The sequence below is a fragment of the Phyllobates terribilis genome, unplaced genomic scaffold (assembly GCF_046119375.1).
Source record: "Phyllobates terribilis strain yellow unplaced genomic scaffold, ASM4611937v1 Scaffold_7__3_contigs__length_470593459, whole genome shotgun sequence".
Lineage (NCBI taxonomy): Eukaryota > Metazoa > Chordata > Amphibia > Anura > Dendrobatidae > Phyllobates > Phyllobates terribilis.
The window spans coordinates 91,742,870-91,872,272 of record NW_027362767.1 but is presented as its reverse complement, the minus strand read 5'-3'; the positions used below and the strand labels follow the sequence as shown (position 1 = coordinate 91,872,272).

General features: G+C 47.0%; 1 protein-coding gene and 2 long non-coding RNA genes across 7 annotated transcripts; all 3 read left to right on the top strand.

Annotated features, from left to right (window-relative positions):
- Positions 1-13,608: 13,608 nt before the first annotated feature.
- Positions 13,609-33,347, top strand: LOC141153810 (serine/arginine-rich splicing factor 5-like). 5 transcript variants are annotated; one of them, XM_073638974.1, is made up of 8 exons: positions 13,609-13,729; positions 20,498-20,628; positions 23,302-23,372; positions 25,027-25,140; positions 27,063-27,135; positions 30,435-30,508; positions 30,692-30,802; positions 32,310-33,347. In XM_073638974.1, the coding sequence occupies exons 2-8, from the start codon at positions 20,503-20,505 to the stop codon at positions 32,503-32,505; spliced, it is 765 nt and encodes a 254-aa protein (XP_073495075.1). In that variant the 5' UTR covers positions 13,609-13,729; positions 20,498-20,502; the 3' UTR covers positions 32,506-33,347. The 5 variants fall into 5 exon arrangements, with proteins under 5 accessions (XP_073495075.1, XP_073495074.1, XP_073495072.1 ...); XM_073638973.1 differs by having other exon boundaries at positions 13,619-13,787; positions 27,066-27,135; positions 32,313-33,347; XM_073638971.1 differs by having other exon boundaries at positions 13,619-13,787; positions 27,066-27,135.
- Positions 33,348-74,355: 41,008 nt separating this feature from the next.
- Positions 74,356-106,855, top strand: LOC141152912 (uncharacterized). Its single transcript, XR_012247193.1, has 4 exons — positions 74,356-74,478; positions 74,718-74,774; positions 76,989-77,010; positions 106,830-106,855. It is a non-coding gene; the product is annotated as an uncharacterized lncRNA (long non-coding RNA).
- A 15,982-nt stretch (positions 106,856-122,837) lies between these two features.
- On the top strand, positions 122,838-126,933 carry LOC141152911 (uncharacterized). Its single transcript, XR_012247192.1, has 2 exons — positions 122,838-122,883; positions 126,644-126,933. It is a non-coding gene; the product is annotated as an uncharacterized lncRNA (long non-coding RNA).
- The last annotated feature ends 2,470 nt before the right edge of the window (positions 126,934-129,403 follow it).

Here is a 129,403-nt window from a genome sequence, read left to right as displayed (position 1 = left end):
CCGTACGCTGCCCTGAGGCCTAGCTCCACCTGTGGGGAGCTATACCATCGAGCTGCCTAATCATCGGCCTCAATGGACTGCGCAGCGCTGGTGATTCTCACCAGAAGCCACAGGTGGCGTCACGTACTTTTATAAAACTAAATAAACAACTATCAACGCTTTTCAAAGAGAGACCCCAGGGTACGGGCCTGGGAGCCGACCACCGCGACATCCCCAAGGCAAGGCTAAAGGCCCGGGTACCGAGTAATCCCCATCCCCCTGGACTAGTCATCTCTCCTGGCGTCACGAACAGGATAGCGTGCCCGCTGCAACGACGAAGTGTTACGCCCGTTGCCACCGGGTACTGTGCGCCTTTATTCTGAACTGTGTACGTAAAGTTGTGGTGAAGATTGCCGCCATTGTTGGGCGCCGAGCGAGAAGAAGGGCGTAACCGCGAGAAAATTAGGGGCGTACCTGCAAAAGAGCGCAAAGCCCCGGACACGCCCCACGCCTCGACGTCAAACCAAGAAGCGCCATGTCCTGTAAGGGGTGTTGCTGAACGCTCTGACGTAGGACGCAGGCGACGCGAGGTCCTGAAGACGACCGTCACCTGCAGAGCTGCGGCCTACCGGAAGAAAAACTAGAAGGTAGGCCACGTTTAACTAGGTGGGCGCCAGAATGTCCGACGAACAGCAGAACGCCGACATGCCATGAGGAATTCATGAGGAATTGAGGGTAAACTGATTAAATTTGCTGATGACACAAAGCTAGGAGGGATAGCTAATACTAGAGAAGAGAGAGAGAGGATTCAAAAAGACCTAAATAAACTGGAGCAGTGGGCAGCAACCAACAGAATGGTTTTTAACAGGGAAAAATGCAAAGTACTACATCTGGGCAATAAAAATGAAAAAAGCATATACAGAATGGGAGGAATAGAGCTAAGCAACAGTACATGTGAAAAAGACTTAGGTATACTAATAGATCATAGACTGAACATGAGTCAACAGTGTGATGCAGCAGCAAAAAAGGCAAATACAATTCTGGGATGTATTAACAGAAGCATACAGTCTAGATCACGTGAAGTCATTATCGGTCTTTACTCCTCTTTGGTCAGACCTCATCTGGAATACTGTGTACAGTTTTGGGCACCACATTTTAAAAAAGACATAGACAAACTGGAGCAAGTTCAGAGAAGAGCGACCAGAATGGTGACTGGTCTGCAAACCATGTCCTATGAGGAACGGTTGCAGGATTTGGGAATGTTTAGCTTGCAAAAAAGAAGACTGAGAGGAGACTTAATAGCTGTCTACAAATATGTCAAGGGCTGTCACATTGTAGAAGGATCATCTTTATTCTCATTTGCACAAGGAAAGACTAGAAGCAATGGGATGAAACTAAATGGGAGGAGACACAGATTAGATATTAGAAAAAACTTTTTGACAGTTAGGGTGATTAATGAGTGGAACAGGCTGCCACGAGAGGTGGTGAGTTCCCCTTCAATGGACGTCTTCAAACAGAGGCTGGACAGACATCTGTCTGAGATGATCTAGTGAATCCTGCTTTGAGCAGGGGGTTGGACCAGATGACCCAGGAGGTCCCTTCCAACTCTACCATTCTATGATTCTATGATTCTATGCCGGTCAACGTCCCTGAGGTTCAACCCGCGCCCGATGATGAGCAGGCCGAAGCAGCCGCTCCACCAGCAGCGCCTGTAACCCCTGTCATTCCCATGACTCTGCCGTACATTCCTGGAGCAAAGTGGCTCCCCCAGTACAACGGCAAACCAGATACCCTGTCTGGATTCAAACGGAAGATATGTGGTATCTTGGATATATACTCCATGACAGATAAACAAAGAGCCGCTGTCGTATTAGGACAACTGACCGGTGCTGCGGAACGGGAAGTGGAAACATGGTCGGCCGCAGACCAGGAGTCAGTGTCCACGATATTCCAAAAACTACAGACTGTCTTTGAGGATCTTACTGAGGCGGACCTCCGGATGAGGTTCTACAGCTGTTCCCAACAGCCGGAGGACAATGTTCGGGACTACGCCTGGCGTCTACAGGGGGCCCTGCGGGCTCTTAAACAGGTCAGTCCAACCAGCATTGAAGATGAGAACAAAATGCTGAAAGACCAGTTTGTCCGGGAACTGAGGTCTCCAGAGGAGAGCAGGACTGTGCGCTGGTGGTCCCTGGATCATCCAGATGCCACCTTTGGCAACCTTAAGGACATGGCTATAAAAGGACTGCAGCCCCTGGAAACAAATGCTACCAACGTTACCAGGGTGGGGCTACCCCAGTACCTGCTACACCCACCTTTTCCCCAGTGGCTGCTGAAGCTAAGGTTCCAGCAACGTCCCCTAGAGAACTGGACAGTCTGCGCTCTGAAGTGCGTCAGTTGAGCAAAACTCTGACCACGGTGCTGAGTGCTCTGCAGCTGCGGACGGAGCCCGAGGAAGGAGGGAAGATCCTGTTAGCCGATAGCCCTGAGCATGTCCCCTGGATGCGAAGGAGAAGGAGGCCAACATCACCCTCTTCGAGGATCAGCGACCAGCGCCGTCCACAGAAGGACCCTGCCTGCTACTGCTGCCGCAAGACCGGACACATCACCCAGAATTGTCCTTTAAACGAGAAAACCCTGGGTCCGAGGGCCGACACCCAGGAGTAAACTCACCAGGCCCATCAGACTGGTACAACAGGTTCGTCGGAGGAAGACCTTTCCTGTCCATTGAACTGGACGGGATCCTGACGCACGCCCTGCTGGACACGGGATCTCAGGTAACCATCATGCCTGACGTCCTCTACAAGAGGTTCTGGTCCATGGACGACCTACGTCCGCCAGCTCCAAATCTTTCTGTATATGCCTCAAACGGACTCCCCCTTAACCTACTCGGGGTTAAGAATGTGACTGTAAAGGTGGGGAGAGTGGAGCTGAAGGACCAAGGGCTAATTATAGTAGAGACTAATCCTGATGACACCAATCCGTATATGGTACTAGGCACTAACATTGTTGGTAATTGTTTGGGAGAAGTTGTGTTCTTTGTGTTCTTGCTCCAACAGATAGCCGACACTGCCAGGCTGAGACAGAGGAGGGCACTGCAGAGGGAAATCCGAGTCCTGATGTATCAACAGCAAGTAAGGTTAACAGACGGTGAAATCGGTAACGTGCGGGTAACAGACCCCATACCCATTGTCATCCCCCCAATGAGTGAAATGCTCATCTGGTGTAGAGCTGCTATAGGTCTTAGAGGACAGAGCTACCAGGCGGTAGTAGAACCCCTTTGCTCCGAGCATAGACCCACGCTCTTAACCGCCAGGGGAGTGGTAGATGTACGCAATGGGAGGGTGCCCGTCCGTCTTCTCAACTTAGGGGAAGATGAGGTCAGACTGCCACGTTATTCCACTGTTGCCAAATTACATGCTGTCAATAACAACTGCATTCACGAGGCGGAGTCCTTAACCTCACCAGATAAAGTGGAGGATAATGACCCTGCAACCCAGGTGGAGGATTGGTGTCAACAGCTCCATGTTGGGACAGACACCACTCCTGCCCATCAAAAATAGGGTGTACACCGGGTGGTTCAAGAATACTCGCAGGTGTTCAGTAAGCATCCACTTGACTTCGGGAAGATTAAGGGGGTTCAACATCATATCCCCACAGGCGACCATCCCCCAATCAAAGAACGTTATAGGCCAATACCACCAGCACACCACCAGAAGGCAAAGGAAATGTTGCAAGACATGAGGAAGGCAGGAGTAATAAGGGATAGTTGTAGTCCCTGGGCAGCTCCCCTAGTGCTGGTTAGGAAAAAGGACGGGAGCATGAGAATGTGTGTAGATTACCGTCAAGTAAATTGCATCACACATAAAGATGCATACCCTTTACCACGCATAGAGGAGTCCCTAGCTGCCTTAAAGTCTGCAAATTACTTTTCCACCCTTGACCTCACTAGTGGGTACTGGCAAGTAGCTGTGGCTGAGGAGGATCGGGAGAAAACGGCCTTCACCACCCCCATGGGACTCTGCGAGTTCAACAGTATGCCGTTTGGACTCTGCAATGCCCCCGGAACCTTCCAGAGATTGATGGAGTGCTGCCTGGGACACCGCAACTTCGAGACGGTGTTACTTTACCTGGACGATGTGATAGTGTACCCAAGAACGTACGAGGACCACTTGAAACACCTGGCAGAGGTATTTGAGTCACTGTCCCGGTACGGGATGAAGTTGAAGCCCTCAAAGTGCCACCTGCTCAAGAGAAAGGTACAGCACCTGGGGCACATTGTCAGTCCGGAAGGGGTAGCACCAGACCCGGAGAAGGTCACAGCCATCCAGAAGTGGCCGGAGCCGAAGCACCTCAAGGATGTGCGTCAGTTCTTGGGACTAGTAGGATTCTACCGGAGGTTCGTAAAGGACTACACCAAGAAAGCAGCTCCTCTGCAAGACCTCCTGGTAGGGCAGTCCCCCAAAGGCAGAAATCCCCCATTCCACTGGGGTAAGGAGCAAGCCGAGTCATTTCAGGAGATGAAGGAGATCCTGACAGGCGATGAGATCCTAGCCTACCCTGACTACAGCCAACCGTTCCTGCTGTATACAGATGCCAGCAACGAAGGACTGGGCGGTGTCCTAAGTCAGAAGCAGAATGGCCAAGAGAAGGTAATCGCATACGCAAGCAGGAAGCTCCGCCCGACTGAGAGGAACCCAGAGAACTATAGCTGCTTTAAATTGGAGTTCCTGGCCTTGGTCTGGGCCATCACTGAAAGGTTCAAGCACTATCTGGCCTCCAGTAAGTTCACTGCCTTCACTGATAACAACCCCTTGACCCATCTTGAAACAGCTAAGCTCGGAGCACTGGAACAACGATGGATGGCTCGGCTGTCAAACTACCAATTTACAATTAAATACCGGGCGGGCCGCAAGAACGCCAACACCGATGCCCTGTCCAGGATGCCTCACCAATCAGACACCGAAGAAGAAGTGGATGACCTGGAAGAGATAGAGCTACCTGCCTTTCACCGGAATGGGATGATCCAAGAGCAACGAGCCTCCAGGAGGCAGCGTAAAAAGACGTTAAACCCCCTGCCTCATCACAGCTGGAAAGAGACCCAGGACAGTGACCCGGTTGTCAGCCTCATCAAGGAGATGATAACCCAAGAGGGTGCCTCCCTGGAGAAGGAAGCGTCTCTGCAAGCAAAGCAGCTGTGGAACGAGAGAAGCCGGCTGTTTATCTACCATGAGAAGCTGTGCCGGAGGTACGTTAATCCAAAAACCCATGAGATGGTATGGCAGATAGTGGTCCCGAAGACAGACATCCAGATGGTATTAGAAGCTTACCACGATCAGGTGGGGCACTTTGGCTGGAAAAAGCTAGAGACCCTGCTGAAATGTCGATTCTACTGGGTAGGAATGCGCAGCTCCATTGAGAGGTGGTGCCGGGACTGTGGACCCTGTGGCCTAAGAAGAAAAGACTTCAGCAGCCAGAAGGCACCCCTGCAACCCATCAAGACGACTCGACCCCTGGAGATCGTGGCCCTGGACCATGTCAAGTTGTCTCCCAGCAGGTCAGGGTACTCTTATGCTCTGACCATGGTGGATCACTACTCACGTTTCCTGGTGGTCGCCCCCGTCAAAGACCTGACGGCAGAAACAGCAGCAAAGACGTTCCAAGCGTACTTCTGTAGACCCCATGGTTACCCTGAGCAGGTACTGACGGACCAAGGCCCGGCCTTTGAGGCTGAGTTGTTCTAGGAGTTCTGCCATTTGTATGGGTGTAAGAAGATAAGAACTACACCGTACCACCCACAAACAAACGGTCTTTGCGAAAAGATGAACAACATCATCATCGACCTGCTAAAGACCATACCACTTGAGGAGAGAAATCAGTGGCCAGACCTACTACCTGATCTAGTGGATCTGTATAATCATATACCAGTAAGTTCCACCAATTGCACTCCGGCATACCTCATGCGGGCAAGGCCAGGAAAGCTGCCCATGGATCTGGAGCTTGGTGTTGTTGAGCCTGAAGCTGATATGATCACTGAGGACTGCGACACGACCAGACAAGAACAGTACAGAAGAGTACAAGCCTGTGTCGAGTACAGTCTCACTCGGGTGAGAGAAAAGCAGGAGGCGCACTACAACAAAAATGCACCCGCAGAACCCTTCACACCTGGTGAAACAGTATTGAAAAGGAAAAGACGAAACCACAAACTTGATGACCAGTGGGAAAAAGAACCCTACACTGTGTTACCGTCAACGTTTGACAATAAGAAGACATGCATAATCAGTCGAGACGGAGGAAAAACGTCTACAACAGTGTCCAGGGACCACCTAAAGTTGTGTCCAGACTTACTGAAACCCCAAGAAGAAGTGCCTCTTACTATCCCGGAATAACGTAAAGAAACAGTGATCCACACTGACTTAGGGGACTTTCCAGCAGATTGGCCTCAAATAGGAGGAGCAATAATCATCCCAGTACTCCAATTCTACGAACAGCCAGAAAACCTTCCACAGCAAGTTGAACCTGTAAGTGCTGCAGAAGAGCCAGCTCAAGAAGTATCCCCGGATGAAGGATCCCCGGTAGGAGCAGAGCAAGAGGGCCCAGCCAATGGTGAACTTGCCAGTCCAAGAGAGAGGTTAAGGCAGTTTTACAACATGGTCACACGTAGAACAGGTAGGGTAACTGACAATGCAGACTCTGATACCCCACAGACCACCGCACTACGCAGATCAACACGTAGCACGAGAGGTAAACCCCCTGTGAGGTACACTCAGTAAATAGTTAACTTTCTGAAAATGTAGATAGTTACCCCTGGGGTATTAAATTAAAATGTACTGTATTATTGTGTATTTTCATGTATAATGTATGCCTTTATTAATTTTTGCTTTACCTCATTAATTTCTTTATTGCTTACCTAAGAACTTCGTGGCTGAGGACTGTGTGCAGCCCAAAAACTGCTTCTTGTATATAATTGCGCTCCCTGGAGTGCCCCTTTAGGTGACCTCAGAAGTAAAACCTGTCGGGAGTGGCTCTATTGGAGGTCCAACTCGGGATCTTCATGCCCTGCAGCCACCCCAGGGCCTACGTTGAGGGTTTGGGACAGGTCCCTCAAACCACCAAGTACTCTACCCTGTGAGATGGGCATCCTTCTTGGGAACCTCACCATAGGAGACTCGAATTCTGAGGACACTCTGTATTTGTTTATATTGTTATGTAACGTTTAAGCTTGGTGCCTCCCATAAAGGGAAGATTGTTCTTATTGTTATTGCATTGTTCATGTTTCCTATTGTTATTATTTTATAAAATGTACTTCAGCCCGGGAGTGCTAAGCTTAACTAGGGGGGAATGTGACGCCCAGCTGCGCTTGGTATCACAGATCCTAGAAGAGTGCATTGATGGATTCCTCCACAAGAGGTCCCCATAACCATTCACACATCTCCACCTTCCACCTCAGACCAGCAGAGGGAGCCCGTTAGGGAGATAAATAGGGAAGGTGGAGCCAGGCAGCAGTTAGTCTAGTCTGGAGTCGAGAGTGAGTCTAGAGTCTAGTCTATTCTGGTTTAGCAGTGAGTCCAGTACAGTCTGAGAAGAGTTACCTCAGAGGACAAAAGCCTGTTCCAGCTCCTGCAATTGCTATCCTGCAGTGGAGCTTATCCAGATCAAGACTCAGTGTAGCTCAGAGAAGTGAGCTTTAGGTGTGCCGGCACCATAAGCGCGGTGAAGCGCGGCGAGCTGCCGTTAGTGTGAGTAGCCTAGTGAGGGCCCGAGTAGGCCGAAGGCGAGTGGAGAGTTAGTACATAGGGGGCAGAGGAGCTTAACTAGCTCACCCCGAAGCTTTACCGGACACTGGGTCCGAAGCTTACCGGGATCTCTATGACCCAGTAAGACATAACCGGAATCCCTGGAGAACTACAAGTCCCAGGATCGCTAAAGTGCTGATACGTAACAGAGCCGGGAGACACATAGGCCCCGCAAGCTGAGGAGCGTGTACTCCAAGAAAAGGCCCTACCACAAGGTCAGCCAGCGCAGGACAGAGACAAAGTTAAGCTCCAGGCAGGTCAGAAACTTACTACGCAGAGGCAAGAAACAGGAGGCCCTACACCCGCTCATTGGGGAGGATCCTGACATGCACCCTTCACCCTACAGTGCTCCGGGACGTGCCTGAATTTCCATCAGTAAAAGGTACTGAAGTGACTATCGTATCTGTCCCTGTTCTTGCTCTGACCTGGCTGGGTCTCGCCTGTCCTGCATTCCCCTTTCCGTACGCTACCCTGAGGCCTAGCTCCACCTGTGGGGAGCTATACCATCGAGCTGCCTTATCATCGGCCTCAGTGGACTGCGCAGCGCTGGTGATTCTCACCAGAAGCCACAGGTGGCGTCACAAACTTTTATAAAACTAAATAAACAACTATCAACGCTTTTCAAAGAGAGACCCCAGGGTACGGGCCTGGGAGCCGACCACCGCGACATCCCCAAGGCCAGGCTAAAGGCCCGGGTACCGAGTAATCCCCTTCCCCCTGGGCTAGTCAGTAGGAGCTGGAGGTAGGAGCTGGGGATAGATGCTGGGGTCAGGAGCTGGGGGTTAGCAGCTGGAGATAGGAGCTGGGTGGCAGGAGCTGGGTGGTAGGAGCCGGGAATAGGAGCTGGGGTCAGTAGCTGGAGGTTAGGAGCTGGGGGTCAGGAGCGGGGTGGTAGGAGCTGGGGATAAGAGCTGGGGTCAGGAGCTGGGTGGTAGGAGCCGGGAATAGGAGCTGGGGATAGGAGCTGGGGTCAGGAGCTGGGGGGTATGAGCTGGGGATAGGAGCTGGGGATAGGAGCTGGGGGTTAGGAGCTGGGGATAGGAGCTGGGGGTTAGGAGCTGGGGGTTAGGAGCTGGGGAGTATGAGCTGGGGATAGGAGCTGGAGATAGGAGCTGGGGTCAGGAGCTGCAGTCAGGAGCTGAGGATAGGAGCTGGGGTCAGGAGCTGCAGTCAGGAGCTGGGGATAGGAGCTGGGTGGTAGGGGCTGGGGGTCAGGAGTTGGGGGGTATGAGTTGGGGGGTTAGGAGTTGGGGGTTAGGAGTTATGGGTATGAGTTGGGGGTTAGGAGTTATGGGTATGAGTTGGGGGGTATGAGTTGGGGGTTAGGAGTTATGGTTATGAGTTGGGGGTTAGGAGTTATGGGTATGAGTTGGGGGTTAGGAGTTGGGGGGTATGAGTTGGGGGTTAGGAGTTGGGGGGTATGAGTTGGGGGTTAGGAGTTATGGGTATGAGTTGGGGGTTAGGAGTTGGGGGTTAGGAGTTATGGGTATGAGTTGGGGGTTAGGAGTTGGGGGTTAGGAGTTATGGGTATGAGTTGGGGGTTAGGAGTTGGGGGGTATGAGTTGGGGGTTAGGAGTTATGGGTATGAGTTGGGGGTTAGGAGTTATGGGTATGAGTTGGGGGTTAAGAGTTGGGGGTTAGGAGTTATGGGTATGAGTTGGGGGTTAGGAGTTGGGGGTTAGGAGTTATGGGTATGAGTTGGGGGTTAGGAGTTATGGGTATGAGTTGGGGGTTAGGAGTTATGGGTATGAGTTGGGGGTTAGGAGTTATGGGTATGAGTTGGGGGTTAGGAGTTGGGGGTTAGGAGTTATGGGTATGAGTTGGGGGTTAGGAGTTGGGGGTTAGGAGTTATGGGTATGAGTTGGGGGTTAGGAGTTATGGGTATGAGTTGGGGGTTAGGAGTTATGGGTATGAGTTGGGGGTTAGGAGTTATGGGTATGAGTTGGGGGTTAGGAGTTATGGGTATGAGTTGGGGGTTAGGAGTTGGGGGGTATGAGCTGGGGGTTAGGAGCTGGGGTCAGGAGCTGGGTATAGGAGCTGAGGTCAGGAGTCGGGGGTAGGAACTGAGGTCAGGAGCTGGGGTCGGGGGTAGGAGCTGGGGGTTAGGAGCTGGGGATAGGAGCCAGGGTCAGGAGCTGGGTGATAGGAGCTGGGGTCAGGAGCTGGGGGTTAGGAGCTGGGGATAGGAGCCAGGGTCAGGAGCTGGGGATTAGGAGCTGGGGATAGGAGCCGGGGTCTGGAGCTGGGGGTCAGGAGCTGGGGGTCAAGAGCTGGGGGTTAAGAGCTGGGGGTTAAGAGCTGGGGGTTAAGAGCTGGGGTCAGGAGCTGGGGGTTAGGAGCTGGGGTCAGGAGCTGCAGTCAGGAGCTGGGGTCAGGAGCTGCAGTCAGGAGTTGGGGATAGGAGCCGGGCTCAGGAGCTGGGGGTCGGAAGCCGGGTGGTAGCAGCTGGTGATAGGAGCTGGGGATCAGGAGCTGGGGGGGTATGAGCTGGGGATAGGAGCTGGGGTCAGGAGCTGAGGTTAGGAGCTGGGGTCAGGAGCTGGGGGGTATGAGCTGGGGATAGGAGCTGGGGATAGGAACTGGGGGTCAGGAGCTGGGGATAGGAACTGGGGGTCTGGAGCTGGGGGTTAGGAGCTGGAGGGTCAGGAGCTGGGGGGGTATGAGCTGGGGATAGGAGCTGGGGTCAGGAGCTGAGGTTAGGAGCTGGGGTCAGGAGCTGGGGGGTATGAGCTGGGGATAGGAGCTGGGGGTCAGGAGCTGGGGGTTAGGAGCTGGGGGGTATGAGCTGGGGATAGGAGCTGGGGGTCAGGAGCTGGGGGGTATGAGCTGGGGATAGGAGCTGGGGGTCAGGAGCTGGGGGTTAGGAGCTGGGGGGTATGAGCTGGGGGGTAGGAGCTGGGGGTTAGGAGCTGGGGTCAGGAGCTGCAGTCAGGAGCTGGGGATAGCAGCTGCAATCAGGAGCTGGGGATAGGAGCTAGGGTCAGGAGCTGCAGTCAGGAGCTGGGGATAGGAGCTGGGGTCAGGAGCTGCAGTCAGGAGCTGGGGATAGGAGCTGGGGTCAGGAGCTGCAGTCAGGAGCTGGGGATAGGAGCCAGGGTCAGGAGCTGGGTGGTAGGAGCTGGGGGTTAGGAGTTGGGGGGTATGAGTTGGGGGTTAGGAGTTGGGGGGTATGAGCTGGGGATAGGAGCTGAGGTCAGGAGCTGGGTATAGGAGCTGAGGTCAGGGGTCAGGAGTCAGGGGTAGGAGCTGAGGTCAGGAGCTGGGTATAGGAGCTGGGGTCAGGAGTCGGGGGTAGGAGCTGAGGTGAGGACCTGGGTATAGGAGTCAGGGGTAGGAGATGGGGTCAGGAGCTGGGTATAGGAGCCGGGGTCAGGAGTCGGGGGTAGGAGCTGGGGTCAGGAGCTGGGTATAGGAGCCGGGATCAGGAGCCGGGGTCAGGAGCTGGAGTCAGGAGTTGGGGGTAGGAGCTGAGGTCAGGAGCTGGGTATAGGAGCCGGCGTCAGGAGTAGGGTAGGAGCTGAGGTCAGGAGCTGGGTATAGTAGCCGGCGTCAGGAGCTGAGGTCAGGAGCTGGGTATAGGAGCTGGGGTCAGGAGTCGGGGGTAGGAGCTGAGGTCAGGAGTAGGAGCTGAGGTCAGGAGCTGGGTATAGGAGCCGGGGTCAGGAGTAGGAGCTGGGTATAGGAGCCGGGGTCAGGAGCTGGGTATAGGAGCCGGGATCAGGAGCCGGGGTCAGGAGCCGGAGTCAGGCGTTGGGGGTAGGAGCTGAGGTCAGGAGCTGGGTATAGGAGGCGGGGTTAGGAGCTGAGGTCAGGAGCTGGGGTCAGGAGCTGGGTATAGGAGCCGGGATCAGGAGCCGGAGTCAGGAGCCGGAGTCAGGAGTTGGGGGTAGGAACTGAGGTCAGGAGCTGGGTATAGGAGCCGGGGTTAGGAGCTGGGGTCAGGAGTTGGGGGTAGGAGCTGAGGTCAAGAGCTGGGTATAGGAGCCGGGGTTAGGAGCTGGGTATAGGAGCCGGGGTCAGGAGTAGGAGCTGGGTATAGGAGCCGGGGTCAGGAGCTGGGTATAGGAGCCGGGATCAGGAGCCGGGGTAAGGAGTTGGGGGTAGGAGCTGAGGTCAGGAGCTGGGTATAGGAGCCGGGGTTAGGAGTTGGGGTCGAGTTGGGGGTAGGAGCTGAGGTCAGGAGCTGGGTATAGGAGCAGGGGTTAGGAGCCGGGGTCAGGAGCTGGGTATAGGAGCCGGAGTCAGGAGTTGGGGGTAGGAGCTGAGGTCAGGAGCTGGGTATAGGAGCCGGGATCAGGAGCCGGAGACAGGAGTTGGGGGTAGGAGCTGGGTATAGGAGCCGGGGTTAGGAGCTGGGGTCAGGAGTTGGGGGTAGGAGCTGAGGTCAGGAGCTGGGTATAGGAGCTGGGGTTAGGAGCTGGGGTCAGGAGTTGGGGGTAGGAGCTGAGGTCAGGAGCTGGGTATAGGAGCCGGGGTTAGGAGCTGGGTATAGGAGCCGGGGTCAGGAGTAGGAGCTGGGTATAGGAGCCGGGGTCAGGAGCTGGGTATAGGAGCCGGGGTCAGGAGTTGGGGGTAGGAGCTGAGGTCAGGAGCTGGGTATAGGAGCCGGGGTTAGGAGCTGGGGTCAGGAGTTGGGGGTAGGAGCTGAGGTCAGGAGCTGGGTATAGGAGCAGGGGTTAGGAGCTGGGGTCAGGAGCTGGGTATAGGAGCCGGAGTCAGGAGTTGGGGGTAGGAGCTGAGGTCAGGAGCTGGGTATAGGAGCCGGGATCAGGAGCCGGAGACAGGAGTTGGGGGTAGGAGCTGGGTATAGGAGCCGGGGTTAGGAGCTGGGGTCAGGAGTTGGGGGGTAGGAGCTGAGGTCAGGAGCTGGGTATAGGAGCTGGGGTTAGGAGCTGGGGTCAGGAGTTGGGGGTAGGAGCTGAGGTCAGGAGCTGGGTATAGGAGCCGGGGTTAGGAGCTGGGTATAGGAGCCGGGGTCAGGAGTAGGAGCTGGGTATAGGAGCCGGGGTCAGGAGCTGGGTATAGGAGCTGGGGTCAGGAGTTGGGGGTAGGAGCTGAGGTCAGGAGCTGGGTATAGGAGCCGGGGTTAGGAGCTGGGGTCAGGAGTTGGGGGTAGGAGCTGAGGTCAGGAGCTGGGTATAGGAGCAGGGGTTAGGAGCTGGGGTCAGGAGCTGGGTATAGGAGCCGGAGTCAGGAGTTGGGGGTAGGAGCTGGGTATAGGAGCCGGGATCAGGAGCCGGAGACAGGAGTTGGGGGTAGGAGCTGGGTATAGGAGCCGGGGTTAGGAGCTGGGGTCAGGAGTTGGGGGTAGGAGCTGAGGTCAGGAGCTGGGTATAGGAGCTGGGTATAGGAGCTGAGGTCAGGAGCTGGGTATAGGAGCTGGGGTCAGGAGTTGGGGGTAGTAGCTGAGGTCAGGAGCTGGGGGTAGGAACCGGGGTTAGGAGCTGGGGTCAGGAGTTGGGGGTAGTAGCTGAGGTCAGGAGCTGGGTATAGGAGCCGGGGTTAGGAGCTGGGGTCAGGAGCCGGGGTCAGGAGTTGGGGGTAGTAGCTGAGGTCAGGAGCTGGGTATAGGAGCCGGGGTTAGGAGCTGGGGTCAGGAGCCGGGGTCAGGAGTTGGGGGTAGTAGCTGAGGTCAGGAGCTGGGTATAGGAGCTGGGGTCAGGAGTTGGGGGTAGTAGCTGAGGTCAGGAGCTGGGTATAGGAGCCGGGGTTATTTTGCCTATAGACATATTTTCTACACTTGGGCAGGAAATAAGTTTTCTGCACATTTGAGGAATCTGGTATCAAAGCTCCCAAAATGAACGCGGCTAAGGCGCCATGATCGCACGGAGCGGCCGCGGCTGAGCCCTGTGGTTTCCATGACAACACGCCTCTCCCCGCGCCGCCATCTTGTTCGAGTCATATCCGGGGGTTTTCGGTCGCCATTTCATTCTCGGGAAGCGGCGGTGGCGTTGGTGAGTGTGTGGCTGGTTGGCTGCAGGAGCGGGGCCGCCGGGGAGCAGTCGGTTTGGGGTGAGGGACATTATTTTTGCCTCCCCGGGGCTGGATGTGAGGCTCATGTGATACGTGTGTTCGGTGTCTCCGGGCTGCAGGGATTGGCAGAGCGGGGTAAGCGGAGGGTGTGCACGGTGTGTGGCTGCCTGCAGCCCGCCAGAGCACGCTGGGAGTTGTAATCTGGCCTCAGGCGGATGATGGGCCTGCTCCTTAGCATTGTCTGGAGCCATCCGGGGACACATATGGTCTGTATGGCTGCGGGGTCATGTGGCCCAGGACGGAGCCACCATTGCTTGTGTGTGTTCCCTCCAGAATCACAAGCCCACATGATAGCTCCAGATGCCAAGGAGGCCACTGTACTAATGTCCCTGAGGCCTAATGCAAAAGAAAGGCCGGGATCAACCATTTATAGGCTAGGCCAGGATCAACTACATGTTTTATATACATATAAAACAGCATTTTTAGTGACAAAATGTTTTTTTTTTTACAATTTTGTTTCCCCCAATTAGCTACATACAGTAATATTGTCATACAATTAGCAGCATATAGTCATTATGGCAAACAACTTGTAGTAATGTGCCCCATACCGTTACTCTTCTTGCAGCAAGTAGGGTGCACCTATCCGGGCCCCCCCCCCCTCCCCTTCTTGCAGCAAGTGGGGCGCCCCCATCCGGCTCCCCCCCCCCCCCTTCTTGCAGCAAGTGGGGTGCCCCCATCCGGCCCCCCCCCCCCCTTCTTGCAGCAAGTGGGGCGCCCCCATCCGGCTCCCCCGTCTTGCAGCAAGTAGTGTCCCTGATCCCGTAGTAATGTGCCCCAAACCTTTCCTTTTCTTGGAGTAGCGCCGCCTATTCTTCTCACTTTTCCTCTGTTCTCTCGGCATACTTGTGTGGCCCGCAGACACTGTAGACCCCTTGAAGATCGCGGCCCGGTCCAGGAGCCGCCGATGTCAGCGCTTTATTTCAGTTGAATGTGCGTCTTTGGACCAGCTCTCTGCACAGCAATACCAATGCCAGCCAATCACAGTACAGCCGGTGATATCGGCGTGCCTGCGCATGGCAGTGACGTCATAAGCTGGCACGCCGATGTCAGCTACTGGCGTCTGATTGGCCGGCGGCTGGCATTGGTATTGCTGTGCAGAGAGCTGGTCCAAGGACGGACGCACATTCAACTGAAATAATGCGCGGACGTCGGCGCCTCCTGGAACCAGCCACGATGGTCAAAGGGGTCTATGCTGCCTGTAGGCTGCATGAAGCAGCCTGAGGGGCCGTGTGTTTGAAACCCCTGCTGTAAATCATGTCAGCCTGCCCCTTGTACAGTTTCATCACTGTGGACCCTTTATTTTCAGGACCTATGGGGGTCTTAGAGGTCCAATACCAAGAGTATGTTAAATTGTCACTCCCCCCCCCTTTAAACTGCCCACAATTTTACACTAATGATCCACACCAGACTTTTGTCCTTCAAAAATATGTTCTGTGACACTGGGATATTTTGATCGTTGTCTGCTGACGCAGGGTGTGGTGTTATTGGCTGACCGATTGATCAGTCCGGTCATCGATGCAAAAGGCAATGATTGACTGTTGCTTTCTGGTGGATCACAATCTTCTGCGTATAAACTGCTCTAAAAACAAAGCAAAGTTTAGAAACTACTACTCCCGCGAACCAATCAGTAGAGGGCAGAGACGCTTCCCATCTGATAGCCCAGGTTTACATTACCGACAAGTGGCATTAACCACAAATGGCCAGCATGTTTGCTTGCCGGCGGTGGTCTACACTGGCTGACTGCACTTCAGGTGCACAGAATGACCAGTGCTTGTAGGTTGCATTGTTCTTGACAGCCTGAATCTTGTTTATGGGATGACGTGCTGCCGAGAGCAATGATTTATTGTCATTGTCAATGATTTCTGCAGCATTCCTGGTACACAGAGTGCATCTGTAATGCAGCCGCTTTCTTACTCTGTTGGATGAGAACAGGTAGTAAATAAAGCTTGGGCTTATGAGCGGGTGGTCACCGCCTCCAGGCCAATAGTCCAAAAATTAACAAATTGCATAATGTTTACTGGGACACTTGTTCTGGCCAGGAATTGTTATGGGAAAAGCGTGTGATTTCTGTATGCGGCGGCGCCCCCCTCAGCAGGATAATGTGAGCCCTTTAAAAAATTATATTCCATTGATCCTCTGCTGATGCTCTTGTACCTCTCCTTGAGTTTGCTGCAGCCAATCATTGGCTGCAGCATTTTTTCTTTGATTTTGATAATTTCATGTTTGTTTGTATTTCTTTGCAGCAACATGTAAGATTTTTAATAAGGAGCGAGTTGCAAAGTTGCTTGTTTTTACCAGCACTTTGCAATTTTACTCATTTAATAAGCCCATTTAAAGGAGCATTCCAGTTATGACAAAATATTATAGTAATCACCAGAATAGATACCCCTTCCCTCATTCTCCTTCAACTACAAGATTGCAACCAAGAGAGTTAAAAAAAAAAAAAAAAAAAAGTTCCTATATGGAAGGATATGCCTTGTTGTGGCTGATGGGCACAAACTAATTGATCAATGTGTGCGAAATACCTCAACTTTAGGGAAGAGGCAGTCGGCCATATAACTCGGATGAGGATCACAACGCAATGCTCGGACTGGATGCCAGCTCTCCCGATTTCTATGCAGCTGTCGCACTCGGGTCAGAGATCTGACGGGCCAGTCCAAGCACTGTGTTGTGAGCCTCGTCCGAGTTATACGGCCTGCTGACTCTTTCCTTACTCAGGTGAAAGCCATAGCCGTGTAGCGCTGAGGCCTTCCCACTTTTTGGGTAGATTCCCATGACCGTATTTTTGGGCTGAGTACTGTCTGTGGAAAAAGACTGACCTTACATGGACCAATGTTATTTAATTGACAAATCAGATTTTTTTTTTTTTTTTTGACCAAATGTTTGTGTGCGAAGAGTCTGACCATACATTATTCTCCTGTAAATTGTTGATGACTCGCCTATACAAGTCTGAGCCCGATCCATCAAGGTGTTGGTGTAAGAATGCTGGTGTCGTGGAGCACTTTGAAATGTTGTAAAATTTTTGCACAACTTGAAGTTGCTCAAAAATTTGACTATCTTTTGCCATTTTTACACCAATCCTGGTCAGCTTCTCCAAAGTGAGTGGCGCTGGGATGGTGCGTGGCCAAACCAGCTTGTCAAATTCATTAAAATCTATGCCACTTTAGGGACGAAATTTTCCAGAGATGTACCCCAGTTCCCGACTGGAGTAGCATTTCTGGCAGAGGTGCTCAGCGGTTGTTAGATGAATCTCATTCATTAAAGGGACTCTCAGCAGAGAATGACTGTTCAAACCAAGCACAGGCGCTCTGTGCTTCACGGTGGGGCATTCAGTTATATACACCTTCCCTGCTGCTTGTTTTCTTATATCCGCCATCTTCTGTCCGTATGAAGCCAGAGCTGTCAATCAGATGAGAGTCCATTATGGATCCACTAGATCACCTATGATTTTTACGGATATTTTGCAAGACTTTAACATGGAAAACTGTTTGGTCTTTAAACTGGTGGATAAAAAATGGATGCAAGAGAGATGAGAATCCAGATGAAAAATCATCTTTTTTTCTCTTTTTGTGGATGGAAATTGTCAGTTTTTTATTTGGTCGTGTGAACTTAGCCTTTCCTTGCACAATCTATTAATCTTGCGAACAGTGATTTATTTAGGGAAGACTGCAGCTTCCCTGAGCTCCTGTGGTTTTCAGTCTGAAGGAACGCTGCTTGTGAACGGGGCCATGTAGGTATAGTCTGTATGGCAGTAGTGCAGACCCTTCATATGTCTTGGCGCACACACTGTCCTGGGATTTACCCTCATAATACATCCATTTGCTTCAAAATATGAACACACACATTTATCGGCCATGGGGAACCTCCTTAACTGGAGGCCTTCTGCATACTGCGCTATGGAGTCAGCTTTGCACGGATAACACAGCCCCTCAGTATTTTTCCCCTTGTACACAGGCATACTGTGTACTTTCTCATACTTCTTACACATGTAACATTACTTGGCAGGAGCTAAAAAAGGGGGTATCCGTAAAGGAGTTCTTGTAATTCCTCTTTGTAGTGTAGTGTGCCCACAGCAATAAGCAAAAGAGGGAGTTTTACTGCAAATTCCACTTTGGCCAGCAGATGGCAGTGTGAGGAGAGGCAGCGTCCTTGTGCTCAACTTCATTATCCCAATGTTATTATTTACCATACGAGGTAAGAGTATGGAGGGTACAGGGCGCTCTGTTCTGTGAAGCCTTACCCAGGCATTATGCCACACAGTCTGGATTTGATGTTGTGCGCTCATTAGAATATATAATACCTTTTCCAAGTTACTTATACACTTTTATTATTTACACCATTGTAATGACCCAAATGTACAGTTTCTGAAACAAAGAGCTTAGTTCAGCCCTACCATCTGATTTTGATGACCTATTTAAGAGACCTCTAAAATCACCCAGAAGCGCCTAAGGATAATCATCAGTGCAGTGGTCGAATGCAGTTAGAACATGTTAATTCCTAGATTCGTCCTTACAATGGAGGGAGCCGTAGATGGTTTCCCCATATAAGGCTATGTGCCCACGATGCAGAAATGCTGCATATTTTTTCCGCTTCTCCCTGCGGATTTTACATGCGTTTTTCCCGCCAGGTAGAAGCGTTTGTCAAGCGTTCTTCACATGCATTTCTGCATGCGGGTTATCAAGCGCTTTCCCAAACGATTTCAGCATCACTTGGAAAAGTGCTTGACAACTTGTTCACACTATATAAATCCATGCAACCGGCATATATAGTGTGACCAAGTTAGTTTAAAAAAAAAAAAAGGAATAAGAATGGTGAAAAATAAAGATTATACTCCCCTTCCGATGTCCTCCCAGTGTTTTCTCTGCTGCGTCCGGTGTCTTGGGCGGCTCGCGGTGACAGGTCACATGACTCAATGACTTCATGGCAGATCCTTCACAACACCGCGACCCATACAGCAGACAAGACAGAGGGGAGAAAACACCGGGGGCCATCGGAAGGTGAGTATAATCTCTTTATTTTTTATTTTATTCTTTTTTTTTTTTACAGGTTCTATGGTACCCGGGTCTGGATGAGAGTCTCCTCTTCTCCAGACCCGGGTACCATCCGCACATTGAACCGTGTGATATCCGCTTGTGCAGATGCAGTGATGCCGATGTCACGCGGTCCAATGCAAGTCAATGGCTGCGATTATGCTGGATGTCCGCAAAATTAATGGACATTCTGCGTATTTTTCCGCAATGATAATCCACAGCGGAAATTTACGCAGCATGTGCACAGCACATGCGGATTATCATTGGGAACCATGGGGCACGTATTACCAAGCGTTTTTTAAGCGTTTTCGCTGCGGAAATTCTGCATCAAAAAACGCTTGAAAAACGCATAGTGGGCACGCAGCCTAATTGTGGTTACAGGATGGTTGATATCTATTGGCTGTGTCCCTTCTCATGTGGTCTCCTATTTCTTCTGGGCTTTTTGTGAAATGGCTGCAATCCTCTTCCCTGTGTAAAGAATCTGCTGCTGATTTGTTCTTTTACTTCCCTTGAGTTATCAGTCGCATTGGAGACCGTAATCACATGGGCAAACATTTAAGTTTAGCAGTGGGCTTTAAAGGGGTTGTCACTTTTCATAAAATATTTCCTAATATACACAGTTAAAAAAACAAAAAAGCACTGTTCTTTACTTAACCTTCTCAGATCCAGCACAGTTGCCTTGGTCTCTTGTCTGCACTGTGGCCAAACATAACATCGACATCACTGCAGTCTATCGGTGAGCTCACACCTTGTGCCATCTACATTGGCGGAACCGCTGCGCTCAGTGATCGGCTGCAGCCAAGCGGAGACTCAATGCTGGACCCTAGTTAAGTGGAGAACAGTATGGTGTCTTTTGCAATGAGCTGTGCTTATCAGGGAAAGGTTTTCTGAAAGGGGACAACTTTTAAGTGACCTTCTTTAAACCATTAGAGGCACTTTGCAGTATTCCACTTCAGGGGTCCTGGGTTCAAATCCCACCAAGGACAACATCTGCAAAGAGTTTGTGTGGGTTTCCTCCGGGTTCTCCGGTTTCCTCCCACACTCCAAAGACCTAATGATAGGGGATCTAGATTGTGAGCTCCAATGGGGACAGCGATGATGATGTATGTAAAGCGCTGTGCAATATAAGCGAGTAAAATATACATCAGCTGCCATTGTATTCTGGGAGGTGTAGTTGACGGCTTACCCAAACATCTATCTATATACCTTTCTACTAAGAAATAATTACATGAGGCCACAAGTGAAAATAGATATAATTGTAATCTCCCATCTCAGAGGGATGACATCTGCACAATGTGTGCGGAAACAAAGCTCCTGGGATTTCTGTCTCCTCCGTTGTGGTGAGACTAGGAGTTCACCTTATTATTCCTGGTCTTCGCACTGAAGGGAGAAGACATGCACTATTCTGCTTGGAGCTGGAAACCTGGAAACTATCAGGGTATATGAAACGCAGATGATGATCTAGGGTTGTGCACGTTGGAGACGATAATGACTATACTTGCATATTATATCGCATACGTCTCCTAGAGGATGTCCACTGCTATTTTAGGATTATCAGGTCTCTTTCGCTAGGTGGTCGTCACATTAAATAGAACCAATGTGCTGGATTTCATCTTTCTAGAACATCGCAGATTTCATGTTATTTTTTCTTTTCTCCAGATACGATGAGTGGTTGCAGAGTGTTTATAGGGAGGCTTAGTCCTCATGCTCGTGAAAGAGACGTGGAGAAGTTTTTCAAGGGATATGGACGTATCCGAGAGATTAACTTAAAAAGTGGATTTGGCTTTGTGGTAAGTGTTACTTGTGTTAATTATCCACGTATATGTTACCTTCTTTTTCCTCTAAGTGACTGTTGGATAATTGTCCTCCATGGTAAACCTGACACTCTGGAGAGATGGGAAAAATAGACTTGTTGGCAGAACAACACCCTCACTGTTCCTACCACTCCTTTTCTTGGTATTCATTGTGGAGATGGCAGTACGTGTGAAATTGGGTGAAGATGTGAGTCTTTGACAGAGTAGGAGACCTCATCCAGAACTCAGATTAGTGACTTGTCTTCTGCGCTTTTTGCATCCGTATGATGTTTCAGCACTACATCACATTGCTAATAACACGCCATAATTCTTGTCATATTGGGTCCCCTTCCCAGGACTTCTAAATCCTCTTCGAAAATAAAAAGCGGCTTGTTAAAATCGGTGAAAATTTGTATCTCCTGTTGGAAGGAAGCTACTGAGTAGTGCAGTGAAGCCGCTGTATGCATCCATCATGATCAATTGGGTTTTATTCACACATTATTTGTCAGAAGTAGAATCTGATAAGGGAAAATCTATAATTGAAAGACTCAAATCTGTTCTGGTTTTTGGAGACCCTCCTGGTTTTGCCTTAAGATTCTTGACTAAAAACAAAGATATGTGAATATTTCCTTAAAGGATTGGTCCACAACAAAAGTGGATTTTAATGCTAAATGTCCATCTATTTAACGTGATAATTTAATAGCTTGTCTAATATTAAAAAGTCCCTACCATTCACTTCACTTTACTTGTTTTTTTTTGTTTTTGTTTTCTCCTGTTTAACACTTCCATTTTTATGTTTTTTTTTTGAGAATCCCCAATGCTTTGATACTCAAATGGGACGTCATCAGGGCAAAGGGGCTGCGGTGACTTCCGCAGCCGCTTCCCCGCACTCAAACGAAGTGTCATCGGTGACGTCCTTTTTAGGAGTTTGGCTTGTCCCTGCTCTACTGAACCTGCGTCTGTTGTCCATTCCAACGTATGCTCAGTATGAGCTCCCTTGTCACTGTGCGATATTATTTTTCAATGCGCAGTGACAGTGCGCTCCCTCGCTGGCTCTGAGAAGTGCCAAGCCGACAAGAGCGCACTGTCAGTGCGGATTGAAAAGGTGAGAATGCAACAATGGAGAAGAGGAACTGGTAATGACTTTTTTTAGATTAAAATAGGGATCCAAAACTAAACTCAATTTTAATCCTAAATGTCTAATGTAATCTAATCCATTTTTTATATATTTTAAAGTGCACTTCTTCCATATATTGGGGACCATTAGTTTCATGTGCTGTAATAGCTGATGTTTTGACACAGTGCCGCAATGAGAAATGTAGGTTCCCTGTGCCTGCGTTAGAAATGTAGTTTGTGTTTATTTCCACTTTTCATATTGCCGCACTCCGGCCAGGTTTTAAAATGGGGTGTGGTGTTTATTTTATTAAATGTGGATTTTTAAGCAGATGCACTACAAAAAACGCTTCGGATACTGAGTTTTTTTTTCTTATTTGCATTTCGAAATCCACATCGGTGTGAACATACCCAAAGCATCAGTGAGATTTCCTCTATTATTACTGGAAAATAAAAATGAACTGGCGTATAAGTTGTTATACATACAACATGTAGGAGCATGTTCACACTGGCCATTAAACAGACAAAACCTAAGATAGAAACAAAATGAGTATATACCCTGCTGTAAATAAGTAAAAAGTAATGGTGCATATAAATAACATAAGGTACTAGGTAAACTCTGTTCTTGATTAAAAAAAAAACCCCATAAAAGCCACCCAACAGCGACAAGGTGTACCCCAGCTGGGACGGTCCCTCTGATACTGGGTAGCATTGGATCTTAAGGAACCCCAAACAGGCTACCAAATCTACCATTTATACATTGTTATGATGTACATATTTTGGCTAATCTGAAAAAAAATTACTGTGACAGGTCCTGAAATTCCCAGCAGATCACTGGAGATCTGAGTCCTGAGACCCCCACAGATCACTCAGAATGTCATGTATGCTCCTCCATGAGCATGCTCATAGACTTTCTGTGGGTGTGGAGGAGTAAAGTGCTCCTACTTCCTGTGCAGCACATGTATTTTAAGCGATCAGTCCCACCCATGGCGGTCTGCAGGGATTTTTAGACTCTGTCACTTGTTAGAAAGCAGACAATTTAAATATGCTTTTAATAAATTGACAACTGGGTCTTGGACCATTCTTTCCAGGAGGATGTACTTATTTTCCAATTTATTTAAAGATTATTCAACACTGTTTTCTAATATTTGACAGAGCCTGAAATACCCTGCATACTGCTGTGGGTGGGACCCCCAACTGATCACTCAAAATACTTGCCACACGCGTGCTGCACAGAAAGGAGTACACATGCATGTCTCGTATTTTATGCGATCGGGGGAGGAGGGGGTCTCAGGAACTGGACCCCCTCTGATGTGCTGGGCATTTCCCTTGTAGGACTGGTTTATGCTTGGTGTCTGCACTGATTGCACAGTGTCAGTCTGCAGGGACAAGTGTTTAGTAAAGCAGACTTGTCAGGAGAATGAACAGGCCCTGGTGAACAGGAGGCTGAAGGGTTTTGGTTTCTTTGCATGTATGCGAAGTGCTGATTACATAGGAAACGTTCTGACTAAAGCCATGCATTATAATAATCCACATTCTGTTCTTTCCTTACAATAGGAATTTGAAGACCACAGAGATGCAGATGATGCTGTGTATGAACTGAATGGAAAGGAACTCTGTAATGAAAGGTAAAGACAGCATTATCATGTTAAATGGCCATCTCTCCTCTGTAAAACCTGTAAAAAACTGATCAGGTTACTTAGACGTCATAGATTGTAGCTTGCGAGCAGCAGGGCCTCGCTCCTCTTGGTACCTGTTGAATTATGTGTTTAGTCTCTTATGTCTTTGTCTGTACAAGTCCCCTCTGCAATGTAAAGTGCTGCGGCATATGTTGGCGCTATAGAAATAAATATAAAATATTACTTCGAGGGATTGTTCTGTGAAACTCTTATGGCTTATCCACACGATAGGTAATAGACCTGTGGGGGTCTGACTACTGAAAGCCAGAACTTTTTATCCCCTTTAGTGGAGCGGCAGTGCACCTGTTCAACCACCGCTCCATTCGTTCCCTGTGAGGACTGCCAGAAGTGCCGAGTGTTGTGCTCACTAGTCTCATAGAGAATGAATGGAGCGACGGTTATTATATGCTTTGCTGCTCCATGCAAACAGCGATAAAAGGGCTCTGTATTGGTGATCAGTATGGCTCCTAGCAGTCACTCATCCAGTTATTAGCGATTGGGTTTGTTCACAGGACAACCCCTTAAAGATACAGACTGATATCTGTTGGTTTTATTAACATTGAAAAATACCTGAAACAAATAATCCTACTACAAAGGACTAAGTTTATAGGAGTTGACCACTACTGGACGTACTCCTTAAGAACTGCACTGGAATGTTGCAGAAAGTTAATTAAAAAAAAAAAATAAAATTAAAAAATAACTTGCCTCACATCCTGAGCCTCTTGTCCCCTGCTGGCCTCCTGATATAAACAGTGTCATGTAACCACTGCAGCCAGTCAGCAGCTGCTGATCAACTGCAGTTTTTACAATGCAGTCAGAGCACTCTGGGGCTGTTCTTAAGGGATTGTCCAGTAGTGGAGAACCCCTGTAAAGTAGTTGTTTGGCTAGTGACTTTACATACTGTATTAGAACCTGATATCTGTATTCATCCCCGAACATGACTCCTTGTATGGGACCTCGCTGGTCCACGGTCCATGCTGTGGTCCCTATATAGAAGGCAGTAGTATGAGTCACTCTTTGTAGACTCTGCCCTTATACATCAGCGCAGTCCAGAGAATAGAGCTGACACATTAATAAATGTCAGGGAGAGCACAATGTTGGGAAACCTTTGCAGTACAGACAATATAGACCATCTCACCACATAGCACCCTTGTTCCTATATCTGTATTTCTGAAACCCTCCTGCAGTTCTGATCATGTAACAAAATTAGATTCCTGTGATGCTGTATTCTCTGCTTTTCTCATCCAGGATACAGGTAGATAAATACAAAGGCCATTCGCCTTAAAACAGAATTATATTTGTTATTTCCTAAAGAGTGCCACACACTAAGTGCACACTACAGTGAAAAATAATGCTGTCCCAAAAGCACAGACCGGTCGCTACATACCATAAATGTGCACCTCTTTGGTGTGTAATTACCAAGAAAGTATCAGGCAGTTTTAACCACAAAATAGTAAAATGTATTTTTTAGGAAAGCTGAATGTTATAGCCGAGTGAATCCCATTAAAAGCAAAACCTAAAAGAGAGCGTAAATGGGAATACAAATGGATGGGTGTTTGGGGAATGCTGATCATACTAATGTATTTTGTGTCCAATGATTCAGAGTCACAATAGAACATGCCAGAAATCGAAGAGGAAGAGGAGGGGGCATGATGGGTGGCGGAGGACGTTATCCCATGCGTTTTGGCTATCGACAGTCCAACAGTGGCGGACCCAGGTAATGATATTCTTGGGCAGTATAGTCTTTAAGTATATCCCATGAAAATTCTTCTGATGTGACACCTGTAAGATCACATCGGTGAATTGTCACCTCTGACAAACCCCGATTACTTCAACTAGCCTAGATGATTGTTGGTCAGTAGTTTATTTTTCGCAAATTCTGTAAATACTTAGAGTTTGTCTGGTCTTCTGAGAAGTCCGTAGTCCCACTGTGACCACAGACTTCTGATTCCCGAATAAGGATGCACCAGTGAAGCGAACACAAAAGGACATGTGACTGCAAGTATGCAATTTGCATACAAGTGGTCACATGCCAACTAGACGTGCTCAGCTTCTCTCAATTCACTTGTATTAAAAGGGTTATCCAGGATTTTTTTTTATTATTATTTATTTATTTATTTTTTTAAGTATGGGCCAGAGAACTAACAGGCAGGTAGTTGCTAACTACCTACCCGTTGTGCCCGGTGCCGATGTCTGCTGATGTCATGTCGACAGAGCAGCAGCTTCTCTTCACCTCTGCTCTTTTGATGGGGTGTGACTGCCGATGTCCTAATTGATTGACAGCTGGCGGCCTAACTGCAGGGAGCTGGCTTTCATTCAGCATGACACTTGTAGCCATGCCTCGTGGATAGAGCAGCCCAGAAGAGCTTCTCAGTTGACATGGAGCAGTTGAATCGCGGGCAGGAGAGCCAGCACCGAGTAGAACAAGCAGGTTGTTGCCTCTATTAACAACTACCTGCCTGTTAGTTTTAAGGCTACTAATAATAAAAGTGAAATAGTCCTGGACAACCTCTCTAAGAGAACACACACATCTAGTCGGAATTTGCAAATTGCATACTGGCACTCACTGACCGCCTGCTGTTACTGGCAAGAACAGTGAATCCTGCAGACATTCACCAGTAGACCGGACAGCCCCTTTAAGACCACCATTCCCATTAGATAGCAGTCTATGGAATGCCTGTTCATCCGACAGCTCTCTCGCCTGACTTCCCCATACACGGGAACGCTTGGCCTAGTATTCCTGTATTTTATGAGAAAGGAGTCTGGCTGTGGCTTATCTCCAGGGAGCACAAAAGTATATCCTGCTGAAATCCAACAGGCCAAATCCTTCTCTCCCCAAAAATCATTTGTTGAGGGAGAGTCAGGAGGCCCCATACACATTAGACTGTACACTGATATTGGCATTTTCAGTCTACTTTAGTGTTGTTGGATTTAATATGCAACCAAGCACTTTTGTCTTTTCAATGGGGAGAGGGGAATAAGTCACTCATTATGGCTGCGCTCCCATTGGAACAAAGAATTAGATACTTTGATATCCAACATGCCCAATCCTTCAGTTCCCTTATATTGCTATGGGGGTGACATAATATATTCTGCCGGTCCCACCAGTCTTCATCTAATGTGTAACGGTCGTCAGATTTTCAGAAGCACACCCCTGTATAGTGCTAGGAGGTTTCGCCTCTGGCACATGAACCCCCTGGACTGCTTTTTCTATATAACGGATCCCCTCTAGTCCTGCGGTCTGGATGTAATAGAGCAGCTTCTCATAGGTTTGTGGGAAAAGATTTAGGCCCTTAGTCATCAGAGATTACGTTAGGAGAGTCCCGCTTGTCTTGATTTTTTTGGGGTCGCAGTAGAGCATTTCATTCAAGCCTCTAATTCTGGACTTAGAAGTTAGTGAGGTGATCTTGGTGTATGATGGCAATGTCTGTATCACAGTCAATCACTGTATAGAGGTCTCTGGACATCGTTGGTAATCTGGATGTGTTCACCAGTGTAACATTTTCTGAATCTTCCCTTTCATTTCTGTGTGTTTGGCAATTTTCTCTTTCATCCTAATACTGACTGCTATTCTTTGCTGCAGAAACAGAAGTATGCAATCTGTAATGTTGTTTTTCACTTACTGTTTGTATTTGGCAGTAGGTATGGACCCCCAGTGCGCACTGAGCATAGAATTATTGTGGAAAACCTCTCCTCACGCGTCAGCTGGCAGGTGGGCATTTTTATATCTTCTACAATGAATTCATGTATAGATTGCCATAAGATTAGGTATTAAAATGTAAATGGTCACAGCAGTACCAAGGATGCTGTGACCAAGGATGCTGTCACTCTTGTACCTGATCATCCACACACAGTTCATTACTAAGGTCTTTGTAAGTGCTGCCACTGAATGGTTTTTTTTTCTTGTATGTAAGTTATTGGCACTGCATGTTCTCCAGCACCCAACTATACAGCAAGGGTGGTATTCAGAAGGAAGGTGTGACTAAAGGATCCCTGTGACCGTTTATTAATGTGTGCTGTGGCTAAAGCTTTGTCTGATACTTGTTATCCATTTGTGGCTGTGTCTTGGCTTATGTAATGATTAGGTACAGAATGAGATGCATAGTTTAACCTCATGGTATTTTTAGTTGCCCTATTGGACTCTGTCAGAGGCTGGAAACGTGTGCACTGTAAGTGAATACATAACCTGACAGTTTCCATAGTTTGTTTGCAAAATAGGAACTGAGGAGTGAGCTAGACATGCTCCCTAATTCACACGGCTGTATCATGGCTGCAATTCGGTTCAACCATGGGTCTCATGAGCCCCCCCCCCCTAACCAAATCACAGGCATATGTGAGCCAGGTAGTTCAGGTCACGAGCACCACAGTTGAACCTGGAATTACAACCAGAATACTGATGAGAAAATATGGCTGCGATACAGTTGTGACTTTTCCCTTACTGTCGCTCTGTTGGGGGTTTGACTCGTCACTCAGGTTATTATTGACCCACGAGCTCAGTGTTAACAGGATATGTGATCAATGCGGTGACTGCTGGACAGAGTCTTGGATGTAGCGGAGCAATGTTGACAAGGAGTTTGCTAAAGAATGGATATTGCTGTGTAGTATAGTGGGATTGTTGTCTCCATGTGTTTTTATCTTGGTGTTCATCCATTGCTGCCTCTCCTGCACAATAGTACATCTGCTCCTTGTATTGCTCATACATTGAGTGCTTATGGACATATCACCGTGACTTGTTTGTATAATAGCCATTTCTTGGAGCAATGCAGCCGTTGTCTCTCTGAAATTAGCTAATGTTTGCTAATAGAATTAGAAGGTCCTCTGAGAAACCGGATAATTGCTGAAGGGGGTGGTCCGAAACTAAAATTTATTTTAATCCTAAATGTTTATTTAATGTCCTAATCTGATGTCTTCTCTAATATACTTTTAATAAAAAGTCCTTGTCGTTTCCCTCACTGCTTTAATTTTTTTACTACTTCCTCTGACACTTCATTTGAGAATCCCCAGTGCATCCTGGGATAATCAAACTAGACTTCATCGGAGCAGAGGCTGCGGACACTGCTGCAGTTTCTTTCCCCACCCTGATGTAAAGACTCATCAGTGATGTTACTTGCAGCGGTCTGGGCTGTTCTTTGCTTTTCCTGCACACCAAGTATTCGTCTTACAACGCGTGCTAACAGTGCGCTCTCTTGCCGGTTCCCGTTACTTGTGATCAGAGGGAGCGCACTGTCACTGTGCATATTGCAGTGACAAGAATCTACTGAGCATCTGTCAGAATTGACAAAAGCCACAGGGACTAGCCCAGCCCCTGAAACAGGCATCACCGATGACCGCAACCTCTGTCCCCAGATGACAACTTGTTTGACTATCCCAGCATGCACTGTGGATTCTTACCACAGCGTGTATGTGTATATATGTATAATATATATATATATATATGTAGTGAGGGAACGGTAGGGAATTTTTAATTAAAAGTATATTTGAAAAGATTAGATTATGACATTAAGTGGATAGGCATGTAGGATTAAAGTACATTTTAGTTTTGGACCACCCCTTTAAGAGCAAGCTGATATAATTAAGGGTGCAGAAGAGGTGGTCAGTCCGGTGCTTTACTTCTGCACAAAACTGAAAATGCCTTGAGGTTGGCATCAGAAAGTGGTGGTGACGACTGTTGTATTTATTGGCGGCTTTTTCCAGGCCTGTGGCCATGTGTCAGGCATATATAACCTACAGATGACACGGAGCAGTGGCCTTTGGATAATGAGGTGGCCTGCTCGGCTCCTGGGGCGTGCGCAGACAGTTCCCATATTATGTGCAGCTGTTGGTTTCATTTGCAGGATTGTGTACATTTGTAAAAATCCTTTCCAATTGCTTGTATTGCGTTCTGAACACCCCCCGGACACATCGTAGATGTCTTAACATGACAGCGTCTGTCACGCTGCTGAGGTTTGGCAATGTGGAGTGTTATGATACATGATTGCTTTATCTGTTCTATAGTGTAAAATGTGCCAATGTTTGACAAATGTAACTAAATCACTGTTCAGTAAATGTGGTCTGAGGATGGCACTGTATTAGAGCCATGCAAAATGACACATCCTATGTGTGTGGGTGTTTTTTTGTTTTTCTTTGTTTTTTATTTTTCTGTTAAGTTGCACATCTACTCTTTATTATTAGTACTAAACTGATATTGCTCCATCCTGTGTTGTAGTAAATATTTTTTTTACAGACATATTTCTAACCACGTGCATTTTGAACCTCTTTTAACAGCCTTTCTTTGGGTTAAGCCTCGTTTCTCTTGTGTGGAGGAGTGCCCAAGAGTTTTTGGTTTGCTAATGGCTGAAATTCTAGGGCTGGGCCTGTTCTGAAGTTTCCTTTTGGTTCCTATCACCCTCCCGCTTTGCCGATCTAGATCTTGGTTTGCCCAGATTTGAGCAAGAGTGGCTAGCTCAGGTCAGCCTCAGGTTCTCTAGCCACTTCCAGTGATTGCATCCAGTGGTTTCAGGTTTAACGTCACTCACTTACTGAGACTCTGGTGCTTCCCTGCCGCCTTCCACCCTTCTCATGTAAGTGAGTTGCTCACAAGGTCATCTAGGTTATGGACAAGCGACTCTTTGCTTAAGGTACCTCCGACCACTGGTTATATTCTGTGGTAAGTAACTTGGGTTTGAAATAATATAACACCAAGTAATAAAGTCAGAATAGTTAAGCCTATGTAGCAGAGAAGTTGTTACATATAGAGTAATACCACCCTATAACCATATATGCTCCTGATCCTACTGTAACAACATTAGTAGACTTTGTGTAAGAATGCTTAATGTTACACATCACTTAATGTATCTGCATATTATGTAGATCAGCTTTCATCATACATGACACTAACACTGATTTATCATAAACTTTTTTAGATAAACCTCAGGTCTTCTCAGCGCAGTATCAATATTTTATACGTTATGTTCAATTAGTTATTGTAAAGGGGCAGATTAGTTAAATGCTAACCAACCTTTCTTGTTTCAGGATCTGAAAGACTTCATGAGAAAAGCTGGAGAGGTAACCTATGTGGATGCCCACCGGAGTAACAGGAATGAAGGGTATGCACTTACCTGATCGAAGGGTTGCCGATGGTCCAAACACTTGCCTTTAAGAGTGGTCATTCTGGTACCTAAAGCCCATCTTTTGGACTGGTTTGCACCATGTGCAAGGGAGGTCGTTGGGGATGAGGGATCTGGTTAAATTAGGAGTATTGAGAAATTAAGACTTTCTTTTTTTATAAGGGTTGTGGAGTTTGCATCCTACAGTGATATGAAAAGCGCTTTAGACAAGTTGGATGGGATGGAACTAAGCGGTCGCAAAATAAAACTGATTGAAGATCGCAAAAAACACAGGTATGTGGAAGTTGCCATGTAAAGAATTTGTGTTATTTTAAGTCCTCTATTTTTCTGTTGTCTTCTTGTTTTCACTGTCAGATTTTGCACAAAATTCATCAAAATGGCACAAATTAAAAAGTTTCTTGTCAAGTTTGCACCTTTTGGAGGCAACTCTCCCATTTATCCACACCAGGTCACAATATTAATTCATTACAAGATGTGGCAGACCCCCATGATAAAGGCGGTGGCAGAATAGGTGCCAAATACTAATGGAACAACTACTCGCACGTCGACCATTCATGGAGGGGATGGCTGCCTAGTATTCTAAATGCACATGGATGAGGCTTGTATAGGGCACCATAAACATTAAATCTTAAGCTGCAATAGAAAGAGTATAGTAAACCATATTCTTTATTAAATATTGTATAAAAACAAACACGTACAAGTAAATGCGAGTGCCACTAAGGATATACAGGGATATATAGCATAATAACCAATCCAAAAAAAGTTCAAATGTATGAAAAAAGTAGAAACAATAGCATATTTATACCATAAGACATTGATGTATCAAGAATAGTTATTCGTACTCTAACTCCTATAGGGTGTCTAGAAAGGTTGTAATATTGGTTATGCTAACCATTGATATAGCTTGCATTAGTTCTATATAGATTGATACAAAAAATGTCTGCCATGAGGGTCTGATAGTGCAAGAAGACTGCATCTGCAGAGCTGTCATAGTGCGCCAGGCACCGTGCACTACATGTGTGCTATGCCTGCAGGCTGCCCAACATTATATAGAAGGGCAGGGACTATAAGTCAATCAGACATGGGGGTAGCAGTAGGCATAGTAAAGTGGAAGATTGGCTCATGTGAAGTAAGCCGAGCCAGATTACTCTCCTTTAAAGAACTAGGTAAGAATCAGACTGACCTTGGTGCACTTGTAGTCTCATTCACAGAAAAATTCAAAGCTATTTTCTTAGCAGGTCAGTTCAGAAAAACATTTTTTGCAGTCTGCGCGTTAACTACCAATGGGCACATTGACCAATATAAGCATACACTCATTTTGTCCGTTACATTGCACATGAATTGCACCCCATTTACAAATACTAGTCGTGTTAGTGTGCACTATGGTTTGCAATCAGGTTATTTGGTAGTGTTCAAAAAAAAGAAACCTCACTGTGAAATGTGTGCAGTGGTCCCAGGCCGTGCTGCGCACCACCCATCCTGTGTATTCGTCCTGCTTTATAGCCTGATCAGACTTTGAGCTGAAGGTCCGGTGATCACAGTGCATGTAAGATGTTGTGTAACCAGAGGTGAGGAAGGCAAAGCTTCTCAACATTGTAAAACTATTGGGGGCCACAAGGTCCTTTGCTGATTGATATACCCAGAGGTATCCCAGTTTATTCAGAATACATTGAAAATATAAGGCGTTGTGATTCTGCATTAGCATGGTATAGTTTTGCAGATTTAGTCTGGATTCAGACATGCCTTGCATTTTGTACTGAATTGCTGTTTTTTCCTCCAGAAGTAGATCCAAATCCAGAAGCTATTCCAGATCACGCAGCAAGTCCAAGTCCCGTGGATCTTCTAGGTCTGCAAGCAGATCTCGTTCTCCTAGCCGTACGCCTGAAAAGAAATACAGCCAGAAATCTAGCGGTGAACCTTCCCAGAGCTCCCCCAAACGCCAGTCCCGATCCAGTTCAGCCGAGAGCCGCGGTTAGTCTGACACCTGCTAGATGTCGAAATGCTGAATTAAGGTTATGTGCCCCAAGAGGAAGACTGCTGGGGATGAAAGGTTTTCACTGTTTTATGTAACCAAAGCGCCTGTAAAGTTATCTGGCATAAAAAGGTGTCCTAACGCTTTGTTTTTTTGTAAATATGCGATCTGGCTTTCCTGCCTAGACCAGGGGATTGGCAGGAGTAATATAACTCTTCCTATTCCACATGTTTCACTGTATAGATCAGTGAAACATGCCTGATGATTTTTTTTGATTTTTGACTTGTTTATAAATTAAATTAAGCTATGTACGTAGATTTATGGCGTCAATATGGTCATTGACATCACATACTGCCCTATTATTATCCTATTCTTTATAACTTACACTGTTAGTGCCAGGAAAATGTAAGTTTCAGTGAATATATATATATATAGAAACAAAATCATAAGTGGTGTAATAGCGCATGTTACATCAAATAGGTGTCATTGTTACAGATTGAGGTCATTTATTTACAGCCAAAGCCTAGGTTTTGATTCGTCTCGTTTTATTAGCTTCATTAGTTATTGTGCGTGTGAAGGCTAAACCCTCTATTAATACAAAATGTAGAATTTCCAGCTTTATTTAGATCTTTCTAAATTTCAAGAATTTTTTTTGTTTTTTTCACATTAGACTTTTGTAACTTTCCATTTTTTGTTTTATTCATTTGATGATTTGTGTTAGGCGATCTTGTTTGCTCTCGTGCTTAGAAACTAGGGAAAGTAGTTCAAAGCAGTTTTGTCCAATTTTGATCTGTTCTGTATTCATATTTCTGCTTTTGGTTGATTAAATAAACTTTGAAAACAAAATTTTCTTTAACGTTCTTACAACATCCGTTCGTCCCTCTGGACTACTTTTTTAATTTAAATGTAATGAGAAAAAAGAGCAATGCAAGGTTGGGATACATTGTACACATTAAAATTCTGCTCTATTGTCGCTACTGTAAATGTATAAATCCTTACTAATGTGCATCTGTCTCCCAATAACAGCCAGAAGTGGAGCTGCTAAAGGCGAGGCAGTGTGAAAGGGACCGACTGACTAGTCATGTTATTGGTACCTAATCTTAGAGCGACATAATGTAGAGACACAGACCCTGATTCCAGTAGTGTCACTCACTGAGCTGCTTAGTGTTATATTGATAAAATCACTGTTTTATCAGCATAATATGCCAACAAGACTAGTAAACCTGCTGCCATGTAAATCCTCCTCTATATAATCCCGCCCCCATCAGTGATAGGCAGCTTTCTGTGTACACTGTGCATAGGCAGAAAGCAGAGTTATACAGAGCTCCGCATTCATAACTGCAGCGGATAAAACAGGGATTTTATCACTGGCACATTGCTGGAATGGGGGTCTCTCTGCCTCTACATCATGCTGCTCTCAAAGGGTAGCAATCACCTGGTGACACATTTCTTTTTAATAGCAAAGCCAGCTTCCTTCTTTTTATGTATTGGCTGAAAAACAGAACTCTGCTGACTGACCTATTGAAATAAGCAGTGAATCAGTCACCTTCATACACCGCATTGACTACAAGCCCAGTACTGGAAATGGAGCCTATAGATATACACTTTCTTTTTTCATGGCTTAGGATTTGTAACCAAAAACCAGCAACAAACCAGAAAACTTGCTGTATTCTTCGGACTAAAGACACACTTTTTTCCTCCAAAATTTTGGAGGAAAGTGGGGGGGGTGTCTTATAGTCCGGATGTACGGTCCAGCTGTGGATGGGTGGGGGGAGCGGCAGCAGTGGAGGTGCGGGGCACAGGAGGCAGGAGCCACCTGCTGCAGCTAACACTGTGCCTGCTGTTAAAGAAAATGAATATTCACTGCTCCCCATATTCATTTTCCATAATAGCGCGCAGTGTCAGCCGCCAGCTTCCTGCAGCTGCTCAGCGATCACTTGTGCCCGCTACTAAAGAGAATGAATATTAATTTCTCCCCACTCCCATGTGCGTAGGGAGTAGTGAATATTCATTCTCTTTAATAGCAGGCACACATGATCACCGAGGAGCTGCAGCTGATATTGTGCATGCTTTTAAGGAGAATAAATGTTTACTGCTCCCCACGCCCATAGTCCAGGCGTGGGAAGCAGTAAATATTCCGGCAGCTGACCACAGCGTGTGAGGGCACATGACAGTGATGTCATGTGCTGCTCACACTGTGAGATCAACTACTGGCAGCAGAACAGGACGCAGTGCTGGAGCCAGAGGGAAGGGGATTAGAATCGTTTTTTTTTTTTTTTTTTTTTTTTTTTTTTTTTTTGTGTGTGCAGCAGGATGGGGATGGGGGGCACGTATAACAAGAAGGCGGGCCATATATACCAGGATGGAGGATATTGGTACAAAATTGGGAGACATTACCCCTATATCAGTGGCAGCAGCAGACCCTCTCCCTCGTAACAGTGCATCTTGACCACGTTTTTTCCAATTTCTTGCTATTTTCCTCCTCTAAAACTTAGTTGCGTCTTATGGTCCGGTGCGTCTTTTAGTCCAAAAAATATGGCAGTTTAAAAAAAAAAAAATTGTACAGATTTTGGAGCAAACTGAAGCTCTCTACTATACGGGAGTCAAATTATTATTTTTTTCTCTACATATGATAAATGTTACATTGTCATGAATGATTTTTCACTGTTGTAGGAAAAATGATTGTGTTTTTGTCACGCAGTAATGCATTTTTCAGGTATTCTCCTTACAGGCAATAAGAGTAAATCCCTAGTGCTCAGCAGTAGCAGACCCATAGTGAAAGTCGTACTCCTTAAACTCTGTACATAGCTATCCAGCTGCATCAGCCCTAAAGCTTGTTTCCTAGAATGACATCTTTGAAATGAGATGCTCTCAGTGGGAAAAACAAGATAATCTTGTAGTTATGATACCTTTTAATGGCTAATAAATGAAATAAATGTTACAAAGCAAGCTTTTGAGACTTCTTAGTTCTGCTCCTCAGTCATGGTATCTGAAGAAACACATATATGCACACGAGAAAAAAAAAAAAAAGCAGAGGCATGGCACAATATTTTGCCTTACCTTTTTTTTGTGTGCATATATTTGTGTTTTTTTAGATACTTTTATACCATGTCTGAGGAACAGGCCTAAGAAGTCTTGAAAGCTTGCTGTGTAACTTACCTTTTTTAAAGGCTAAGAAAAATAAAATAAATTATCTTTTTCCCACTGACAGCCAGTTGAAAAAAGATTGCTTACACCCACTGCTACCAAACTCTTTTAATCTTTCAAATGGGTACACTAACTCCATTCTGCAGGTAGTTTCAGGAGCAATAACATTTTAAGCATTAATGTATTAATCTTTGTGCTCTGTTGAAAGTTTAAAGTTTGTTATAAACTATAAGACTTTTCTTGGGGCAAAAAAAAAAATAGAATTATTTGGTCACTTCCTCGTGGTGGTGCAGCTTTCCTCAGGAACGAACAGTGCCCAACCTTTAATCAACGAGAAGTTCTTGTTTTCTTTCATGGGTTTTGTGATTTTACACTGGAATATGATGGCAAGAAAATGCTGTAAATTTCATTCATTTTTACAGAAGTAATGGAAACTGCTTGCCTGTTTCTGTTGTTCCACCAAGTGGTCGGTGCCATGATAGGAATAACTCCAATCTCACCTTGAAGGCAAGAAATAAGAATATCTTCTATTGCTCACATGTTGTGGATTGGCGTGCAAAAGCTGCAGCATCAAAGTACCAGCTAAGCAGATGACACGGAGATACATCTTGGCTATATGTTGCTGAAAAGTCTGAGTACACCTTTAAGAGCGAGTTGGAAAAGAGTCAAATGAGTGGAGTAGGTCTTCCCTCCATGGCCAATTTTCAGGTTTTGCAATTTAATTTTTTTTTCTCTTGCATTTTGTGGATCAAGTACATTATACCATGCAATTTATTAGAAAACAAATATCTATTTATAAAAATCTGTAACCATAAATCACACAACATAATTTACAGCGGGGTGGTTTATTTTTCAGCATTTTAACCAAGAAGGAACTTGTGGATATTGTTTAGGGGAATAGCTACACATCAGAACAGCACATGCAGTATACAGATTCCCTGCGCTTCCTCCTGCTCTGTTCCTATTACGACTGTTTTGACGAAGCGGGCTGTACACGTTCAATACCTGCCAGTAGACTTCCCCATGCACATAAAACGCTGCCGAGCATTCGTAATATCTATGAGAGAGCCGCCACCAGAGGTGTCTTTCAGAGCACACAAAGATCAGCCGTTCAAATTCAATAATCGGTATACACAATATGTTAGCTCCACAGCTCCCCCGCACACACACAGTAGGATTCCCCACCATCTCATTTATACACAGTATGATGTCCCATATAGCTCTTCTATACTTTGAAACCCAAACACCCACTATACACAGCAAGAATAACTCCACAGCACCACTTAACACAATATGGCCCCCACAACTCCCGCATTCACAGTAAAAAAAAAAAAAAAAAAAAAAAAAAGGCTCTACAGGTCTCTCCAAATACAGTACGATGACCCCCAACATTAAATTTACACACTGTAAGATAGCTCTCACAACTCCACTATAAACATTGGGATACCCCCACAACTCGGGTACACACAATGTTAGTTCCCCAGCTGCCACACACGTGTATGTATGTGTGTGTGTGTGTGTGTATATATATATATATACACTGCTCAAAAAAATAAAGGTAACACTTAAACAGAATATAACTCCCAAGTAAATCAAACTTCTGTGAAATCAAACTGTCCACTTAGGAAGCAACACTGATTAACAATCAATTTCACATGCTGTTGTGCAAATGGAATAGACAATAGATGGAAATTATTGGCAATTATCAAGACACCCTCAATAAAGGAGTGGTTCTGCAGGTGGGGACCACAGACCACATCTCAGTACCAATGCTTTCTGGCTGATGTTTTGGTCACTTTTGAATGTTGGTTGTGCTTTCACACTCGTGGTAGCATGAGACGGACTCTACAACCCACAGAAGTTGCTCAGGTAGTGCAGCTCATCCAGGATGACACATCAATACGAGCTGTGGCAAGAATGTTTGCTGTGTCTGTCAGCGTAGTGTCCAGAGGCTGGAGGCGCTACCAAGGAGACAGGCCAGTACACCAGGAGACGTGGAGGGGGCCGTAGGAGGGCAACAACCCAGCAGCAGGACCGCTACCTCCGCCTTTGTGCAAGGAAGAGCACTGCCAGAGCCCTGCAAAAAAAAACTCCAGCAGGCCACAAATGTGCATGTGTCTGCACAAACGGTTAGAACCGACTCTATGAGGGCCCGATGTCCACAGATGGGGGTTGAGCTCACAGCCCAACACCATGGAGGACACTTGGCATTTGCCACAGAACACCAGGATTGGCAAAGTCGCTACTGGTGCCCTGTGCTCTTCACAGATGAAAGCAGGTTCACACTGAGCACATGTGACAGACATGACAGAGTCTGGAGACGCCGTGGAGAGCGATCTGCTGCCTGCAACATCCTTCAGCATGACCAGTTTGGCAGTGGGTCAGTAATGGTGTGGGGTGGCATTTCTTTGGAGGGCCGCACAGCCCTCCATGTGCTCGCCAGAGGTAGCCTGACTGCCATTAGGTACCGAGATGAGATCCTCAGACCCCTTGTGAGACCATATGATGGTGCGGTTTTCCCTGGGTTCTTCCTAATGCGGAACAATGATTATTTGAGTGTTCCATTTATTTTTTTAAGCAGTGTACACACGCACACATATACACAGATACATATACATACATATACACATACACACACATACATACATTATACACATACATACACACACACATATACACGCATATATACACATATATACATATACACACATACATACACACAAATACATATACACACACACAAATACACACATACATACACACGCACATATACATGCACACATACATACACATACATACACACGCACATATACATACACACATCATACACACGCACATACATATATAGACATACACACAAATACATACACACATCACACATACATCATACACACACGCACATACACACACATATAGACACACACACATACTGTACATACACACACATACATATACATACATATACACATACACACATGCATACACACACATACATATACATGAACATATACACATACATACACACATATACACATACATGCACACATACATGCACACATACATACACACACATATATAGACACATACACAAATACACACATACATATACATGCACACATACATATACACATACATACATACACACACACATACATGCACATACATATATAGACATACACACACACATACATACACATATACACACACATACATACACAGGCATACACACGCATACACATACATAAACACACACACATACATACACACATATACACATACATAAACACACACATACATACACACATACATATACACACATCACACATACATCATACACACACGCACATACACACACATATAGACACACACACATACAAATACATTCACACACATACTGTACATACACACACATACATATACACATGCACACACACATGCATATACACACATACATATACACACATACATACATAAACATACATACACACATACATACATATACACATACATGCACACACATACATACATATACACACCATACACACACGCACACACACATATATAAACATACACAAATACATACATACACACACATGCATACACACAAACATATACACACACACACATACATACACACGCACAAATACATACACACATCACACATACCTCATACACACACGCACATACACACATATATAGACACACACATATAGACACAAATACATTCACACACATACTGTACATACACACACATACATATACATATACACATACACACATGCATACACACACATACATATACACGAACATATACACATACATACACACATATACACATACATGCACACACACACATACATACATACATACACACACATGCACACATAGACACACACATATATAGACACATACACAAATACACACATACATACACACGCACATATACATGCACACATACATACATACACACACACATACATACACACGCACATACATATATAGACATACACACAAATACATACATACACACACTCATACACACACACACACACACATACATATACATACACAGGCATACACACACACACACATACATATACACATACATAAACACACATACATACACACACTCTCATACATACATACACACATACACAAACATACACACACATACATATACACACATCACACATACATCATACACACGCACATACACACACATATAGACACACACACACATACAAATACATTCACACACATACTGTACATACACACACATACATATACACATACACACACATACATATACATATACACATACACACATGCATACACACACATACATATACACGAATATATACACACATACATACACACACTCATACACACATACATACATAAACATACATACATATACACATACATGCACACACACACATACATACATATACACACCATACACACACATATATAGACACATACACAAATACATACATACACACGCAAACACATACACACACACACACACATGCATACACACACATACATATACACACATTCACACATACATCATACATACACACACATACATACACACACATACATATACACACACATCACACATACATCATACACACACGCACATACACACATATATAGACACACACACATACACATACAAATACATTCACACATACATACTGTACATACACACACATACATATACACACACACATACATACATATACACACATGCATACACACACACATACACACACTCATACACACATACATACATAAACATACACATACATACATATACACATACATGCACACACATACATACTCACACATACACACACACATACGCGCATACACACATATAGACACACACACACAAATACATACATACATACACACACACATACATACAAACATGCATACACACACACGCATACACATACATACACACACATACATACACACACATACATACACACACATACATATACACACATTCACACATACATCATACACACACACGCACATACACACACATATGCACATACACATACATATAAACGAACATATACACACATACACAAACATACACACACACATACATATACACATACACACACATACATCACACACATACAAATACATACACACACACATGCATACACACACACATACATACACACATACATACACATACATACATACACACATATACATACACATACATACATACACACATATACATACACATACATACATATACACACACATATATACATACACACATACATACGCACATACACACATATACACACAATATACACACATATACACATACACACACACACACACACATACATACACACACACATAAATACATACACACACATATACACACACATATAGACACCACACACACACACATCATATACACACACGCACATACACACACATATATAGACACACACATACATACACACATACACGCACATACACACACACACATATATATAGACACATACACACACACACACACATACATACATACACAAACACACATATACACACATACACACACATATATACATACACATACGTACACACACATGTACACATCACATATACACACACATACATCATACACACACACGCATATACACACATATATAGACACACACACATATACACACATACATACACGCACACACACACATATATAGACACACGCACATATGTAGACACACATATACACACACACACACATACACAAACACACATATATACATACACACACATACATACACATATATACACACACACATATTCACACACATATACACATACAGTACAGACCAAAAGTTTGGACACACCTTCTCAGTTAAAGCTTTTTCTGTATTTTCCAGACTATGAAAATTGTACATTCACACTGAAGGCATCAAAACTATGAATTAACACATGTGGAATTATATACTTAACAAAAAAGTGTGAAACAACTAAAATTATGTCTTATATTCTAGGTTCTTCAAAGTAGCCACCTTTTGCTTTGATGACTGCTTTGCACACTCTTGGCATTCTCTTGATGAGCTTCAAGAGGTAGTCACCGGAAATGGTCTTCCAACAATCTTGAAGGAGTTCCCAGAGATGCTTAGCACTTGTTGGCCCTTTTGCCTTCACTCTGGGGTCCAGCTCACCCCAAACCATCTCGATTGGGTTCAGGTCTGGTGACTGGAGGCCAGGTCATCTGAAGTAGCACCCCATCACTCCCCTTCTTGGTCAAATAGCCCTTACACAGCCTGGAGGTGTGTTTCGGGTCATTGTCCTGTTGAAAAATAAATGATGGTCCAACTAAATGCAAATCGGATGGAATAGCATGCCGCTGCAAGATACTGTGGTAGCCATGCTGGTTCAGTATGCCTTCAATTTTGAATAAATCCCCAACCGTGTCACCAGCAAAGCACCCCCACACCATCACACCTCCTCCTCCATGCTTCACGGTGGGAACCAGGCATGTAGAGTCCATCTGTTCACCTTTTCTGCTTTGCACAAAGACACGGTGGTTGGAACCAAAGATCTCAAATTTGGACTCATCAGACCAAAGCAAAGTCTAGGCTTTGACTAGGTCACTCCAAAACATTTACACGTTTCCCCTTAAACTATTCAAGGGTTGCTTTAGCAGTATGCTTTGGGTCATTGTCTTGTTGGAAAGTGAGCTTTCATCCCAGTCACAAATCACTGACAGACTGAGACAGGTTTTGCTCAAGAATATCCCTGTATTTTGTACCATCCGTCTTCCCCTCAACTTGGACCGTTTTCCCAGTCCCTGCTGCTGAAAAACATCCATTCAGCATTATATTGCCACCACCATGTTTCACTGTGGGAATGGTGTTCATGGGGTAATGAGCTGTGTTCTCTTGTGATGCGCCAGACATAGAGTTTACTTTGGTGGCCAAAAAGTTAATTTTTGGTCTCATCTGACCACAGTAACTTCCTCCATACCTTTGGGGAGTCTCCCACGTGTCTTTTGGCAAACGCAAAATGAACCTTACAATTTTTGTGTGCAAGTAAAGGCTTTTTTATGCCCACTCTTCCATAAATGCCACCTCTATGGAGTGTACGGCTTATTGGGGTCTTATGGACAGATACTCCAGTCTCTGCTTGGGAACTCTGCAGCTCCTTCAGGGTTACCTTTGATGTCTGTGCTGCCTCTTTGATTAATGCCCTCCATGCCCAGGCGGAGAGTTTTGGTGGGCGGCCTTCTCTTGGCAGGCTTGTTGTGGTACCATGTTCTTTCCATTTGATGATAATAGATTTGATGGTGCTATGGGGGATCATCAGAGATTGGGATATTTTTTATAACCCAATCCTGACTTGTACTTCTCAACAACTTTGTCCCTGACATGTTTGAAGATCTCTTTGGTCTTCATGGTGTTGTGTGGTTAGTGGTGCCTCTTGCTTAATGGTGTTGCAGCCTCTGTCTCCTTTCAGGAAAGATAGGTATATACTGACAGAGATGTGACACTTAGATTGCACACAGGTGGACTTCCTTTCACTAAGCATATGACTTATAAAGGTAATTGCTTGCACCAGAAATGTTTAGGGGCTTCATAGCAAAAGGGGTGAATACATATGCACATGACAATTTTTAGTTATTTGATCTAATTTATGCCTATATTTTTTCACTTCATTTCACCAACTTAGACTATTTAGTCCTGATGCATGGAACCGAAACATCGTCATTATGGGCTATTAAATAGCAATTTTTCAGTTTTTCAATTAGTGTGCTGCCTCCATTTTTCTCTTTATATACACTGCTCCAAAAAATAAAGGGAACACTTAAACAACAGAATATAACTCCAAGTAAATCAAACTTCTGTGAAATCAAACTGTCCACTTAGGAAGCAACACTGATTGACAATCAGTTTCACATACTGCTGTGCAAATGGAATAGACAATAGATGGAAATTCTTGGCAATTATCAAGACACACTCAATAAAGGAGTGGTTCTGCAGGTGGGGACCACAGACCACATCTCAGTACCAATGCTTTCTGGTTGATGTTTTGGTCACTTTTGAATGTTGGTTGTGCTTTCACACTCGTGGTAGCATGAGATGGACTCTACAACCCACAGAAGTTGCTCAGGTAGTGCAGCTCATCCAGGATGGCACATCAATGAGAGCTGTGGCAAGAAGGTTTGCAGTGTTTGTCAGCGTAGTGTCCAGAGGCTGGAGGTGCTACCAGGAGACAGGCCAGTTCACCAGGAGACGTGGAGGGGGCCGCAGGAGGGCAACAACCCAGCAGCAGGACCGTTCCCTCCGCCTTTGTGCAAGGAGGAGCACTGCCAGAGCCCGGCAAAATGACCTCCAGCAGGCCACAAATGTGCATGTGTCTGCACAGACGGTTAGAAACCGACTCCATGAGGGTGGTATGAGGGCCCGACGCCCACAGATGGGGGTTGTGCTCACAGCCCAACACCATGCAGGACATTTTGCATTTGCCACGGAACACCAGGATTGGCAAAGTCGCCACTGGCGCTCTGTGCTCTTCACAGATGAAAGCAGGTTCACACTGAGCACTTGTGACAGTTTCTGGAGACGCCGTGGAGAGCGATCTGCTGCCTGCAACATCCTTCTGTTAGAACTCTCCTGTTAGTTTTTTTCTATTTTGGTCACGTGACCTACTGCCTATTTATTCCAGATCCGCCCTTCTGGCTTTGCTGGACTTCAGTGTTATTTGACTCTCTATCTAGCCAGGTGCTTTTGTACCTATCTCTCTAGTTCGTTTGGTCCTTTGGACCTCTAACTACTTTTTGTCTATTTGTCTTTTTGCTCTGCTACAACATCTGCTAGGAGGTGTCCAATTTTGTCCCAGTCCTTAGTTCTTTTAGGGAACCCTCCCTTTATTCTATAGGTCTGCGTTCAAACTAGCTGAGGACGAAGGCGGGTCTGTTCACAAGGAACCGGTCGCCCGCTGCAACGTAGGGAATCAGCTTAGTCTTATTGTAGGGACAGATTCCCTTTCTTTCCTTAGTTCTTGTAGCAGGTCATAACAGTAAGTCCAGCCCAAACTAAACTTGGAAAGAAATCCTGGGATCAGTATGGTGTCTGTTCAAGAGTTGGCTCAACGCCTGCAGGGATTGTCTCTAGAGGTGGCCGATCTCCAGCAACACGAGAGTAGCTGTCCTGGAGCGCGTTTTGTGGAACCAAAGGTAGGACTGCCTGATATTTTTGATGGTAAACAACAAGATTTTTTTTCCTTTAAAAATGCTTGTTTATTATATTTTCGTTTGAGACCCAGGTCCTCTGGGAATGAATCACAGCGCATTGGGTTTATCATGTCGCTTTTGCGCAAGGAACCACAGGGGTGGGCCTTTTTTCTCCAACCTAATGATCCGTGTTTTAGATCAGTGGAGGATTTATTTTTTTGCTATGGGGTTATTGTATGACAATCCTGATCGAGTCTCATCTGCTGAGACAGAACTGAGACGTTTGAAGCAGGGGTCAGGTGATGTTGAAAATTATTGTACACACTTCAGAAGGTGGTCTTCAGAAGTGAAATGGAATGATTCGGCGTTAAAATGTTCTTTTCTTGCCGGTCTAAGTGAAAGGGTTAAAGATCTGCTGATTGCATTTCCTGCACCTGTGACATTGCAAGAGGCCATGCAATTAGCTATACGTGTGGACAGGAGACTGCGTGCCAGGGTTAATGATGAGAAAATTCCTGCAATGGCAGCTCCTAGTCCTCAGAGGGTCTGCTCGGACGGCGGAGAACCGATGGAGGTTGGGGCGATGTCACTCCGCTCTCAGGAAAGAGACCACAGATTTTCCAAGGGATTGTGTTTTTACTGTGGTAAATCTGACCATTTAATTAAGAACTGTGAGCTTCGTTTAAGCAAAGATAAAAAAAAAGGTCAGTTACGCCTGTATTGCTTGTTTGAATTCTAAGGGAGTATTTCTTTCAGGGAGTACCTTATTGCAGGAAGATTTGATTGAATTTCAGGTATTTGTGGATTGGATTGTGGTTCAACACTTAATGTGATTGATAAGAGGTTTTTGGAAAAACTTAAATTGGAATCCAAACCTTTGTCATCACCTATTTCTGTGATTGCTATTGACAACACTCCTTTGAAATGTATTACTCACAAGGTTGCTGAATTTCCCCTCACTATTAATGGTATTCACCAGGAAAATTTGGATTTGGTGGTATTAAATAATTTACCTTCTCCAGTAGTTTTAGGTTTGCCTTGGTTAAAACTGCACAATCCTTTACTGGACTGGTCTACTAATGAGATTAAGTCATGGAGTCCTAAGTGCTATGATAAGTGTTGTAATGGTCGCATTGCGGCTGTGGAAAAAGGGGAATTACCTGTACCTATTCAGTATTTTTGGAAGTTTTTTTCAGAGGAGGAGTCGCAAGTTTTACCTCCTCATACGGACTATGATTGCACCATTGAGTTTGTTCCTGGAGCTACTGTTCCCAAGAGTCGCTTATTTAATCTGACTATCCCTGAGAGAAAGGCCTTGGAGGAATACATACAGACTAGCTTGGCTGCTGGTCACATTAGACCTTCTAAGTCTCCTGTGGCTGTTGGATTTTTTTTTGTAAAAAAAAAAGGACGGCGGTTTACGTCCATGTCTGGACTTTCGCGAAATTAATAAAATTACCGTACGCAATTCCTACCCATTGCCGTTAATTCCTGACTTGTTTAACCAGCTAGTGGGGGCCAAGTGGTTCTCTAAAATTGATCTCCGGGGGGCATACAATTTGTTACGAATAAAGGAGGGTGATGAATGGAAAACTGCTTTTAACACTCTGGTAGGTCATTTTGAGAATCTGGTGATGCCTTTTGGTCTTACCAATGCACCCGCGTTTTTTCAGAACCTTATTAATGACATCCTGAGACCTTTGATTGGTAAGAATGTGGTGGTGTATTTGGATGACATTTTGATTTATTCGCCAGATCTGGAGTCCCATTGGCAGAGTGTTCGTGAAGTGTTGCAGTTATCAAGTGACAATTCACTTTTTGCTAAGCTGGAGAAATGTGAGTTCGCTGTGCAGAGAATTAGTTTTTTGGGCTACATTATCTCCAGCGAGGGCTTTGAGATGGACCCGGTGAAGGTTCAGGCTGTGCAGGAATGGCCTAGGCCTATTGGTTTGAAATCGATACAGAGATTTTTGGGTTTCGCCAATTATTACAGAAAATTCATTAAGAATTTTTCTATAATTGTTAAGCTGATGACCGATCTCACCAGGAAAGGTGCGAATACGGTCCAGTGGACTACTGAGGCCATTGAAGCTTTTGTGTATCTCAAGGAGAGGTTCAGCTCTGCCCCCATCCTTATGCAGCCTGATGAGACCAAGCTTTTTTTGGTCGAGGTTGATGCTTCTTCGGTGGGGGTCGGTGCGGTTTTGTCTCAGGAGAACAAGGATGGAGTACATCCCTGTGCTTTTTTTTTCGAAAAAATTTTCAGAAACCGAACTTAATTACGATGTTGGTAATCGGGAATTGCTGGCTATTAAACTCGCATTTGAACATTGGCGGCATTTCTTGGAAGGTGCTAAATTTCCGGTTCAGGTTTTCACTGATCATAAAAATTTGATTTATCTGGATGCTGCCAAGCGCTTGAATGCCCGTCAGGCTAGGTGAGCACTTTTTTTTTCTCGGTTTAATTTTTCTGTTACTTACATCCCTGGTACCAAGAATGTTAACGCCGATGCTTTATCTCGCAGTTTTTCTCCCATGGTTGGTACCAAGGAGGAGGAGAGCATTTTACAGGAAGGAGTTGTGGTAGCAGCATTGGACTCCGTTTTGGAAGATGGGATTCTGAAAGCCCAAGAGGATGCCCCATCTAACACTCCCCATGGGAGGTTGTTTGTGCCTAGAACCTTTAGGAGAGATTTGTTTGTGGAATATCATGAGTCTCGGTTGGCAGGTCATCCAGGAATTTCTGAGACTAAGAGACTTATAAGTCGCAGTTTTTGGTGGCCTGGGTGGCAGAAGGAAGTCATCAAGTGGGTGCGTCAATGTACGGTGTGTGCTAGATCTAAGTCTTTGCATACCCCTGCTGCGGGGTTGCTTTGCCCTCTGGAGGTTCCTAGTGCGCCTTGGACGCATCTGGCAATGGATTTTATTACTGACCTTCCTGTGTCCGAGGGTTTCACTGTCATCTGGGTGGTCGTGGACCGTTTTAGCAAGATGTGTCATTTGGTTCCTTTCATTAAACTACCCTGTGCTAAGACACTCGCTAAGGCGTTTGTTAAGGAAATTGTCAGACTCCATGGCGTTCCCACCGATATTGTTTCTGATAGGGGACCTCAGTTTGTGGCTCGCTTTTGGTTTGCTTTTTGTGACAGGTTGGGAGTCCATTTGTCATTTTCGTCTGGGTATCATCCTGAGTCTAATGGACAGACAGAAAGAAAGAACCAGGATGTTGAACAGTTTTTGCGTTGTTTTGTGGCAGACAATCAAGAGGGGTGGTCTGAGTTTCTGCCACTCGCTGAATTTGCTCTTAACAACCATACATCCTCTTCTGCTGGGTGTTCTCCTTTTTTTTGTTGTACTGGGAGAAATCCGTCTTTTGGTTCGTTCTCCAAATTGGGGTCGGCTGTGCCGGAGGAGGAGAATTTTTCCGGTGGTTTGGAGAGAGTTTGGACTAATGTACGTTGTAACCTTCAAGAGGCTAACAAAAAGTCCAAGATGTATTTTAACAGGAAACGTAAAGACGTTTTGTTTACGGTTGGTGACATGGTTTGGTTGTCTTCAAAGAATCTGCGGTTGAGGATTCCCTCTAAAAAAAATTGGGTCCGAAGTTTGTGGGGCCATTTAAGGTGCTTCAGGTGGTTAATCAGTCTGCTGTTAGGTTGGAGGTCCCCACCTCCTGGAAGATTAATCCTGTGTTTCATTTTTCCTTGTTAAAAAAGGCTGATGTATCGTATAGGGATGCTACTGTCATAGTTCCTCCGGTGGTGGAAGACGGCGAATATGAAATTTCTCGTATCCTGAATTTCAGAAGACATAGAGGGAGATTGCAGTATCTCGTCGCTTGGAAAGGTTTCGGTCCCGAGGATAACTCCTGGGTAGGGGCGGATGATGTCTCTGCCCCTAGACTTGTCAGAGCGTTCCACAGGAGGTTTCCTGATAGGCCTGGGCCTGGACGATCCGGAGGATCCTCATAGAAGAGGGGGTACTGTTAGAACTCTCCTGTTAGTTTTTTTCTATTTTGGTCATGTGACCTGCTGCCTATTTATTCCAGCTCCGCCCTTCTGGCTTTGCTGGACTTCAGTGTTATTTGACTCTCTATCTAGCCAGGTGCTTTTGTACCTATCTCTCTAGTTCGTTTGGTCCTCTAAGTACTTTTTGTCTGTTTGTCTTTTTGCTCTGCTACAACATCTGCTAGGAGGTGTCCAATTTTGTCCCAGTCCTTAGGTCTTTTTGGGACCCCTCCCTTTATTCTATAGGTCTGCGTTCAAACTAGCTGAGGACGAAGGCGGGTCTGTTCACAAGGAACCGGTCGCCCGCTGCAACGTAGGGAATCAGCTTAGTCTTATTGTAGGGACAGATTCCCTTTCTTTCCTTAGTTCTTGTAGCAGATCATGACACCTTCAGCATGAACGGTTTGGCTGTGGGTCAGTAATGGTGTGGGGTGGCATTTCTTTGGAGGGCCACACAGCCCTCCATGTGCTCACCAGAGGTAGCCTGACTGCCATTAGGTACCGAGATGAGATCCTTAGACCCCTTGTGAGACCATATGCTGGTGTGGTTGGCCCTGGGTTCCTCCTAATGCAGGACAATGCCAGACCTCACGTGGCTGGAGTGTGTCAGCAGTTCCTGCAAGATGAAGGCATTGAAGCTATGGACTGGCCCGCCCTTTCCCCAGACCTGAATCCGATTGAGCACATCTGGGACATCATGTCTCGCTCCATCCACACGTTACACCACAGACTGTCCAGGAGTTGGCGGATGCTTTAGTCCAGGTCTAGGAGGAGATCCCACAGGAGACCAACCGCAACCTCATCAGGAGCATGCCCAGGCGTTGTAGGGAGGTCATACAGGCACGTGGAGGCCACACACAATACTGAGCCTCATTTTGACTTGTTTTAAGGACATTACATCAAAGTTGGATCAGCCTGTAGTGTGTTTTTCCACTTTAATTTTGGGGGTGACTCCAAATCCAGGCCTCCATTGGTTAATAAATTTGATTTCCATTGATGATTTTTGTGTGATTTTGTTGTCAGCACAGTGAACTTTGTACCGAACAAAGTATTCAATGAGAATATTTCATTCATTCAGATCTAAGACTTGCTATTTGAGTGTTCCCTTTATTTTTTTGAGCAGTGTATAATGCATCCCCCATGGTCCTCAATGAAGTATAATGCACCCCCATGGTCCTCCATACAGTATAATGCACCCCCATGGTCCTCCATACAGTATAATGCACACCCATGGTCCTCCATACAGTATAATGCACCCCCATGGTCCTCCATAAAATATAATAAACCCCCCTTGGTCCTCAATACAGTATAATGCACTCCCGCATGATCCTCCATACAATGTAATGCACACTGCAGGGTCCTCCATACAGCATAATGCACCTGCATGGTCCTCCATACAGCATAATGCACCCCCATGATCCTCCATACAGTATAATACACTTCCATGGTCCTCCATGTAGTAAAATGCACCTCCCTATGGTCCTCCATAAAGTATAATGCACTCCCTCCATGGTCCTCCATACAATATAATGCACTCCCCCATGGTACTCCATGCAGCATAATACACCCCTATGGTCCTCCATATAGCATAATACACCCCCCTTGGTCCTCCTTACAGTATAATGCACCCCCAGGGTCCTCCATACAATATAATGCACCCCATGGTCCTCCATAAAATATAATGCACCTCCCATGGTCCTCAATGCAGTATAATGCACCCCCATGGTCCTCAATACAGTATAATGCTCTCCCGCATGATCCTCCATACAATATAATGCGCACTGCATAGTTCTCCATACAGCATCATGCACCTGCATGGTGCTCCATACAGTATAATGCACACCCATGGTCCTCCAAACAGTATAATTCACCTCCATGGTCCTCCATACAATATAATGCACCCCCATGGTCCTCAATACAGTATAATGCTCTCCCGCATGATCCTCCATTCAATATAATGCGCACTGCATAGTTCTCCATACCGCATAATGCACCTGCATGGTGCTCCATACAGTATAATGCACACCCATGGTCCTCCAAACAGTAAAATGCATCTCCATGGTCCTCCATACAGTATAATACACCCTCATGGTCCTCCATACAGTATAACGCATCCCTCCAATGGTCCTCCATCAAGTATAATGCACTCCCTCCATGGTCCTCCATACAATATAATGCACTCCCCCATGGTCCTCCATACAGCATAATGCACCCCATGGTCCTCCATACAGTATAATGCACCTCTCCATAGGCTTCCATAAAGTATAATGCACTCCCTCCATGGTCCTCCATACAATATAATGAACTCCCCCATGGTCCTCCATGCAGCATAATACACCCCCATGGTTCTCCATACAGTATGATGCACCCCCCATGGTCCGCCATGCAGTGTAATACACTCTCCCCCCCATGGTCCTCCCCACAATATAATGCACCCCATCACCCCTCCCCCCCACAATATAATGCACCCCCTATACTGTATTATGACCACCTGTCACTGATTTAAAAAAAATAATAAGAGGAGATAAGAACCCGGGCTGATCCTCCGTGCTGGTCCAGAGACACATAAGGGTTAATGATAAACCAAACCTTCTTTATTACTTGGCCTACGCGTTTCGTGGCTACACTGCCACTTCCTCAGGGCCACTGAGGAAGTGGCAGTGTAGCCACGAAACGCGTAGGCCAAGTAATAAAGAAGGTTTGGTTTATCATTAACCCTTGTGTGTCTCTGGACCAGAGCGGAGGATCAGCCCGGCTTCTTATCTCCTCTTATTGTTTACTGATCAGTGGGGTCTCCTGCAGCGGCCATCTGACAGGTGCTTCACAGTTGGTTGTGACTCACACAACCTCAGAAGGTAAGTCAGACTGATTGTGGGACCTGGTATTTACTTTTATACAGATAAAGCCCTATGTGCTCTGTCTTTTCTATCTCTTGATTTAAAAAAATAAATACAGTACTCACCTCTCCTGGTTCCAGCCAATGCTCCAGTCTCCTCAGCGTGTTGTTTGAAGCGCCGGACATCTCAGAGCAGCGGGCTCCCTGCAATGACTTTATCGCGCCCACTGCTCTGACACGTCAGATGCCGAGGAAGAATGCTGGGGGTGGAAGCGTCTGCTGACGCTCCCTCCTCCCTCATCATTGCCTACTACAAACTAAAGACAACAAGGTAGACAAGCAAAGGGGATGAACTTAGCTTGAGCAGACACCAGAGGAGAAATGCCAATTGTCCTCCAAGGGCACCAGAGAAGAAGCTAGCCAACTCCTAGTGCTCCAAGCATGCACAACGGTACATAGAAGAATCACCAGTGCTTTCCTGCAGCAAACCGAGGGTTTTTAACTCCCATGCTAGGGTGTGTCAATTAACAGCAGGAGGGAGGTAGCTGCTGGTTCCTAAGGAAGGATTAAGAAGGTTGTGTTCAATGCCAAGCGCAGAGACCTTCTACAGCAAGATCCAGAGTGACTGTCTACAACACCTGACACATGACATCCTGCTGGTGAACAGAGCCACGGAAGGAGAAGAAGAAGGATCTGTATCTGGCACACCGACCAGGTAAAATCAAAAACCTTTATTAATCCATCATAAAAACAGTTAAAAGAAACCTGACACGTTTCTGGCGCAAAGATAGCGCCTTAAGGCTATGTGCCCACGATGCAGAAATCCTCAGGATTTTTTCCTGAGCGTTTCTGCATCTCCCTGGCAGAAAAAAACGCATGCGTTTTCCTGCCAGGGACATGCGGAAGTGAAGCGTTCTTCACTTGCATTTCCGCATGCGGGTTGACAAGCGCTTTCCAAGCGATTTTAGCATCACTTGGAAAGTGCTTGACAACTTGGTCACACTATATAAATCCATGCAAACAGCATGGGTTTATATAGTGTGACCCGAGAGACTGTCAAAAAAAAAAAAAAATCTATACTTACCTTCCGGTGGCCCCGCAGTCTTGCTTCACCATCCCGGCTGCCGGCAGATCGCGTTACACTGAAGGACCTGTCAGCGTCGCGTGACCCGTCACATGACTATGATGTCAGCGCAGGTCCTTCAGCCCACCGCGATCTGCCGGGAAGTGAAGAGAAGGAGAGCGGGGGCCGTCAGAAGGTACGTATATATTTATTTTTTATTTTATTCTTTTTTTTACAGTTTTCTATGGCAGGGTTCCCCAACTCCAGTCCTCAAGGCCCACCAACAGGTCATGTTTTCAGGATTTCCTTTGTATTGCACAGGTGATGCAACTATTGCCTGTGCTGATGATGGAATTATCACCTGTGCAATACTAAGGAAATCCTGAAAACATGACCTGTTGGTGGGCCTTGAGGACTGGAGTTGGGGAACCCTGTTCTATGGTACCCGGGTCCGGAGGAGAGTCTCCTGTCCTCCAGACCCGGGTACCATCCGCACATTGAAACTCATGGAATGCGCATCTACATATACAGTGATGCGGAATCCATGCGGTCTAATGCAAGTCAATGGCGGCGAAAACGCAGCACTTCCGCAAAAAAATTGGTAGTGCTGCGTTTTTTTCCGCAATGATAATCCGCAGCGGAAATTTCTGCAGCATGTGCACAGCACATGCGGATTATCATTGGGGAACATGGCAGGCCTTCTACCATGTGTTTTTTAAGTGTTTCTGCAGCGGTTTTGCCGCTGCGGAAACGCTTAAAAACGCATCGTGGGCACACAGCCTAAGTCATAGGATATGAACCAAGGATTAACGAACAGGTATAAGTGGAAACAAAGAACCAATCAGCCTAGCACAGGGAAATTTCATTATTAAATCAGCACCTGTGTGAATCAAACCAGACAACCCCAATATCAAAAATCCCCGTAGCAGTTGGTATGCACAGAATCACACATAATTGAATATCCTAAAGCACCCAACATCCACAAGTTAGAAAAAAGGGAGAATTCATAGAGTATAATAAGTTAATTCTGAATAGAGTGGAATTTATCATATCACGACTCTCTGTAATAAAAAAGATTTGATACTTACCAACCAGAACAGAGAAGAGTTTTTTGGGTACTAACCCCACCATTAAATTCAAAAGAAAAAAAACATAATTGATATATATAAAACAGATCATTCTTGAAATTCATTCCCCCAGGATATTTTGTATCCAAAAGTAAAATCCAAAAAGCTTCTCTTGTCATTAAATTTGTCTGACGATTCCACCTCGTACAGAGCGATCTGCTCTTTCTACACCAAGAAAAAGCAGTGTTTCAGATCACCTTTGTGAAGACATACAAAATGTTTGGCTGCTCCCGAATATGAGCTATTTAATCCATTAATATTTGATATGTGTTCAGCAATTCTCCTTTTGAGTTTTCTGGTTGTACACCCAATATAGCGATCTTTGCATGCTAAACAACTAATACAGTAGATAACATAATTCATGTCACAATTGATGAAAGTCGTGATGGTATAATGGCTCTCACACAGTATGATGGACTCACACTAACCTTCACACTGTATAATTGCTTACATACAGTATAATGGACCCCCACATATTATAATGGTCCCACATAGCCTTCCATATAGTATAATGCACTCCCCATAGTCCTCCATATAGTATAATGCATTCCCCATAGTCCTCCATCTAATATAATGCACTCCCCATGGTGCCATACAGTATAATGCACCCCCCATGGTCCTCCATACAGTATAATGCACCTCTCATGGTCCTCAATACAATATAATGCACATCGCATTGTCCTCGATACAATATAATGCACCTCCAATGGTCCTCCATACAGCATAATGCACCCCCCATGGTCCTCCATACAATATAATGCACCTTCCATGTTCCTCCATACAGTATAATGCTCCCCCATGGTCCTCCATACAATATAATGCACCCCCATGGTCCTCCATACAATATAATGAACCACCATGGTCCTCCATACAGCATAATGCACCCCCATGGTCCTCCATACAGTATAATGCACTCCTCATGGTCCTCCACACAATATAATACACCCCTTGCTCCTCCATGCTGGAGTATCGGCGTCTCTGCCCCCTGACGGGGCCCGACGCTCCCGGCCCGACGTCTTCCGGCTCACCTGCTGCCGATGCGCACAGCTTCCCGGGCACTGTGCTTAGGGCGCGCGCGCTCCCTCTCTCTTAAAGGGGCCACGCGCGCTGTCCTAAGGATTCCCCGCCAATGACCGGAGGACCTCTCATATAAAGGGCACGTCCTCCAAAATGGAGGTGCCCGTGCAAGGTTGTAGCTTTGTGTCCTAAACTCTGCTTCAGCCCTCAGGTCCCGCTGCCAGCCTGACTACCAGTCCAGTCCGCCAGCCTGACTACCAGTCCAGTCCGCCAGCATGATTACCAGTCCAGTCCGCCAGCCTGACTGCCAGTCCAGTCCGCCAGCCTGACTGCCAGTCCTGTCCGCCAGCCTGACTGCCAGTCCAGTCCGCCTGCCTGACTACCAGTCCAGTTCGCCAGCCTGACTACCAGTCCTGTCCGCCAGCCTGACTACCTGTCTCCGCCAGCCAAGTGTACTCTCCAGCCCGACGGTCTGCCTACGATCCAAACCCGCCAGTCTGTCTATGGGCCTGGCTTGGCTGCCTACCTGGAGAACGTACCAGTTACCTGCCGTGCCTATCTGTCAGCCTACCTGGAGGCTCCTACCAGTTACCTGCCGTTCCTATCAGTCAGCCTACCTGGAGGCTCCTGTCAGTTACCTGCCGTGCCTACCCGGAGGCTCCTGCCAGTTACCCGTGGGAGTCACCTGCTCTCATACAAGGACAGGCCCAGAGTAGCACCTGGTCCCTCTGCTCGGTCCTTGCCTGCTTCACGGAGTCGATTGAGCCACAGTGCGACCTTGGTCAGTCCGAGTGGATACCTAGTTACGCCCCTCTGGTCCCTCCTTGCACCGCAGCACAGAGGTCCCACCACCCGGATCCGTAACAGTTTGCACGGGCCATGGAACCCGGTGGCCCCCAGGCTCCTTCGCTAGCTGACCTATACCAGGAGGTTTCTCGTCGGAGATCCCAACAGGAAACCATCCTGACCTACCTGCGGTCTGTCAACTCTCGCCTGGACACGCTGTGTGTCCCAACTGTGCCCGCCTCGAGCCGAGAGACACCCGCTCCGGCGGCGCCGCGGCCTACGAATACCACGGCATTCAGCCTAGGACCCCGGCTTTCTGCGCCTCCTCGTTTTGGAGGTGACCCCGTCTTATGTCGGAGTTTTCTGAACCAGTGCACGCTACACTTTGAACTTCTGGCACATCAGCTTCCCTCCGACCGGGCCAAGGTGGCGTTCATCATGTCTCACCTCACCGGGGAAGCATTGGCAAGGCTAAACCCTCTATGGGAGAGAGGAGATTCCCTGATGTCCTGTCTTACTCACTACCTTCCGGAGGGTCTTCAATGAGGCCGGACGAAGGATTTCTACTGCCTCCTCATTGCTCCGTCTCCGCCAAGGGAGTCTCACCGTGGGCCAGTATGCCATACAGTTCCGTACCCTCGCTTCTGAGCTTGCCTGGGAAAACGAGGCCCTGGTGTCCACCTTCTGGGAGGGTCTTTCCGGTTGGATTAAGGACGAGTTAGCCGGCCGGGACATTCCTACCACCCTGGATGACCTGGTGTCACTGGCTACCCGGATAGACATCCGTTTCCTAGAACGTGCTAAGGAGACTACCCGGGAGAGAAGATTTCCTCGCCTTGCTCCTGTTTTCCAGATACCTGCTTCCCAACCAGCAACTCCCCGGACATGCTCGCCCGAACCTATGCAGATCGACCAGACCAAGATGGTCAAGTCTCGCCAAGAAACACGCCGAGCCGAGGGGAGCTGTTTCTACTGTGGTAGTAAGGAGCACCTGATCCGTTCCTGCCCGGTGAAGCCGGGAAACTCCAGTGTCTAGGACCGCTCGGAGAGGTCTTCCTAGGCAAAAGTAAATCCTCTCCGTTCTTGACTTTATCCGTCTCTATCTCCTGTGGAGAGAACCGCTTCTTTGAAACCGCACATCTGGATTCCGGAGCCGCTGGGAATATCATTTCCCAGTCCCTTGTAGAGAAGTATCAGATTCCTACTAAACCTCTGGCTGAACCATTGGCAGTCGCTTCTGTGGATGGAAGACTCCTTCCGGTGACCATCTTGCTCGTCACAGAGCCCGTAACCCTGCAGGTGGGTATGCTGCACTCAGAGAGGATCTCCTTCCATGTGCTTTCCAGACTCTCTCACTCCCTTTTGCTAGGTCTACCCTGGCTACAGAGACATGAACTCGTTCTGAACTGGCAATCCGGTGAGGTGCTTCATTGGGGGCAGGATAGCCATGAGACCTGCCTGGTCCAGGTTCGACCTCCGGCTAATTTACCTGGTCTACAGGCACCTTACTGGTCCTATGCAGATGTCTTTGACAAGAAGGAAGCAGAGACACTGCCACCTCATAGGCCATATGATTGCCCTATCGACCTGGTACACGGTGCCACTCCACCCCGTGGGCGTATTTACCCGTTGTCATTGACCGAAACCCGGGCCATGTCGGAGTACATCGAAGAAAATTTGGCTAGGGGATTCATCCGGAAATCTACCTCCCCGGCTGTATCCGGATTCTTCTTCGTAAAAAAGAAAGACGGTTCACTACGCCCCTGTATCGATTATAGAGGATTCAACCAGATTACTATCAAAAACAAATACCCCCTGCCGCTCATCTCTGAGCTGTTCGACTGCCTTAAAGGCGTGAAGATCTTCATCAAGCTCGATCTTCGTGGGGCGTATAACTTGGTCCGGATCCGCCGAGGAGACGAGTGGAAGACGGTATTCAATACCCGGGACGGCCACTATGAATACCGTGTGATGCCCTTCGGTCTCTGTAATGCTCCAGCCGTCTTCCAAGAATTAGTTAATGACATCTTCCGTGACCTCTTATAATCTTGCGTGGTGGTGTACCTGGATGACATCTTGGTCTTCTCTCCGGATCTTCCCACACAACTGAGGGATGTTCGTCAGGCCCTGCTTAGGCTCAGGCAGAATCACCTATATGCAAAATTTTACAAATGCCTCTTCGAGCAAACCTCTCTTCCGTTCCTGGGCTATATTACCTCTAAGACAGGTCTACGGATGGACCCCGAGAAGGTCTCTGCCGTCTTAAAGTGGCCCCGTCCGGAGGGGTTGAAGGCAATTCAGCGATTCCTGGGATTCACCTACTATTACCATCTCTTCATCCCACATTTCTCTTCCTGGACTGCTCCCATCTCTGCACTCACCTGAAAGGGAGCAAATCCTAAGGAATGGCCGTCCGAAGCGGAGGAGGCCTTCCTCTCCTTAAAACAAGCCTTCTCTTCTGCCCCAGTGCTGTACCGTCCGGATAGCAACAAACAGTTCTTTCTGGAGGTTGATGCTTCCTCCTCCAGAGCCGGAGGGGTGCTCACCCAGAAATCTCCGTCCGGGAGAATGGTAACCTGTGGCTTCTTCTCCAAATTCTTCTCCTCGTCCGAGCGCAACTACTCCATAGGAGACCGAGAACTGCTAGCCATCAAATTGGCGCTGGAGGAGTGACGTTACCTGATTGAGGGGGCTCTGCACCCGGTGGTCATCTATACTGACCACAAAAACCTGGCATATCTACAGAATGCCCAAAGACTCAATCCGCGTCAGGCCCTGTGGTCTTTGTTCTTCGCCCGCTTCAACTTTACCCTACATCACCACCCGGCGGACAAGAACGTTAAAGCCGACGCCTTGTCCCAATCCTTTCTGTCTTCCGATCAAGAGGAGGAGCCTATGCATATCATCGATCTCTCCAAAGTGATGATTGTGGCCCTCTTGGACCTGTCTCGTCTCCCACCCGGTAAGACGTTTGTAGCGGTTCCGGATTGTAAGAAGGTTCTTCACTGGGGTCATTCATCTAAAGTAGCCGGCCATGCTTGCCAGAAGAAGACCTTCCGGCATTACTGGTGGCCTACCCTGCGTAAGGACATGGTAGACTTCGTTACGGCCTGTTCGTCTTGTGCCCGCAACAAGGTTCCCAGACATCTTCCAGCCGGCCGCCTCCTGCCTCTTCACGTACCTGCTGCCCTGTAGCAACACACTGCTATGGACTTTATTACTGATCTCCCTGTTTCTGCCGGTTGTACGGTCATTTGGGTGGTCGCTGACCGGTTTTCTAAAATGGCCCACTTCATCCCTCTGCCTGGTCTCCCGTCTGCATCTGTGCTGGCAAAGGATTTCATCCATCACATCTTTCGTCTCCACAGCCTACCCCTCCACATTGTGTCTGATCACGGGGTCTTGTTTACTTCGCGTTTCTGGAGAGCTACGTGTAAGCTGCTGGATGTCACCCTGGATTTCTCCTCTGCTTGCCATCCGCAGTCCAATGGCCAAGTGGAACATATCAACCAGATCCTTACCAGCTTCCTCTGGCACTTCGTCAACGCTCACCATACCGATTGGGTGGAGCTCCTACCCTGGGCCGAGTTCTCATATAACAACCATGAGAGCGAATCTTCTTCCAAGTCCCCGTTCTTTGTGGTCTATGGTCAACATCCCCGGATTCTGTTTTCCGTCTCCGCATCAGTGGACAACCCTGCCGCGGAGTCTCTGGTCAGCGAATTTTCCACCATTTGGGAAGACACTAGGTCCGCACTTCTTCAATCCTCCGAGCGGATGAAGAAACATGCTGATAAGAGACGTCTGGATCCGCCTCAATTCCGTCCGGGAGACAAGGTTTGGCTCTTCTCCAAACATGTTCACCTCAAAATACCCTCCTATAAGTTGGGTCCACGGTTCATCGGTCCATTTGAAGTCCTCAAGCAAATCAACCCAGTAGCCTACAAGTTAAAACTCCCGGCCACCTTACGGATTCCCAACTCCTTCCACGTATCTCTCCTCAAACCAGTTGTGCTTAATTCTTTTTCCGACAATCCAGGTACTTCCCCCGCTCCAGTCTCCGCTGAGGACATCTATGAGGTAGAGAACATTCTGGCCACCAAGAGGGTAAGAGGAAAAAACTTTTTTCTGGTGGATTGGAAGGGGTTTGGCCCAGAGGAGAGAAATTGGGAACCCAGGGAGAACATCCACGCCCTGCTTCTCCTTAAAAAAATTCTTTCCGGCCTAAAAAAGAGGGGGCGTAAAGGGGGGGGTACTGTAGTATCGGCATCTCTGCCCCCTGACAGGCAGAGACGCCGTCCCTCTTACCGCCGCGCTCCTGGCCCGGTGTCTTCTGGCTCTCCTGCTGCTGCTGCCAGCGCGCGCAGCTTCCCGGGCACTGTGCTTAGGGCGCGCGCTCCCTCTTAAAGGGGACGCGTGCGCCGTCCTAAGGAGTGCCCGGCCAATGGCCGGAGGACCTCTCATATAAAAGGCACCTCCTCCAAAATGGAGGGGCCCGTGCAAGGTTGTAGCTTTGTGTCCTAAACTCTGCTTCAGCCCTCAGGTCCCGCTGCTTGTCTGACTACCAGTCCAGTCTGCCAGCCTGACTACCAGTCCAGTCTGCCAGCCTGACTACCAGTCCAGTCCGCCAGCCTGACTACCAGTCCAGTCCGCCAGCCTGACTACCAGTCCAGTCCGCCAGCCTGACTACCAGTCCAGTCCACCAGCCTGACTACCAGTCCAGTTCGCCAGCCTGACTACCAGTCCTGTCTGCCAGCCTGACTACCAGTCCAGTCCGCCAGCCTGACTAACTGTCTCTGCCAGCCAAGTGTACTCTCCAGCCTGACGGTCTGCCTACGATCCAAACCCTCCAGTCTGTCTATGGGCCTGACTTGCCTGCCTACCCGGAGAACGTACCAGTTACCTGCCGTGCCTATCTGTCAGCCTACCTGGAAGCTCGTACCAGATACCAGCCGTGCCTATCAGTCAGCCTACCTGGAGGCTCCTGTCAGTTACCTGCCGTGCCTACCCAGAGGCTCCTGCCAGTTACCCATGGGAGTCACCTGCTCTCATACAAGGACAGGCCCAGTGTAGCACCTGGTCCCTCTGCTCGGTCCTTCCCTGGTTCACGGAGTCGATTGAACCGCCGTGCGACCTTGGTCAGTCCGAGTGGATACCTAGTTACGCCCCTCTGGTCCCTCCTTGCACCGCAGCACAGAGGTCCCACCACCCGGATCCGTAACACATGCTGTATAATGCACCCCCATGGTCCTCCATACAATATAATGCACACGATGTGGTCCTACATACAGTATAATGCACCCCCTCATGGTCCTCCATACGGTATAAGGCACCCCCATGTTCCTCCATACAGTATAATGCACCCCCATGGTCCTCCATACAATATAATGCACCCACATGATCCTCCATACAATATAATGAACCCCCCTGCATCTTCCATATAGCATAATGCACCCCCATGGTCCTGCATACAATATAATGTGCCCCCATGGTCCTCCATACAGTACAACGCACCCCCATTGTCCTTCATACAGCATAATGCACCCCCATGGTCCTCCATACAGTATAATGCACCCCCCATGGTCCTCAATGAAATATAATGCACCCCCATGGTTGTCCATACAGTATAATGCACCTTCATGATCATCCATAAAATATAATGCATCCCCCATGGTCCTCAATTAAGTATAATGCACCCCCATGGTCCTCCATACAGTAAAATGCACCCCCATGGTCCGCCATACAGTATAATGCACACCCATGGTCCTCCATACAGTATAATGCACCCCCATGGTCCTCCATACAGTATAATGCACACCCATGGTCCTCCATACAGTATAATGCACCCCCATGGTCCTCCATACAGTATAATGCACCCCCATGGTCCTCCATACAATATAATGCACCCCCATGATCCTCCATACAATATAATGAACCCCCCTGCATCTTCCATATAGCATAATGCACCCCCATGGTCCTGCATACAATATAATGTGCCCCCATGGTCCTCCATACAGTACAACGCACCCCCATTGTCCTTCATACAGCATAATGCACCCCCATGGTCCTCCATACAGTATAATGCACCCCCCATGGTCCTCAATGAAATATAATGCACCCCCATGGTTGTCCATACAGTATAATGCACCTTCATGATCATCCATAAAATATAATGCATCCCCCATGGTCCTCAATGAAGTATAATGCACCCCCATGGTCCTCCATACAGTAAAATGCACCCCCATGGTCCGCCATACAGTATAATGCACACCCATGGTCCTCCATACAGTATAATGCACCCCCATGGTCCCCCATACAGTATAATTCACACCCATGGTCCTCCATACAGTATAATGCACCCCCATGGTCCTCCATACAGTATAATGCACACCCATGATCCTCCATACAGTATAATGCACCCCCTTAGTCCTCCATAAATATAATGCACCCCCCATGGTCCTCAATACAGTATAATGCACTCCCGCCCGCATGATCCTCCATACAATTTAATGCACACCGCAGGGTCCTCCATGCAGCATAATGCACCCCCATGATCCTCCATACAGTATAATGCACCTCCATGGTCCTCCATATAGTATAATGCACCTCCCTATGGTCCTCCATAACGTATAATGAACTCCCTCCATGGTCCTCCATACAATATAATGCACTCCCCCATGGTCCTCCATACAGAATAATGCACCCCATGGTCCTCCATACAGTATAATGCACCCCCATGGTCCTCCATGCAGCATAATACACCGCTATGGTCCTCCATACAGCATAATACACCCCACATGGTCCTCCATAAAGTATAATGTACCCCCAGGGTCCTCCATACAATATAATGCACCCCATAGTCCTCCATAAAATATAATGCACCACTCATGGTCATGGTCCTCAATGCAGTATAATGCACCCACATGGTCCTCCTCCATACAGTATAATGCATCCCCATGGTCCTCCATAAAATATAATGCACACCCATGGTCCTCAATACAGTATAATGCTCTCCCGCATAATCGTCCATACAATATAATGCACACTGCATAGTCCTCCATACAGCATAATTCACCTGCATGGTGCTCCATACAGCATAATGCACACCCATGGTCCTCCAAACAGTATAATGCACCTCCATTGTCCTCCATACAGTATAATACACCCCCATGGTCCTCCATACAGTATAATGCATCCCCCCAATGGTCCTCCATACAATATAATGCACTCCCTCCATGGTCCTCCATACAATATAATGCACTCCCCCATGGTCCTCCATACAGCATAATGCACCCCCTGGTCCTCCATACAGTATAACGCACCTCTCCATGGTCTTCCATAAAGTATAATGCACTCCCTCCATGGTCCTCCATACAATATAATGAACTTCCCCATGGTCCTCCATGCAGCATAATACACCCCCATGGTCCTCCATACAGTATGATGCACCCCCCATGGTCCGCCTTACAGTGTAATACATTCTCCCCCCCATGGTCCTCCCCACAATATAATGCACCCCATCACCCCCCACACAATATAATGCACCCCCCATACTGTATTATGACCACCTGTCAATGATTTAAAAAAAATAAATACAGTACTCACCTCTCCTGGTTCCAGCCAAAGCTCCAGTCTCCTCAGCGTGTTGTTTGAAGCGTCGGACATCTCAGAGCAGTGGGCGCCCTGCAATGACGTCATCGCGCCCACTGCTCTGACACATGAGATACCGAGGAAGCGTCTGCTGACACTCCTTCCTCCCTCATCATTGCTCGCACTGGGCTCCCTCTCCGTCAGTCAGCGCGAGCAATAATGATAGAGGGAGCATAAGCAGGTGCTTTCCCCGTTATTCTGTGCAGGCGGTCAGGCAGTGCGGATGCTGATGGGCGGAGGCGGGGCCCGGTGTGGGGAGAGCCCACTGCGGTGAGGGCCTGATGCAGCCCCCAGGCTCACGGGCCCCATAGTCATGGTGTGGCCTGCTGCCATTGACGGTACGCCACTGCTCACAACCATACAGTTTCACAAATGTGGTATCTATCAATGTGCCTCTTGTAAGTATGGAAAACAAATTAAAGAGATAGTGTCACGGCTGTGTCAGGTGTAACAGTCAGTCGCTCTGGATTTAGCTGCAGAAGGTCTCTGCATTTGGCATTGCAGACACCTTCTTAATCCTTCTTACTTTTGGACCCAGAGGCAACCTCCCTCCTGCTCTGATTGACACACCTTGGTCTGGGTGTTTATAAACTCTCAGTCTGCTTCAGGGAGTCGCTGGTGATATTTCCATTTTCCCTTGTGAAGGTTTGGAGCAATAGCAGTCAGCTAGCTTCCTCTCTGGTGCCCTTGGAGGACATTTGGTGTTATTGACGCGCCCCCTGGGCCGTGGGGCACTCGGATCCGGGCAATAGGGAGACGATGGGGGTAGTAGTGGCTGCCCGGTTCCGTGGCTCAGGGTGGTCAGGCCAATGGTAGTCTGCTATGTTCTGCTGATAATGTTCGACTACGCCACCCGTGGATTTGCGGTTATTAGGAACCGCCGCTGCATGCAGACCGCTGGGGCTGATGAGATGTGCAGCTATGGTAGTGTGACTCCCCACGGGAAGAGTGCGGCCCCAGGGCAGTATAGTGGATGGTGGGAGTGATGGTAGTGAGAGTCCCAGTGATGATAGTGCTGGAGGAGCAAGGAGCACACAGACAACAGGTTGCAGTCCAGGGTCTTTACTTGAACAGGTAAACTGACCCACAAGCAGTCCCAGCTAGGAGGGGACCTGGATGTCTGAGAGCAACGGGGAAATTGGCCCTGGTCAGGGTGAGGGTGTAGGCCTACCGTGCTTTCTGCGCTCCTTCTGACTATCTCCTCCTGATAGGATAACAGCCCACGTTTCCAAGCTTTTCGTGTATTCTCGCCTGTATGGCCTGCAACGTGGGTTCCTTTCTGCTCCCAGCCTTGTACGGCTTTACTGGTCCCTTCGGTTGTGGCAGGGCCTCCAGGCTTCTTAGGCCAAGGAAAGTACAGTCCCTTGCGGACTGGTTCTCTGCTGGAGGATGTAGAATCCTTCCAGCCTCAGACACCAAAGTCTGGTAAAATGAAGTCTTTTCTCTGCCAAGACAGGCTCTCTTCGCCTCTTGTCTCTGGCTGGTGGCTCTCCTCCTGCCACACTTCCTCTTAGGTTACAATGCAACTTTCTGTCCCTGCTCCACTCTGGGACACGTCTCAAAGCTGAGACAGGCAATCCAGTTCTCCCTAACCCTGTCCCCAGTACCAGCTTTTATAGGGGCAGCCTGCTCCCCCTACTGGCCTGAGACAGGAGGCATTGCATGCTAATGTTCCCCTAACCAGAGAACCTCCCCCTTGCTCTCAGACACAGCTTTATTACACTAGTGGCATCCAGGTAGGGTGACACATTCCCCCCTAGTGAAATTTAGTACTCCGGGACTAAACAATAAACAAAGACAATATGCATAACCATAAAACATTAATAGACAAACGACGCACAAATTGAGTTCTTTAGGTCACAGTGTGGTCTGTGACCGGGTGTCCATATCACCAAAACAACGGGGAGCCTTAACCAGGTGGGGGTCTGTCCTACCCCAAGTCCTTCACAGTCTTAGTTCATTCCTGGGTTAGGCTCCGAACGCAGTCCATACAAGGTCCCGGTTATAAAAAGTCCATAACCTGTGAGTCCTTACGGTTGCTGCAAGAGACTGAAACACACTATTAATAAACATGCAGGTAACTTTGGCAAACATTTTAACATTTGGCAACAGGGTTATTTACAATTTAGTACACTCTATATTCTCCAGCGAGCGGGTATCTGTCCCTTTGTGCTCCTGGTTGACCTCCTTAACCCACTGTCTGGTGGTGGACCAACCTGGCTTTCCCCACTAGCGTTAGGGGTACAGCTACCAGCTGAATGTACAGGTAGGGCAGGCAGCTGTCTGCGGGTTCTTTGGCTGACCGCAGGCATGGCAGGCTCACTGTCAGCAGAGGGTTGACTCTCCTGGGCTGCTGGAACAGGTTCTTCTGCCTCTGGAACCGCTTGCTCCTCTTCACCTTCCGGCTCTGGTGTTGGTTGTTGCTGTTCCGGTTGCAGGAAATGCAGGACGGGTACCACTATAGCATAATTTATGCGAGTCCAGGACTGAGGGAACTCTCCGAGAACGGTGCTGATCATTTCTTTCTTGTCCTCTGCGGGTTCAAGGTCACTCTGATCCTCTTCTGCACTACGGAGTTGCTCGGGGCACCTTTTGAGGTGGTCTCTGGAGACGACACTAGTGGTTTCTTCTCCGTCCTTGGTGATTACGCACACCTTAGGGTTGTCGTGGTCAGACTGCAGTACGGTGTAGGGTTCCCTTTCCCACTGGTCGTCCAACTTATGTAGCCTTCTTTTTCGCTTTAGGACTTGCTCAACAGGTTCTAGGGGACCAGCAGGGGCGTGTTGATTGAAGAGTCTTTCTTGCTTCTCTCTCACCTGGGCCAGGCTCTTCTCCACACTCTCCTGTACCTTCTTGTACTGCAGTTGCCTTTCCGTATCCCAGTCCGCATCCGGGGAGGTGTCCTCAGGTACTAGGACTCCCATCTCCAGGTCTACGGGCAGCTTACCTGGTCTAGCTCGCATCAGGTAAGCCGGGGTGCAGTTTGTAGCATTCACCGGGATATTGTTGTACATGTCTACCAGGTCCGGCAGTTTTTCTGGCCACAGGCTGCGTTCCTCTAGGGGCAACGTCTTCAGGAGATCAATGACTATATTATTCATCTTCTCACACATCCCGTTGGTTTGGGGGTGGTAAGGCGTCGTCCGAATCTTCTTACAGCCATAGAGGTTGCAGAACTCCTGGAAGATTTCAGCCTCGAACGCTGGACCCTGGTCTGTCAGGACCTGTTCCGGATACCCGTGTGGACGGCAGAAGTATTGCTGGAAGGCTCTGGCCGCTGTTTGGGCTGTCAAGTCCTTTACCGGGACCACCACGAGAAAACGGGAATAGTGGTCCACGATTGTCAGGGCGTAGATGTATCCGGACCGGCTTGGAGCCAATTTGACGTGGTCCAGAGCTACCAGCTCAAGAGGCTGCGTGGTGACGATGGGCCTCAAGGGTGTCTTCTGGCTGGTGAGGTCCTTCCTCCTCAGGTGACAAGGGCCACAGTCTCTGCACCACTTTTCTACAGCTCCTCTCATGCCGACCCAAAAGAACCTTCCTCTTAGTAGGAACTCCAGTTTCTTCCAACCGAAGTGTCCCGCTCTGTCATGGTAAGCTCCCAGGACCATAGCTGCATCTCGCCTTGGGACCACGACTTGCCAGGTCAGCTCGTGCGTCCGGTGGTTGACAATCCTTCTGCACAACTTGCCTTCGTAGAGGAACAGCTTACTCTTCTCCTTCCATAGCTGCTTGGCTTCCTCTGGGGCATCTGGATCTAGGCGGGCGTCTTCCCGGGTCAGCAGATCTTTCACCAGGCGGACCGCAGGGTCACTATCTTGGGTCTCGGCCCAGCTGTGGTGAGGTAGGGGATTCATCATCACAGTTGTTAGATCCTCCTCCTTCACGCGGTGAGAGTGTTGAGCGGCTCCATACCGGTGAAACGCGGGGAGTTCTACCTCTTCCAGCTCTTCTGGGTCTTCGTCACCTTCAGGTAAGTGAGGCATTCTTGATAGGGCGTCCGCGTTGGCGTTGGTTTTGCCTGCCCGGTACTTGATCACGAAGTCATAGTTGGAGAGACGGGCCATCCACCGCTGTTCCAGGGCACCCAGTCTTGCATTGTCCAGGTGTGTCAACGGGTTGTTGTCCGTGTACACGGTGAACTTGGCGGAGGCCAGGTAATGCTTGAAGCGTTCCGTCACGGCCCACACCACCGCCAAGAATTCTAGCTTGAAGGAGCTGTAATTCTCCGGGTTCCTCTCGGTGGGCCTCAGCTTCCGGCTGGCGTATGCGATCACCCGTTCTCTGCCCTGTTGGTTTTGGGACAGTATGGCTCCCAGTCCCACATTACTGGCATCTGTGTGGAGAATGAAAGGCTGGCCGTAATCAGGGTAGGCCAGGATCTCATCCCCAGTGAGGGCCAACTTTAGCTGGCGGAAGGACTCCTCTTCCGGTTTATCCCACTTGAAGGGTGGCTTTTGACTTCTGGACTTGGACTGTCCGATCAGGAGGTCCTGCATAGGAGCTGCCATCTTGGTGAACCCGGGGATGAACCTTCGGTAGTAGCCTACCAACCCGAGAAACTGTCTCACCTCTTTGATGTTCGAGGGGCTTGGCCAGCTCTTGATTGCCGTGACCTTGTCATGGTCGGGGGCCACTCCTTCCGCGCTTACCACGTGCCCTAGGTACTGGACCTTTGGTTTCAGCAGGTGGCACTTCGATGGTTTCATCTTCAGGCCATAGCCTGCCAGGGCTTCGAACACCTCAGCCAGGTGCTTGAGATGGTCCTCGTAGGTCTTCGAATAGACGATCACGTCGTCCATGTAAAGGAGGACCGTCTCGAAGTTTCGGTGCCCTAGACAGCATTCCATCAGCCGCTGGAAGGTCCCTGGTGTGTTGCAGAGCCCGAAGGGCATACAGTTGAACTCACTCAGTCCCATCGGGGTGGTGAAGGCGGTCTTCTCCTTGTCAGCCTCTGCCACAGGAACCTGCCAGTACCCGCTAGTAAGGTCCAAAGTAGAAAAGAAGTTAGCTGATTTTAGTGCGGCTAAAGAGTCCTCTATTCTAGGCAGCGGATATGCGTCTTTGTGAGTGATACGGTTGATTTGTCTATAGTCTACGCACATTCTCATGGTGCCGTCTTTCTTCTTCACCAGAACCAAGGGGGCTGCCCAGGGGCTACAGCTATCTCGAATGACCCCAGCTTCTTTCATTTCCCGCAGCATACCCTTGGCGTTCTGATAATGTGCAGGGGGTACAGGCCTGTGTCTCTCTTTTATTGGTGGGTGGCTCCCTGTGGGGATATGGTGTTCTATCCCTTTTACTCTGCCGAAGTCTAGCGGGTGCTTACTAAAGACTCTCTCGTACTCCTGTACCACCCGGTAGACTCCTTGTTTTTGGTGCAGGGGAGTGGAGTCAGCACCCACATGGAGTTTCTGGCACCAGTCCTCCTTTTGTTTCTGGGAGCCATTACCCTCCGCCTGAGGAGATGGAGGCAAGGGTTCCACGGCCCTGATAGCTTTGTGTTCGACGACAAACAGTTTGGCGAGTGTAGCGTACCTGGGTAAGTGTACTTCCCTCTCCCCAATGTTGAGGATGCGGACGGGCACCCTCCCATGATGGACATCAACCACCCCCCGGGCAGTCAAAATGGTGGGCCTGCTGTCTGAGTACACGGGTTCTACCATGGCTTGGTAGTCTCTACCTCTCAACCCGATTGCAGTCCGACACCAGATCATCATTTCACTTTTGGGAGGCATGGAAATGGGGAATGGATCACTGAGTCTTACGCTACCGATCTCACCACCAGACAGTTCTACCTGCTGCCGTCTCATCAGGGCTTTTATCTCCTTGTTGAGGACTCTCTGTTGGCTGGAACTAGCATTCACCGCCTCCTGTTGTAAGATTACAATTACCTCTGAAAGACAATTTTCAATTATGTTAGTACCCACAGTTATTTTAGGGTGACTTTCATGACGGTCAATGTCCACAATAATCACTCCCTGTGCCGGCAGTTCAACTTTACCAATTTTAATGGTCATCTCCTTGAACCCCATCTGCGGCACGGGTAAGCCATTACTGGCGATGATGCTCAAGTTACTGTCTGGATACCGTGTGATATCAGCATCAGTCCAATACTGCTTAAAAAGTACATAAGGGATTGTGGTTACTTGCGCCCCAGTATCCAGCAAGGCGCTCATGGGGATACCGTCCAGCACCACGGGTAAAACCGGGCGCCCCCCAACGTACTTATCACGCCAATTATAAGGGCCTGGTCATCTTATGCCTGGGGGTCGGCCCTCTGCCCCAGGTTGGACCCGTTTAAATTACAGTACCTGGAAATGTGTCCGGGCTGGTTGCATCGACGGCAAATGGGCTGTCCATCCTCTGCGTAGCGGTCTGTGGGCCTCCCTCGGAACGACGGGATCCTCCTCTGTCGACGCTACGGGACATCCTCCGGACTTGAAGCCAGCTCGATGGGTCTTGACGGGTCCACTTGCAACGCCCGGACGCTCCTGGTCAGCTCCTGGACTTGGTGGTGCAGGCCTTTCGACGGGGCTTGGTTCAGGGCCTGTGCATCAGCCTCCACGGAGTCCATAGAGGAGGGCGCCGCCTCCTGGTGGTAGGTGATAGCAGGGCGCCGGGGGTTTATAGCGGCACTGGTTGCAGATTCACGGAGCACCCTTATGGCCCTGTCCTTAAATTGGGCAAAGGTCAGGTCGGGGTTCTGGAAGAACATGAGGCGCAGCTGGGCCCTGTGGGCGCTGGACAGCAGACCCTCTATGAATTGTTCTGTTAGCAGCTTATCGGTTTCCTGCACACTGCCACGGTCAGTTTGTTGAATAGCCCTCAAGGCTTCCTGCAGATTTAGGGCATAGTCTCTGATGCTGTCCTGTGCCCGCTGCTTACATCCATAGAACCTCATTTTAATTTCAGCGGAGGTACGTGTATCAAAGGTACCCCGCAGCCGGGCCAGAATACCCTTCACAGTCCTTTTCTCCTCAGTGGGCCATGACTTTACCTCCCTTTGGGCTGCGCCAGTTAACTGCCCTGTTAATATGCTGACCTTCTGTTCCTCTGTCAGGGTGTAAACGTGGAACAAACTGTATAGCCTTTCCTTGAAGTCAGTTAGGGCATGGGGCTCCCCTGAGTATTTGGGCAGCCAGGCCGCTCCAGGGATGTAAGGCAGGGAAAAGGGCATCACCGCTGCTGCAGCTGCGTTGGTGGTAGTGGGCGCCTCTGTGTCCGACATCTTCCTCCCCCCCTAGTGAAGTGTGGCCTACCTTCCGACGATCCTCTTCTGTAGGCCGCGGCTCCGCTGCTGCTCTGGACGAGGACCTGGCGTCGCACTCCGATGACGTCAGCGTCGCTCTCTCTCCCTTCCAGGACCTTGCGCAGCGTCGGTGCGTGGGGCGGAGCTTCGGATCTCGCGCGGTTTTGACGTCCACGCCCCTCTTCTTTCCGCGCGGCGTCCTGAAGATGGCGTCCGATGGCGGGAAGACGGCAGAAGACGGCGGGAAACGGTCCAAGATGGCGTCTGATGGCGGGAATCGGCTCCGGACGGCGGGAAACGACTCCGGACGGCAGGAAACTTCTCCACAGGTAAGTTTACAACAGTCTTTTTCAGGCACGCAGTACCCGGTGGTTGCGGGCACGAAATCCTGCCGACTACGCCAAAGCTGACGTGCCCCCTGGGCCGTGGGGCACTCGGATCCGGGCAATAGGGAGACGATGGGGGTAGTAGTGGCTGCCCGGTTCCGTGGCTCAGGGTGGTCAGGCCAATGGTAGTCTGCTATGTTCTGCTGATAATGTCCGACTACGCCACCCGTGGATTTGCGGTTATTAGGAACCGCCGCTGCATGCAGACCGCTGGGGCTGATGAGATGTGCAGCTATGGTAGTGTGACTCCCCACGGGAAGAGTGCGGCCCCAGGGCAGTATAGTGGATGGTGGGAGTGATGGTAGTGAGAGTCCCAGTGATGATAGTGCTGGAGGAGCAAGGAGCACACAGACAACAGGTTGCAGTCCAGGGTCTTTACTTGAACAGGTAAACTGACCCACAAGCAGTCCCAGCTAGGAGGGGACCTGGATGTCTGAGAGCAACGGGGAAATTGGCCCTGGTCAGGGTGAGGGTGTAGGCCTACCGTGCTTTCTGCGCTCCTTCTGACTATCTCCTCCTGATAGGATAACAGCCCACGTTTCCAAGCTTTTCGTGTATTCTCGCCTGTATGGCCTGCGACGTGGGTTCCTTTCTGCTCCCAGCCTTGTACGGCTTTACTGGTCCCTTCGGTTGTGGCAGGGCCTCCAGGCTTCTTAGGCCAAGGAAAGTACAGTCCCTTGCGGACTGGTTCTCTGCTGGAGGATGTAGAATCCTTCCAGCCTCAGACACCAAAGTCTGGTAAAATGAAGTCTTTTCTCTGCCAAGACAGGCTCTCTTCGCCTCTTGTCTCTGGCTGGTGGCTCTCCTCCTGCCACACTTCCTCTTAGTTTACAATGCAACTTTCTGTCCCTGCTCCACTCTGGGACACGTCTCAAAGCTGAGACAGGCAATCCAGTTCTCCCTAACCCTGTCCCCAGTACCAGCTTTTATAGGGGCAGCCTGCTTCCCCTACTGGCCTGAGACAGGAGGCATTGCATGCTAATGTTCCCCTAACCAGAGAACCTCCCCCTTGCTCTCAGACACAGCTTTATTACACTAGTGGCATCCAGGTAGGGTGACACATTATCTCTCTGGTGTTTACTCAAGCTAAGTTTTTCCCCTTTGTTTGTCTACCTTGTTGTCTTTAGTTTATTGTGGGGCCTCACCAGTGCTCACTCCCCCATCCCTATCTAGGGCCTAGCATTAGGGATATACAGGAATTAGGTTTCCTGTTCGGCGATAGGTGCTGAACCTATATAGGGATGGTAGGATAGGTAGGGTGATATTAGATCTGCCTAGGGGTCTCCACTCCCCCTTTCCCAAGCATTTTGGGCTGGTCTCCACTCCCCCTTTCCCAAGCATTTTGGGCTACCTTCCCCTCATCCGTTCGTGTTGCACTTAGTCTTTCCCACACCGTGCATCACAGATTGACTAAGTGACCCCAAAAAAAAAAATCTTATAAAGCCGTAACGTAGTGCACATGGGCGGGGAAAGGCCAAAGAGCGCCGGTGCATGCGCACTACAATACTTTGCTCTGCCCTCGGCAGGGCAGAGAGAAGTGTAAATAATGTCCAAAGCAGATCAGAAAAATTGCAACTTTGCTTTCATAATCGTGCTCAGTAGTGCAGAACTAAGCTCCTATCCCATACGAACCGGGTGCATTAACTTCTATACAAATGTGCAAATCCATGTAAAATATCAAAAAAAGATAGAAGGCACTCACTGGTTCTTGTAAAAACTTACTTTTTATTGTTGCATTAAAATCACAACAAGCTGGGGGGTACACGTGTAACACCTGTGCCGACGACGGCCGTTTCGTTCCTATGAGCGCTTCCACGGGTCAAGCAGGTATAAGAAAAGCTATTTTTTGTTTTATGGATAGCACAATCAGGACTTATATACAGCATTGCATTGTAAAATGCTGTCGCATAGGGCTTACAGGTGCTGGCTCTGCTTTATATGGGAAAATAAACTAAGCCAATAATAATAACTGGCCTACACAATGCAGCACTTCAAATAGCAAATGAATCCGAAAAAGAAAAGAAGTACAGCTGCTTTAAATTCAAAACCATTACATCTTTATTTCATATACATAAAAAATGTTCAAATAGGGAGAAATGGCAAAGAAACCCGACACATCCAGGCATGTTGTCTCGGCGGCGCTTCCGATGGCCGTGTCAGAGCGGAAGCCGTGGGGTCTGCCTGACGCGTTGGCCGGGGGGCGGAGTTGGGTGATGTGGCACGCTGACCCCGCCGCTTCCGCTCTGACAAAGCCACAGGGAGCGCCGCCGAGACCACATGCCGCTTACACTGGTGAGTGTATATATAAAAAGGAGCCTCTTCTCTCTGCCCTATTTACTCCCCCCCCCCCTAAGAAGCTAATGCAAAACGTGCATTGGAAGTGATGATTTAGTGATCTGGAGTCAGTCTGGAGGAGGTGTGACAAGGTTCATGTAGCTGGTAATAAATCCAGGTGTTAGATTTAGTTCTTTGTCAGAGACATGAACATCCTTATCAGCTTGAATACCCAGATTTTTCTCTCTCCATCTTTCTTAAAATGTCTTTTCAGTATTAACACTTGTAAATCTGACATACTGCAGAGCAGTAGAAACGTGTCCTGTGCAGTCATGGATCACGCTTCTCTATCTGTCATTGGTGGATGACTCTAGGTTTGGTGAATGCCAGGAGAACGTTACCTGCCTGACTACATTGTGGCAGCTGTAAACTTTGGTGGAGGAGGATAATGCCATGGGGGTGTTTTTTAGGGGTCGGCCTTGGCATCATAGTTCCAGTGAAGGGAAGTCTTAATTCTTCAGCATAGAAGACAATAAGGAGAAATGTATGCTTCTAACATTGTGGGAACAGTTTGGAGAAGGTCCTTTACTGTCCCAGCATGACTATGCTCCAGTGCACAAAGCAAGGTTCATAAAGGTTGTGAGAGTTAGGCGTGGAAGAACCTGACTGACCACACAGAACCCGGACTTCAGACCCATCCAACACCTTTGGGATGAAGATTGCTGGTCAGGACCATCCATCCAGCATCAGCTATTCTGAATTAAGGGGCAACATTTTTAAAAAATGCCTCTAAAATCTTGTTGAAAGGGACCAACTCGCAATTAATGCCTAAGGATTTGGAATGAGATGTTATCAAATTCTGCACCCCTATACTTAGTTTCATGTGGTATATATGTATAATAACAATATAAGAAAAACATTGAATTATAAGACACTTCTGCACATATGTGGTCATGGGTGTGTGGGGGGGTCCTATTATTTCTAACAATTTGCTGTATCAGAATATTTACATACATTTATAAACCCTCCATAGACTTTATTACATATGATTATATTGGATCTCATTGGCTGCAGGGCACATTCTAGAATGTTGTGACATCACAGGATCGACGCCATGGTGACCTCTGCCTGGACATTATGACATCATGAGGACTATATAAGCAGCCGCTCGCCTGGAACTCCTCTGAGGGTTATAGTAGGAGTATTACAGTGAGTATGCTTGTCTTACACTCCTCTCCTGACCTTACTATTTCCCATTTCCTACCTACATAAGTGTGTGATTTCTTATGACGCGCTTCCTCTACTTCCCAATTCTCATGTCCCATACATTATTAATGAGAAAACTTTATATTTGTTAATTAGCTTGTAATGGAAATATTTACTATTGATACAATTGGTATTTAAGATCTGGCTATTTATAAGGAAACTTCTCTATTTCTCCAATTCAGGATTTTGCGTTTATTTCTATTTGAAAAATGACGAGCGAAAATCCAAGAGGAATTCATGTAAGACTGAAATAAGAGAAGTCATGTAATTCAGGATAGTGACCGTAATGCTGCCTCTATACATATATATAATAATGAATTTCTGTTGTCTGATGTCCGTTCTTTATGCACGGCCAAATGCCCGGACCAGTCAGGTCACTACGATTACAACGATACCAAACTTTTTTTTTTTTTTTAAGTGGTGAAAAAAAAAATGTAAAAAAAAAAAAATAGCTTCAGTCTCCATTTTTATATACCTGTAACATTATTATTGTTGGTGGATGGAGCTGTGTGGGGCTTGTGTTTTTTGCATGGTGACCTGATGTTTTTTATTGATACTATTTTGGGGTAGTTACGACGCTTCGATCGCTTCTTAATAAGTTTTTTTGTGAAGTTGTAGCAATCAAAAACACAATTTTGCCATTTTGATTTCGTTTTTGCTTTACAGTTTTTACAGATTGGGTCAATTAATTTTATATTTTCACAGATCGGACTTTTCTGAACACGCTGATACCAAATATGTGTATTTTTTTTACTTTCTTTAATGTTGATTGGAGAAAAGGGGGGGTGGTTTGAATTTTTTTAAAAAACATTTCTTCACTTTTTTCTTTGTTAGTCCTTTTAGGGAACTTGAATCTGCAATTGTCTGATCTCTTATGCCATATAAAGCAATATAGTAGTATTGAGGTATATAGCAAAAATCACAGTCTTCTATGACGTCCAGCCACAGGCAGAACATCACAGGAGAGATAACATGACAGACACAGAAGTGTTTATCCGGCTCCAAGCTGTCATAACAGCCCACCGGCCCCCTGTGATCACATCGCGCTTAAATGCCGCAGCAACTGACAGCAGCATTAAATAGTTTCCCAGCAGCAGTCGGTGGGCACGCCAATCACTGCTGTCAGAGGCAGATGCCGTCTGTATAATACAGCCAACATCTGCCCATGGTGGAGGGGGCTCTGCTTTTGAGACCGCGCCAAAGTCCCTGACACACTGCATGAAGAACATATCTGTCCTGGGGCAATAAAGGGTTAAGTCTATGTATCGTACAGCCCCCCCCCCCCCGGAATACTCCCAACTCTGTGTGACATTAGGGCAGATTTAGCAATGCAGCCCGGCCAGTGTACCCCATTATTAACACTAACAAAAATGGAAAAAATGAACGAAGCTTCCGAGATTCACAATACACAACTGATTTATAAATACATTCCACATATTTTATTCTTCAAGAAGTAGAAAATAAAGTCAGATGAGTGGTCAGCAGATGCCGCCCTGAGTGGTCAGCAGATGCCGCCCTGAGTCGTCAGCAGATGCCGTCCTGAGTGGTCAGCAGATGCCGCCCTGAGTGGTCAGCAGATGCCGTCCTGAGTGGTCAGCAGATGCCGTCCTGAGTCGTCAGCAGATGCCGTCCTGAGTGGTCACCAGATGCCGCCCTGAGTGGTCAGCAGATGCCGTCCTGAGTGGTTAGCAGATGCCGCCCTGAGTGGTCAACAGATGCCGCCCTGAGTGGTCAGCAGATGCCGTCCTGAGTGGTCAGCAGATGATGCCCTGAGTGGTCAGCAGATGCTGTCCTGAGTGGTCAGGAGATGCCGCCCTGAGTGGTCAGGAGATGCCGTCCTGAGCGGTCAGCAGATGCCGTCCTGAGCGGTCAACAGATGCCGTCCTGAGCGGTCAACAGATGCCGCCCTGAGAGGTCTGCAGATGATGCCCTGAGTGGTCAGCAGATGCCGCCCTGAGTGGTCAGCAAAAGATGCCCTGAGTGGTCAGCAGATGCCGCCCTGAGTTGTCAGCAGATGACGCTCTGAGCGGTCAGCAGATGCCGCCCTGAGCGGTCAGCAAATGCCGCCCTGAGCAGTCCGCAGATGCCGCCCTGAGCGGTCACCAGATGCCGCCCTGAGCGGTCATCAGATGCCGCCCTGAGTGGTCAGCAGATGCCGTCCTGAGTGATTAGCAGATGCCGCCCTGAGTGGTCAGCAGATGCCGCCCTGAGTGTTCAGCAGATGCCGGGGTCACATACCAGGCGTGCTCTTTATGGACTATATGAATGCTGCATGGGGCACGGACTGGCTCTCTGCCCATAGATTGCACTAGTATTAATAAATATATCAAGTGTGATTGTTTAACAACCCATTCATTATCCAGAGTAATGGAAGCCTATGAATATGTGATGTACAATGTAAGGAGATGAAATATTTCATGGACTTTTTACACTTCTCTGTTTTACTATTACAGACTGCAGAAAGCAACATCCCATGTAAGTATTGACATTCTCACAGGCATTTATAGCATTTATACCTCGCCATGTCCCCCAGAACCCTGCTCCGGTCTGTGCAGCGCGGGGCCTGAAGCTTTCCACAGCAGGCACTATCTAGTGAAGTCATCGTGCCTGCTGACCTGAGTCTCACACACCCAGGGGCCGCTGAATGGTGGAGCAGGAAGCCGATAGTAACATTGTGATTACAGTTGGGGTGATGGGGGAGCAGGAAGCCGATAGTAACATTGTGATGATGGTTGGGATAATGGGGGAACAGGAAGCCAATAGTAACATTGTGATGACAGTTGGGGTGATGAGAAAAAAGGAAGCTGATAGTAACATTGTGATGACGGTTGGGGTGATGGGGGAACAGGAAGCCAATAGTAACATTGTGATGACAGTTGGGATGATGGGGGAACAGGAAGCAAATAGTAACATTCTGATAACAGTTGGGGTGATGGGGGAACAGGAAGCTGATAGTAACATTGTGATGATGGTTGGGTTGATGGGGGAACAGGAAGCCAATAGTTACATTGTGATGACAGTTGGTGTGATGGGGGAACAGGAAGCCGATAGTAACATTGTGATGACAGTTGGTGTGATGGGGGAACAGGAAGCCGATAGTAACATTGTGATGATGGTTGAGGGGATGGAGGAACAGGAAGCCGATAGTAACATTGTGATGACGGTTGGGAGGATGGAGGAACAGGAAGCCGATAGTAACATTGTGATGACAGTTGAGGTGATGGGAGAACAGGAAGCCGATAGTAACATTGTGATGACAGTTGGGGTGATGAGAAAAAAGGAAGCTGATAGTAACATTGTGATGACGGTTGGGGTGATGGGGGAACAGGAAGACAATAGTAACATTGTGATGACAGTTGGGATGATGGGGGAACAGGAAGCTAATAGTAACATTCTGATAACAGTTGGGGTGATGGGGGAACAGGAAGCCGATAGTAACATTGTGATGATGGTTGGGTTGATGGGGGAACAGGAAGCCAATAGTTACATTGTGATGACAGTTGGTGTGATGGGGGAACAGGAAGCCGATAGTAACATTGTGATTACAGTTGGTGTGATGGGGGAACAGGAAGCCGATAGTAACATTGTGATGATGGTTGAGGGGATGGAGGAACATGAAGCCGATAGTAACATTGTGATGACGGTTGGGAGGATGGAGGAACAGGAAGCCGATAGTAACATTGTGATGACAGTTGAGGTGATGGGGGAACAGGAAGCCGATAGTAACATTGTGATGACAATTGGGGTGATGAGAAAAAAGGAAGCTGATAGTAACATTGTGATGACGGTTGGGATAATGGGGGAACAGGAAGCCAATAGTAACATTGTGATGACAGTTGGAGTGATGAGAAAAAAGGAAGCTGATAGTAACATTGTGATGACGGTTGGGGTGATGAGAAAAAAGGAAGCTGATAGTAACATTGTGATGACGGTTGGGGTGATGGGGGAACAGGAAGCCAATAGTAACATTGTGATGACAGTTGGGATGATGGGGGAACAGGAAGCTAATAGTAACATTCTGATAACAGTTGGGGTGATGGGGGAACAGGAAGCCGATAGTAACATTGTGATGATGGTTGGGTTGATGGGGGAACAGGAAGCCAATAGTTACATTGTGATGACAGTTGGTGTGATGGGGGAACAGGAAGCCGATAGTAACATTGTGATGACAGTTGGTGTGATGGGGGAACAGGAAGCCGATAGTAACATTGTGATGATGGTTGAGGGGATGGAGGAACAGGAAGCCGATAGTAACATTGTGATGACGGTTGGGAGGATGGAGGAACAGGAAGCCGATAGTAACATTGTGCTGACGGTTGGGGTGATGGGGGAACAGGAAGCCGATAGTAACATTGTGATGATGGTTGAGGGGATGGAGGAACAGGAAGCCGATAGTAACATTGTGATGACTGTTGGGAGGATGGAGGAACAGGAAGCCGATAGTAACATTGTGATGACTGTTGGGAGGATGGAGGAACAGGAAGCCGATAGTAACATTATGATGATGGTTGGGGTGATGGGAGAAAAGGAAGCTGATAGTAACATTGTGATGACGGTTGGGGTGATGGGAGAAAAGGAAGCCCATAGTAACATTGTGATGACAATTGGGGTGATGAGAGAAAAGGAAGCTGATAGTAACATTGTAATGACGGTTGGGGTGATGGGGGAACAGGAAGCCAATAGTAACATTGTGATGACAGTTGAGGTGATGGGGGAAAAGGAAGCCGATAGTAACATTGTGATGACGGTTGGGGGGATGGAGGAACAGGAAGCCAATAGTAACCTTGTCATGATGGTTGAGGGGATGGAGGAACAGTAAGCCGATAGTAACATTGTGATGACTGTAGGGAGGATGGAGGAACAGTAAGCCGATAGTAACACTGTGATGACGGTTGGGGTGATGGGGGAACAGGAAGCCGATAGTAACATTGTGATGACTGTTGGGAGGATGGAGGAACAGGAAGCCAATAGTAACATTATGATGATGGTTGGGGTGATGGGAGAAAAGGAAGCTGATAGTAACATTGTGATGACAGTTGGGGTGATGGGAGAAAAGGAAGCCGATAGTAACATTGTGATGACGGTTGGTGTGATGAGGGAACAGGAAGCCAATAGTAACATTGTGATGACAGTTGAGGTGATGGGAGAAAAGGAAGCTGATAGTAACATTGTGATGACAGTTGAGGTGATGGGAGAAAAGGAAGCCCATAGTAACATTGTGATGACAGTTGGGGTGATGGGGGAACAGGAAGCCAATAGTAACATTGTGATGACTGTTGGGGTGATGAGAAAAAAGGAAGGTGATAGTAGCATTGTGATAACGGTTGGGTTGATGGGGGAACAGGAAGCCGATAGTAACATTGTGATGATAGTTGGCGTGATGGGGGAACAGGAAGCCGATAGTAACATTGTGATGACAATTGGGGTGATGAGAGAAAAGGAAGCTGATAGTAACATTGTAATGACGGTTGGGGTGATGGGGGAACAGGAAGCCAATAGTAACATTGTGATGACAGTTGAGGTGATGGGGGAAAAGGAAGCCGATAGTAACATTGTGATGACGGTTGGGTTGATGGGGGAACAGGAAGCCGATAGTAACATTGTGATGACAGTTGGTGTGATGGGGGAACAGGAAGCCGATAGTAACATTGTGATGATGGTTGAGGGGATGGAGGAACAGGAAGCCGATAGTAACATTGTGATGACTGTTGGGAGGATGGAGGAACAGGAAGCCAATAGTAACATTGGTGATGATGGTTGAGGGGATGGAGGAACAGGAAGCCGATAGTAACATTGTGATGACTGTTGGGAGGATGGAGGAACAGGAAGCCGATAGTAACATTGTGATGACGGTTGGGGGGATGGAGGAACAGGAAGCCGATAGTAACATTGTGATGATGGTTGAGGGGATGGAGGAACAGGAATCCGATAGTAACATTGTGATGACTGTTGGGAGGATGGAGGAGCAGGAAGCCGATAGTAACATTGTGATGACTGTTGGGAGGATGGAGGAACAGGAAGCCGATAGTAACATTATGATGATGGTTGGGGTGATGGGAGAAAAGGAAGCTGATAGTAACATTGTGATGACAGTTGGGGTGATGGGAGAAAAGGAAGCCGATAGTAACATTGTGATGACTGTTGGGGTGATGGGGGAACAGGAAGCCAATAGTAACATTGTGATGACAGTTGAGGTGATGGGAGAAAAGGAAGCTGATAGTAACATTGTGATGACAGTTGGGGTGATGGGAGAAAAGGAAGCCGATAGTAACATTGTGATGACGGTTGGGGTGATGGGAGAAAAGGAAGCTGATAGTAACATTGTGATGACAGTTGGGGTGATGAGAAAAAAGGAAGCTGATAGTAACATTGTGATGACGGTTGGGATAATGGGGGAACAGGAAGCCAATAGTAACATTGTGATGACAGTTGGGGTGATGAGAAAAAAGGAAGCTGATAGTAACATTGTGATGACGGTTGGGGTGATGAGAAAAAAGGAAGCTGATAGTAACATTGTGATGGCGGTTGGGGTGATGGGGGAACAGGAAGCCAATAGTAACATTGTGATGTCGGTTGGAATGATGGGGGAACAGGAAGCTAATAGTAACATTCTGATAACAGTTGGGGTGATGGGGGAACAGGAAGCCGATAGTAACATTGTGATGATGGTTGGGTTGATGGGGGAACAGGAAGCCAATAGTTACATTGTGATGACAGTTGGTGTGATGGGGGAACAGGAAGCCGATAGTAACATTGTGATGACAGTTGGTGTGATGGGGGAACAGGAAGCCGATAGTAACATTGTGATGATGGTTGAGGGGATGGAGGAACAGGAAGCCGATAGTAACATTGTGATGACGGTTGGGAGGATGGAGTAACAGGAAGCTGATAGTAACATTGTGATGACAGTTGAGGTGATGGGGGAACAGGAAGCCGATAGTAACATTGTGATGACAATTGGGGTGATGAGAAAAAAAGAAGCTGATAGTAACATTGTGATGACGGTTGGGATAATGGGGGAACAGGAAGCCAATAGTAACATTGTGATGACAGTTGGGGTGATGAGAAAAAAGGAAGCTGATAGTAACATTGTGATGACGGTTGGGGTGATGAGAAAAAAGGAAGCTGATAGTAACATTGTGATGACGGTTGGGGTGATGGGGGAACAGGAAGCCAATAGTAACATTGTGATGACAGTTGGGATGATGGGGGAACAGGAAGCTAATAGTAACATTCTGATAACAGTTGGGGTGATGGGGGAACAGGAAGCCGATAGTAACATTGTGATGATGGTTGGGTTGATGGGGGAACAGGAAGCCAATAGTTACATTGTGATGACAGTTGGTGTGATAGGGGAACAGGAAGCCGAGAGTAACATTGTGATGACAGTTGGTGTGATGGGGGAACAGGAAGCCGATAGTAACATTGTTATGATGGTTGAGGGGATGGAGGAACAGGAAGCCGATAGTAACATTGTGATGACGGTTGGGAGGATGGAGGAACAGGAAGCCGATAGTAACATTGTGATGACGGTTGGGGTGATGGGGGAACAGGAAGCCGATAGTAACATTGTGATGATGGTTGAGGGGATGGAGGAACAGGAAGCCGATAGTAACATTCTGATGACTGTTGGGAGGATGGAGGAACAGGAAGCCGATAGTAACATTGTGATGACTGTTGGGAGGATGGAGGAACAGGAAGCCAATAGTAACATTATGATGATGGTTGGGGTGATGGGAGAAAAGGAAGCTGATAGTAACATTGTGATGACGGTTGGGGTGATGGGAGAAAAGGAAGCCCATAGTAACATTGTGATGACAATTGGGGTGATGAGAGAAAAGGAAGCTGATAGTAACATTGTAATGACGGTTGGGGTGATGGGGGAACAGGAAGCCAATAGTAACATTGTGATGACAGTTGAGGTGATGGGGGAAAAGGAAGCAGATAGTAACATTGTGATGACGGTTGGGTTGATGGGGGAACAGGAAGCCGATAGTAACATTGTGATGACAGTTGGTGTGATGGGGGAACAGGAAGCCGATAGTAATATTGTGATGATGGTTGAGGGGATGGAGGAACAGGAAGCCGATAGTAACATTGTGATGACTGTTGGGAGGATGGAGGAACAGGAAGCCAATAGTAACATTGTGATGATGGTTGAGGGGATGGAGGAACAGGAAGCCGATAGTAACATTGTGATGACTGTTGGGAGGATGGAGGAACAGGAAGCCGATAGTAACATTGTGATGACGGTTGGGGTGATGGGGGATCAGGAAGCCGATAGTAACATTGTGATGATGGTTGAGGGGATGGAGGAACAGGAAGCCGATAGTAACATTGTGATGACTGTTGGGAGGATGGAGGAACAGGAAGCCGATAGTAACATTGTGATGACGGTTGGGGGGATGGAGGAACAGGAAGCCGATAGTAACATTGTGATGATGGTTGAGGGGATGGAGGAACAGGAATCCGATAGTAACATTGTGATGACTGTTGGGAGGATGGAGGAACAGGAAGCCGATAGTAACATTGTGATGACTGTTGGGAGGATGGAGGAACAGGAAGCCGATAGTAACATTATGATGATGGTTGGGGTGATGGGAGAAAAGGAAGCTGATAGTAACATTGTGATGACAGTTGGGGTGATGGGAGAAAAGGAAGCCGATAGTAACATTGTGATGACGGGTGGGGTGATGGGGGAACAGGAAGCCAATAGTAACATTGTGATGACAGTTGAGGTGATGGGAGAAAAGGAAGCTGATAGTAACATTGTGATGACAGTTGGGGTGATGGGAGAAAAGGAAGCCGATAGTAACATTGTGATGACGGTTGGGGTGATGGGAGAAAAGGAAGCTGATAGTAACATTGTGATGACAGTTGGGGAGATGGGAGAAAAGGAAGCCGATAGTAACATTGTGATGACGGTTGGGGTGATGGGGGAACAGGAAGCCAATAGTAACATTGTGATGACAGTTGAGGTGATGGGAGAAAAGGAAGCTGATAGTAACATTGTGATGACGGTTGGGTTGATGGGGGAACAGGAAGCCGATAGTAACATTGTGATGACAGTTGGTGTGATGGGGGAACAGGAAGCCAATAGTAAGATTGTGATGATGATTGAGGGGATGGAGGAACAGGAAGCCGATAGTAACATTGTGATGACTGTTGGGAGGATGGAGGAACAGGAAGTCAATAGTAACCTTGTGATGATGGTTGAGGGGATGGAGGAACAGGAAGCCGATAGTAACATTGTGATGACTGTTGGGAGGATGGAGGAACAGGAAGCCGATAGTAACATTGTGATGACGGTTGGGGTGATGGGGGAACAGGAAGCCGATAGTAACATTGTGATGATGGTTGAGGGGATGGAGGAACAGGAAGCCGATAGTAACATTGTGATGACTGTTGGGAGGATGGAGGAACAGGAAGCCGATAGTAACTTTGTGATGACGGTTGGGGGGGTGGAGGAACAGGAAGCCGATAGTAACACTGTGATGATGGTTGAGGGGATGGAGGAACAGGAAGCTGATAGTAACATTGTGATGACTGTTGGGAGGATGGAGGAACAGGAATCCGATAGTAACATTGTGATGACTGTTGGGAGGATGGTGGAACAGGAAGCCGATAGTAACATTATGATGATGGTTGGGGTGATGGGAGAAAAGGAAGCTGATAGTAACATTGTGATGACAGTTGGGGTGATGGGAGAAAAGGAAGCCGATAGTAACATTGTGATGACGGTTGGGGTGATGGGGGAATAGGAAGCCAATAGTAACATTGTGATGACAGTTTTGAGGTGATGGGAGAAAAGGAAGCTGATAGTAACATTGTGATGACGGTTGGGTTGATGGGGGAACAGGAAGCCGATAGTAACATTGTGATGACAGTTGGTGTGATGGGGGAACAGGAAGCCAATAGTAAGATTGTGATGATGATTGAGGGGATGGAGGAACAGGAAGCCGATAGTAACATTGTGATGACTGTTGGGAGGATGGAGGAACAGGAAGTCAATAGTAACCTTGTGATGATGGTTGAGGGGATGGAGGAACAGGAAGCCGATAGTAACATTGTGATGACTGTTGGGAGGATGGAGGAACAGGAAGCCGATAGTAACATTGTGATGACGGTTGGGGTGATGGGGGAACAGGAAGCCGATAGTAACATTGTGATGATGGTTGAGGGGATGGAGGAACAGGAAGCCGATAGTAACATTGTGATGACTGTTGGGAGGATGGAGGAACAGGAAGCCGATAGTAACATTGTGATGACGGTTGGGGGGATGGAGGAACAGGAAGCCGATAGTAACACTGTGATGATGGTTGAGGGGATGGAGGAACAGGAAGCTGATAGTAACATTGTGATGACTGTTGGGAGGATGGAGGAACAGGAAGCCGATAGTAACATTGTGATGACTGTTGGGAGGATGGTGGAACAGGAAGCCGATAGTAACATTATGATGATGGTTGGGGTGATGGGAGAAAAGGAAGCTGATAGTAACATTGTGATGACAGTTGGGGTGATGGGAGAAAAGGAAGCCGATAGTAACATTGTGATGACGGTTGGGGTGATGGGGGAATAGGAAGCCAATAGTAACATTGTGATGACAGTTGAGGTGATGGGAGAAAAGGAAGCTGATAGTAACATTGTGATGACAGTTGGGATGATGGGGGAACAGGAAGCTAATAGTAACATTCTGATAACAGTTGGGGTGATGGGGGAACAGGAAGCCGATAGTAACATTGTGATGATGGTTGGGTTTATGGGGGAACAGGAAGCCAATAGTTACATTGTGATGACAGTTGGTGTGATGGGGGAACAGGAAGCAGATAGTAACATTGTGATGACAGTTGGTGTGATGGGGGAACAGGAAGCAGATAGTAACATTGTTATGATGGTTGAGGGGATGGAGGAACAGGAAGCCGATAGTAACATTGTGATGACGGTTGGGAGGATGGAGGAACAGGAAGCCGATAGTAACATTGTGATGACGGTTGGGGTGATGGGGGAACAGGAAGCCGATAGTAACATTGTGATGATGGTTGAGGGGATGGAGGAACAGGAAGCCGATAGTAACATTCTGATGACTGTTGGGAGGATGGAGGAACAGGAAGCCGATAGTAACATTGTGATGACTGTTGGGAGGATGGAGGAACAGGAAGCCGATAGTAACATTATGATGATGGTTGGGGTGATGGGAGAAAAGGAAGCTGATAGTAACATTGTGATGATGGTTGGGGTGATGGGAGAAAAGGAAGCCCATAGTAACATTGTGATGTCAATTGGGGTGATGAGAGAAAAGGAAGCTGATAGTAACATTGTAATGACGGTTTGGGTGATGGGGGAACAGGAAGCCAATAGTAACATTGTGATGACAGTTGAGGTGATGGGGGAAAAGGAAGACGATAGTAACATTGTGATGACGGTTGGGTTGATGGGGGAACAGGAAGCCGATAGTAACATTGTGATGACAGTTGGTGTGATGGGGGAACAGGAAGCCGATAGTAACATTGTGATGATGGTTGAGGGGATGGAGGAACAGGAAGCCGATAGTAACATTGTGATGACTGTTGGGAGGATGGAGGAAAAGGAAGCCAATAGTAACATTGTGATGATGGTTGAGGGGATGGAGGAACAGGAAGCCGATAGTAACATTGTGATGACTGTTGGGAGGATGGAGGAACAGGAAGCCGATAGTAACATTGTGATGACGGTTGGGGTGATGGGGGAACAGGAAGCCGATAGTAACATTTTGATGATGGTTGAGGGGATGGAGGAACAGGAAGCCGATAGTAACATTGTGATGACTGTTGGGAGGATGGAGGAACAGGAAGCCGATAGTAACATTGTGATGACGGTTGGGGGGATGGAGGAACAGGAAGCCGATAGTAACATTGTGATGATGGTTGAGGGGATGGAGGAACAGGAATCCGATAGTAACATTGTGATGACTGTTGGGAGGATGGAGGAACAGGAAGCCGATAGTAACATTGTGATGACTGTTGGGAGGATGGAGGAACAGGAAGCCGATAGTAACATTATGATGATGGATGGGGTGATGGGAGAAAAGGAAGCTGATAGTAACATTGTGATGACAGTTGGGGTGATGGGAGAAAAGGAAGCCGATAGTAACATTGTGATGACGGTTGGGGTGATGGGAGAAAAGGAAGCTGATAGTAACATTGTGATGACAGTTGGGGTGATGGGAGAAAAGGAAGCCGATAGTAACATTGTGATGACGGTTGGGTTGATGGGGGAACAGGAAGCCAATAGTAACATTGTGATGACAGTTGAGGTGATGGGAGAAAAGGAAGCTGATAGTAACATTGTGATGACGGTTGGGTTGATGGGGGAACAGGAAGCCGATAGTAACATTGTGATGACAGTTGGTGTGATGGGGGAACAGGAAGCCGATAGTAAGATTGTGATGATGATTGAGGGGATGGAGGAACAGGAAGCCTATAGTAACATTGTGATGACTGTTGGGAGGATGGAGGAACAGGAAGTCAATAGTAACCTTGTGATGATGGTTGAGGGGATGGAGGAACAGGAAGCCGATAGTAACATTGTGATGACTGTTGGGAGGATGGAGGAACAGGAAGCCGATAGTAACATTGTGATGACTGTTGGGAGGATGGAGGAACAGGAAGCCGATAGTAACATTATGATGATGATTGGGGTGATGGGAGAAAAGGAAGCTGATAGTAACATTGTGATGACAGTTGGGGTGATGGGAGAAAAGGAAGCCGATAGTAACATTGTGATGACGGTTGGGGTGATGGGGGAATAGGAAGCCAATAGTAACATTGTGATGACAGTTGAGGTGATGGGAGAAAAGGAAGCTGATAGTAACATTGTGATGACAGTTGGGGTGATGGGAGAAAAGGAAGCCGATAGTAACATTGTGATGACGGTTGGGGTGATGGGAGAAAAGGAAGCTGATAGTAACATTGTGATGACAGTGGGGTGATGGGAGAAAAGGAAGCCGATAGTAACATTGTGATGACGGTTGGGGTGATGGGGGAACAGGAAGCCAATAGTAACATTGTGATGACAGTTGGGGTGATGAGAAAAAAGGAAGGTGATAGTAACATTGTGATAATGGTTGGGTTGATGGGGGAACAGGAAGCCGATAGTAACATTGTGATGACAGTTGGCGTGATGGGGGAACAGGAAGCCGATAGTAACATTGTGATGATGATTGAGGGGATGGAGGAACAGGAAGCCGATAGTAACATTGTGATGACTGCTGGGAGGATGGAGGAACAGGAAGCCAATAGTAACCTTGTCATGATGGTTGAGGGGATGGAGGAACAGGAAGCCGATAGTAACATTGTGATGACTGTAGGGAGGATGGAGGAACAGTAAGCCAATAGTAACATTATGATGATGGTTGGGGTGATGGGAGAAAAGGAAGCTGATAGTAACATTGTGATGACAGTTGGGGTGATGGGAGAAAAGGAAGCCGATAGTAACATTGTGATGACGGTTGGTGTGATAAGGGAACAGGAAGCCAATAGTAACATTGTGATGACAGTTGAGGTGATGGGAGAAAAGGAAGCTGATAGTAACATTGTGATGACAGTTGAGGTGATGGGAGAAAAGGAAGCCCATAGTAACATTGTGATGACAGTTGGGGTGATGGGGGAACAGGAAGCCAATAGTAACATTGTGATGACTGTTGGGGTGATGAGAAAAAAGGAAGGTGATAGTAGCATTGTGATAACGGTTGGGTTGATGGGGGAACAGGAAGCCGATAGTAACATTGTGATGATAGTTGGCGTGATGGGGGAACAGGAAGCCGATAGTAACATTGTGATGACAATTGGGGTGATGAGAAAAAAGGAAGCTGATAGTAACATTGTGATGACGGTTGGGATAATGGGGGAACAGGAAGCCAATAGTAACATTGTGATGACAGTTGGGGTGATGAGAAAAAAGGAAGCTGATAGTAACATTGTGATGACGGTTGGGGTGATGGGGGAACAGGAAGCCAATAGTAACATTGTGATGACAGTTGGGATGATGGGGGAACAGGAAGCTAATAGTAACATTCTGATAACAGTTGGGGTGATGGGGGAACAGGAAGCCGATAGTAACATTGTGATGATGGTTGGGTTGATGGGGGAACAGGAAGCCAATAGTTACATTGTGATGACAGTTGGTGTGATGGGGGAACAGGAAGCCGATAGTAACATTGTGATGACAGTTGGTGTGATGGGGGAACAGGAAGCCGATAGTAACATTGTGATGATGGTTGAGGGGATGGAGGAACAGGAAGCCGATAGTAACATTGTGATGACGGTTGGGAGGATGGAGGAACAGGAAGCCGATAGTAACATTGTGATGACAGTTGAGGTGATGGGGGAACAGGAAGCCGATAGTAACATTGTGATGACAATTGGGGTGATGAGAAAAAAGGAAGCTGATAGTAACATTGTGATGACGGTTGGGATAATGGGGGAACAGGAAGCCAATAGTAACATTGTGATGACAGTTGGGGTGATGAGAAAAAAGGAAGCTGATAGTAACATTGTGATGACAGTTGGGGTGATGGGGGAACAGGAAGACAATAGTAACATTGTGATGACAGTTGGGATGATGGGGGAACAGGAAGCTAATAGTAACATTCTGATAACAGTTGGGGTGATGGGGGAACAGGAAGCCGATAGTAACATTGTGATGATGGTTGGGTTGATGGGGGAACAGGAAGCCAATAGTTACATTGTGATGACAGTTGGTGTGATGGGGGAACAGGAAGCCGATAGTAACATTGTGATTACAGTTGGTGTGATGGGGGAACAGGAAGCCGAAAGCCGATAGTAACATTGTGATGATGGTTGAGGGGATGGAGGAACAGGAAGCCGATAGTAACATTGTGATGACGGTTGGGAGGATGGAGGAACCGGAAGCCGATAGTAACATTGTGATGACAGTTGAGGTGATGGGGGAACAGGAAGCCGATAGTAACATTGTGATGACAATTGGGGTGATGAGAAAAAAGGAAGCTGATAGTAACATTGTGATGACGGTTGGGATAATGGGGGAACAGGAAGCCAATAGTAACATTGTGATGACAGTTGGAGTGATGAGAAAAAAGGAAGCTGATAGTAACATTGTGATGACGGTTGGGGTGATGAGAAAAAAGGAAGCCGATAGTAACATTGTGATGATGGTTGGGTTGATGGAGGAACAGGAAGCCGATAGTAACATTATGATGATGGTTGGGGTGATGGGAGAAAAGGAAGCTGATAGTAACATTGTGATGACGGTTGGGGTGATGGGAGAAAAGGAAGCCCATAGTAACATTGTGATGACAATTGGGGTGATGAGAGAAAAGGAAGCTGATAGTAACATTGTAATGACGGTTGGGGTGAAGGGGGAACAGGAAGCCAATAGTAACATTGTGATGACAGTTGAGGTGATGGGGGAAAAGGAAGCCGATAGTAACATTGTGATGACGGTTGGGTTGATGGGGGAACAGGAAGCCGATAGTAACATCGTGATGACAGTTGGTGTGATGGGGGAACAGGAAGCCGATAGTAACATTGTGATGATGGTTGAGGGGATGGAGGAACAGGAAGCCGATAGTAACATTGTGATGACTGTTGGGAGGATGGAGGAACAGGAAGCCAATAGTAACATTGTGATGATGGTTGAGGGGATGGAGGAACAGGAAGCCGATAGTAACATTGTGATGACTGTTGGGAGGATGGAGGAACAGGAAGCCGATAGTAACATTGTGATGACGGTTGGGGGGATGGAGGAACAGGAAGCCGATAGTAACATTGTGATGATGGTTGAGGGGATGGAGGAACAGGAATCCGATAGTAAGATTGTGATGACTGTTGGGAGGATGGAGGAGCAGGAAGCCGATAGTAACATTGTGATGACTGTTGGGAGGATGGAGGAACAGGAAGCCGATAGTAACATTATGATGATGGTTGGGGTGATGGGAGAAAAGGAAGCTGATAGTAACATTGTGATGACAGTTGGGGTGATGAGAAAAAAGGAAGCTGATAGTAACATTGTGATGACGGTTGGGATAATGGGGGAACAGGAAGCCAATAGTAACATTGTGATGACAGTTGGGGTGATGAGAAAAAAGGAAGCTGATAGTAACATTGTGATGACGGTTGGGGTGATGGGGGAACAGGAAGCCAATAGTAACATTGTGATGACAGTTGGGATGATGGGGGAACAGGAAGCTAATAGTAACATTCTGATAACAGTTGGGGTGATGGGGGAACAGGAAGCCGATAGTAACATTGTGATGATGGTTGGGTTGATGGGGGAACAGGAAGCCAATAGTTACATTGTGATGACAGTTGGTGTGATGGGGGAACAGGAAGCCGATAGTAACATTGTGATGACAGTTGGTGTGATGGGGGAACAGGAAGCCGATAGTAACATTGTGATGATGGTTGAGGGGATGGAGGAACAGGAAGCCGATAGTAACATTGTGATGACGGTTGGGAGGATGGAGGAACAGGAAGCCGATAGTAACATTGTGATGACAGTTGAGGTGATGGGGGAACAGGAAGCCGATAGTAACATTGTGATGACAATTGGGGTGATGAGAAAAAAGGAAGCTGATAGTAACATTGTGATGACGGTTGGGATAATGGGGGAACAGGAAGCCAATAGTAACATTGTGATGACAGTTGGGGTGATGAGAAAAAAGGAAGCTGATAGTAACATTGTGATGACGGTTGGGGTGATGGGGGAACAGGAAGAGAATAGTAACATTGTGATGACAGTTGGGATGATGGGGGAACAGGAAGCTAATAGTAACATTCTGATAACAGTTGGGGTGATGGGGGAACAGGAAGCCGATAGTAACATTGTGATGATGGTTGGGTTGATGGGGGAACAGGAAGCCAATAGTTACATTGTGATGACAGTTGGTGTGATGGGGGAACAGGAAGCCGATAGTAACATTGTGATTACAGTTGGTGTGATGGGGGAACAGGAAGCCGATAGTAACATTGTGATGATGGTTGAGGGGATGGAGGAACAGGAAGCCGATAGTAACATTGTGATGACGGTTGGGAGGATGGAGGAACAGGAAGCCGATAGTAACATTGTGATGACAGTTGAGGTGATGGGGGAACAGGAAGCCGATAGTAACATTGTGATGACAATTGGGGTGATGAGAAAAAAGGAAGCTGATAGTAACATTGTGATGACGGTTGGGATAATGGGGGAACAGGAAGCCAATAGTAACATTGTGATGACAGTTGGAGTGATGAGAAAAAAGGAAGCTGATAGTAACATTGTGATGACGGTTGGGGTGATGAGAAAAAAGGAAGCCGATAGTAACATTGTGATGATGGTTGGGTTGATGGCGGAACAGGAAGCCAATAGTTACATTGTGATGACAGTTGGTGTGATGGGGGAACAGGAAGCCGATAGTAACATTGTGATGACAGTTGGTGTGATGGGGGAACAGGAAGCCGATAGTAACATTGTGATGATGGTTGAGGGGATGGAGGAACAGGAAGTCGATAGTAACATTGTGATGACGGTTGGGAGGATGGAGGAACAGGAAGCCGATAGTAACATTGTGCTGACGGTTGGGGTGATGGGGGAACAGGAAGCCGATAGTAACATTGTGATGATGGTTGAGGGGATGGAGGAACAGGAAGCCGATAGTAACATTGTGATGACTGTTGGGAGGATGGAGGAACAGGAAGCCGATAGTAACATTGTGATGACTGTTGGGAGGATGGAGGAACAGGAAGCCGATAGTAACATTATGATGATGGTTGGGGTGATGGGAGAAAAGGAAGCTGATAGTAACATTGTGATGACGGTTGGGGTGATGGGAGAAAAGGAAGCCCATAGTAACATTGTGATGACAATTGGGGTGATGAGAGAAAAGGAAGCTGATAGTAACATTGTAATGACGGTTGGGGTGATGGGGGAACAGGAAGCCAATAGTAACATTGTGATGACAGTTGAGGTGATGGGGGAAAAGGAAGCCGATAGTAACATTGTGATGACGGTTGGGTTGATGGGGGAACAGGAAGCCGATAGTAACATTGTGATGACAGTTGGTGTGATGGGGGAACAGGAAGCCGATAGTAACATTGTGATGATGGTTGAGGGGATGGAGGAACAGGAAGCCGATAGTAACATTGTGATGACTGTTGGGAGGATGGAGGAACAGGAAGCCAATAGTAACATTGTGATGATGGTTGAGGGGATGGAGGAACAGGAAGCCGATAGTAACATTGTGATGACTGTTGGGAGGATGGAGGAACAGGAAGCCGATAGTAACATTGTGATGACGGTTGGGGGGATGGAGGAACAGGAAGCCGATAGTAACATTGTGATGATGGTTGAGGGGATGGAGGAACAGGAATCCGATAGTAACATTGTGATGACTGTTGGGAGGATGGAGGAGCAGGAAGCCGATAGTAACATTGTGATGACTGTTGGGAGGATGGAGGAACAGGAAGCCGATAGTAACATTATGATGATGGTTGGGGTGATGGGAGAAAAGGAAGCTGATAGTAACATTGTGATGACAGTTGGGGTGATGGGAGAAAAGGAAGCCGATAGTAACATTGTGATGACGGTTGGGGTGATGGGGGAACAGGAAGCCAATAGTAACATTGTGATGACAGTTGAGGTGATGGGAGAAAAGGAAGCTGATAGTAACATTGTGATGACAGTTGGGGTGATGGGAGAAAAGGTAGCCGATAGTAACATTGTGATGACGGTTGGGGTGATGGGAGAAAAGGAAGCTGATAGTAACATTGTGATGACAGTTGGGGTGATGAGAAAAAAGGAAGCTGATAGTAACATTGTGATGACGGTTGGGATAATGGGGGAACAGGAAGCCAATAGTAACATTGTGATGACAGTTGGGGTGATGAGAAAAAAGGAAGCTGATAGTAACATTGTGATGACGGTTGGGGTGATGAGAAAAAAGGAAGCTGATGGTAACATTGTGATGGCGGTTGGGGTGATGGGGGAACAGGAAGCCAATAGTAACATTGTGATGACGGTTGGAATGATGGGGGAACAGGAAGCTAATAGTAACATTCTGATAACAGTTGGGGTGATGGGGGAACAGGAAGCCGATAGTAACATTGTGATGATGGTTGGGTTGATGGGGGAACAGGAAGCCAATAGTTACATTGTGATGACAGTTGGTGTGATGGGGGAACAGGAAGCCGATAGTAACATTGTGATGACAGTTGGTGTGATGGGGGAACAGGAAGCCGATAGTAACATTGTGATGATGGTTGAGGGGATGGAGGAACAGGAAGCCGATAGTAACATTGTGATGACGGTTGGGAGGATGGAGGAACAGGAAGCCGATAGTAACATTGTGATGACAGTTGAGGTGATGGGGGAACAGGAAGCCGATAGTAACATTGTGATGACAATTGGGGTGATGAGAAAAAAGGAAGCTGATAGTAACATTGTGATGACGGTTGGGATAATGGGGGAACAGGAAGCCAATAGTAACATTGTGATGACAGTTGGGGTGATGAGAAAAAAGGAAGCTGATAGTAACATTGTGATGACGGTTGGGGTGATGGGGGAACAGGAAGAGAATAGTAACATTGTGATGACAGTTGGGATGATGGGGGAACAGGAAGCTAATAGTAACATTCTGATAACAGTTGGGGTGATGGGGGAACAGGAAGCCGATAGTAACATTGTGATGATGGTTGGGTTGATGGGGGAACAGGAAGCCAATAGTTACATTGTGATGACCGTTGTTGTGATGGGGGAACAGGAAGCCGATAGTAACATTGTGATTACAGTTGGTGTGATGGGGGAACAGGAAGCCGATAGTAACATTGTGATGATGGTTGAGGGGATGGAGGAACAGGAAGCCGATAGTAACATTGTGATGACGGTTGGGAGGATGGAGGAACAGGAAGCCGATAGTAACATTGTGATGACAGTTGAGGTGATGGGGGAACAGGAAGCCGATAGTAACATTGTGATGACAATTGGGGTGATGAGAAAAAAGGAAGCTGATAGTAACATTGTGATGACGGTTGGGATAATGGGGGAACAGGAAGCCAATAGTAACATTGTGATGACAGTTGGAGTGATGAGAAAAAAGGAAGCTGATAGTAACATTGTGATGACGGTTGGGGTGATGAGAAAAAAGGAAGCCGATAGTAACATTGTGATGATGGTTGGGTTGATGGCGGAACAGGAAGCCAATAGTTACATTGTGATGACAGTTGGTGTGATGGGGGAACAGGAAGCCGATAGTAACATTGTGATGACAGTTGGTGTGATGGGGGAACAGGAAGCCGATAGTAACATTGTGATGATGGTTGAGGGGATGGAGGAACAGGAAGCCGATAGTAACATTGTGATGACGGTTGGGAGGATGGAGGAACAGGAAGCCGATAGTAACATTGTGCTGACGGTTGGGGTGATGGGGGAACAGGAAGCCGATAGTAACATTGTGATGATGGTTGAGGGGATGGAGGAACAGGAAGCCGATAGTAACATTGTGATGACTGTTGGGAGGATGGAGGAACAGGAAGCCGATAGTAACATTGTGATGACTGTTGGGAGGATGGAGGAACAGGAAGCCGATAGTAACATTATGATGATGGTTGGGGTGATGGGAGAAAAGGAAGCTGATAGTAACATTGTGATGACGGTTGGGGTGATGGGAGAAAAGGAAGCCCATAGTAACATTGTGATGACAATTGGGGTGATGAGAGAAAAGGAAGCTGATAGTAACATTGTAATGACGGTTGGGGTGATGGGGGAACAGGAAGCCAATAGTAACATTGTGATGACAGTTGAGGTGATGGGGGAAAAGGAAGCCGATAGTAACATTGTGATGACGGTTGGGTTGATGGGGGAACAGGAAGCCGATAGTAACATTGTGATGACAGTTGGTGTGATGGGGGAACAGGAAGCCGATGGTAACATTGTGATGATGGTTGAGGGGATGGAGGAACAGGAAGCCGATAGTAACATTGTGATGACTGTTGGGAGGATGGAGGAACAGGAAGCCAATAGTAACATTGTGATGATGGTTGAGGGGATGGAGGAACAGGAAGCCGATAGTAACATTGTGATGACTGTTGGGAGGATGGAGGAACAGGAAGCCGATAGTAACATTGTGATGACGGTTGGGGGGATGGAGGAACAGGAAGCCGATAGTAACATTGTGATGATGGTTGAGGGGATGGAGGAACAGGAATCCGATAGTAACATTGTGATGACTGTTGGGAGGATGGAGGAGCAGGAAGCCGATAGTAACATTGTGATGACTGTTGGGAGGATGGAGGAACAGGAAGCCGATAGTAACATTATGATGATGGTTGGGGTGATGGGAGAAAAGGAAGCTGATAGTAACATTGTGATGACAGTTGGGGTGATGGGAGAAAAGGAAGCCGATAGTAACATTGTGATGACGGTTGGGGTGATGGGGGAACAGGAAGCCAATAGTAACATTGTGATGACAGTTGAGGTGATGGGAGAAAAGGAAGCTGATAGTAACATTGTGATGACAGTTGGGGTGATGGGAGAAAAGGTAGCCGATAGTAACATTGTGATGACGGTTGGGGTGATGGGAGAAAAGGAAGCTGATAGTAACATTGTGATGACAGTTGGGGTGATGAGAAAAAAGGAAGCTGATAGTAACATTGTGATGACGGTTGGGATAATGGGGGAACAGGAAGCCAATAGTAACATTGTGATGACAGTTGGGGTGATGAGAAAAAAGGAAGCTGATAGTAACATTGTGATGACGGTTGGGGTGATGAGAAAAAAGGAAGCTGATGGTAACATTGTGATGGCGTTTGGGGTGATGGGGGAACAGGAAGCCAATAGTAACATTGTGATGACGGTTGGAATGATGGGGGAACAGGAAGCTAATAGTAACATTCTGATAACAGTTGGGGTGATGGGGGAACAGGAAGCCGATAGTAACATTGTGATGATGGTTGGGTTGATGGGGGAACAGGAAGCCAATAGTTACATTGTGATGACAGTTGGTGTGATGGGGGAACAGGAAGCCGATAGTAACATTGTGATGACAGTTGGTGTGATGGGGGAACAGGAAGCCGATAGTAACATTGTGATGATGGTTGAGGGGATGGAGGAACAGGAAGCCGATAGTAACATTGTGATGACGGTTGGGAGGATGGAGGAACAGGAAGCTGATAGTAACATTGTGATGACAGTTGAGGTGATGGGGGAACAGGAAGCCGATAGTAACATTGTGATGACAATTGGGGTGATGAGAAAGAAAGAAGCTGATAGTAACATTGTGATGACGGTTGGGATAATGGGGGAACAGGAAGCCAATAGTAACATTGTGATGACAGTTGGGGTGATGAGAAAAAAGGAAGCTGATAGTAACATTGTGATGACGGTTGGGGTGATGAGAAAAAAGGAAGCTGATAGTAACATTGTGATGACGGTTGGGGTGATGGGGGAACAGGAAGCCAATAGTAACATTGTGATGACAGTTGGGATGATGGGGGAACAGGAAGCTAATAGTAACATTCTGATAACAGTTGGGGTGATGGGGGAACAGGAAGCCGATAGTAACATTGTGATGATGGTTGGGTTGATGGGGGAACAGGAAGCCAATAGTTACATTGTGATGACAGTTGGTGTGATGGGGGAACAGGAAGCCGATAGTAACATTGTGATGACAGTTGGTGTGATGGGGGAACAGGAAGCCGATAGTAACATTGTTATGATGGTTGAGGGGATGGAGGAACAGGAAGCCGATAGTAACATTGTGATGACGGTTGGGAGGATGGAGGAACAGGAAGCCGATAGTAACATTGTGATGACGGTTGGGGTGATGGGGGAACAGGAAGCCGATAGTAACATTGTGATGATGGTTGAGGGGATGGAGGAACAGGAAGCCGATCGTAACATTCTGATGACTGTTGGGAGGATGGAGGAACAGGAAGCCGATAGTAACATTGTGATGACTGTTGGGAGGATGGAGGAACAGGAAGCCGATAGTAACATTATGATGATGGTTGGGGTAATGAGAGAAAAGGAAGCTGATAGTAACATTGTGATGACGGTTGGGGTGATGGGAGAAAAGGAAGCCCATAGTAACATTGTGATGACAATTGGGGTGATGAGAGAAAAGGAAGCTGATAGTAACATTGTAATGACGGTTGGGGTGATGGGGGAACAGGAAGCCAATAGTAACATTGTGATGACAGTTGAGGTGATGGGGGAAAAGGAAGCAGATAGTAACATTGTGATGACGGTTGGGTTGATGGGGGAACAGGAAGCCGATAGTAACATTGTGATGACAGTTGGTGTGATGGGGGAACAGGAAGCCGATAGTAATATTGTGATGATGGTTGAGGGGATGGAGGAACAGGAAGCCGATAGTAACATTGTGATGACTGTTGGGAGGATGGAGGAACAGGAAGCCAATAGTAACATTGTGATGATGGTTGAGGGGATGGAGGAACAGGAAGCCGATAGTAACATTGTGATGACTGTTGGGAGGATGGAGGAACAGGAAGCCGATAGTAACATTGTGATGACGGTTGGGGTGATGGGGGAACAGGAAGCCGATAGTAACATTGTGATGATGGTTGAGGGGATGGAGGAACAGGAAGCCGATAGTAACATTGTGATGACTGTTGGGAGGATGGAGGAACAGGAAGCCGATAGTAACATTGTGATGACGGTTGGAGGGATGGAGGAACAGGAAGCCGATAGTAACATTGTGATGATGGTTGAGGGGATGGAGGAACAGGAATCCGATAGTAACATTGTGATGACTGTTGGGAGGATGGAGGAACAGGAAGCCGATAGTAACATTGTGATGACTGTTGGAAGGATGGAGGAACAGGAAGCCGATAGTAACATTATGATGATGGTTGGGGTGATGGGAGAAAAGGAAGCTGATAGTAACATTGTGATGACAGTTTGGGTGATGGGAGAAAAGGAAGCCGATAGTAACATTGTGATGACGGGTGGGGTGATGGGGGAACAGGAAGCCAATAGTAACATTGTGATGACAGTTGAGGTGATGGGAGAAAAGGAAGCTGATAGTAACATTGTGATGACAGTTGGGGTGATGGGAGAAAAGGAAGCCGATAGTAACATTGTGATGACGGTTGGGGTGATGGGAGAAAAGGAAGCTGATAGTAACATTGTGATGACAGTTGGGGAGATGGGAGAAAAGGAAGCCGATAGTAACATTGTGATGACGGTTGGGGTGATGGGGGAACAGGAAGCCAATAGTAACATTGTGATGACAGTTGAGGTGATGGGAGAAAAGGAAGCTGATAGTAACATTGTGATGACGGTTGGGTTGATGGGGGAACAGGAAGCCGATAGTAACATTGTGATGACAGTTGGTGTGATGGGGGAACAGGAAGCCAATAGTAAGATTGTGATGATGATTGAGGGGATGGAGGAACAGGAAGCCGATAGTAACATTGTGATGACTGTTGGGAGGATGGAGGAACAGGAAGTCAATAGTAACCTTGTGATGATGGTTGAGGGGATGGAGGAACAGGAAGCCGATAGTAACATTGTGATGACTGTTGGGAGGATGGAGGAACAGGAAGCCGATAGTAACATTGTGATGACGGTTGGGGTGATGGGGGAACAGGAAGCCGATAGTAACATTGTGATGATGGTTGAGGGGATGGAGGAACAGGAAGCCGATAGTAACATTGTGATGACTGTTGGGAGGATGGAGGAACAGGAAGCCGATAGTAACATTGTGATGACGGTTGGGGGGATGGAGGAACAGGAAGCCGATAGTAACACTGTGATGATGGTTGAGGGGATGGAGGAACAGGAAGCTGATAGTAACATTGTGATGACTGTTGGGAGGATGGAGGAACAGGAAGCCGATAGTAACATTGTGATGACTGTTGGGAGGATGGTGGAACAGGAAGCCGATAGTAACATTATGATGATGGTTGGGGTGATGGGAGAAAAGGAAGCTGATAGTAACATTGTGATGACAGTTGGGGTGATGTGAGAAAAGGAAGCCGATAGTAACATTGTGATGACGGTTGGGGTGATGGGGGAATAGGAAGCCAATAGTAACATTGTGATGACAGTTGAGGTGATGGGAGAAAAGGAAGCTGATAGTAACATTGTGATGACAGTTGGGATGATGGGGGAACAGGAAGCTAATAGTAACATTCTGATAACAGTTGGGGTGATGGGGGAACAGGAAGCCGATAGTAACATTGTGATGATGGTTGGGTTGATGGGGGAACAGGAAGCCAATAGTTACATTGTGATGACAGTTGGTGTGATGGGGGAACAGGAAGCCGATAGTAACATTGTTATGATGGTTGAGGGGATGGAGGAACAGGAAGCCGATAGTAACATTGTGATGACGGTTGGGAGGATGGAGGAACAGGAAGCCGATAGAAACATTGTGATGACGGTTGGGGTGATGGGGGAACAGGAAGCCGATAGTAACATTGTGATGATGGTTGAGGGGATGGAGGAACAGGAAGCCGATAGTAACATTCTGATGACTGTTGGGAGGATGGAGGAACAGGAAGCCGATACTAACATTGTGATGATGGTTGAGGGGATGGAGGAACAGGAAGCCGATAGTAACATTGTGATGACTGTTGGGAGGATGGAGGAACAGGAAGCCGATAGTAACAATGTGATGACTGTTAGGAAGATGGAGGAACAGGAAGCCGATAGTAACATTGTGATGACAGTTGGGGGGATGGAGGAACAGGAAGCCTATAGTAACATTGTGATGACGGTTGGGGTGATGGAGGAACAGGAAGCCTATAGTAACATTGTGATGATGGTTGGGGTGATGGGAGAAAAGGAAGCTGATAGTAACATTGTGATGACAGTTGGGGTGATGGGAGAAAAGGAAGCCGATAGTAACATTGTGATGACGGTTGGGGTGATGGGGGAACAGGAAGCCGATAGTAACATTGTGATGACAATTGGGGTGATGAGTGAAACAGAAGCTGATAGTAACATTGTGATGACGGTTGGGGTGATGGGGGAACAGGAAGCCAATAGTAACATTGTGATGACAGTTGAGGTGATGGGAGAAAAGGAAGCTGATAGTAACATTGTGATGACGGTTATGTTGATGGGGGAACAGGAAGCCGATAGTAACATTGTGATGACAGTTGGTGTGATGATGGAACAGGACGCCGATAGTAACATTGTGATGATGGTTGAGGGGATGGAGGAACAGGAAGCCGATCGTAACATTGTGATGACTGTTGGGAGGATGGAGGAACAGGAAGCCGATAGTAACATTGTGATGATGGTTGAGGGGATGGAGGAACATGAAGCCGATATTAACATTGTGATGACTGTTGGGAGGATGGAGGAACAGGAAGCCTATAGTAACATTGTGATGACAGTTGGGGTGATGGGAGAAAAGGAAGCCGATAGTAACATTGTGATGACGGTTGGGGTGATGGGGGAACAGGAAGCCGATAGTAACATTGTGATGACAATTGGGGTGATGAGTGAAACGGAAGCTGATAGTAACATTGTGATGACGGTTGGGGTGATGGGGGAACAGGAAGCCAATAGTAACATTGTGATGACAGTTGAGGTGATGGGAGAAAAGGAAGCTGATAGTAACATTGTGATGACGGTTGGGTTGATGGGGGAACAGGAAGCCGATAGTAACATTGTGATGACAGTTGGTGTGATGGGGGAACAGGAAGCCGATAGTAACATTGTGATGAAGGTTGAGGGGATGGAGGAACAGGAAGCCGATAGTAACATTGTGATGACGGTTGGGGTGATGGGGGAACAGGAAGCCGATAGTAACATTGTGATGATGGTTGAGGGGATGGAGGAACAGGAAGCCGATAGTAACATTGTGATGACTGTTGGGAGGATGGAGGAACAGGAAGCTGATAGTAACAATGTGATGACTGTTGGGAGGATGGAGGAACAGGAAGCCGATAGTAACATTGTGATGACGGTTGGGGGGATGGAGGAACAAGAAGCCGATAGTAACATTGCGATGACGGTTGGGGTGATGGGGGAACAGGAAGCCGATAGTAACATTGTGATGATGGTTGAGGGGATGGAGGAACAGGAAGCCGATAGTAACATTGTGATGACTGTTGGGAGGATGGAGGAACAGGAAGCCGATAGTAACAATGTGATGACTGTTGGGAGGATGGAGGAACAGGAAGCCGATAGTAACATTGTGATGACGGTTGGGGGATGGAGGAACAAGAAGCCGATAGTAACATTGCGATGACGGTTTGGATGATGGGGGAACAGGAAGCCGATAGTAGCATTGTGATGACAGTTGGGGTGATGGGGTAACAGGAAGCCGATAGTAACATTGTGATGACGGTTGGGATGATGGAGGAACAGGAAGCCGATAGTAACATTGTGATGACGGTTGGGGTGATGGGGGAACAGAGACAACACTCCTCAGGACTAACGGCCGTGTGGTCTGCTGCTATGGATGCAACCCCCCTGCAAGCCAGTCGTGACCATATAGCCGAAACCCGAATGCCTTATGAGATCTAGTATTGTGTAAGGAAGTCTCTGTACCACCACATTGTAAAGGAAGGGCTCATTCCCATGTACAGTACAGACCAAAAGTTTGGACACACCTTCTCATTTAAAGATTTTTCTGTATTTTCATGACTTTGAAAATTATACATTCACACTGAAGGCATCACAACTATGAATTAACACATGTGGAATTATATACTTAACGAAAAAGTGTGAAACAACTGAAAATATGTCTTATATTCTAGGTTCTTCAAAGTAGCCACCTTTTGCTTTGATGACTGCTTTGCACACTCTTGGCATTCTTTTGATGAGCTTCAAGAGGTAGTAACCGGAAAGGGTTTTCACTTCACAGGTGTGCCCTGTCAGGTTTAATAAGTGGTATTTCTTGCCTTATAAATGGGGTTGGGACCATCAGTTGTGTTGTGCAGAAGTCAGGTGGATACACAGCTGATAGTCCTACTGAATAGACTGTTAGAATTTGTATTATGGCAAGAAAAAAGCAGCTAAGTAAAGGAAAACGAGTGACCATCATTACTTTAAGAAATGAAGGTCAGTCAGTCCGAAAAATTGGGCAAACTTTGAAAGTGTCCCCAAGTGCAGTTGCAAAAACCATCAAGCGCTACAAAGAAACAGGCTCACATGAGGACCGCCCCAGGAAAGGAAGACCAAGAGTCACCTCTGCTTCTGAGGATAAGTTTATCCGAGTCACCAGCCTCAGAAATCGCAGGTTAACAGCAGCTCAGATTAGAGACCAGGTCAATGCCAAACAGAGTTCTAGCTGCAGACACATCTCTTCAACAACTGTTAAGAGGAGACTTTGTGCAGCAGGCCTTCATGGTAAAATAGCTGCTAGGAAACCACTGCTAAGTACAGGCAACAAGCAGAAGAGACTTGTTTGGGCTAAAGAACACAAGGAATGTGTGGCGCCCTGCTACGCACTGGGTGCATGGATGGACTTCTCCACAAGAGGCCCTCACGCATTCACACACCTCCACCCTACCACCTCAGACCACCAGAGGGAGCCGGTCAGGGATATATATATAGGGAGGGTGGAGCCAGGCAGCTCAGTGAATAGTCTGACACAGAGAGGGACAGAGCTCAGAGTTGAGCAGAGAGCGTGCTGACGCTCAGAGAGCAGCGAAGAGGCAGCGCGCTGGCTGCTGTGCTTAGGTGAGCCAAGGCCTACAGCACGTGTGAAGGCCTAGTGAGGGCCCCGAGTGTGGCCGAAGGCGAGAGGAGAAGGAAGAAGTACTGAGGGGGCAGAGGAGCATACCAGGCTCACCCCGAGATATACAGTACAGACCAAAAGTTTGGACACACCTTCCCATTTAAAGATTTTTCTGTATTTTCATGACTTTGAAAATTGTACATTCACAGTGAAGGCATCAAAACTATGAATTAACACATGTGGAATTATATACTTAACAAAAAAAGTGTGAAACAACTGAAAATATGTCTTATATTCTAGGTTCTTCAAAGTAGCCACCTTTTGCTTTGATGACTGCTTTGCACACTCTTGGCATTCTCTTGATGAGCTTCAAGAGGTAGTCACCGGAAATGGTTTTCACTTCACAGGCGTGCCCTGTCAGGTTTAGTAAGTGGGATTTCTTGCCTTATAAATGGGGTTGGGACCATCAGTTGTGTTGTGCAGAAGTCAGATGGATACACAGCTAATAGTCCTACTGAATAGACTGTTAGAATTTGTATTATGGCAAGAAAAAAGCAGCTAAGTAAAGAAAAACGAGTGGCCATCATTACTTTAAGAAATGAAGGTCAGTCAGTGCGAAAAATTGGGAAAACTTTGAAAGTGTCCCCAAGTGCAGTTGCAAAAACCATCAAGCGCTACAAAGAAACTGGCTCACATGAGGACCGCCCCAGGAAAGGAAGACCAAGAGTCACCTCTGCTTCTGAGGATAAGTTTATCCGAGTCACCAGCCTTAGAAATCGCAGGTTAACAGCAGCTCAGATTAGAGACCAGGTCAATGCCACACAGTTCTAGCAGCAGACACATCTCTACAACAACTGTTAAGAGGAGACTTTGTGCAGCAGGCCTTCATGGTAGAATAGCTGCTAGGAAACCACTGCTAAGGACAGGAAAGAAGCAGAAGAGACTTGTTTGGGCTAAAGAACACAAAGAATGGGCATTAGACCAGTGGAAATCTATGCTTTGGTCTGATGAGTCTAAATTTGAGATCTTTGGTTCCAACCACCGTGTCTTTGTGCGACGCAGAAAAGGTGAACGGATGGACTCTACATGCCTGGTTCCCACCGTGAAGCATGGAGGAGGAGGTGTGATGGTGTGGGGGTGCTTTGCTGGTGACACTGTTGGGGATTTATTCAAAATTGAAGGCATAATGAACTAGCATGGCTACCACAGCATCTTGCAGCGGCAAGCTATTCCATCTGGTTTGCGTTTAGTTGGACCATCATTTATTTTTCAACAGGACAATGACCCCAAACACACCTCTAGGCTGTGTAAGGGCTATTTGACCAAGAAGGAGAGTGATGGGGTGCTACGCCAGATGACCTGGCCTCCACAGTCACCAGACCTGAACCCAATCGAGATGGTTTGGGGTGAGCTGGACCGCAGAGTGAAGGCAAAAGGGCCAACAAGTGCTAAGCATCTCTGGGAACTCCTTCAAGAATGTTGGAAGACCATTTCCGGTGACTACTTCTTGAAGCTCATCAAGAGAATGCCAAGAGTATGCAAAGCAGTCATCAAAGCAAAAGGTGGCTACTTTGAAGAACCTAGAATATAAGACATATTTTCAGTTGTTTTACACTTTTTTGTTACGTATATAATTCCACACGTGTTAATTCATAGTTTTGATGCCTTCAGTGTGAATGTACAATTTTCATAGTCATGAAAATACAGAAAAATCTTTAAATGAGAAAGTGTGTCCAAACTTTTGGTCTGTACTGTATACCGGACACTGGGTCGCGCCTACAGGGACTCTTTACACCCAGTAGGAATCACCGGAACCCCTGGAGGACTACAGGTCCCAGGTTCACCAAATGCTGATTGCAGTACCAGGGCTAGGAGTCACGGAGGCCCCAGCGTCCAGGGAGAGTGATCTTCAAAGAGAAGGCCCTACCACCAGGTCAGCAGGTGCAAAGAGAGACAGTAACCAAGCTAGGCCTAGCTCCAGGCAAGTCAGAAGCTTAGCGAGTAAAGCCACGGATCAGGAGGCCCTATACCCGCTCACTGGGGAGAGTCCAAAAGTGTGCCCTTCGCCCGGAGTACCCTGGACCGTGCTTGCAGCATCACCAGTAAAGGTACTGAAGCTTACCTCCGTGTGAGTGTCCGTCTTTCCTCCGGGACCGTCCTGCCGCCTCTCCCCTGCACCACCATCCATTACAACCCACACCGCCTTACACTGCCCTGGAGCCAGCTCTACCTGTGGAGAGCCACACCACCCCTGCTGCCGTAACACCAGCTCCAGAGGACAGCTCCGCAGCGGTGGCACCCTTTAGCCGCAATCCACAGGTGGCGTCATGAACTTTCCAAATCCCCTATAAATTTCCCCCTTTTTTACTGACCGCCCTGGGTCACGGACCGGGCCAGCCACCGTCATATTCCCCATACCAGCAGACACAGAGGCCTGGCTGCTGAGTACCCCACGGCCCAGGGGGCGCGTCAAATGGACATTAGACCAGTGGAAATCTGTGCTTTGATCTGATGAGTCCAAATTTGAGATCTTTGGTTCCAACCACCGTGTCTTTGTGCGATGCAGAAAAGGTGAACGTATGGACTCTACATGCCTGGTTCCCACTGTGAAGCATGGAGGAGGAGGTGTGATGGTGTGGGGGTGCTTTGCTGGTGACACTGTTGGGGATTTATTCAAAATTGAAGGCATACTGAGCCAGCATGGCTACCACAGCATCTTTCAGCGGCATGTTATTCCATCCGGTTTGCGTTTAGTTGGACCATCATTTATTTTTCAACAGGACAATGACCCCAAACACACCTCCAGGCTGTGTAAGGGCTATTTGACCAAGAGGGAGAGTGATGGGGTGCTACGCCAGATGACCTGGCCTCCACAGTCACCAGACCTGAACCCAATCGAGATGGTTTGGGGTGAGCTGGACCGCAGAGTGAAGGCAAAAGGGCCAACAAGTGCTAAGCATCTCTGGGAACTCCTTCAAGATTGTTGGAAGACCATTTCCGGTGACTACCTCTTGAAGCTCATCAAGAGAATGCCAAGAGTGTGCAAAGCAGTCATCAAAGCAAAAGGTGGCTACTTTGAAGAACCTAGAATATAAGACATATTTTCAGTTGTTTCACACTTTTTTGTTAAGTATATAATTCCACATGTGTTAATTCATAGTTTTGATGCCTTCAGTGTAAATGTACAATTTTCATAGTCATGAAAATACAGAAAAATCTTTAAATGAGAAGGTGTGTCCAAACTTTTGGTCTGTACTGTATGTTTATGTACCAGGTGTGCTGTCAGCTTTTATCACTGGCCCTTATATTCTATGGAGCTGGTAACATGTCAGCTTTGGGGCGAATTGTGGATCACACTCACCCATTGACTGACTACTAGGAAAGACTTGGGAAATTTCCATCAGCTTTTTTTTCCATACAATAGAAAGGGATGACATACTGATAGTCAAAATGGATGAACAGACTGAAAAAAAAAGATGAAAATTGAAAGCAGTGCACTAATGATAATTAGTTGGTTTAGTTTTGTGCAGATGAGAAAAAAATTAATGTCAATACGGCCTAAAAATAAGTCGTCCGCTGCAACCGAGGGACTTTTATTAAATACTTCAACAAATCTAATTGTAAATTGTTGTTTGTTTTTCAGCTGCAAATGGAAATCCCAGGTAAGAGTCTTTCTTCTCATTGTACAGTGGTGTACACTGCTCTATGTAGTGTGACAGAGTCACTAGCAGATTACTGGAGAGAGAGATGTGTAGCACTGATATTGATAGCTGCAGTGATTGTGCATAGTGAAAAGTTTCCAGCACACGAGTAGGTTAAACCACCATCTTAGTCCTAGGGTGATTAAAGCACCTGTAGAAAGGGAGGAACTAGGTGGATAGAAAACCCAGCCTTGCAGAGCATTTAGTGTGTGGTGGGCTGGAGGTGAGATCTCTGAGCTGTTTGTGGCATACATGCTGGAAATATGGAGATTGCAGGTCTCATGATGTGAATTCCTTTGCTAAAGGACATGGACGCTGAACTTTAAGCCAGGTGGGCTAAACAGCACTATTGTAAGGACTTGTTGTTTTATGTTTTACCTTCTGCTGGACAAAAGTTGAATTTACGTTTTCTGGTGATGTGATTTATGAGGACTGCAATAAATCAGCCGTACTTTAAACAGCAATAGTTCCTGTGACTGCCTCCTTAAGAAGCCGAGTGAATCAACCTACTACAATTGGTGTTAGAAGTGCAGGCAAGATCCCCAGGAAGCAAGTGTGAGGGCTGTGGACAGACTGGTGAAGGCGGCTATGAGCATTGAACAGCGTTCAGACAAAATGGAGGAGATGATCAAGCACCTGGTCCAAAGCCAACACCAGCGACACCAGCAACACCTGCAACAGCTGCAGCAGCATCGGGAGCAGCAACAGGAGACAAGTAAGCTGCTTATGGAACAGCTCCAACAGCAGCAGCAGTGCCAGCAGCAGAGTCGACAACAGCAGCAGATTGATTTACTCACAGAGGCGGTTCGTGGCAATGCAGAGGCTCTGACTCTAGTGTCAGCTGATGATTTCTCTGTCCAGAAGGCGGTGAGGAGAGCCTTGCAGAAATTGACCCCGGGTGATGACACAGAGGCCTTTTAAACCATTTTTGAAAGGATTGCCGATAGAGAGAAACTCCCGCCAGAGCAGTGGGGGAAGTCCTGGCGCCATACTTAACGGGGAAGCCACAAAAGGCCTTCTATGATTTGGCTTTACAGGATGCCAAAGAATATGAAAAATTTAAAACAGAAAGTTTGGCGCGCTTGGGGGTGACAATATCTGTCAGGGTACAACAGGTCCATCGCTGGGCATATCACCGTGACAAACCCCCTCGCCCCCAAATGTTTGATCTGCTGCACCTCATCCAAAAGTGGTTGCAACCAGAGCCCTCGACCCCAGCGCAGATGGTGGAGCGAGTTGTAATGGACCGCTTTGTGCACTCTCTTCCAAGCCCGATGCAGACCTGGGTTGCTCAGGGAGATCCCCAGAACGCCGATGACTTAGTTGAACTGGTCGACAGGTATCAGGGTGTTGAAGGGTCTGTTGGGAGACAACCCATTCCATACTTGAGGGCGGAAGTTAAAAAAGAGATGGCGCGTCCAAAATCCATGGGTGTGACAGAGGTCATGCCAAGACCCTCATCGGGGGATGTAATTTTCTGGAGATGTCACGGTCCAGGTCATATAGCAGCCCATTGTCCCCTGTCCACTGAGTTCATTTGAACTATAGCATGGAACGCCAAAGTTTCTTCTATGCATATCCATCTTGCAATGTCAATTGTCCAACCAGCAAGGGGCCGCAAGCTTGTCCTGTAACAGTGAATGGCCGGCAAATGACTGGACTACTGGACTCGGGAGGTTTGGTGACCCTTGTGAGGGACACACTCCCCCTCCTTTTGATCCCTGTGAAGAAGGTTGGCGTCCGATGCATTCACAGGGATGCTAAAGACTATCCGGTGCCCAAAGTGGTCATTGAGACTGCCCGAGGTACTGAGTCCCATGAGGTCGGCGTGGTCCCGGATTTGTTGCATCCAATCATCATAGGCCCGGGACTTTGTGTTGTTTTGGGACTTGTGGGGGAGGGGCAGAGACCTGGATTACTCGGGTAAGAAACGGGTTGGCCCTAAAAAAAAGTCTCACCAACTCCAGTCTGATTGATTTCCATTCTGTGTAATGCAAACTCAAGAGAAAGTAGTATTCCCTGAGGCAGACATTCCTGAGATAGGGGTGACCAGACAAAAATTGGGGCTCACCCTACATAGAGACCTTTCACTAAAAGAAGCGTTCAATAAGGTAACTGTCATAAACAGCATAGCTTAAGAGTCAGGGGCGGACACCAGGTTTCCCTATTTATGTTGAGGGGGGACTTATTGTACCGAGTTACAAAGGTGAGGGAGGAGATAGTGGAGCAATTATTGGTGCCAGCACTCTATAGACAAAGGGTGTTGGACAGATCCCATTCACATGTTTTGGGTGGCCATCTGGGGGTGGACAAAACTCAACAAAGGGTCATGCAGAGGTACTATTGGCCCAGATGTCATCGTGAAATCCTAAAATATTGCAAGTCCTGTTCACCTGCCAGTTAACCGCAACCACCTCTCTATTCCAAAATCCTCTCATGCAGCTATCCGTCAAAGCAGGGCAACAGAGAAACCAAGTTGAAACGCCATGTGGGCTGGACAGACCAGAAGGTGACATTATTGGCATCTCTGTGGCAGAAACACTGTCACCAGCCTAGAAACAACAGTGTTGGGAACTTCTTCAGCAGAACCGGGACCTGTTTTCGGAGCTACCAAAACGTACGCAGGTTGGTGAACGGGGAATCCTGATGGTGCCACATGTGCAGGTGAACCAGAGGTCGTATAGAACTCCCTAAGACCGCCGCAAGGTGATTTGGAAGGAAGGAGCTAAAATTTACGCGTATCCGATACCCCGCAACGATGAACTCAGATCGAAGCTAGGTTCAGCCAGATACATCACCTCCCTGGACCTGACGAAGGGTTGCTGGCAAATCTTCTATCAAAGTGCCAAGAAGAAGACGACCTCATTTTCACCTGATGGTGGTTTCAAGTATACCAGAAGCCCATTGGGCCTGCAAAGAGACCCAGCTACCTTCCGGAGGGCCATAGACCGGATCTTAGCCCCTCACAAAAAGTATGCCACAGCTTGCCTCGATGATATTATGGTATTCAGCCCGGATTGGGGAAGTCATCTGCAGAAGGTCCCGGCCATGCTGGATGCGCTGAGGAAAGTGGGGTTTACCATAAACCCAAAGAAGAGTACCATCGGGAAAAAGAAGGAAAAATGTAATCTTTCATGTGAATACAGGCCTGGGAAGCTGCATAGTAACGCAAATGCCAGTTTAGACTCCCCTGTTTGGTGACTGAAGGTGCCAAAACCAACGGCTTTGGGCAGAGCGGAGGAATATGTGACAGAGTCACTAGCAGGTTACTGGAGAGAGAGATGTGTAGCACTGATATTGATAGCTGCAGTGATTGTGCATAGTGAAAAGTTTCCAGCACACGAGTAGGTTAAACCACCATCTTAGTCCTAGGGTGATTAAAGCACCTGTAGAAAGGGAGGAACTGGGTGGATAGAAAAAAAAAACATTGCATAGCATTTAGTGTGTGGTGGGCTGGAGGTGAGATCTCTGAGCTGTTTGTAGCAGAAATACTGGAAATATGGAGATTGCAGGTCTCTTCATGTGAATTCCTTGGCTAAAGGACATGGACGCTGAACTTTAAGCCAGGTGGGCTAAACAGCACTATTGTATGGACTTGTTTTATGTTTTACCTACTGCTGCTGTATTTACGTTTTCTGGTGATGTGATTTATGAGGACTGCAATAAATCAGCCGTACGTTAAACAGAAATAATTCCTGTGACTGCCTCTTTAAGAAGCCGAGTGAGTCAACCTACTCTTGCTCCTGCACAACTCATTCCCCTCTTCCACTCCTGTGTCCTGACATAGCGGCTCCTCCTTCTCCCGTCATATACTTTTGCAGTGATTCATGATTTGTGCAGTAGAAAATTGACCTCCTGTTTCTACATAGAGCTTAGAAGGACTCAGTCAGTTTTCAATCACGTGATGTCTTAGACCTAATGGAAGACAGAAAAATTAACAGGGTAGAAAGGCAAAATGAGCAATTGTAAGTACACAGTGATATATAATATGATATAAATTAAGAGGATAAACACTTTGATGGGAAGAGTGCTTCTTTAATGAGCTAAATGGCTACCAGGAGAAAACACACAAGCCACTATTGTAGTATAGTTTCTTTAGAAAGAAATGACATGTGATTTCTGTAGGGATCTGTATACAGAGCTCATCTGTCAGTTTTCCAAGTGAACAGCACTGAGCAGCCTGCAGTGTATTATAATGTATGGAGGCTGCAGACGACAAAATCCCAAACAACTGCAATAATGCCATTTTTTGCCATCAATGTTTGCAATATTCACTTTCTGGTATATAGTTAGAAAATCACCAGTAAAGTAAATTAATTATGTCTGGAATAAACAATCAATCATCTATTGTAAATTTAAAAAAGGGAAATAATATAGACAAGATGGACCACAAGGTCTTTTTCTGCTAATAATCTTCTTAGATCTCTATGTATCCCCATACAGAAAAGCCTTCTATTGGCATCTGCTGAGCGACAGAACTTTAGCATTTAGGCCTTGCTCTCACTGCCGTATACACCGGACAAGTGCCATCTGAATTTTTATCACATAGCACTCGGACCAATGTTATTCTAAGGAGCAGTGCTGGTGACCGATTCTGTCAGTGAAAAAAAAAAAAAATATCGGTTAGTGAAAAGAATCACAGCAGGCTGCAATTCACTCTGAAATCAGATGCCACTCACCCATTCAAGTCTATGGGTGCATGGAAAACATCAGACTGCACTTGGATGACAGTTGAGTGCAGTCTGATTTCTGCAGACTCACACAATAGAAAAAATTGAGAAATTTTGTTCTCCATCTTCTCCTCACAGTGAGCTCCTATTCTCTCATCCGAGAACGTCAGATCACACTATGCTGACATTCAGATCAGAGTTTAATCAGAGTGTCATTAGCATAATCAGCCCGATTCTCTCGGATGAGAGAATCTATGGTCGTGTGATCCTGGCATTAAAGGGAATCTATCACCAGTTTTTGACTACCCCATCTAGAAGCAACAATTCCAGCAATGTGTCAATTGCTGGGCTGCTTGCTACAGGTTTAATACAATCACTGTTTTCTCTGCTGCAGATCTAGCAGTGCTCTGAATGCTGAGCCCTGTATAACCTGCCCACATCACTGATTTACAGAAAGCTGCTAATCAATGGTGGGAATGGAATTATACAGAACAGAAGGCCTAAATGACAAGTAACAACTAGTCCTCTAGTGATAATTTCCTGCTGAGAAAACACTGATTTTATTAAACCTACAGCAAGCAACCCAGTAAGTGACATTGCTGGAATCAGGGTCTCTGACCCTATATCAGGCTGCTCCCATATTAAATAGCAAAATACTTGCTGTCAGATTCCCTTTAACAGTGGAAGATAGTAAATGTAAAACTGTTGTCAAAGAAAGGACCTAGAATGGAGGGAGAAGGGGAGGAATTTACCACATGTGTCATGGTCACTAATACTGCTGAACATCTTAATAATTACTGGCATTTGTAGATTTCAATATCAGATATATTTTCTATGTACAATAGGGAAGAGAATATAAACTTCCTAAAAGAAGAGATTCAACAGAAGATAAAAATCTTGGAGAAAATCCAGCAGTCTCTGTAAGTGCTGAGATTTATTGCGCTAATTAAAGCTAATGTTATAGATGAGATAATGTCAGTCTGTGCTCCCCTGCACCCCAGAATCGTCAGTCTGTGCTCCCCTGCACCCCAGAATCGTCAGTCTGTGCTCCCCTGCCCCCCAGAATCGTCAGTCTGTGCTCCCCTGCCCCCCAGAATCGTCAGTCTGTGCTCCCCTGCCCCCCAGAATCGTCAGTCTGTGCTCCCCTGCCCCCCAGAATCGTCAGTCTGTGCTCCCCTGCCCCCCAGAATCGTCAGTCTGTGCTCCCCTGCCCCCCAGAATCGTCAGTCTGTGCTCCCCTGCCCCCCAGAATCGTCAGTCTGTGCTCCCCTGCCCCCCAGAATCGTCAGTCTGTGCTCCCCTGCCCCCCAGAATCGTCAGTCTGTGCTCCCCTGCCCCCCAGAATCGTCAGTCTGTGCTCCCCTGCCCCCCAGAATCGTCAGTCTGTGCTCCCCTGCCCCCCCAGAATCAGCAGCCTGTGCTCCCCTGCCCCCCCAGAATCAGCAGCCTGTGCTCCCCTGCCCCCCCAGAATCAGCAGCCTGTGCTCCCCTGCCCCCCCAGAATCAGCAGCCTGTGCTCCCCTGCCCCCCAGAATCAGCAGCCTGTGCTCCCCTGCCCCCCAGAATCAGCAGCCTGTGCTCCCCTGCCCCCCAGAATCAGCAGCCTGTGCTCCCCAGCCCACCAGAATCAGCAGTCTGTATTCTGCAGTCTTAGTACTGGGTCCCAGAGTTCACTCCCCACCAATCATACAGTGATGGAAGAGTCTAGAAATATCAGCACCCTTTAACCGTTTGTTTCATGTTTCCGTTTACCTTCTATACCTCCCATTTACATTGCTTCTCACCTTCCCCAAAATACTCAATGTTAGAAAATATTATTCTACTCAAGGTAATAGATGCTTGAAACAAACTTCCAGCAGATGTGGTATTCAGTGAAGATTGATTTTCCAATTACTGAGATAGGAGATGACAGTTGGTGCTTATTAAATTCTATGGAGAGGGGGGAGGAAGAGGAGGATGGAGCAGCTAGAGGCAGATGGACATTCTGCTGCAAGTTCTCTTGCAACAACAGTTACAGTTCTCAATAGAACTTTCTTGTGTGATGTTGCTCATTTAATATGATGGCTTAATATTTGAGATGGATTGGGAAGGCACAAATCAGAAGTGGACATACCATTGGTGCAGCCTCTGTAGATACACAGGGGCCCCAGAGCTTAGGGGGGCACTTTCATCTCCATAGTAGGTAGAATGATGCATTATGATGAGCTATTGGACTACAAAAGCCCATATAATATTCTAGCATGGGGCACTTTTCTGTCTGTGTCCACTCCTGGCATCAATGCTCATCAAAAATCCTAATAACTACATTCATAGATTAACAATTCTTACATTTAGTCCACAGCTACACTGTTTCTGTATTCTGGATTCTGTAGTAGATGGGTAACCAGTGCAATGACTGGCACAGAGTAGAGGCATCGGTGTAGTGGTTGGAAAGGAATATGATCCTGGCTGTTGGATTAAGGATAGATTGGAGAGGGGAAAGTTTAGTAAGTGGGAGACCGAGTAGTAGAGAGATGCAATAGTCCAGACAAGTAAGTAAGCGACAGTAAGAGGTTTTGCAGAGTCACATATTTTTATACCTAGACTATAAAGTTGACACGATATTTCATACTGGTGAATTCTCACCCAGCAGCGTGATTCCCTATACAACTTTCCTTTTTTTATATCACTTTACCATTTTATATTTATGATATGCACCCCCTTCTTCTTTTGTATGTCCCCCACATCCATGTACTTCAATAAAGGTTTATTTTACTTTATTACATCCATACTGACTTGTTTTACTGACTTAATCTGTTAGTTTTCTGTGGCTTTTTTTAGTATATAGTGTGTGTATATGTATACAGTATATTAGTGTGTATGTATACAGTACATATGTATACAGTATATAGTGTGTATATATATATATGTAGTATTTGTACAGTGGGTTAAATAAGTATTTGATCCCTTGCTGTTTTTGTAAGTTTACCCACTGACAAAGACATGAACAGTCTATAATTTTAAGGGTAGGTTAATTTTAACATTGAGAGATAGAATATCCAAAGAAAATCACATTGCATAAATTAGATAAATTTATTTGCATTTTGCAGTGAGAAATAAGTATTTGATCCCCTACAAACCATTATGAGTTCTGGCTCCTAGAGACCAGTTAGACGCTCCTAATCAACTCGTTACCTGCATTAAAGACAGCTGTCTTACATAGTCACCTGTATAAAAGACTCCTGTCCACAGACTCAATTAATCAGTCAGACTCTAACCTCTACAACATGGGCAAGACCAAAGAGCTTTCTAAGGATGTCAGGGACAAGATCATAGACCTGCACAAAGCTGGAATGGGCTACAAAACCATAAGTAAGACGCTGGGTGAGAAGGAGACAACTGTTGGTGCAATAGGAAGAAAATGGAAGAAATACAAATGACTGTCAATCGACATCGACCTGGGGCACCATGCAAAATCTCACCTCGTGGGGTATCCTTGATCATGAGGAAGGTGAGAGATCAGTCTAAAATTACACGGGGGGGGGAACTTGTTAATGATCTCAAGGCCGCTGGGACCACAGTCACCAAAAAAAACATTGGTAACACATTACACCTTTAAAGGTTTAAAGTCCTGCAGTGTCCACAAGGTCCCCCTGCTCAAGAAGGCACATGTGCAGGCCCGTCTGAAGTTTGCCAATGAACACCTGGATAATTCTGTGAGTTATTGGGAGAAGGTTATGTGATCAGATGAGACAAAAATTAAGCTCTTTGGCATTAACTCAACGCGCTGTGTTTGGAGGAAGAGAAATTCTGCCTATGACCCAAAGAACACCGTCCCCACTGTCAAGCTTGGAGGTGGAAACATTATGTTTTGGGGGTGTTTCTCTGCTAAGGGCACAGGACTACTTCACCGCATCAATGGGAGAATGGATGGAGCCATGTACCGTAAAATCCTGAGCGACAACCTCCTTCCCTCCGCCAGGACATTAAAAATGGGTCGTGGCTGGGTCTTCCAGCAAGACAATGATCCAAAACATACTTCCAAGGCAACAAAGGAGTGGCTCAAAAAGAAGCACAGTGAGGTCATGGATTGGCCTAGCCAGTCTCCAGACCTTAATCCCATAGAAAACTTATGGAGGGAGCTGAAGCTCCGAGTTGCCAAGCGACAGCCTCAAAATCTGAATGATTTAGAGATGATCTGCGAAGAGGAGTGGACCAAAATTCCTCCTGACATGTGCACAACCCTCATCATCAACTACAAAAAACATCTGACTGCTGTGCTGCCAACAAGGGTTTTGCCACCAAGTATTGAGTGTTGTTTGCCAGAGGGATCAAATATTTATTTCTCACTGCAAAATGCAAAAAAATGTATCTAATTTATACAATGTGATTTTCTTGTTTGTTTTTTTTGTGTTTTTTTTTTTTATATTCTATGTCTCAATATTAAAATGAACCTACCCTTAAAATTATTGACTGTTCATGTCTTTGTCAGTGTGCAAACTTACAAAAACAGCAAGGGATCAAATAATTATTTCCTTCACTGTATGTATACAGTATATAGAGTGTGTATGTACAGTTGAAACCAGAAGTTTACATACACTATAAAAAAGACACATATGCATGTTTTTCTCAATATCCCACATGAAATCAGAAGAAACCTTTCCCTTTTTAGGTCTATTAGGATTACCATAAATTTTAATATTTACCTCCAAATGCCAGAATAATGCGAGAGAGAGAATGTTTTAAGGCATTTTTATTACTTGCTGCAAAGTCAAAAGCTTACATACATTTCATTAGTATTTGGTACAGTTGCCCTTAAACTGAATTACTTGGGTCAAACGTTTGGGATATCCTTCCACAAGCTTCTCACAATAATTGGTCGGAATTTGGGCCCATTCCTCCTGACAAAACTGGTGTAACTGATCCAGGTTCGTAGGTCTTCTTGCTCGCACCTGTCTTTTCAACTTTGCCCATAAATTTTCAGTAGGATTGAGATCAGGGCTTTGTGATGGCCACTCCAAAACGTTGACTTTGTTATACTTGTGCCACTTTGTTACCATTTTGGCAGTATGCTTCTGGTCATTGTTCATTTGGAAGACCCATTTCCGCCCAAGCTTTAGCTTCCTGACTGATGTCTTGAGATGTTGCTTCAGTATTGCCACATAATCTTCTTTTCTCATGATGCCATCTATTTTGTGAACTGCACCAGTCCCTCCTGCAGCAAAACAACTCCATAACAATTGACACACCCGTGTTTCACAGTTGGGATGGTGTTCTTAGGCTTCCAAGTTTCTCCCTTTTTCCTCCAAATGTAACGATAGTCATTATGCCCAAAAAGTTCCATTTTAGTTTCATCAGTCCACAGGACATGTCTCCAAAAATTAAGGTCTTTGTACCTGTGTACATTTGCAAACATTAATCTGGCTTTTTTATGTTTCATTTGGAGTAATGGCTTCTTCCTGGCAGAGTGGCCTTTCAGCCCATGTTCATACAGTACTCGTTTCACTGTGGTTATTGACACAATCTTACCAGCTTCCGCCATCTTCTTCACAAGGTCTTTTGCTTTTATACTTGGGTTGATATGCACATGGCGGACCAAAGCACGCTCACCTCTGGGACACAGAACCCGTCTCTTTCCTGAGCGGTATGATGGCTGGACATTCCCATCTTGTTTGTACTTGCGTATAATTGTACAGATGAGCGAGGCACTTTCAGGTATCTTGAAATTGTACGCAAGGATGAGCCAGACTTGTGTAAGTGCACAATTCTCTTCCTGATATCTTGGCTGATTTCTTTACACTTTCCCATGATGCTACACAAAGCAGCAGTGTGTTTCAGGTGTGCATTAAAATACATCCACAGGTGTGTCTCTAATTAACTCGGATGTTGCCAAAAAAACAGACGCTTCCAAACACATGACATCACAAGGGCAGTCCAGAATTGTTTAAAGGCATAGTAATCTTAGTGTATGTAAACTTTTGACTTTGCAGTAAGTAATAAAAATGCCTTAAAACATTCTCTCTCTCATTATTCTGGCATTTGGCAAATATTAAAAATTATGGTAATCCTAATTGACCTAAAACTGGAAAGGTTTATTCTGATTTCATGTCAGATATTGAGAAAAACATTCATGTGTCTTTTTATATAGTGTATGTAAACTTCTGATTTCAACTGTATATATGTATTATATAGTGTGTGTATATGTATATAATGTGTATGTATACAGTATATAGTGTGTGTATTGCACAGTATATACAGTGGGTACAGAAAGTATTCAGACCCCTTTAAATTTTTCACTTTCTTTCATTGCAGCCATTTTGTAAATTTTAAAAAGTTCATTATTTTTTTTTCTCATTAAAGTACACTCTGCACCCCATCTTGACTGAGAAAAACAGAAATGTATAATTTTTTGTAAATTTATTAAAGAAAAACTGAAATATCACAATGTCATAAGTATTCAGACCCTTTGCTCAGTATTGAGTAGAAGCACTCTTTTGAGCTAGTACAGCCATGAGTCTTCTTGGGAATGATGCAACAAGTTTTTCACATGTGGATTTGGGGATCCTCTGCCATTCTTTCTTGCAGATCCTCTCCAGTTCCGTCAGGTTGGATGGTGAACATTGGTGGACAGCCATTTTCAGGTCTCTCCAGAGATGCTCAATTGGGTTTAGGTCAGGGCTCTGGCTGGGCCAGTCAAGAATGGTCACAGAGTTGTTCTGAAGCCACTCCTTTGTTATTTTAGGTGTGTGCTTAGGGTCATTGTCTTGTTGGAGGGTGAACCTTTGGCCAAGTCTGAGGTCCAGAGCACTCTGGAAGAGGTTTTCGTTAGAACCCTCCTGTTTGTTTTTTCCATCTTGTGTTTTGCGATCACGTGACCATCTGCCTTTATATTCCAGCTCCGCCCTTTTGGTTGTGCTGGACTTCAGTGTTGTTTGACTGTTTTGCTAGCAGGTGCTTCTGTGCCTTTCTCTGTAAGCATCTAACCGATCTCACCAGGAAAGGTGCGTATACGGTCCAGTGGACTACTGAGGCCATTGAAGCGTTTAAGTATCTCAAAGAGAGGTTCAGTTCTGCCCCTATCCTTATGTAGCCTGATGAGACCAAGCCTTTTTTGGTCGAGGTCGATGCTTCATCGGTGGGGGTCGGAGCAGTTTTGTGTCAGGAGAACAGGGATGGAGTACATCCTTGTGCCTTCTTTTTGAAAAATTTTTCGGAAACCGAACTGAATTATGATGTTGGAAATCGGGAGTTGCTGGCTATTAAACTCGCGTTTGAACATTGGCGTCATTTTTTGGAAGGCGCTAGATTTCCTATTCAGGTTTTCACAGATCATAAGAATTTGATCTATCTGGATACAGCCAAGCGCTTGAATGCCCGTCAAGCAAGGTGGGCACTTTTTTTTTCTCGGTTTCATTTTTCTGTCACCTATATCCCTGGTACTAAGAATGTTAAAGCCGATGCTTTATCTCGCAGCTTCTCTCCTACGGTCGGTGCCGAGGAGGAGGAGAGCATTTTACGGAAAGGAGTTATGACAGCATTGAACTCCGTTTTGGAGAATGGGATTCTGAAAGCGCAAGATGATGCTCCATCTAACACTCCCCATGGGAGGTTGTTAGTGCCTAGAGCCTTTAGGAGAGATTTGTTTGTGGAGTGTCATGAGTCTCTGTTGGCAGGTCATCCAGGAATTTCTGAGGCTAAGAGACTTATCAGTCACAGTTTTTGGTGGCCTGGATGGCAGAAGGAAGTCATCAAGTGGGTGCGTCAGTGTACTGTGTGTGCTAGGTCAAAGGCTTTACATACTCCTGCTGCGGGGTTGCTTTGCCCTATGGAGGTTCCTAGTGCGCCTTGGACGCATCTCACAATGGATTTTATTACTGATCTGCCAGATGTGTCATTTGGTTCCATTCATTAAGTTGCCCTGCGCCAAGACACTCGCTAAGGCGTTTGTTAAGGAGATTGTCATGGCGTTCCCACAGATATTGTTTCTGATAGAGGACCTCAGTTTGTGGCTCACTTTTGGCGTGCTTTTTGTGACAGCTTGGGAGTCCATTTGTCATTTTCGTCTGGGTATCATCCTGAGTCTAATGGACAGACTGAAAGAAAGAACCAGGATGTTGAACAGTTTTTGCGTTGTTTTGTGGCAGACAATCAAGAGGGGTAGTCTGAGTTTCTGCCTCTCGCAGAATTTGCTCTTAACAATCATACATCCTCCTCTGCTGGGTGTTCTCCGTTTTTTTGTTGTACTGGGAGACATCCGTCTTTGGGTTCGTTCTCCAAATTGGGGTCGGCTGTGCCAGAGGAGGAGAATTTTTCCAGTGATTTGGAAAGAGTTTGGACTAATGTACGTTGCAACCTTCAAGAGGCTAATAAGAAGTCCAAGAAGTATTTTGACAGGAAACGTAAGGAGGTTTTGTTTACTGTGAGTGACATGGTTTGGTTGTCCATTTAAAGTGGGTCTATTTAAAGTGCTTCAGGTTGTTAATCCGTCTGCTGTTAGGTTGGATGTCCCTACTTCCTGGAAGATTAATCCTGTGTTTTATGTTTCCTTGTTGAAAAAGGTTGATGTATCAGATAGGGATGCCACTGTCACAGTTCCTCCTGTGGTGGAAGACTGCGAATATGACATTTCTCGTATCTTGAATTCTAGATGGCATAGAGGGAGATTACAGTATCTTGTCTCCTGGAAGGGTTTCAGGCCTGAAGATAACTCCTGGGTAAGGGCAGATGATGTCTCTGCTCCTAGGCTTGTTAGAGCTTTCCACAAGAGGTTTCCAGATAGAGCTTGGCCCGGAGGCTCCGGAGGATCCTCATAAAAAAACCCCTCCTGTTTGTTTTTTCCATCTTGTGTTTTGCGGTCACGTGACCATCTGCCTTTATATTCCAGCTCCACACTTTTGGCTGTGCTGGACTTCAGTGTTGTTTGACTGTTTTGCTAGCCAGGTGCTTCTGTGCCTTTCTCTGTCAGTTCGCTTGGTCCTTCTGGGACCTCTAGTAGTTTTTTGTCAGTTTGTCTTTTTGTGTTCTGCAACAACTTCTCTGTTTAGGAAGTGTCCCATTTTTGTTCCAGTCCTTAGTTCTTTTAGGGACCCCTCCCCTTATGCTATAGGTCTTCGTTCAGACTAGCCGAGGACTAAGACGGGTCTGTTCAATAGGAGCAGGCAGCCCGCTACATCATAGAGATTCAGCGGACCCCGATCTGCATGGCCGCTACTAGGTAACAGTCAGGGTCAGCTAATCAGTGGGGTCTCCATCTGGATCCAGATGTCTGCTTCCATAGTATTTGGGGCAGATCCTAACAATTGGTCATCAGTATTCTAATCCTGGGAGACCCCTTTATCTTTGTGATGGAGGAATAGAGAAATTTTGCTTAGAAAGTATTTGGGTTGGAGTAAGAAACAGGGGAATTTCCTCTGTCTGTCGCACTACTGAGAACGAACCTTTACAGATCCAAATCCCCCGTTACTGCACATTTACATGAGATAATATGTTTCATGTATTGTAGGGACAAGACCACCAAAATCCAGAGGAGGAAGAAGGTGAAGACCATCAGGAGCAGGTAAGAGCAGAGATTACTGAGCGAACCTTCTAGATCATGTAGCGGACTGGATGGTGGAACCACTGTGCTGTGATCTGAGGAGAGCCTGAGGGGCCTGACCAGGTGCCTCACCAAGTCCCACCTCAGATGCACGGGCACGGCCGCTGACGGAACTGAGATCCGAGGAGAAACGAGGGAGGCTGGACCAGGTGCTACACCAGGACTGACATTGGGTAGATGGCAGCTTAGCCCCAAGGGACAGGAGGCAGGAATGGTAGACTTGGCAAAGACTGTCTGGCACGGCTGGTAGACAGGCAGGCAGGTGGATACGGCTGATGGGCAGGCTGGTGGGCACAGCCCCTAAACTAACCAACCACAACAATGTTAAATATAAGAAACCTTTATTTGAATCAGGATTCACATAAGATAAATAGTAATAGAGTAAAAAAGAGCCGCACACTGTGAGGGACAACAAGAAAGGAAAGAGATCAGCTAAAGATGCAGACTCAGTCTCTGTAGGGAATATTACATATAAACAGAAATAAAGTGCATAAGCTTATAAATAAGACAACAGCCAATAGTATGTATATGCATGAATACAATACCTCCAGGAGACGGGCACATGTGGAACCTGATGCATACACCCGCTATCAACTTGCGCCGTACATGTATAATGAATGTCCGTAAAGAGTTAATCGATGGCGGCTTTATTCTCTTGAATGGTGCAAGCTGCAGTACTGGGCACTTCCATTCATTCGGATGTTGACCAGGACAGACTATAAACTGTGCTACTTACCTACTGTGTCAGAAGATCAGGAGATCCGCTCATATTTCATGAGTCTTCTGGACGTGTTTGTAGATTAAGTGACTGCACTCAATATCATGGGATCTCTGAGAATGGAGGATGTAGAGTAAGCAAGTGCACTCAATATCATGGGATCTCTGGGAATGGAGGATGTAGAGTAAGCAAGTGCACTCAATATCATGGGATCTCTGAGAATGGAGGATGTAGAGTAAGCAAGTGCACTCAATATCATGGGATCTCTGGGAATGGAGAATGTAGAGTAAGCGAGTGCACTCAATATTATGGGATCTCTGGGAATGGAGGATGCAGAGTAAGCGAGTGCACTCAATATTATGGGATCTCTGGGAATGGAGGATGCAGAGTAAGCGAGTGCACTCTACATCCTCCATTCCCAGAGATCCCATCATATTGAGTAAGTGAGTGCACTCAATATCATTGGTATCTCTGGGAATGGAGGATGTAGAGTAAGCGAGTACACTCAATATCATGGGATCTCTGGGAATGGAGGATGTAGAGTAAGCGAGTGCACTCAATATCATGGGATCTCTGGGAATGGAGGATGTAGAGAAAGCGAGAGCACTCAATATCATGGGATCTCTGGGAATGGAGGATGTAGAGTAAGTGAGTGCACTCAATATCATGGGATCTCTGGGAATGGAGGATGTAGAGTAAGCAAGTGCACTCAATATCATGGGATCTCTGGGAATGGAGGATGTAGAGAAAGCGAGAGCACTCAATATCATGGGATCTCTGGGAATGGAGGATGTAGAGTAAGTGAGTCCACTCAATATCATGGGATCTCTGGGAATGGAGGATGTAGAGTAAGTGAGTGCACTCAATATCATGGGATCTCTGGGAATGGAGGATGTAGAGTAAGCGAGTGCACTCAATATCATGGGATCTCTGGGAATGGAGGATGCTTTTCTTAACACTCATGTTACCTTGTTTCTATCTTTCTTTTAGGCTTCGATCCTTCTTCTTCTATTTCTGCTGCAGAATGTAAAGCAGTGGGTATACAAGATCCTTTCTTACATGTCACCCCCAGGTCTCACCGTCATTCTGTAATATGTTGCCTCCAGCTTTAAGATTGACATTTCTAGTACCCTAAACTTTTACTAACTTATAACTAGCTGGTATAATTCATGGTTGTCAATGTGGATCTGAAACAGTTTTCTATGTCTGCTGTTCTTTGTCTGCATTTGGGCATTTAACACATCATTCCCCCAATGACAATGTTTTACACAAAGCTCCAGATCTGTATAGTTATTGTTAATATACAGAAAGGCCCAACAGGAGATTTCTTTTTTGCATCTTTTGTGAGTTTTTTTTATTCTCCCTCAGCCCCTCCGGGTATCCAGCTTAACAGGGCTGAGTGGACCGTCCTATTCTTCCCACATTTATTTCCCAGCAGCACACGGCTTCTCCTTGGTGCTTCAGGCCAGCTCACCATTTATACTCGGCCAAACAGTCTATGGAGAATTTTAGAGACAGCAGGGCGCATGCTCGACTGACAGCATTGGAGCCATGGGATGAAACATGAGGGGGATTTGCTATAAGGGGGAGAGTTAAATATGAGTTGAATTGGCATACACAAATAAATATGGTCTTAATTTTTTTCATACATAATTATGATTTTGGGCCCTTTTAAGTGAACAGTTATTATAACAAACATTTTTACAGTGTATGCAGTTTCCAATGACCACATAATTTTACAGGCATTTACTTAATTTTTTTTCTGCAAAATCGTGACGTCCTTGTAGTTCTAGCAAACTATGTAGTTAATAATTTAATCATTATTAATCAGGATGGTTAAATATTAAGAAACGTAAAAATATTGTTCGTCTGTTACTTAAAGGGGTTGTCCTGTCACATCGCAAGATATTGATTACCTATGCTTAATATATGTCATCAATATCAGATTAGTGGGGGTCCAACACCCGGCACCCCCACCGATCAGCTATTATAAGCTCCGGCCTATTATAAACACATTGAATAGAGTTACAATACGGGGTCCCAGTCAATGTAAAGCGATCTTCACCAGACAATGCGGATCAGGTCCTAGAACAGCTTAGAACAGCTGATCTTTGGGGATACAGTATATCACAAAGTAAGTACACCCCTCATTTTTGTAAATATTTTATATTATCTTTTCATGGGACAACACTGAAGATTTGACACTTTGATATAATGTAAAGTAGTCAGTGTAGAGCAGGGGTCTCAAACACGCGGCCCGCGGGCCCCATGCGGCCCCTGAGGCTGCTTTATGCGGCCCGCAGGCACAGACCCCTTGACGATCCCGACCTGGTCCAGGAGGAGCCGCCGACAGCAGCGCTGCATTGCCGCACAGAGACTGTTTCCCAGCACTGCATTTCCAATGCCAGCCGCCGGCCAATCAGAGGCCAGCAGCTGATATCTGCGTGTCGGCGCAGCGAGTATGACATCATTGCCATACGCAGCTATCAGCTGCTGGCCTCTGATTGGCCGGCGGCTGACATTGAAAATGCAGTGCTGGGAGACAGTCTCTGTGCGGCAATTCAGCGCTGCTGTCGGCGGCTCCTCCTGGACCAGGTCGGGATCGTCAAGGGGTCTGACTCTGTGGTGCCTGCGGGCCACATCTGCAGGAAGGCCGCCGAGGGAACGGAGGACAGGTGAGAATCATCTTTTTTTTTTTCTATTTTATGTGTGTGAAGAACAGGGGGCACATAGCCACAAGAGGGGACCTGGATGGGGCACATAGCCACAAGAGGGGACCTGGATGGGGCACATAGCCACAGGATGGGGACCTGGATGGGGCACATAGCCACAGGATGGGGACCTGGATGGGGCACATAGCCACAAGATGGGGACCGGGATGGGGCACATAGCCACAGGATGTGGACCGGGATGGGGCACATAGCCACAGGATGTGGACCTGGATGGGGCACATAGCCACAGGATGTGGACCTGGATGGGGCACATAGCCACAGGATGTGGACCTGGATGGGGGCACATAGCCACAGGATGGGGACCTGGATGGGGGCACATAGCCACAAGATGGGGACCTGGATGGGGCACATAGCCACAAGATGGGGACCTGGATGGGGGCACATAGCCACAAGATGGGGACCGGGATGGGGCACATAGCCACAAGATGGGGACCGGGATGGGGCACATAGCCACAGGATGGGGACCTGGATGGGGCACATAGCCACAAGATGGGGACCGGGATGGGGCACATAGCCACAGGATGGGGACCTGGATGGGGCACATAGCCACAGGATGGGGATCTGGATGGGGCACATAGCCACAGGATGGGGACCTGGATGGGGCACATAGCCACAAGATGGGGACCGGGATGGGGCACATAGGCACAGGATGGGGACCGGGATGGGGCACATAGCCACAGGATGTGGACCTGGATGGGGCACATAGCCACAAGATGGAGACCTGGATGAGGCACATAGCCACAGGATGGGGACCTGGATGGGGCACATTAGTTCAAGATGGGGACTTGGATGGGGAACATTACTACAAGATGTTTGCCATTATTACTATATGATGCTAATTGTAAGACAATATTACTGAATGTGGCCAATTGGGGGAAACAAAATTGTAAAAATCTAAAAAATAAAAATAAAGCATGAAAAAATATTGGGCACTAAAAATGCTGTTTTATATGTAAACTAAAGTAAACACAAAAAAGTGCACGTTTATTATCACCACATCCATAACGACCCAAGCTATAAAAAAATAAACACGGAAAAAATGTTCAAAAGGTGTATACAAAAAAAAAATGGTATCACTAAAAATGTCTCATTGAACAAAGAATGCGGCCCCCCAAATTCAAATTTTTTCCATGTGCGGCCCATATACCCAGCCGAGTTTGAGACCCCTGGTGTAGAGCTTGTATAACAGTGTAAATTTGGTGTGCCCTCTAAATATCTCATACAGCCACTAATGTATAAACCGCTGGCAACAAAGGGGAGTACACCCCTGAGTGAGTGGCCAAATTGTGCCCAAAGTGTCAATATTTTGTGTGGCCACCATTATTTTCAAACACTTAGCTCTCTTGGGCATGATGGTCACCAGAGCTTCACAGGTGGCCACTGGAATCCTCTTCCACTCCACCATGATGACATCACGGAGCTGGTGGATGATAGAGACCTTGAGCTTCTCCACCTTCTGTTTCAGCATGCCTCACAGGGTTTAGGTCTGGAGACATGCTTGGCCAGTCCAACACCTTTACCCTCAGTTTCTTTAGCAAGGCAGCGGTCGTCTTGGAGGTGTGTTTGAGGTCATTATGTTGGAATACTGCCCTGCGGTTCGGCTTCCGAAGGGAGGGGATCATGCTCTGCTTCATTATGTCACAGTACATATTGGCATTCATGGTTCCGTCAATGAACTGTAGCTCCCCACAGCCAGCAGCACTCATGCAGCATGAAACTATGACACTCCCACCACCATGCTTGACTGTAGGCAGGACACACTTGTCTTTGTACTTATCACCTGTTAGCCACCACACACGCTTGACAACATCTGAGCCAAATAAGTTTATCTTGGTCTCACCAGAACACAGGACTTGGTTTCAGCAATCCATGTCCTTAGTCTGCTTGTTTTCAGAAAAGTGTTTGCAGGCTTTTTTGTGCATCATCTTTAGAAGAGGCTTCCTTCTGGGACGACAGCCATGCAGAAAAAATTGATGCAGTGTATGATCTGAGCACTGACAGGCTTGACATCTTGTGACTGAAATGCGCTACAACATTATTGTGTTTTATCTCCACTATATAGGCAGAACACCGCCGCCACTCTCCACCTGGGGGCAGAATACCCTTGCCACTCTCCACCTGGCAGCCGACCACCACCGCCACTCTCCACCTGGCAGCTGACCACCACCGCCACTCTCCACCTGGCAGCCGACCACCACCGCCACTCTCCATCTCGCAGCCGACCCCCACCGCCACTCTCCACCCGGCAGCCGACCGCCACTCTCCACCCGGCAGCCGACCGCCACTCTCCACCTGGCAGCCGACCGCCACCGCCACTCTCCACCTGGCAAATAAAAAATGTTTTGGTCTCTACCTTTCGTTCCTACCTATTTAATTTAATTTCATTTTCTTTACCCTTTTTGTTTACATGCTGCTCTCCAGACTGGGCAACTCCCTGTGCTTTCTTTTCTAAACTCACAACCAGAGCTGGCACTGCTTGGCTCAATGGTGCAGCTCTGCCTTCTGCCCGCCCAATACACAGCATTGGCTGTTAGTAACCTGCCCCAGCACTGACCTCATTCACTCCAGCGTTGGCATTGACTGAGCAGTGATCCAGAAAGGGGCTGGAGATTGTACAAGTTAAGGGAAAGACCCTCATGACTGGAATTGGCTGGGAGGGATAATTTGGAACAATGCAGGGAAACTGGTGGGAGGAAGGGAGGAAGGTAGGAGAGTATTTAAAAAAAAAGTGTGGGAAAAGTGGCCATATTAGACTGCTGGGTGTGTAAAGTTAACACGTGTTCCCCTCCCTCACCATTAAACTACCTCATGGAGGCCATGCTCCAACAGCTGCGGACAGAGGCAGGACTGAGGGGTGATGCATGGCTGCGGGAGCAGCATTCCACCATGTGCGTCGGAGCCCCAGCCCGTGATGAGGAGGCCAAGAGGCAGGCCAGGAGAGCGAGGCTCCTGGAGAGGCTAATCCTCGAATTCATGCCATGGAGCAGGCGATGGCTGAGGAGTCCCACCGGGGACCCTGAGGGCGGTGAATACAAGAGCTCAGCTTCCGCTCGTCGCTCATGGCCCTGCAGGAATCCTCACAGCAGGCCCGCTGAGGCGGGAGTGGGAAGGCCGCAGCCTGTACCGGAGCCGCTGCCTTCCGCTTCTAGGCCCTCAGGACCCGGATCATCAGCAGTGGACGCACCTGGCGATGCTCCTGATGCCAGAAGGAGCAGCAGACAGCGACGGCAACCAGGTGAAAGTACCTGAGCGGGCGGGCGGGCGGCTTGGCTCTACCCAACGCCGAGGACCTACAGAAGCGGCAGGCACCAGCGTGGATGGGCCTTGCAGGGGGCCTGCAGCTGGCAGGTGCAGACAGAGGCCAACTTAAGGTCCACGTGTGCCAGTAGGGGTTGCCAATCCTTCTGGTGGCATGGAATCCAACCAGGGGGAGGTGATGGAAGAGGAGATGGATTGTCAGGATGCTGGAAGTATGGCTGGTGGGATCATAGTGCCCGGGCAGCCTTGTGAGTATGATTCTCTGTCTTGTCTGTTTCAACATGCTGTTAGGTAAGGGGGTGTGAGGGAGGGAATAAAGTCCAGGTGTAGAAAGGAAGGGGGGTCTGAGTACAGCAGAGGGTCCGGTGGTCAGGGACCTGCTGAACAGAATGCCCCAGATTTTGGAAGGTGGTTCTGGTGGGGGTTGGGCGTATCTCCGGAGGTGGTGGTGAGATAGGTGGGGTGGTGGCACGTATGCGAGTGGGTCATTGCCCAATCAAACTGAAAAGGAAAAAGCGAATGCTATTAAGGTCGATGATAGAGCAAAGGGGGAGGTATAGGTTTCTTTCAAGGGGCCGTTGGGGTGACACTTAAAGAAGGAGGTAAAAGAGAAAATTTGAAAAGACGAATGTTAAAAAAAAATTCGGTTTTGCCTCTTGAAAAATTTAACCTCAACAATGCCAGAAAGGATGGCAGTAAGAAGGAGGAGGAGGAAAAGTGGAGGTGGCGGTTTATACCACAAACTTTAGCTAATTGGTTACAGGCGTTTGCAACCTTAGCTAGTGTCATTGGGGAGAAGGCGCCTGATAACTGCTCGGGTTTGTTTTGTTATATGGACGTGATTGGGGAGGCACATCGAATTTATGGACGGCAGGCTTGGCTGAGATATGATGAGCAGTTCAGACAAAGAAAAGCAGTGCGGCCGAGCATTAGGTGGGATCAGAAGGACATAGGACTATTGTTAAAAGTAATGGCTCCTTCTAGACACGGACAATCCTTAGTCCTTTCCTGGGAATAACAGCATTGGGAGCCACGCAGGTTCATCAGGGGTGTCGTGATATGGAGAGCAAGGAGCAAAAGACAAAATGGGAGCGTGCTGGCAGTTTAACCACGGGCAGTGCAAATACGGGACCAACTGCAAGTTTAGGCACGTGTGCTCGCACTGTAGTGGAACGTCACATGGGGCAGTTAAATGTTTTAAGAAAGGAAAGGGCAGGGGTGCGGCTGGGGCTAATCAAGGGGGAGACTCCAGTGAACCATCTCGCGATGGCCCCCTTTCTAAATAGATACACTTATAGGGAAAAAGCTGAGAGGCTTTATAAGGGTTTTTTGGAGGGTTTTAGAATTCCTCCTCCAGAACATCAATTTCCATTTTCTTTAAATAATTTGCGCTCAGCTTTAGAATATTTGTGGGTGGTTTCTGAGAAATTGAAGAAGGAAGTGGGGTTAGGTCGCATGGTCGGCCCCTTTAATTGTTTGCCAATTGTTGATGCAGTTGTTTCTCCATTAGGTGCAGTTCCGAAAAACGAACCAAATAAGTGTTATGCACACGCCCGGGCTAAGC

Coding starts and splice junctions, on each gene's coding strand:
- LOC141153810 (XM_073638970.1), top strand. CDS start 13,634: ATGACAACACGCCTCTCCCCGCGCCGCCATCTTGTTCGAGTCATATCC. Junction 23,373..25,026: donor AAGGAACTCTGTAATGAAAG/GTAAAGACAGCA, acceptor CCAATGATTCAG/AGTCACAATAGAACATGCCA. Junction 27,136..30,434: donor CCTCACGCGTCAGCTGGCAG/GTGGGCATTTTT, acceptor TTCTTGTTTCAG/GATCTGAAAGACTTCATGAG.